We start from the raw sequence: 144179 nt of genomic DNA on the forward strand, positions 1-144179 counted from the left end.
ATACCTATTTTTCCCTTTGTACAGTGCCAGCAGCTGAAAAGTGGGGTGAAAATGTATCATTTGAGGATTTTGCACAATACCTCTACGTAGCGCCAATAAAAATCCCAAAATTACCTGAATTCTCACAAATGGCGCCATGTATATCAGCACTTTTTAGGTGGTGGCACTCAAGTTATTTTTGCAAGTCAGTATCCAAAAAAGATTGACCTTTCATGTAAGAACTTCTTGTCAAATGAAGAATTGTAGACCTCTCTAGGAGTTCTCCCTGTTTCCAGGAGTTCCTATCAGCAGACTTTCCCTTGGAACTGTTTAAAAATTACTTTTGGAATACAAGCCTGTTTGTTTGTGCCAGGCCTGGAGGGAAATAAAGGGAAGGCAATGAAAAGAGAGTTAAATGAGCCAGGAATTCTTGTAGTGTTTAATGTTTGTATCTCCCATAAGAAGGTAGGGTATGGGAAGCTCTTGTCACATCATGGTTAAAAATAAAAAAAAAATCCTCCTGTGTGTAAACATGAAACTGAAACAACAATGTAGATTTTACATAATGTGTTTAATAAATTAAGCTATTAAATGAATTACAGATGAGAATTGACTTCTATGAAAGTTCTGTTGTGCTTTGGGAAGGGTTTCACTTTGTAAGCACATCGGAGTTACACTTTTGAAAAGGCCTCTGATTCCAGAATTAATATTTACTTCTGGAGCTAACTCTTCTGTACAAATTTGTCATACAGGAAGAAGTTCCCCAGAGCACTGTCCTGACTTTAGTTTTGCAGCAGGTCTTAAACATCACACATCTTTCTGAGTGTTTGTTTAAGAACGTCATCCATCTCAGTTAAAAGAAAAAAAACAATGAAATAGAAGACAGCAGCTTTTTTTAGCAGATGATGGTACAGGTTGTCATTTAATACCAGAGGGTTCCTTTGAAGCTGCTCTACAGAAATCTTATTTTCTAAAAAGCCTCTGAAGATTGAAACATCCTACATGAGAAACAGTGGCTTCCCTACTATTCCTCCATGCAAGCCTACAGCCACAACCAGGCTGTGGTTTACAGCGGGTGCCAAAGAGGAGAGGAAGGACAGAGGCGGTTAGATTTCAGCAGCTTTTTACGAAGCCTTGTAAATGACATGCATCCTGTCAGGTAGCAGATGCAAGCTGAAATTGTCTTTACTGCAGGGGGACTGTTAGAGACAGTCTTTGTGACAGCGCCTGCTGTAAAGGTCAGATCTACAGTGATACTGAAGCAGTGAGAATCAAGACAAACTGATAGGGCTGGTTACAGCACTTGAATTCCTGTAAGCCCATTGCTGTGATGGACTGGAATTACTTGAACAGGGCTCAGACAAGCTTATCTTGATTCCTGTCCTGTAAAACTAAAGCACCTAGAAAGTGTGACACAAATCTCCAGCACTTGTTCCTTCTGTATTAGTCTAAGCATATTGCTGTGGCTACCTGCCTCACTCATACATTGGTTCTATATGCAGTGAGGCAGCACTAGAATCTTTAAATTATAAAATAAATGAGCAATTCAGTTTTCCAAGACAATCTCTCAGGATGCTTGCAAATTCAAGTGCGTATTTCTGTACATGCTTCTGAATCAATGATTTTTAAAGAATTAACTTTGGATGTGTATAAAATGAAGTTGTATCTTAAGAGTTTTTTCCTAATTTGCCTCTTCTCCACTCACTGTGGTCTTATGGAAAGAGATAGGCTATACGTGAAAAAATGATTTACGGTAGTTGATACACAGAGTCATGCCTTCACCCCTGCGTAACGCTACAGAGTTAATAGTTGCTGGTTTTTTTCCTGAATCATAAGACAGACCAAAATGGATTTTTCTTTTGACAGCTACTAAGCTGAGTTAATGCAAACTTCCTTGAGAAAACTCTGCCTTGTCCTTAGTAACAAATACATATAATCCAAACTATATTAAGACACTTCAGTAAGTCTTTCTGTCAAGACATAGGCGCGCATTGCTGTAAGACTCGCTAAAAGCTTTGATCTATGCTAAAACTCCTCCTTGCCTTGAAGAGTGAAGTAGTTTTCTTATAAAAATAGCTGCTTGAATTTACTGTTGACAAAAAAACCCATTCTGCCTGTGCTTATGAGCACTGGCCCTTTGGTAGTTTTCTGCTGGTTCCCACAGTGATTTGATGCAATGAGGAGGGGTAAAGGAGATGACACTGGTAGTTTCAGGTACCTGGATAATGTTTTTGTACATGATACCAAGCCCACAAGATAAATACTCCTCTTTCTGAGAAACAGTTACTGGGATTTCTCCAAGAGAAGCAGATTACTAACAGAGTTGGAATGCAGGTAGCTACCAAGAGGACAAATGGAAGAGACAAGCATTTCAAATCAAAAGAAAGTGTTTAAATACACTTTAAAACAAAATCCCAAACAACTGGAATGACTACAACTCTGGTTTTGTTGCCCAGACCAGACTCACGGGTTGTACTGTTGAGTATTGTGCAAGAATATACTGACGTGAAGTCCATGATCAGAGAACTCATATTTCAATTATGGCGGCATCAATCCATGTTATTGTGTATATTTAAAAATACACTGTCGTGGAAGTCCAGCACCTCGCTTCAGTTGTGAAAGAATTTATCACTTTTAAAATACAGAGCAGCAGCTTCTTGCTGCTTGTAAGGTTTTAATAAGAACTAGAGTGTGTTTGCTGTATTTCGTTCATTGCTTTTGTGAGAAGAGCTTGTCCCACTGCAGTCACTCTGGCTTAGGTAAGACTTTGGTGACAAAATACAGAACATCTTTCATTCTTCTAGTAGACTCTATGAGAAATGGATGCCTTCTGAATTGAAGCCATGCAGCAGTCTGAAAGTGAAATATTTATGTTACAATTCCTACTAATTCATACTTCAGCTTAAGGCATTTCTAAGATGTGCTGGCTGGCAAAGAATATATGACAGTAACATGAAAGCAGCCATCACTGTTCAACTGCCATAAAGAATTGTTACAAATCTTAAACTAGAAGTTATTAGCAAATTTGCCATTTTAGAAATGAAGGTATATTTTCAGTGCAGTTAGTTATATTGTATCCTACCAGCTTTACTATGTTTCTTTAAAGAGCAGTAGCTATATTAATTGCCACACTGAGAAACAGCTAGGAATTTTTATCTTAAATTAGGACAGGGTTCATGTGGCCAGTTAAATTAACTGACCATAAATAAGAGCAGAATATAGCACTTAATTACTCAAATTTCCAAGTTATGCTATAGACTACGGCCTAATCCTCAAGTCTCCAGGCAATTGTAATAACCAATTCCATTATTAAAGCCATTTTTAGAGGAGATACAGAAGGGTCTAGTACACAAATACCAGAAATAGGGATCTTTAGCTAGTTGCTTCTCAATACTGTAAGCAGCAGTTAAAATGTGTATATAGGGTTTATGTGTTTGTTCATGTTCAGGACTGGAAGGAAGGAGTGTCTGGTACTGAGAAGAAAACAGAGTTAGTACTATTGCAGCGTAACCCAATACTAATCCGTGCTACACAGGTACAGGGGCAGATAGAATTTGAAGCTTAAAAGGAAGGCATAAAGAGAAAAAAAATACCTAATGAAATCATCTATATCCATTGAACGGGCTCGTTTTTCAGAGAAACCTGTGTTTTTTAGGATTGTCTGTATTTTCTCTGCAATTTTGAAGTTTTCAGGTATTTCCTGTCAATGGAAAACAGGACACAAATTAATTTTCTATTCATAGAGTAGAAGAAGGTTCATTTAAATCATCTATTCTTTTCCTGCTTTTAGAATAGTTCTTATTTCAAGTGATAGAAATAAGTTGTACTTTTTATTGCACGGATTATTGTATTCTTCTGTTCTTGTATCTGAATTTTTATATTCAGATTAGCTTATTCACTATAAATGAATCACAACAGTAGTGCTAAGCAGACACAAAAAGTTTTCTTATTAGATTAGTAAAAGTCTTTGAGACATGTACAGCCAATATACTAGTAACATACTCAGCTTTCAGCTTTTTCACTGTAATTTAGTGACCCTTTTAGATTTTTCTCTAAGAAAAGAGGTAAGTCCCTCCCTCCCTTAAACTCTCTCGGAAAAACTTCAACATGATAAGCTTTTCAATGTTAATTTTTTACTCTTATAAAAGTCAGCATGTAGGTCACAGTACACAGAAATAGAATTTAATATATTAAAAAGGAACTTACTGTATTATGTAAGGAACAATGAATTCGATAATTATGATCCAGCAACTGCTCTACAGCACTTGACCTGAAAGAAATACAAGTTTAGAATGAAAACTGAGCTTTAACTCGTTTTTCTGACTTGATCGGTTGTTAATCTTTACTATAAAAAACTGTAATGACTACACAGAGCTGTTCTTTTTAAACAGCTGCCTAGTTTTCTTCTAAAACAAAAAGCTTGTGACCGACCTCAGCATAAATCCTCCATCATGGTTTATCCCAGGCTGTGCTGGCATGCACTTACACACATTTGCACAAAAGAAATGGTTAACTGGATGGGCTCTCAAACCTTGAAAAGATTTCCTTTAATAGAAGTTACTTACTTAAATGCTGCAGAGAGTGTCTTGTTTTTCCTAACAAAGGCTATCCTTACCAGACCATCCCACTCCTGAAATAAAAAAATTTCAGAGTTTACAGAACGGAACATACAGCTACTACAAACAAGAACAGTCACTACTGACATTTTCACAATAATATTGAACAGAGAAAAATCTTTCAGGAAAAAATCTTTCTAAACAATACAAAACAAGTCCTGTCTTGGACAAAGCAATACAAACAGAGGAGAAAATACTTCACTCACAAAAACCTTTGAATTGTTCCTTTTCATGCCTAGGCACTATTGGCCAGATCTTACATGCTGAGAACGCAGATACTTGAAGAAAATCCAGCTAACCTTGGGCAAGGCTGAAATAAAATGGTTTTGAAGATCAAAGCGTTTTAAAAATTAACTTTAAGAATACTCTCTTGTATTCATCTGTCTTCTGAGATTATACACACTCATCTGAAGATAAGACTTCTCACAGATACTCCTTTGATCATAACCAACAAAGTCATCAGCCGGAAGGGTCTCTGCGAGATATAAACCACGATGAAGGACATTATTACTAGCAACTCTCCAACGGACATGGAGATGGTACCTCAGTCTTGTCAGAAATACTGTGAGCAAAGCTGCACCCAAATTGATGGTGGCACATTCAGGTAATGTCCTAACGCAAGCCTGATGAATAGAGGAATAAGTATTTTGGAATTACGTAACTGACGATGTATAGCTGGTACTTAGTAGTGAAAACAGCACATGGAACTGAGTAATAAGTGAAAAGAAAAATTTAAGTATTAACACAAGTATATTACGTTGTTATTAGAGCATACGATGCTCACCTGGAAGTTGATAGGTGGTGGTGGGTTCTTCGGCTCTATTCTGACAACACTGGATTCAACTTTGGGAGGAGGCCTGAAGTTGTTCTTTCCAACCTGTTAGGAGAATTCAGGCAGCTGTATGAATAAGCAGCAAATCCTCACATTCCTAGAAATATTCTTCTACCTTTGATAGCTGTTAGCTAACACAGAATGACGTGCCTTCATCAGATGGTCCACTCGAGCCAATAACTGAGTATTAATAGAGAGTCTGCAGTATAGTTTAGTCCCTGGTTTTGCAACCAAACGAAGTGCAAATTCCCTTTGAAACATAAGTATTGCACACCTGAGAATAAAGGAAATGAGAAAATGAATTCTAAGTAATCAACTTTTACGTCAAAAGCCAACTAACACACTTGGAAAACACAGGATTTGCCTCAGCACTTGGAAGCAATAAAAGTTTGTCATAAACAAACTCTGCCTTAATTAGCTCACAGCATGTTAAAAAAAAACCACCACAAAACTTGGTGAAACCATGTAAATCTCCTTAAAGCTACAGTAAAATTTGATTCTTTGTACTGCTGAATGGATCAGGATCAAAGAGGCAGAGGCTAGTCTCAGAGTTTTGTGCCTGACTGTTACAAATCATTTTGAGTAATTCTGTGATGAGTCCTTCAAATCCAAACTCTCTAGCTCCAATAACTGACCAGTAATGTCACTAACATTAGCGCTTTAGTGAGAGAAATCAAGAACTGCTGACACGTTGAAGAACACACAGAAGCAGAAGTACCTGGGCAATTACATTTTTAGACCAGACAACAGGAAGTGTCTTGGCTTTGATCACACCCTTTCCACCCTTCCTTTCTCAGGTAGGAAGGCATTTGAAACACTGCAATAACCTACTTATCCCTAGAATAACAGTTAGTTATAACACTAGTGTAAAGAGGTGCAACTCCTCTTTCACCAGCTGGACACTCATTGATGCCAAGACTAAATTTTAACCTCGTGCTTAATAGATTGACATAAACTAATTTCCAGGCACTGTCAGGTTTCATATTACAGAAAAATTTTCGTGTGGTTCTGATTCATCAAACTGATATTTTAAGAACTAAAAAAATTTGATTTGGGAATATTTTTAAAACTATTTTTTTTCTATCAGGTAATGCAGAGCTCTGTTCTTCCACATACCTGAAAAAAGGTCTATGAAGCAACAGCTTGAATACAAAAGGTGAAGAAATCTGAGCAAAAAAGAGTAATAGTGTTAGTATAATTTCTGGACAATTATGATTTAAAAAGAAAAATGTTTTGCCGTGTTGTTTAGCCCATACCTGGTAAGGCAAGTTAGCCACACACGCATCAAAGAACGGTAAGTCTGTTTTCAAGATATCTCCAACCTTGATTTCAAGTTTGTTTGCCAGACACCTGCGGAAAGATACACTGCGGTTATCCTCAGAGAAGCACGTTGCCAAAGTTTTCGCCAAAGCAGCTCCACTGCTTTAAGCGCTCGCTATTTCCACAGCTGATACTTACGTGCCCTGGACTCTCTTCTGAAGTTCACCAACAAGTCTAGGGTCAATTTCACAGGCAATAACCTGAAAATAAAGTATGTATTTGCAACTTTATACAACTCCTCCTAACTGGGATTAAAATTTAAATCATAAAAAACCCCTGTATCTATTGCTACAGGTTCAAATAATTCTTAAAAATTCCCCGTTAGGCTATGCACCTTCCTTCCTCCCCAAAAGCATGCAACCTTACCACGTAAATGGGTAGCAGCAATATAGTTTGATAAAACCTTACAAGACTTACTTACACAAACAGCTAAAAACTCATTGGAATTATGCAAACGTTAAGAAGAATATCCACAGAGTAATTCTACTTATTTGAATCAAGCCGACGAAGATCCTTCTGTTTGCCATAGTCTAAGCCACAATGTGGTCAGAGCTTGGGAAGGTGGGGGGGAAGTTTGCACTTACTTTTTTTACTTTCTCTAACATCTTTACCGTCAGGTTACCAGTTCCTGGGCCTACTTCCAGAATGACATCTGTGCGTCGTAGGGCTGCCTAAGAACAAACGGCATTTCAGTTATTTTTCTAGAACCGATTTCAAGCAACCACTTAATTTTAAAACGGAAGGTACATGCAGCTCAGTAAAAAGCCGAAATCAGCTAGCAGCGGAGCGTGAACGTCATTTAGGAAGGGATGAGAGGGAAACGGTGAGAACAAGAACGTCTTAAAGCTAATTTATGAGAGATCTTTGGCCAAGTGGAGAAAAATAAACAAGCAGCCACATTTTAAAACAACTCGGGGAAAAAAGGCAGCGTCCAGGCAAGAGCCGTAGCACAGGAGGAAGGTCCCTCCGCCACCACAGAAAGGGCAGAGTCAGGAAGAGGACCGCGCATCGTGACACGCTTTCCCAGGGAACTCTCAGCCAGCCCTGCCCGCCGCCGCGGAGCCGGTGCTGCGGTGCAGGGCCACGGCGCCCGGCCCACGGCAGCTCCCGCTCGGCAGCTCCCGCTCGGCCGCCTCCTCCCGCCGCCGCCCCTGCGGCGCTCCCCGCTGCGCCACCCGCCTTCTCGATGATGCTGTTGACGACGAGGGGGTTCTTCAGGATGTGCTGGCCGGCCCCGGTGTTGAAGAGGATGCCTAGGGCAGAGAGCGGCGTTACTCCAGCTGCCGGCGCGCCCCGCGGAAACGCGACGACAAACAGCTCGCCGTTTCTCTGCCGCCGGCACTCACGCCTCTCCCAGCTCAAACCGCGCTCCCCGCCGGGAGCCGCCCTCCCCCGGGCCTGCGGCGGGGCCGCTCCCAGCACCGAGGCGCCCCGGCAGCAAGGGCGAGCGCAGGCCGCGCCCGGGCGGCAGGCCCAGCCCTGGCCCCCGCTCCCGGCGGCGCCGCCGCTCGGCCCGGCCCGCACTCACCGGTAGCGCGGCCCTCCCGGCGCTCCTGCCGCGGCCGCTTCCCGGCCCGCACCTTGGGCATGGCGGCGACCGGCTCGGCGTGGCCCCGCTCGCCGCACACGTGCCGCGCGGGACTACGACTCCCGAGCAGCAACGCGGCCGGGCCGGCGCGGGCGGAGCGCCTCACCGGAGGCGGGCGGAGCGCCGCGGGGGACAGCGCCCCGCCGCGGGCCGGCGGTGTGTCCGGGCCGCGCTCTAGCGGCGCCGGGCTGTGCGGGCGCGTCCCGCGGCAACACCGCGGGCTTCGGGAGCAGAGCGCGGCCTTCCCTCGGAAAGCGAAGCCCCCGCGCCCGAAACCACCTCCCGCAGGGCTGCAGGCGCGCTTTGCAGCAGCGTCACCCTGCTCGGTTAGACCGGCTCTGCCGCGGGGCTGCGAAAGCAGTGGGTTGTGTCAGACTTGCGCCAAGTTGTCTGGAGAACGGGCTCTTCGGGAGGAGCTCCGAGGTAGAGCACCGAAATGCGGGACTATAACCGGCCCCGACGTCCTAAAGAATGACAGCATGCTTTCCTAGCTAAACACACGTTCCTTGACGCACAGTAAGCGGGAAGGCAGTTGCACGGGCTCTTCGGGCATGGCTTTGCTGCCATGTGGCGAGGGGCGATGCGCAGCAGTAAGTAACCCGGAGCGACGCCCATTCCGGGTAGCTCCGGGTGAGTCGAAGGCAGGAAAGACAGGGGGAGAACAGACAGCAAGGGGAAAGAGGAAAGAAACATTTCTTTGAATAGAGGATTTGCTCTGGGTCAGAGCATTCAGCGTTACGCTGTTGTATACGAACAGCTAGAATTGTTCTTCTTTCACCAGTCCTGGAGGGATCTCCCCTGCTCCAGTACCTGCTGTCCAATACAAACCTTATGTTTCAACCTTGAAAAAATGATTTAAAAGGCGATTCTCAGCAATTTCGGCTGATGAGGCGGCAGGACGCTTTAACTCCCCAACTGCCTGCGACACAAACGGCCTGCCCGTTGACAACCTGAAACAAAGCGTGCCAGGCAATCATCCGCCGTGGTGGGTGCCGGGCACGAGCGGGCCCCGCCTTGTCGCCGCGTCCGCGTGCTGCTGTCCCAGGGAGGCGCAGAGCCGGCTGCGGGACTGGGCACACGCAGGCCAACCCCTCACCCAGCGGTGGGACCCCAGCCCCCAGCCTGCGTCAGGGACTCTTTCAGTATTTGCTGTTCCCCAAAATAAACCAACAAAAGTCAAGTTACTCGACGTTAGACACCTTTGTACAAAACTACACGCGAATGCTGATACCGTACGTTCCTACCCCAGCCCCCCGACACCCTTCTCCCCGTCCCCGTAACGGTGCAGAATAACCACGAAACGCATCAGTGAAACTCTGCCACAAGTCTACGTTTTCCTCAGTTATTTCCAATCGTTCGCACACCGAGCTCGCCAGGAGAGAGCCATCACGCCGGTCTGATGTCAGATGCCCGCAGGGCTGCGCGGGACGCCCAGCGGTACCGTCGTCCTGAACGCGGGAACGGCGGCCGGCTCCGCCCGCCTTCGCAGCCGCCCAGGAGGACGCGCGGAGGACGCGCGCCGGTGGCGCCTCCCGGCGGGCCTGAGGCGAGCGGCCCGGCGCACCCCTCCGGCCGCCACTCGGCGGCCGTGAGCCCCGGCCCGCCGCGCCGCGGCCTTGGCTCGCTGCCCGGGACGGCGGGGACGACTGGAGGGGGGAGTGCGGCTCCGCCCGCCCCTCACGAGGAAGCCGCTGACGTCGAGCGGCGCCGCGCGCCATGCATCCCGCCCGCACCGCTCGAGTCTCCGCCCCCTGCCGTGGGAGGTGCACGCGGAGGCCCCCCTCCCGCCGTCCGACGGTGCGCCGCGGGGAGCCGGCCGCCTGTCGCCGGGCATCGACGTCACGGCGGCGCGCCGGAGGAGGCGGGGTGCTGCAGCGGCAGCAGCTGGTGCGGGCTCGTGGCGCGAGCTTCGGAACAGGCGGGGGTCTCGCGCGCCAGGCCCGCCCCGCCCCGCGCGCGGCGCCGGCAGCTGCCAGCGGTGAGCCGCCGCCCGGGAGCCGCCGCCGCCGCCCGGGGCCCTCCCGCCGCCGCTCGCCGCGCTGCCGGGCCCCAGGGGGCGGCTGCGAGTTGCCGCCCCGGCGTGGCGGGCGGCCTCCCGCCTCCCTCGGCGCGCGGGGCGGGCGCGCGGGCGGGCTGGTGGCGCGGAGCGGAGCCCGTCGGTGCTGGGCCGGGGCGGGCGCCGCGCCCGCAGGCGGGAGGGTAGGCCGGGGAGAGAGGGAGAGGGGGAAACGCGGCGTCGGCTGAGAGCACGGCAGCGCGCGGGGGAAGGAGCGCCGGAGGTGTAGCGCAGCGGGCGGAGCGGCCCTTCCTCACCCGCCCAGGCTGCTGCTCCACCTCCTGCGTTCCTGCTGGAGCTGCCGGGTGCTGTTCCGTGCCGGTGCAGCATGGCTTTTGCCTTCCGTGTCACCCTCTGTGCTGGCTTCTGCAGACCGCCGAGGATGAGACAGCTCAGCTTTGCGTTTTGTTTCGTTTGGCAATGGCAAGGTGCTTTCTCAGAGTCAGAAGAAAAGAACTGTTACTGAACTCCGGGAACTATTTCCTGGTTTCTCCTTGAAACAGTTTTCAGTCTGGGTAGAATTGACGGGAAGGCATCCGAAGAATATGAGGCATTAAGCTGCATGGTTTGTTGACAGAACTTGTTTTTCGTAGGAAAGGGCAGCTGTTGGCCTTTATTTGGTGGTTATTTTTTTCGCACAGGTTGAAGAACAGCAGTTGAAGCTTTTCTGTAAAGCAGATTCTACCCTAAATCAAAGGCAGGGTCAGCGCAGCAGCAGTGGTGAGTTATTTCTCCAGTTTGTTACCTTAGAAAACAACAACGTGTAAAATGTAAGAACATGGCCCTAAGTACAGTACTGATACTGCTTACTGCTTCTGCTTCTATGTACCTTGCTTCCCATGTCTCATAGATGAAGTGATGTCTGTAATGTATTTGCCGTGGCTTTCAAGTTAGCGTTCATCATATGTGAGAACAGTTTTGACAAATAATATGTTCCCTAAAGGTTTTGGTTTCTCAAAACTTCAACACCAGTTTTTTTCATTGCTCTCTGCTTTTCTTCTCTCATTCTTGCACTGTACCGTTCTGCAGAAGGGCATTCGGTACCATATGTATAAATGGTGTAATAAATTTTTTTGTTACCCAGCGTTTGCGTACAAAATTTTGAAACTGTATCATCAGAAGCAGGTTTTAACTGTGGTTAAACTGAAATGGTTTAAAGCCGTTTCAGAGCATGAGGGCAGACTGCAACTTGCATTTCTCTTTCAGCTCACACTAGTTTGTTATAAAGTATTCTGTCATATATTTTTGAAAATTTGTTAAAATGAGGTGAACTAGGAAGAAGTCAAAGGAATGAGATTAATCTTGTGAGACTGGCTGTCCTATAAGCTTGCTATTAAACGTTAAATATATTCTTCTGTTGTCTCTGTGTATCCCTTTGGCTTTTTCTATGTCATCAATACCGAACCCTATGACAGAGTTTCTTATGACTTACATGCAAGCAAATCCTTGGAATAGTCCCACTGTCATTTTTTTACTGCCGGTTCTTTCTGTTAGGAGTTTTTGGTCAGTTTGGTGCTTTCCGTTTAACCTGAAAGGCCATTCTTCTCCTCAGTACTTTTAATGTAATCTGACTTAGTTCCCTTAGTATTATTATCAGCCTTGCTCACTATTGTCCTTTATTCCTGTGTTCCTCGTTGGTCTTTGTTCTTTCATCCTTTGTGTCTTCTGCATGCTGACTTTTTTCAGACCTAGGTTTTTAGTTTCAATGTTGCGTTTTTGTAAAAATAAATTTGTAGAAGTTCTATTCCTCTATTTCTGTCAGTAGCAGTACGGGGGAAAAAACCCCATAACTCTTTCCTATTTAGACGTTTTCATTTGTTTTCTTTACTGTGGCTTAAATTGGGCAAAGTACATAGAGAGCCTTGTTCTTTTATGTAAAGAAAAATTAATCTGTTGTCTTTGAAAAATCTCGGTAATGACTGACATTAGTCATTGTGGTCATTAGTGTAGTCGTTAGTGGTTTTAAGTAGTACCTTCAATAACCAGGATACTGGCAGTTCTTTTGGTTTACTGCTCAGTAGAAATACAGACAGATGGCATGATTGATACAGGTACTGTAATGTTAGAAAAGGGACTCATGGGAAAGTTTATAGAAGGCTGGAGAGAGATTGGTGTAACTGCCAGCTATTCGGAAATTGACAGTATCCTTAAAAGCTTTGTGAATATGTCATATCAATGTCACTATGAATGCTAGCATTTGTGTTACTCGTTTCAGAAGGTGACCCATAAGTGGTTCTTGCAGCTTTTCAGAATGGAAACCTTTTTTTTCCCTGTTTTCCTTAAAATGTGCTGGGAAAGACAGTCTTAAGTTCCTACTTGCACCTCCCAAGCTGCAGTTTGTAGCTTTAGAGTTATTTATTGGTTATGGGATCTGCTGACAAGAAGTGTTTGGCTCTGTTCTCTTCCTTCAGGAAGTTAGCTGTAAGCGTCTACTAAGTCTCTTCTTAGCTTCCACTTTACTAAACAAGTCCTCAACCTCTCCTCATAGGTAATTTGCTTTAGACCCCAGACCATCTTAGTAGCTCTGGCCTCTCTCCAGTTCCTACACTTCTTTCTTGAACTGGGGAAAGGGAGAACTATGATGACAAAATTGAAGACAGTATTCTAGAAGCAGTCTCGGATACCGCTGAATAAAGGAGGATAACAACATTCCTAGAGCCACTTGCCATGTTCTTCTTAAAATAGTTCAGTATGTATTTGCATTATCAGTGAGAACACACTGTATTTTGAGTGATAATATTTATCACTTTCTCCTGATTTCAGAGAATCTTAGCTGAATCCTTTCTTGCACTTCATTACAGTGGAAAACAATTTGCTGAATTCTTCGCAAAAGATAGCAAAAAATGTGTGAAATTAATTGCTTGGATATCAGTGAGTTGTAATACTGCATTCTTTGAAGTCCAGAAAAAGTGAAGTGTGGAGGCGTTTACTGATGAAATTTGTTTTGTTGCCTTGTAGAGGTATAGCAGTCCTTGATTTATTTTCATAACTGACATGGGATTCCACAATTTAGATGTATTCCAGTGTTATGGGAAAAGTGCCTGGATACTCTTTTGCCTGTCAAAAGGATTGACTGCTGAGGAAGAACATTAAACCGGTATGGCAGAACATATGAGAGACTTGGAATATTCTCTGAAGTAAACTGTGTATGCAGATACTTCCTTAGAAAGGGAATTGAAGAATGAAGAGTAGAACAGAAGTGAGTCTTGGATTTTTGCAGGCAAAAGGAGATGAAGGAGTTTGGGAGTGGGAATGTAAGTGCAGGACATCGGATGGTAACGATGAGGAGCTGGTATTGGTACTTGTGGTTTCTGAAGACACCATCTCATTGTGCTGAGGGATGGCATTTGATGCGTTGCTTATCTTCTAGGTGTAACTGAGTGGTTTTTTTCCTCTCAGCTGAGACTTGAATATGCTGTTGTCTCAGTTTTGTGCATATTCAGTGGGATCTTGGAGAGCAGCTTTTCCTTGTTGTGTGTGATTAGGCTCGTTTCCCTCATACAAGAAGAAATTCCAGCCTGGCAACAGAGCCACGCTTGGATTTGCAGCTGACAGTATTGAACATTTTCTAATTGAAGGGGTTTCTTTTCCTTCCTCCCGCACCTGATATGTGCTACTTAGTTATGATAGCAATGGGTATGAACCGCAGAAAGCAAGCAACATTCCTGAAATTGCTCAGTGTTTATTGTGAAAACACAGTTCGAGATTAGCAAGCAAAGATGGGAAATGCTAACCTTACCCAATGATCAAACTTGGAAATTCTGACTGTTGTGATTCGAAGTGCAGACCCTACCTTCCTTCTAAGAAAATGTTGCTTCTAAGGTTGACAGACACTACCAGCATTTCTATACGTGCTTCATGGCTGTGAAGGCACCCAAAATACGGCAGCTGTTTAATACTCGCCTCCTCTGTTTCATCTCTAGGACAGTCTTTTAGAACTTGTTCAACAGTGAGTTAAGCTCTAGAAATACCTAACAAACTGTGGAGAAAATCCTTGTCCCTGTGATGTAACCCACCTGTGGTATAACCCATGTCCCTCTGCCTTTGCTGTGCGACAGAAAAGCCTGATATGTGAGAGATGAAATTGTCTCTATCCCACAATATTAGAGCCAGTATTCATGGGCCTTAGCTGTTCTGGGGGGTCTAAGAGCATCTGTATGTCCTCTGCATAGATTATGATCTGAAGAGGCCCTGACCTGTCAGTTTAAAAAAAGAAAAAAAGAAAAAAGGGAAGGGTAGTTGGGGGGCTCACAGCAAATGAGAAATCTGATTTTAAACTCCTGAAGTACAGCTGTGTTCTGTCTTCAGGAATTGATTTCACAAAGGCATGGCAGTACATGGCAGTAATTAAAACTATTTTGGGAGGATCCCATTAACATGAGGTATGAGCTGATGCCCTCATTGAGTCAGTCATCTTTACAGAGTGCATGCAGAGGATAAATTCCCAATAAAAATCCCGTTGATGAGAAGGAAATGTAAGGAGAAGGTAACTTCCGTCACAGTTGAAATTGCATGTTAGGACCTGAGGCTGTGATGGCTTGACATTGTTGGAAGTCCTATATTCCCCCTTCCTCCCCTAGCCAATTCTGGTGTCTGTGGAACAGTATGCTCAGATGGCTCGACTTTTTGGCTTGGTTTTTTGTCCCGTTCCTGCCCCCATGCCTTTGGCCTTTTGGGGGCAATTATTAATTTAGGTCTGTCGTAATATGTAAGTTTTCTCTAAGTTCACTTCACATTTTGATAAGACAGAGAAGCAGAGAAGCAAAAGAAGATAGATAGAATTAGATCCCAGGAACTTGTGGTTTTGCATTTAGGAATTAGTTTTACTTAAAACTTCTCTAGCTGAAGGCCTGCTGTTGTTTTGTTTGTCTGTATCTGAATCTGATAATTGATTGTTTTTGATTTTTGAAGATTTGGGAAGAAAATTGCTTTTTTTCCCTCTAGTGTTAAGATTGATTTTTGTGAGAAAAAGGGGGTTGCTAATACCACAGCATTGCCTTTCGGTGGAAAGGGAGATCCGTAAACGTGGATACACAATTCCCTCTTACTGTACTGGTAAGCACCCTAATATAAAGTCATGGATCTCCCAATAGTTGTCATAGTGTTTATTAAAATTGCAGTTTGGTGAACACCTTAAGCAGGCATAAGCCAGCACTGCAGCTGAAGAAGCAGTGCATCTGTTGCACTGTGAAGAAGCTGCTTGTGTCTGTTCTGCCTGCTTTTTTATGCCTAACACATTTACCTGTCTAACATTGTGGTGTGGAAATGACTGGGGAGCTTGCTCTAAAGAAAAAAACTGCATTTTACCCACTCCCTCCAGCTTCAGGTATTTAAGGGGTATAGGGACAAGCAGAGAGTCATACTATTTATTTTGGTGACCATACCTCTTTAAAGCAGCTTAACTTATTTGTAGCTAGCTTAAACTGCAAATTCGAGTTTGGTGCAGTAAGGATTGATTTGAAATAGGTTTTTTCTTTGTATATTTTAAAAAAAGGAAAATAATTGTAAGAATAAGACTGGTGGCTTACCAGAAGAAAGCAGAAACTGTTTAGAGGAATTTCTTAAACGTAAAAGCAGTGGACAGTTTCTTGTTCTGTTCTGTATGGGTTCTGATGATAAGTTTGCAATGGACTTTGCAATATCCCAGCCATAATGAAGCATTATTGCCATTTGTGCATCTTGACATTTGTATTTGCAATACATGTATCAATGTTTTTCCAGTTAATTCTTTGCCATCCAAATCATACAGAATATACTGCCTCCTTAAATATTTTGCATTACTTACAAACTTTATCTAGAAGTTGCCCCATCTTCAGGGAGATTATTATTTTTATTTTCAATTTTGTTATTTTGCTTGTGACAGCCAGCGTTGTGTGAGGACTGTTGTTTACATGGGGTCAAAAAGCAACTGTGCAAATTCATGGAAGACTAAATCTCTTGAGGGCTATTAAATTTAAATTCCCTGCTTCTTACTAGGAAATTCTTGAACCACATTTTTCTGGAGGATGGGAGACCGTTATTCAGAAATATCACTAGAAGATTGTCCTGACCTGGGCATCTACTGTGGTCTTTGACAGAGACAGAACACTGGGTTAAATTAATTTTTGTTCTGACCTTTTTTTTTTTTTAGCAGCAATAGCTGCTCCAGTTTTTTAAATGAAAAAACAAACCTTTTCAAGAATGAGAAGCATTAATAAAATAGAAGCTTTGCGAATGTTTCTTTTTGATTTTTTTTGTTGTTTTTTAGATCTGTCACCTCATTATTTTGAAATAAGAAAAAGAAAAAAAGTCTCACTTTTTTTTGTTTGTACTGTACTAACTTCAATAGGTCAGTCTTCTGATGAGAAATGTTCTAGGTGAAGTATATAAATTTTTAGTAGAAGCACTGTTCCTTTGGAAGGAGACCCTCCTTTTCTGCATCAGATTTGAATGTAGCTGAGAAATAATTTAATTTAGCTGACATAATCTTCGTTTTGTAGTGCAAAATCAGTTGTTACATGAGTGCTCCATAATCCATTTTTTTCCTTTCAAACATGTATGTCCTTGCAACGAATTTTTAGCAAGTATCTGGTTACGTGCTGCAGATTCACTGTTGTTACACATGCAGTTTTCCTGTGTCGTGGTTTAGTCCCAGCCGGCAACTAAGCACCACACAGCCGCTTGCTCACTCCCCCCAGGTGGGATGGGGGAGAGAATCAGAAGAGTAGAAGTAAGAAAACTCGTGGGTTGAGATAAAGACAGTTTAATAGGTAGAGCAAAAGCCGCGCAAAGAAACAAAGCGAAACAAGGAACTCACTCAGTGTTTCCCATGGGCGGGCAGGTGTTCAGCCATCCCCAGGAAAGCAGGGCTCCATCACGTGTAACAGTTACTTGGGAAGACAAAGGCCGTCACTCCAAATGTCCCCCCTTTCCTTCTTCCTCCCCCAGCTTTATATGCTGAGCATGACATCATATGGTATGGAATACCCCTTTGGTGAGTTGGGGTCAGCTGTCCCGGCTGTGTCCCCTCCCAACTTCTTGTACACCCCCAGCCCACTCATCGGTGGGGTGGTGTGAGAAGCAGAAAAGGCCTTGACTGTGTGAGCACTGCTCAGCAGTACCTAAAACATCCCTGTGTATCAACACTGTTTCCAGCACAAATCCAAAACACAGCCCCTTACTAGCTGCTATGAAGAAAGTTAACTCTATCCCAGCCAAAAACAGCATGCTATGGCAACTCATTATTTGGAGAACACTGTTCAGCAAAAGGCCTAAAATCAGCTTCTCTGAAGTTGAAGAAGTTATTTACCATTTTGCTTACGCACACATGCTTTGCCAGCTTACTAACTTTCAGAAGTTCTCTATTTTCTGTTTTCATCTGATAATCAAACTGATGGCGTGCTGTTTTTTTAGTTGAGTATGCTCTTCAGAATTATACTGTATCAGGTCTTGTTTGATAGTGTAAGATAAGACTATATTTCTTTTGAAAGTAAGTAATTTGGCTTTTGAGTGGAAATAAATTAAATAATTTCATAACATGAAGTGTAGTTTTGATCTTGCAGGAATTGAGCTATGATTTCCTCAGTGCAAACTCTACACCTACTTCTGTTATGTTTTTTCTCATATTCTTTTCCTCTCTCCCTTTCCTTCACTACCATTTTTAGGTCCTCTGAAATTCTGTTAGCTATACTAGGTACTTCAGTGCTACAGAGTTTATATCAGAAAAATCTGAATGTATCTTTTATTGCTGCTTTTCTTATATGTGCTTATTTTACTCAAGTTCTTTGTGCTGTGAATACGGAGTTCCTATTGTAATCCTTATGAGTTAACCTAGTGTTTTCCAGTGTTGTCACTACATTGCTGCTTCCTGGCCAATTTTGGCTGTGCAATGATGAAGGCAGCCTCAGGTACTCAAGATGTCAAAGTATCTTGTGCTGGTTTTGGCTGGGATGGGGTTAAGTTTCTTCATAGCAGCTAGTATGGGGCTGTGTTTTGGATTTGGGCTGGAAACAATGTTGATAAAGTAGGGATGTTTTAGTTACTGCTGAGCAGGGCTCACACAGAGTCAAGGCCTTTCCTGCTCCTCACCCCACCCCACCAGCGAGTAGGCTGGGGGTGCACGGGAAGTTGGGAGGGGACACAGCCGGGACAGCTGACCCCAACTGACCAAAGGGATATTCCATACCATATGATGTCATGCTCAGCATATAAAGCTGGGGGAGGAAGAAGGGAGGTGGGGACATTCGGAGTAATGGCGTTTGTCTTCCTGAGCAACCGCTACGCGTGATAGAGCCCTGCTTCCCTGCAGATAGCTGAACACCTGCCTGCCGGCGGAAAGTGGTGAATGAATTCCTTCTTTTGCTTTGCTTCTCCGCGTGGTGTTTTTTGCTCTACCTATTAAACTGTCTTTATCTCAGCCCATGAGTTTTCTCACTTTTACTCTTCTGATTCTCTCCCCCACCCCACCTGGGGGGGAGTGAGTGAGCGGCTGTGTGGTGCTTAGTTGCCACCTGGGCTTAAACCACGACATACCTGCAAAAAAGAAGAAAGTTAAAGATATTGCACCTAAAGACCTCCTTTACTGCCTGTCCTGTCAACAACATTATGTACAAATTTATTATTTTGTGATTATTTTTGATGGAAAAATGAAGGTAGCAGGACTTTTAGTGTAACATCAGTCTTACCTTGCCATCGATTCTTTGTGCTGGTCACTATTCCACATAGGGTAAACCAGTACCAGGTGGATTTTATAGTCTAAATCGGGGTCTTGGTTCCCTGGAAATGAATGGTCTTCTGAGAAGTGAGCTTGGAATTTGAATGTTTGTTATGCAAAGTCTCGTAATCGCAGGAAGACTTTAGAGAATCTGCAGATTGATAAAGGTTGAAATGACTGACACAAGTAGATACGAAGAAATAGAAGGTAGATTGGTTTTGTAGGGTGAGGTGGGTTGACCTTGGCTGGCTGCCTGGTACCCATCAAGCCACTCTATCATTCCCAGCTTCTCTACTTCCTCTGGAGCAGCACAGGGGGATGGGGAATGGAGATGGCGGTCAGTCTGTCGTGCATTGTCTCTGCCACTCCTTCCTCCTCACGCTCTTCCCGTGCTCCCTCATGGGGTCTCGGCCATGGGAGACAGTCCTTCACAAACTTCTCCAACATGGGTCCTTGCCATGGGCTGCAGTTCTTCATGAACTGCTTCAAATTTTTATTTTTATTTTTTTTAAATTGTGCAGGGCTATTACTGGTATAAAAGGTCTTTAATCTTGTTGCTAAGGTGTTTTTTTCAAAAAATCAAAATTCTAAACCTATGTCAGAATAAGATCTCATTTGTCTCTCTTTCTTACTATCACTGTAACAATTTTACCCATCAGGTTTTTTTTTTCCTGAAGGTTGGAAAAATAAACTTTTTTTAGTGTTAAACCAAAGCAAATCCTCAGGCCTGTTTGAAGAGAAACTGCTTGGTTGTTTATGTAGAAAGATTAAGTTTATAAATATTTAGCATGTATCTGTATTACAAAAAGTTTATCTAGCTTATAAACAGAAGGTTTTCGGGACAGAAAAACAGTTATAATTGTCAGACTTCAGAACTGCTTTTATATATGTTTCTCTTTAATTCGTTGTAATGCTGTTTCTGTGGTCATTATAAATGTAATCTCTGTTTGTGTCATCTGGAGGGCAATGTTTTGTTTTGTCTTTATAGAGTACAAGAATGTATTTATATTGGAAGTTAGGCAATTGGCATTCTTAGTTCAGCTGAATAGCATTTTGTGTGCTAAATAGATAATGAAGGAATACAAATACACTGAGGAAAACACAGTTTCATTTAGGACTCTAATTGTGAAGCTATAATTCATCCTCTTTTAATTGATATAAAATGTCTAGATCAATTTGAATTCTAGAATTTAACTATCTGAAATGGGTCATTTTCTCTTTTGGTGAAAAGCTATTCAGAAAATACAAAAATGTTAATACTGTGCATCTTTGCTTCTTTCAGACAACCCCATGGTTTGCTCTGCCTACAGCTGAATTCATCGCTAGTTGCGGTTTTGTTCTTAGTTTGCTGTGCTTCACAGGAGAGGTAACTGTTTTAAAATCAAAATATTTCCTGCAATTCCTCAAATCTAGTAAATGTGCTTGTAATGATAGACCTAATGCTTGCTATTTCTGCTGAGAGATTTCTGAAAGCAAAAGAGTTTAATCACTGTACCTTGACACTGCCTGTGAGTGGGTGTAATGCTGTCTTACACAGTGTAGTCTAATGAAAAATTAGCGTGGGGTGTTTAGATAATATGAATAGAAAACATCTGTCTATATTTTCTGTATTTTTAAGTGTTTTTCCTCCTTTTTAAATGTTCTCAGATTTTCATGGATCTCAATAGTGCTAGCACTATTGTTTTGCGAGTCTTGACCCAAGCTACTAGTCAAGATACTGCAGTGTTGAAGCCAGCTGAGGAACAACTGAAGCAGTGGGAGACACAGCCAGGTTTCTATTCAGTCTTGTTGGTAAGATACTGTGGAAAAGTAAGCTTTGAGTAATTTTGAATGTGGCTCTCTAGAATACTGTTGAACCGTGACCTCTGGCTGAGAGAAGCCTTGAGACATCGTGGTTCAGCTACTGGTATCCTTATACTGTGCAGTGGCAGGTGTTGTCATCACTGTGTCTCAAAGCAGGCTCTTTTCCCAGGCATTCAGGAGAAGGAGGAAATCCAACTGCTAGGGGCATGGGGGGGTGGGCTGTAGTGCTAAACCTGTTGTTGGCCTGTCGTGAATAATAGAAGGCGAAGAGGACCCTTGTCAAAGGAATTACCTTTACTACCCCATGAGGCAGGGACACTTTTATATACCAAGGCAGTAGCCACCTTTTCTTTATTGTGGAGTTGATGTATTATGACCGTTTTCATAGAAGTTCCCCCATGCTTTTCATTGCAGTAAGTCTGATACCCAGCTGGGATTGCTTTCCTCTTGGCAGTAGAGAGAGACTCCCAGGCAGATTAGCTGACTGGGCTGGTAGTAAGGTTCCTGAAATGGGAAAGGTGAATACTTCTAAAGGTACTATGACAATTGATGAAATAGATGCATTAATATGGTGCAAGGTGATGAAAACAGTCAAAGAAGGAGACCGAACTGTTTCAGAGAAGACAGAAGTTAACAGTGTTGCTATTCTTCGATTCCTGTGTGTATGTTTATAATAGTCTTAAAAACACAGATAAACTGCTTTTCCTACAAACATCTGTCTTCCGTGCATAGGATGAATGACTCAGAGTCGTGGAGTGTCATATTCTGTTCTCCGTAGACTGTCTGTTTCATTTGTTTGGGAAGTGGAAGGAGAGTCAGGATTTAGGGAAAGGGGAAAAAACAATCTGACTTTTGAGCTGTCAAATTGCATTTTACCCACTGCCTTTGCCATAGTGTTTCTGTGGTGATAAACAATCCTGATAGAAAACAGCAGAAATTGCCATTGACTGGGCATTCTTTATTTTCTGGATGTTTGCTGTGAGAGCTTGCAGCTTAGGTTGTAGACAAGTTGAGCACTCACAGGTGTAACTGAAGTTGATGTGAGTTAGGTTTAAATGTAAGGGCTAAAAATGCAGGGTTTGAAAGGACAAATACTGTTAATTCTATTAATGTGGTTAAGTAACCCTGTTCGGGGACACATTGACCTTTCTTCAAGTGTGAAATAGAAACAGTAATCTTCCAAACTAAATAGAAGTAGAGAATCTGCGCTTCTTTGTTTAACTTTATTATGACAGGGGGACTGCCTGGGAGACAAGCTAGTTGGCACCTTCTTGGTGGAGCAGAAGAGGGTGGAGGGAAGCAGGTGATTATAAATGGAGGGTTGGTAAGATAGTTAATCTCTATGGGATATGGAAAGTAATGTAATTACTTGTTGTCAGATACATTTAGCTTCATTCCTGTTGCTTCTACCACAGCATTACTGTGTTATATGAGATACTTTATGTTTTGGGAAGCTCATATATAGATACAGAGTATATAGAGAGGTTTCACTGGTTCTTGTGTAGATACCTTAGCCTTTTTTTGAATTTCTTACTCAGGCCCGGTCTAGTTTCACAGTATTTTGATTTGAGGAAGCTTTGCTTCCGATGAATATTTTAGCAAGGAGGGGAATGGTAATTAGAAGACTCAACAACTTGTTCTGAAACTCCCATTTTCTTTTTCCATGTTTCATTTGTTTTGCAATACTTTTCATGGATATGAGGCTAAAGCGGTGTTTGAAGTTTCCTCTTCGTATTGTCAAACACTTAAGTTGCACTTGAGAAAGGTCAAATCTTTCAGAGGTTCAATCGCTCTTCCTAAATGAGCTTCAGGGAAGGAAGACATGTTGCATACAGATATTTTTCATGTTGTGTGGTGTTTATCAGTGGGCTACAACCTTTTTGGTGTTTTTCTAAGGGTTGCTAGTTTTGGAGTCGATACCTTTGTTGGCATGCAAGTCTGTTTGCTTTCTAGTGATTGGAGTTTGTGAGGGTTTTTTCCAGGTTGGGTGTTATATCTAGGAAGCTGTTACTATTATAGAACTGGTTTGAAGAAGGTTAAGTTTTGGATTCATAGTGAAAACCCTTGCTGAGGTCCCAGGTGTCTATAGCGCTGAGTTCTTTGAAGGTTTTATTTATAGTTCTTCAGACATAGCACCCAAAAGTAGCAGATGCTATTGACCTGAATCACTGCATTTTTCATGTCCCTTCTTAGTGGCCTTCTAAAAGTAATTGATACAAGTGGTGTACTCTCTTTCTACAGTGCACTGTATAATAAGACCACTGAGCTCACGCCTATTTGCTCCCTAAAGGAGGGAGTCATGTCTCACTCCCTTGAGAAGGATCCATCTGATGCAGTAGAAAACAGGAGGAGAGCTGCTGCTGGTCAGGGTAGTACCTGTATTAAGATTCAACAGCCTACCTTTATTTTAGCTTTTCCTGCTTGGTTAATTTTACAGCGTTACTATATAAAAAAATCCTTCTATGTTTGTCTGTATAGATACATATAGGTACCTAAGTGTGTATAGATAGATACAGATATACGTATGTGTATAAATACATAGCTTTTTAGTAGTAGAATCTAGTTTCTTAGAATAAGCATAGGCAAGTTTGAGAGTTGCTGTCCTACCAGGTCTCTGTTTTGCAGTCAGCATTGGTAGTCAGGATGGTTCTCAGCACATGTCGCAATAATGAAGAAATCTCCTGAAAGGTCTCAGAAGTCCATTCCACTGCACAATACAGAATAATTTCTTATCCTAGTCAGAATCCAGCTATGTCATTAAAGAGTTAAATAACTGGCAGGTTCTAGTAATTACTACAGTTTTATTCCCTGCTTAGCCAGATGAGATTAGAAATGTATTTGCCTTATATGTTGGGTGTATTTTTTATAAATCAAGTATTAGGGCTAGTGATAAGCATTTTTGTAATCTTAAAAAATTAATGCTTAACACATTATTTCACTTGTCTGTCAAATGCTGACTAATACATTTTGTTTATATATACGTGCACGTACAGATGTGTATGTGTGTAAAGGTATGTACATATGCAAGTGTGCGTGTTAATACAATTTCTAGCCTGTCTGTGGCGTATTGAGCAGTTTTTAACTTACTCTTTTTTTTAAAACAGAATATCTTTACAAACCATACCCTGGATGTGAATGTAAGATGGTTAGCTGTGCTGTACTTTAAAAATGGAATTGATCGCTACTGGAGACGGGTCGCACCACAGTAAGTTCTGAAATTCTTCCACTTCACCTTCTACAGCAGGTTTTGTTACGCTTGCCAAACTGGAAAGGAGCAAATTCCTTGATTGATAGAAGTTACTTTCAAATTCATGGTGAAACTGATAAAATGTTTCAACATTTGGACTCGCTAATGAACCAGTCTGTTTTTGTTTTACTTCTTACAACTCCATTCATGTTTTACTTCTAAAAACTGAGTTAGAAGACTATTTCATAGAAAACAGATTTTGAAGTGACATGATGAGCTTTATAAAGTTAACACCTGCACTTTCTGATAGTGGCAGATGTGAAAGGTAGGAAATCTCTTGAAGAGATTATTAAGGAGACATTTTGTTTAAGCTGATTAGTAATTCATACTGAACATATACATGAGAAAGAGGAAGTAGCTATCATAATAGCAAGTTCAGGTCTTCATTTTCTGTTGTTCTGGTGTGTGGGTTCTTACAATGCATCACAGAAAGTTCTGCAAAAAAGCTAAAAATCTAACCAGTATTGTTGAGGACCAAATAATTTACGTAAAAGTTACAAATAATGCTATTATAATTTGTGGTACCTACAGAACTGTATACTTCTCAGTGTTCTGTGTGAAGTTTTTTTTTTCCTTTAAAAAGCAGGTGTAATTTCAAAAAGGGTTTCAATTTTCCTTCACTGTTTTCAGGAACTAAGAAAGACCTGGAAGTGTTCAGTCTGTCTTTTAAATGCTAGTAATATAAATAGGTGGGACATCACTGTCAGGTTGTGTAGGCTGTAAATTTGAATTCCAGGTCCAGTTTTTATGGATCATGAATCTAAGCTAGTTCAGAAAGTATGACATGATTTTCATTGTGTTCTTTGTTTGAGATAGTTTAATGTATTTTGCCTTACATTGTAAGCTTTTCTGAAAATGCACCAAAAGAGGGAAAAGTGATGAAATTCTGCACCTGTAGGATATTTTAAATAGTGTAGTACCCCTTTGTTATTACATAAAGCACTAGAGTTTTGTATATGTGGATTAGTATACAATTGCGAACCATCTGCAAATGTTTGGATTCTTTATGCAAGAGGAAAATACTGTTTAACCATTTAACATTTCTGGTTTAAGTGATGAGGTAATGCTGCTTACGTTACTGGTACATAGCAAGCATTATTCAAAGCAATTAAAATATATGGTTCCAATTTTTTAATATTTTTAGATAGAAATTAGTAGCACTTCTGGTGAAAAAAACCTGGTTCATTTCCTGCAGAAATAATGACTACAATTTTACTGTTTGAACCGAGGTAAGAATTGAGTAAGTCTTGCAATGTACTTTTTCTGTTGCAAATTTAATGTGATTAAAAAAAATAAAATCATTGGCTATTATTAAATATTCCATGGAGTAAGTATACATTACATTTCCTGTAGAAGTCCAGTTTTTCAACATTTCTAATTTTTCTATCACAAATTTAACAAAATTACTGTATAACATTAAAAAAATTATTGGCTGCTGTTAAAGATTCCATGTGGTAAATATGTATTAAATTTCTATTCTATGTCTAATTTTCTCTCTATTTCTAATTTTCTTTGTAAATTTCTCACTTGTAACATCTTGACAGTATTTTGCAGTTACCCAGATAGCTTTTCTCTTAGTGGAATATATTGAGGGCATTTTGAGAAATGCCACTTTTAAGCTTTAATTTCTCAGTTGTTTCGTGAACCAGTTGTTTTGGATACCATGGTTTTTGAAGATTTCATTGTACAGCCTGTATTTTTGTTGTGCTTGCGAAATTCTCATCTTTCATCTCATCTGCCACATCAGCGGCTGTCCCATGTCCATCCATGGTAGTACCTCAAAACTTGTTCTGATCTACCCAGCCTGTTGGTAAAGCAGATGTTGGATTTGGAGGTGACTGGTTTCTGCTGCCTCGCGAAGGAAAGGACTGATTTGATACCTGTGCTTTTCTCAGTGGGATGCTAACTCAGGTCTATCTGCTTTACTCAGCTGTTGATTTTCACAAAATCTAAGGAAAAAATCATACCATTGACATTTCTGCTCTTTGCCAAATGCAGTTGAAACTTGCGAGGCAGTTTGAAGTATTATGGGAATTGGAGGAGGGTTCTTGCAAACAGATAATATGTTCATATAGCCTTAATTCCTTAGTAAATCAGTGCTAAAGATGATTTCTTTCAGAGCAATTTGTCTTGAATGTTTACGTACTTGTGGAGAACTTTCAACTTCCAAGAACTTTCCCAGTAAGTTAAATGCCTCTATTATAGAAGTGTACTGAAGTTAGTTTCAGATCAGTCAAGCAGAACTAGCTTTACCCTTCTTCTGAGCATTTGTAATTTCTCAGGTGCTACTAGTACAAAGCAGGAAAATGTTGAGATCATGAATTCTTTGGACAATACAATAGTTGAGTGTTTCATTCTGCTAAAATACGTAGCTACAGAACAGTGAATAGAAACAACGTCGTTTTTTAATAAAAAGTGAGCCTTCTGAAATACTTAGCTTTTTGCACATGTTCACCAATGCTGTCTGTCCCATTCATGCTACTTATTCTCCATGTGCCTTGGACTTAAAGCAGCATTTCACAGTGAGAGTGATTTTAGAGATGGGCCTACGAACTTTCTCCCACGTGCTTTCTCAGGCAGCTTCCCAGACTGCTGTGGAGAAGAGCCTAGGATTGTCATAGCCTCTTTTCAGGCACAGTTTGGCCTGTTTTTTGAAATTCTTGTCAGCCTTCTCAAAAGGTGGTCTCACTTTATGATTTTGCACATGGTTTTGTTTTCTTCAGAAATGGCTTTTCTTGAATTCGAGTGATGTTAGGAGTTCCCTTTCTTGACCATGTTTTTGATTTTACAGATTATTACTGTTAAATCCTGCCTTTTTTGGACTTTGTTCTCTGATTTGATTACTGTGTTGGCAACTTTAATAATACTTCTCAAATCCATGTTTTTATTTGTTTGAATGATAACTATAAATAACTCTTCAGGTTTGGATTTCTGGTTTATGAAATAGTAGACTACTTTTAAAAAGCTGCAGAATAACCTTTTAAATATTTGGATACATGTTTCCCCATACCACAAGCACAGAAGAAGGTCAGAAACTTTGAAATTGTGAAAGGCTACAGGACAAACACTCAGAAGTTCATCTCTAGAAGAATCACAGAATGACAGGGGTTGGCAGGGACCTCTGGAGATCATCTAGTCCAACCCCCTGCCAGAGCAGGTTCACCTAGAGCAGATTGCACAGGAATGTGTCCAGGTGACTTTTGAATAACGCCAGAGAAGGGGACTCCACAACCTCTCTGGGCAGCCTGTTCCTGTGCTCTCAAGTACCACCCTCAAAGTAAAGAAGTTCCTCCTCATTCCTTCCATCTAAACGGATGGAACTTCCTGTGATCAAGTTTGTGCCCGTTACCTCTTGTCCTGTCACTGGGCACCACTGAAAAAAGACTGGCCCCATCCTCCTGGCACCCACCCCTTCAGTATTTATAAGTATTTACCCCCTCACTCTTCTCTTCTCCAGAGTAAAAAGACCCAAGTCCCTCAGCCTTTCCTCACAAGAAAGATGTTCCAGTCCCCTAATCATCTTTGCAGCCCTTTGCTGTACCCTCTCCAGCAGCTCCCTGTCCTTCCTGAACCGGGGAGCCCAGAACTGGACACAGCACTCACCAGGGCAGAGTGGAGGGGGAGGACAACCTCCCTCCCCCTGCTGGCCACACTCTTCTTGATGCACCCAGAACTTGTTTCAGTTCTTGATTTGGTGTCATTCAGTGCTGAAGGGAAATAACTTGCTGAATGATACGCGTTCTTCCCGACTTCTAGCCTGCCGTTAACTTCTGTGTGGAGTCGGGGGCCTTTCTTGCGGTGTGTTGCGGGAGGATGAAGACGCTGCTGGGGGCGGCTGCGGCGGTGCCTCCCGCGCGGGGTGGGCCTGCAGCGGGGGCCCCGCCTCCTCCGGCAGATGTCGCTGCCGTGTTGTGTGAAGGGTAAATCCCGCCGCCGCCCGCCGGTGGGCCCCCAGCGATGCCGGCAGCCAGCGCCCGCTGCCGCTTGCACCCCCGTCGATTTCTCAGGGTTTTGTCACGACTCTTTGCCGGCTTGGCTTATCATAAGCTTCTGTGTTTGAGGCGTTCATCCTCACGAGTCTCTTTCTTTCCCTTCCGTTGTTTGTTTGCAATGGCAGAACCTTAATTACAGCATTCTTATTTATAGTAGGTAACGAATTGAATGCTTGCTGCTCTCGGAATATGCATGTGATGTGGTTGATATAATTACGAAAAAGTAATTAAGGCAAGGGGCCTCATGAGCTTACAAACAGGGTAAATGGAATAATAGAGTAGAACGGGTTTTTTTTTCTTTACAAACCAGGTTTTAGGTGCTTTCTGTTATCCCTGAAAGTGAGTTTCTGTACAAGCTACATTTAATTGAGATTAGATATCTTAATTGTATTAATAATAGTTTTCAAGTTTTAGAAACCACTTAGAGTATGCATGTATGCGTGGAAATTACGTACTGCCTTTTTGTGTTTAAAAAAACCAAAAGACCACAGAAATTTATTTCCCTAAAACATCATCTCGTTGCTTTAGGTAATAACTGAAATAGTTCCCTGCAGAAAAACTTCTACTGTTGCGGAAATATTTGTAAACTTTACCCAAAATGTTTTTAGGCATAATTTAATTTTAACTAGAAATATCTTAAAGCCTAAGTCTTGTTAAAAAGTCATTTAAATGTGGTTTCTGAGTGCTATAAATTACCCTTGAAAATAAGGCTTAGTGCGCAGTTCTGAGTCACCAGTGAAACAATAAATTGTCCCCTTTGTCTACTATACTTAGAATAACTCTTTGGTTTAGGAAATAGTGAGTACTTGCGTTATACAGAGGGGAAAAAAGTGAAAACTAGAATATTGTTGCAAATGTTTGATCTTAAGGTAAATCCTACCTCTATTTTTTTATTGTTTTGCATATTTAGTATTTGTCTAGATTAGTGTAAAAGTTGTGTTTAAGGGAGCTTTATGCATCATTTTAGATCTCACTATATAAAACTAGTAGGTGAGTATGTGTGCCTGAGGTCAGACAACAGGAAGTGGTTCTGTTCATGTGTTTCATCTCCTTAATTTCTAGACACCAGACTTCATTGAGATGTGACGATTGCATGCATGCTTCTAAATTTTTGCAATGTTAGGTGAAAGAGTTTCATCTAGACAACCTTGTGTGATGAGTCTTTTTATGTACAAGAAACCGCTTTCTAAGTGCTATCAGTAAATGAAAGTGGATTTTTTTTTTCCTGATTGTATAATCTATAAACACCAACAAGGCATTTTTAAAAGCAGTTTGTTATGTTTCCTGCCTTGAACTTAATAGAAAATAACCTGGGTCATATAAAGTTTGAAGTAGTACAGGAGTGATATGATACTGTAACTTCTAGTCTTAAACTGATAGAAGTCACTTAAAAGGAATTATGAAGAGAATGTAAAGCTGCACTTAAATTCTAAACCATAAAGGTTAGTTTTCTTTTATCTTTCTTACTAGTTTTACCTGCATTTTTGAGGACTGTATTGGCATATTTTTCACTCAAAAGTGTAATTTTCAAAGGATGCATATTTTTAAGTGTAGCTATATGACTTGCTTGTAGAAAAGGATTTGCAGTAGGATTATTGCTTTTGCAAAAAGAGCTGTTCATCTGATACCATGATTGCCTTATACTGGGCAACTTTTTGTCATGAGTATACATGGCCAAAGTCATGCTCAAGTCATCAATCCCCACAGTAATAACTGTATAATAACTGTGTAATAACAATCCATTTATAGTTTGTACAGTTTTCCCTTATTTTCATAATATATCTGGGTACCTTACTGTGTGACCTTTATCTTTTGCCATTTGTGTTTACAAAGGTCCCATCAAAACTCGAGGTTAAAAGGCCTCATAAATATTAGTCTGTTTCACCGTTCCTTCTCTTTTTAAATATCTTCGAGATAGTGGAAAACCAAGGGATGTTCTTTTGATAGTTTATCAAACTGAAATACATTACTTTAAAGAAAGTGGTGTGTAAAAGTAATTTTCACCCTGTCAAACGCAGATGCACAAATGGAAATGATCGTTTCACTTCAGTGTCTAGTAATACTGAAAAAATAATTTGAAATATGAATTAATAGTTGTTTTTATTGAAAATTAAGTAATATTCTAATAAATTTGTCCTGACAGTGCTCTTTCTGAAGAAGAAAAAACTACATTGCGTGCTGGACTTATCACCAACTTTAACGAACCAGTGAATCAGGTTAGTGGTGAATGTTTATTACTCTCCCAGCAAATGCTTGTATTGGTATATAATTTGGTTTTTCTCTTAACAGAGTGTTTAATAATAATAAAGTTTACAAGTTTCAATTTATGTGTTGCCTTTCAGACAGATCTTTATGTTGAAGTGAGATCTTTTTCCATGGATAATCACTTCATAGAATTACTTAGGTTGGAAACAACATGTTTTGGCTCTTTGGTTTGTTTTTTGTTGCAGTGGCAGTTTGTTGTCCCTCGCTGTTTATGTATCCATTTGGTGAAATAGTTCACGGAATGGATGTAGCCCAGAAATAACCTTCTTTCCCTGAGTAATTTTTTTCAGCTGTACCTGTTCTCTGATCTGACTCCCAGTATAGCCATACAAGGAAGCGTAGTGATGGTGGTGTAACATCAATAAGCTTGTTGAGAATGCGGCTGCATAAACCCACCTAAGCAGGATTGCTGTCACATGTCTAATCACAGCATCAACAAATTTAAATAGGAATAATAAAGCTTCAGTATGGTAGTGTCTTGTCTTACATAAAATGACTAATTTTAAGCTACTATTTTTATTAGAATAAGGATTTATTGTTAAATTGAGTATAGAGCTAATGTTAGGGGCTCAGAATACACGTACGCTAGATGAATAAGTTTTCCTTCTGCTAACTTACTCTTGATCGTGTAAGTATGATATTCTGCAAGGAAGTATTTGCTAATATTTTAAGCTAGGTCTTAAAAAACTTTTTCAAGAAAATACAGGAATGATTTGCATAAGGTAAAGCTCAAAAAGAAAAGGTATAGCAAATAAACTTCCGTTCTGCAGAAAGTTCAGTTTCAACTTTTCAGGATTCCTTGATGCAATTAACATTATTTGTAGGATTAGAGCAATGTATCAAAATTAGGGTAATTTAGTCTTTGTAGAAGGCCTTTGTGCAATGAAAATTTTGACTAGAATTTGAAGTTTTTATTTCAAATGCAATTTTTTAAAATGCAGGTAGACATAGAAAATGTCTTAAATTTGTAGTGCAGGTATAGTTTCAATGTAAAAAATATGACCAAATATTACTTGTTTCTTTATTTCAACCAAAAAGAACTATGAAGTATGTCATGTTGGACTGTGAAGTGTGTCATTCATGCTACTACTAGGTCGTATAAAATTTATGAAATATTTAATTTTGTGGTTGCATGATATTTACATTTCTAAAAAACTAATGTTAGCTGCATTGTATGTAAAATAGTTCAAAATTTTTATCAATTTTTCCATACCACCATTAGTATTTAATCAGTTTGTTTGCTAAGACAATAGTATGGTATATTTTATAGTTATTAACTGCTGATGAACAGTTCTGCAGTTCTGAGACTGTAGTTGCAGGCTGAGATTGGAACCTTTTTAACTGACATTTTAAAGACTAGTGGCTTTATGTATTTATTTGTGTGTCCTTATGATATTTTTGGGATGTAGTCTTTTAAGATGTGGGGGATTTTGTTTTATTTTATGCCAGCAGCCTGCTCTTAAATGATTGCCTAAACAATTGTGATATAGAATTGTGTTCACAGAGCCCATCTCCCCTTCTTTGTCCCTTGTTCCCCAATCTGTGTTGTACATACCTTGAGGTTTCCTTTCAGAGGCACCTTTCATTTAGTCCCTGATCTGCTTGGTACACCTGAATTTTGTTATCTTGTGTTCCTGATGAGTGCTCTTTTCCAGTCGTAGATACTTCATAACACAGTTGCTATCTGCTTGTGCTTTCTGCATCGTAGAAGGTAGAAAAAATTATGACCTGTTTATGTACAAAAGATAAAAACAACCCAAAAATATAAGAATTAGACATAGTATTGAGGTGTGATGAGACAAGCTCACTTCCAGGGGAGGGGAAAAAGAAAAATAGAACATACCATATGTTGGGAGCATAGTTTCTATGGCCTCTGAAGATATTTACCATATGGAGGAAACAGAGGAACAAAATACTCCTTGAAATGTATGATAGCAGATTTTTTTTTTCACTTAAAAAGCCAGTCCTCAAGGAAAATGTACTCTTGGCATCCCTGGAGAGGTTGCTGCTTGTATCACATATGGAGAAGAGTTTATTTGCTCCCTCCTGCCAATTGACATCACTTGATCCAAAAAGAAATAAGACTCCCAGCTCTTCCTTGCAAACGTTGACATCAGTTTTCTGAAGCAATTCTTCTCCCTAAGCAAGTGGGTAGGAATGAATATTGTAGGAAGTTTTGTGAGGTGGTCAGACTTCAGATGAAACGGCTAACAAAGCAGTAAAGGAGGGCATGGCTATTTCCTCTTATGCCCCTAAGTCGCTTGGATTCCTTTTTATAGCGTAAGAATGTGACTTCTTCCCTAGGCTGGAAGTGTGGTGGTAGTTGTAAGGGTATGTTGAAGGTGAGACCATATGCTCTATCTAGCAATTTATACTGGGATTTTTTGCTTCAGGTTTTATTTGGCTGTTAATTTCTGCATTGTACATTTCCTAAATGATCTTTGACTTTGTGGTATCTGTGTTTTGTTTTGCTTTTTTTCAGATAGCAACTCAGATCTCTGTACTGATTGCTAAAGTTGCCAGGGTGGACTGCCCAAGGCAATGGCCAGAACTTATACCTACTCTTCTAGAATCTGTGAAGGTCCAGGATGATCTTCGACAACACAGAGCACTACTTACCTTTTATCATGTTACAAAGACCCTGGCATCCAAACGGCTCGCTGCAGATAGGAAACTTTTCTATGATGTAAGTAATGTGATGCAATATTGCAGAGCATGCAAACCATGTATTGCCACTTCCTGTGGTTAGCTGGCAGTGAATTAATGGCAGGTATGTCTGCCTTTGAAACAGAAGTGCTCTTACTTTGGTGGGTATTTGTACAATATGAAATAACTGGAACTCAGTTTCTAGGTTAAATGCTTTTGAGATATTTATTAATTTTGCATGCAACTTGAGTGTTATTATAATAACTTGTGTTAAGAAGCAGAGCTTCATCTACAGAACAATGTCTGTGTATCAGCCTTATGTTAAAATGTCGTATAGTAGATGAATTTGCAGTGTTTTTGGAAGTGTGCTCTGGATTCGTAATTCAGTGTAGTCTTTAAAAAATACTGGGTTTTAGGCTTCCATACCACAGTATTCTTTGCTTTTATTGTCAGTGGGAATGTGTTTGGGGTTTCTCCAGATCAACTTCTTTCTCCAGGTTAATTAAAAGGCAAGATGTGAATGCAAATGCCAAATCTTGTCTCATGCAGCTTATATTCTCCATTGTAAGAATCCACTGATTAGAACACAGATTTACCTTTGGCTGTAGGCTGTTGCCTCTCCAATCCCATGTGGCGTTAGGCAATGATGTAGTACAGTTAACTGAATTTAGTGACTTAAACATCTTTTCCAAACATGTTACATTTGAATTTTCAAAATTTTATTTTATTCCTCCGTTTTAAATAAAAGATTATAGTGCAGATAATGAGGACTATTTCTGAAGGTTTACTTATTTATCTATGTGCAAAAAATTTTTTGGCTGTGTAATCATTAAGGTGAAATTTTAATTGTCAGGAATCTGAGGAACCAAAGGCTGGCTCTTGTAATAGGACAGGACTGAAATGATGATATGTTGCTATGAGATGTGTGAGGAACAGTGTTTTCTCTCTATGCCATGTATAGGTATGGTTGAATATAATCTCTGTATAGGAAATATTTGTTTATATTTTGAAATTTATTAGGCCATTATACATGATACAGATAATTGTACCAATACAGGTTTTGGTATATTCACAGAAACTAATTCCAAAGCAATAAAGAGCGAGTGAAGTAATGACCTCTTTTCTAGAGCTCTCCTAGACCAAGGTGTTGCTTATACAGCCTGGTTATTCAGCTTACAATATTGTTAATGGTCAAGGATATAGCAAAAAAAAATCAAAACCCAATCCCAAAGCCCCACATTCATAAAATATCCAAATCCATACCATCTCAACAGAGGGACAGAGAGGAATTTATAGGTCATAAGATCCAGTATTTGTTGTTAAATTTGTCATGTCCAACAGCACCTTTGCTGTATTTCCACCATCTTACCAGGTTCAAAAAGAGCTCAGTTACCTTCAGTCAGTTTTCTGTTTCCAAGAAACTCATTAAGTTTGTATGAACCTTATGGAATGCCATTTTTCCAGCATGGTATTTTCTTTGTATATTCTTTTGTCCTTAGAGTGAGACAACTTCACACATGCAAAGAAAAGACTTACAGCAATTTTGTTTAGATGTGTAAGGCAGTTCTTGTAAAAAATACTGAAATTTCATTTTAATAAACATACTCTTTAAGCAGGCTCTTTATGCTTAAATGTTGGTTTTTAACTTGTGAATATGTTCAGTATCCAAGGTTCCTCTATCATCTGATCTTGACGTGAATGAAAATTTTCAGTGCATTCAGTTTCACTGTGTTGGGAAAACTGCGTGCAGTTTTTTGAACTTTAGGTGGGAAGAAGAAATTTTCTGAGCATCTGGCACTGTAGGGTTCACATTTAAGGGTTCTTTTTTTTTTAGTAATGTCAAAATTGAACAACTTTGAAGTCTGTTTCTTCTGTTTCCTGGTAAAGGGAATTCACATTTGAATTCTACATTTATTTTTTTAGTACAGCTTTGGAAACACTTGATAAATTTTTCATGTAATATGGTACTTGAAATTACTTGTTTAGAACTTCATCTTTCCAGTGAATAATACAGTTATGATTACAACTACATTAACGATCTTCAAGGTAGACTTGGCTGCTTTAGTACAAATATACCATTGGTGACGTGCTTATAAACATCTATTTTCTTTTGAGCCTGTTTTTTGGGACTTAGTTTATTAAATGACGATGGTGGCTCTTGGAACTAAAACCAGTGAGTTTTATTTTTCTGTCTAATAAAAATGTACTACTACTTTTAGGAAGAAACTGATTGTATGTGTTAAAACCTGTAGTATTTTGGCTTTTTTTTAATAATAGCACATAGCCATATAGCACATATTGGAGAAGTGTTATTTATGAATTTACTGCAAATCAGCAAAAATATCAGTTACATTTTTTCCCCTAATTAATTTGACATTAAGCTTTTGAGTCTTCCTGTTGCTTCATGGCCCTGGTTTTGAAAGAATGCTGTTACATTTTTACAGTTTATCTGAAAAACTTTCTTTTTCTGAAGCTATCTTCTATCTTAAACTAGAAGCACTTTTCTTTACAGTCCTACCATAAAGTACAAGAAGGTTTTGGGTACCTTCTCTGCTGCTGCATACACACCATTCACTTAGGTCTCTCTGTTGAACTTCAGTGAGGGGTTTTATGATTATTCTGATTTCTTTGCTGCTTTGGGGATTGCTGAATCTTTGAAATATGGTCATAAATAGGAATCCTCATGGTTATTGGCAGCTATGAAATCCAGCACTGAACAGGTCTGCCATCTTTGCTTTTACTGTTACTATTCATCGTGAACTGGTTTCATTTATGAAGCTATTTCATATTTATTCTTTAGCTTGGGTATCTTTTTACCACCACCAGTATGCTTTGCCTGTTTTACTGACTAGAGGAAGTTAAGGCAGCCTAGCCCCATAACTAGGTCTTTAAGTCCTGCAGTAATACAAATTATAATTGCTAGTTGAATGACTTCAAGTGTAAAAATGTGGTGCGTGCTGCTAATGGATACTGTGTGTATTTGTAGTTCTGTCCCCCCAATTTTTAATAAAGCAATTATTGTTTTGAATTTTTTTAGTATGAAGGTACTCTGATCAGATGACAAACAAATGGGTTTTATCCAGAGTATATTCTAGGACTATTACTGCTGCTTTGCAACTTTTTGTTGTTTTTTTTATCTGAGTTGTTATGCTTACTATCGTGGTTAGTATTAGTGTATTCTATTTAAGAGACACCCCCCTAATAGCCAAAGTCAACCCCTAAAACATTATTGATAATTATTAAATGATGTGTTTTTGCAACTTCACGAACATATCATTGAACAATTACCAAGAGTTTCTACTGTCTCACCTTTACTCAGTCAAAGGAACCAAATAAACAGGTCATACGTGCTTTTGATTCCATTGATATAAGGTGCAGCAGACTAAGTGCAGTTTCTTCCTTAACTATGAAGCTGTCAAGTGCTACCATAACTGAATGAGAAATTCTTTCTCTTCTGTTTATACTTCATATACCTTTATTAGGTAAGCACTGTTTGGGAACTGTAATGTGAATTAACATTGAGATTTGTTCAGTGCTAGCTGATTAGAAACTATTTCTCGTTCTAGATTTTAAATAATTTGAGGCAAAAAGTCAGGGTTTGCAGCTATCAATAAAATAAAGTTAGTTTCAGCATAGGCATTGTTCAATACTATTTTTGTTAGAGATAGGCATGTAACTGCTAACTGTGTCCCAGAGTAAGCTGATTCAGATATTAACTATGCTGTAAGACAAACAGTTTAAGTCTTGTGGGAGAGGAGATGATGAGGAGAGCTGATAGGTTTTTTTGAGCCTTATACCCTGTTATAGACCTGTGGCTGTATTTAATGAAAATCAGATAAGAAAGGAGGCCTAAATAGTTACCTTTAAAGTGGTAGAGTCATAGACCGAGTAGTCAGGGAAGCAGGTGAGTATTGTAACATCTTCAAATTAAGACAAGATATTTTTCTGGAAAACATCTTTAGAGCAGTACAACTCAGTACAACAAAGAAGCAAGAGAGACACTGTGGTCCGTGGTATGCAAGAAGATGGATTAAATAATTTAACAGTCTAAACTGGCCCTTAAAATTTAGGAATTTATTATGCTATAGCTAAATTCAGGAAATCAAATCTATTGTTGGTCTTTCTTCCTTTTGCAGCTTGCATCAGGTATTTATAGCTTTGCGTGTTCCTTGTGGAATCATCATACCGATATGTTCCTACAGCAAGTTTGTACAGGGGATGAAGCTGCAGCCTCAAATTCACTAGAAAGAACCTTGTTGTCCTTGAAAGGTAATAATATAGAATGATATTAAATATAAGGAATCAAGTTAAGTTTCTTCACAGTGAATGAGTAAGACTTCTTTGGCAAAGAGTTAGCATTCTCTAACAAAGCTGTGCCCATTGGGAAAATCTGTAATTGTAGTTTATTTTACCTGTACCTTTGGCAAGGCAGAAGGAGGATTGCTCACACGGAAGGGGGAGAAGGTACTCTTGTTTCTCAGTATGTACCATTCTGATGTGCATGTTGTAAGAAGTCAAAGTCTAGGAGGTGGGAAAGTGGAGGACATAACAGGATGCCTTTTTACATGTGTTGTAATTTAGGCTTGCATCTGTTTATCTTTAGGCACTTAACTGAGGAAGCTGAGCTATAAATTTTGTTTTGCTAGGTTCACCCTGCATTCAGTGAAGAGGTAGCCTTAGCAGTCAGTTTAGATCTTAGGTTGATGCTCAAGTACTTATCAGTGGGATGAATACATATCCTTACTGTACTTTGCTCCTTTGAAGAATTGAGATGTTTGTGTGCGGTGCTTGCAATGTGGATGATACCAGTCTTGAATTGTTCCAGAAGATACTGCATGTGGCTTCTCTGGGTTATAAACCTGAGAAAATTCCTAAGATGGCTTCTGGACCCTAGTTGACTGTATGTGACCCTTTTCCTGCTGCAGAACCTTTCAGAGGTTGAATACTTAGAGCTTTTGCAGAATTCTTTTTGATTCAGTAGTTCTTGGAGTTCTCTTCATGATTTTACTCACAATGTACTGAATTTTAAAGTAATTTTCACAAGATTAGGTTTATGTTAAGTATGGTTGAGGCATTCAAAGGCCCAAAATTAAATGTATTTTTTAATATGGAGAATTGGAAGAAAGGCACAGCAACTGTAATTATAATCGCATTCTGAAATCTGTTGGAACAAGGGCTGAGAAATATCTACACAAGTAACTTTTTTTTTCCTAGTGCTTCGTAAACTGACAGTGCATGGGTTTGTAGAACCTCATTGGAGTGTAGAGGTGATGGTAAGTGACATATATCTGCTTCTAGTTCTAGATCAGAAATCTTTTGTGGTGATTTCAGGTGGTGTTAGAGCTATGTTTAAAAATCGTTGGAAGGCACTCATTTGTGTTATGTAAAGGAAGATCAAGCAACATGCGCTCAGAGCTGTCCTCTCATCAGTTAAGAACTGTCAGATCCTAGATAGATCCTAAACACTGTGACAGCAATGGCATGATGTTTAAGAAAAAGAAAAGGTACCCCTTCCAATTTACATGTCACGTGATAGTGACACCTCTGTTGCCTACTGGAAGATGTCTTATATGCACTTTCCCCCCATCATCTGAAGAGGATGTTTATATTTAATGATAAATGTAATGGCATATTTGTCCTACCAAATTCTATTGCTAGAATTTGTCTGAATGAGATGAAAGCCTGTGGTATGCAGCCCATTTAGGGAGAAAATAAAAAAGAAAAAAGAGAGAAACCTAAGCATCTCCCTTAACCCCCAAAATTGCCTGCTTTGCTGGAGGAATTGGTTACCTACGACCTACATCCTAAACTAGGAAGCTGAGAACAGGAGAGAACTGGATAAGGAGATTGTAAAGCATATGTCTATATTTACCTATACCTTCTACTAGAGATGCTATGCTGTTTGTGTAGTAATGATAAGATCACCTACTCAGTCTGCTAGCTAGCTAATTATGTGTTTTATGAGGAAATTGCTTGTTCAAGATAATCAGTTAGTTCAGTTAAAAGTGGTAAGGTGATGTCTGAGCTAGTAACATGTCTGAACTGTTAGTTAGACTGTCAGTTAGACTCAACTGTCTTCTCATAATGCAGTGCAAAATAAGCTTCATCTTTAAAAGACACGTATACTTTTATTTTTTCAGGGTTTTCTACATGCAGTGTTTGAACGGCTAAAACAGTTTCTGGAGTGTAGTAAGTATCTGAATATTTTTACATGTTGTTAAATATTAGAAGCTGGATGAAAACAATACAGTTTAGTTCATTATCATTAATCATTTAGGTGCAAGGTATTTTTTAAGTGCAAAGCTGTTACTTTCAATACTGCTGAAACTGTCAGAAAAGACTTCAGTAAAAATGTCCTTTTATATCGACAGACTAAAATCCCACCAAAATGATACTTGGTGTGATAATGTCAATTAAACAAAAATAGATTTTAAGCCATTGATTGACAAAGTATCCGTATTAAAATATGTAGATGCTACTAAAACCAGATCATCTTGAGTTTTCTTCTTTGGGAGGGTTTTACGTTTTTCTTTTCCCTGGAGTTTGCCATCTATTTTGGTAAATGTCAAATGGGAAATAAAGATCACATTCAGCTATATATGTACTTTATAACTGGAAGAGTAGTAGTCTGAGACAGGCAACCACAGGTTAACACAGTCAACAGAAATATCAGCATAATTGGCAGGTGTTAGCTGAAGCGAGCAAAAAGGAGATGTTCAGCAGTGTTGCATCTGAACTCGCTGCTCTTTTCTTGCTTTTACACTTGTAGTAGACCTGGTGCAAGCCATTCATTCATTTGAAGCCTGTCAGGTCATTCTTTTAGGATACAACAACACTTTTTCTGAGAATAGATGTCTAAACTGAGTAGAAAGAATTTTCTGATAAATTATGGGACTTGGCTCAGGAGCCTCTATTTAGGTGAGAGGGGCTGATCTGGGCTCTGATCCTCATTTCTAGAAAAGATGGGAACTGCCACTGTGTTAAATGCCAAAATAAAATACCTTTTTTGCACTTCTGAAATGCAGGCTGCTTTGCATGCAACTGTTTACCCCTTCCCCTATACTATAGTCATGCTCTTTCTGCCCTTCTTTCATTTTTTTGCAAGATGGTTGCCTAGCTTTAATAGACTGATTTGAAGGCCATCCCATCCTGAAGCTTGGTGATTATAGTAGTCCTCTAGAACATGAGGACTGTGGGGTTTGAATGTCCTAAGATAAGAACTGAGCTGAAGTTTTCCATTTCCACTTTTCTAATCAATAAGTTGTTTTGCAAAAGCAGGCACGACTGTCTTACAGGATTAGTGTTTACATCTATTATATCATGGTTTTGCCTGTATGCATTCATTATGGTTCTTTTTGTTTTTCTCTTTTTTATAAAAGCTTTATCTGCTTTTTGTAAATTTAAAATGTTTTCCAGTGTCCATAGTAAATTATTTTTTAAGGTGGAGTTTCTAGAAAAGCACATAGTATTGTGCAGTAAGGATATACCGTAATTTTAATAAAAGGGCATTGTCATCTTTTCAATGCTTTTGTAGTTCTTGTCTATGCTAGTATTGGTTTGCATTATTTTAACTGTCTTTTATCACTGAGTTGTGTGTAATGATGTCCCAATTGTTTTATCCTGATTAGTTACAGTGAATTTCACTGCAGTTGAGAGAAACTGTTATTTCCCTGCCCCCCCCCCCCCCCCCCCCCAGTACTCATTATCTTGAATTTGACTTTGAATTTATACTACTATAGAACTTTTTCCTGGCTGCCACAATCCCTGAAAAAACAGATAAACAAGTGTTAATTTTTTAAAACTTAGCTATCCGGAAAGAAAAGGAAAGTCTGAAAAAATGATAGATGTTAAATATCTGATTTACCAGGTAGAAGTATAAGAGCAGAAAACGTATGCAGAGATCGTCTAGAAAAGATTATAATTCTGTTCACTAAAGTGGTAAGTAAATTATCCATTCAGTTACTGAATAGTTTACCGTTCTGGAGGAGCAGTTCCCATTCAGATATGTATGTGCCTTAAAGCCAATAGGTTTCAGATCTTTTAAAGAAATGGAAGGTACTGCAACTTAAAACTTCTTTTATAAGATACATTTTTGAAATTATTTAAAGAAAAGGGTGTCCGTTTACTCATGCTGACGTAAGTTGCAGCAGTAAAGAATATGTTTTCTTAGCTCAAAAAAATTTTAATGTATTCTATAAGTAAATTTTTTAGCTAGGATTTTGCTCATAAAAGGATTCTGGAAGTTTTGCTAAAACATTGGTATGCATATTGATGAATAAAGAAGAGATAAATGTTTCATCCTGTCTTTTGTAAGTAGTTAGATTGCTATTTCTAAGGCTCTGTTAGTTTTCTTGAATAACTGGCCACTTTTAGTTTTTTGAAGGAAAATTAACAAAAAACTTACTCTCCATGACTTTCATGTTATATAATACATTTGGAGTTGTGAGCTAATTCTGTGCAACCATTAATTGTATATATTATTGGAAGGTAATTTTAGCATTGTCACTTGCTCTGTTTTTAAAAGATATAAAACCTACAGATTTCCTATTGTTTTCAGATTCTGTTTTGGGGCCATGGGTCTTACCTAAATATTCAGCCTAATTATCAGAATTAATTGAATTGAGGTTGTTCTGACCCAACATTTTTAGTCTTTGTCATAATACTACTCACTTTGAACTACCTAGTAAAGTATGTGAGGCACGTGCTTTTTTTTCCTAGATCTGAAGACAAAATACTCTTTAATAGATAATTTACCACCTGTAGATATTCAGATGCCAGACTTCAGGTTTAAGCATTTTTGCAGTAGTAGAGGAGATTAAAGGAATTGACGAGTGCATTCTAGACCACTAGTTGTAAAAGCTAAGCTGAAGAAGTGCTTGTACTGCAGTGGAGCTGGAGAAAAAAGAATAACAAGTTATTTCCCTCATGCCTCTTTTACTTACAATAGTTCTAATACGGATGAATTGTCTGCTAAAATGTTCAGGATTTTAAGGGTGGCTGATATGTTTTATATACTGTGTTGCTAGCAAGCTGGTCTAGTTGAAAAAGGGTCTTGTTTCTCAAACTTTAAAAAAAGGTAATTTTGGACATAAGTCAAGAATTTCAGAGCAAAATAATGCTTCATTAACCATTGATACTGATCTCTTCTTAATTTCCTGCCTGTGTTCAGTTTTCTTTAATTTTATATAAATTGACACTTGTTTTTGATTTGTTTATGAAAGCATTTAATAAAAGGCTTGCATAAAAAGTAATTTGATTTCTTTCTTGTTCTTCTACTTCCTTAATTTTTAGCTTTTGGACTTCCTGGATCAACATCCTTTCTCATTCACACCTTTGATTCAGAGGTCTTTGGAGTTTGCTGTAAGCTATGTTTTCACAGAAGCTGGTGAAGGAATTGTATTTGAGCGGTTTATTGTACAGTGCATGAATCTCATTAAGATGATTGTAAAAAATTATGCTTACAAGCCATCCAAAAATATTGAAGGTACTGCTGCTATTTACTAAAAACATTTTTTTATAACTTGAGAAACATTTTGCTAGTTGCTCCCAACAATAAAACTCATTTAAGACATTCTTTTGAAGTGCTTGGTGTTTTAATAGTTAGTAATGTATGCTTCTGTCTCTGTATTGATAATTGTTATATTCATGGTTAAAGTCTTTTTATATATAGACATTGACTTACTAAGGTAATTTAAATACACAAGGGGTGTAAATATCTTTTGGTGATTATTTTAGTTTTCATTGAACTGATTTTAAAAAGTATTGAGGTATGGAATTTGGTTTACTTCCATAAAATGGTCTGATGCGTCTTTCCCTTGAGAAATGTTTGATAAAATGGGGTATTTGCTGTAATTAACTAATACCAGTACTCTGAAATACAGAAACACAGTGAATGTGACATGCAGTTAAATATAAAGCAGTTTATACGTTCTGCTTTGTAGAACTGTTTCATTCTGAATCTTTATACACTGCTGTATGTACAGATAATGAAAAATAGAATTGAACTATATTAAAAAAAACAAACCAACTTCCACATTAGTTTGACATTTGGCAATGACTACATAACAATTAGCATTCTCTTTCTAAATTTGAAAAAAAAGGTTTCATGAACATACTGGTATGTGTCAGATTACACAAATGCAGCATTTAATGTTCTTCAGAACATTGGTGTATTTCGATGTTACTCCATAATTTTATATTACATTAGAATGTCCTAAATCCGCTGATTATTAACAGAAGTTTCTACTTGCAAAAGGTCTTAGTTGTGTTTGAGTTTTTGAAATAGAAATGTGGTCACTTGAGACAAGAATATAGTACATTCTGATAAAGGCTATAGCACTTGACTTTTTGAGAACTGGGTTATTGAAAAAATACATAAAATTTATTTTTCTTAATTTCTGGCTGATATATAGTGTTTGTGTTGGTTGTATAGCACACAGTATTTGGTTTTATTGCTGCTTTCTTTAACAAATGTTAACTCCTAAAAAACCCAAGTTATTTTTAAGATTGTATTTGGATAAACTTTCTGAATAGATATAAATGAAACTTTCTTCGAGTTCTGTGTGTTTTTAATTCAGTAATGCTAAATTAAAAAAAAAAAACCAAAAGTGGCAGGTGATCAGTTTTTCTTTTCATCTACATAGCAGCTGAAAAGCTTTTATAAATACTTTGTGAAACTCTAACAACCCTTTGGTCTAATTGTGCTCTTAGAGAGCTCTCTTAGAAGTAAATGAATGTGAGAGTTTAACATGCTTAAAAAAAGTACCACCTGCAAGTCTGTTATGAAAGTCTGCCATGAAAATGTATTTTTTTCCTCTGAGGATAAGATTTTCTTATCTACTGATTTCTCTCTAATTTTACTGGACTACTGTTTGATTATTAAGCCGCTTAATTGTAATTTGGAATTTTCTGTGTTTTATTTCAGATAGCAGTCCTGAAACTCTTGAAGCACATAAGATAAAGACAGCATTTTTCACATATCCAACACTAATGGAAATATGTAGGAGATTAGTCACTCACTATTTCCTGCTGACAAAGGAAGAATTAATGATGTGGGAAGAGGACCCAGAAGGCTTTAGTAAGAAACATGTTCTATAGTTGGTTGCAGGTTATTTAGATACTGGTGTAAGAGTTTCATATCCACATTGCCTCTACAAATCGCTTACGGCAATATTGGCTATTTTCTGCAGTCTTGTTATGGACAAATATTCCCTCTAGAGATTGTTTTCATAACAAGAGGTTTCTCAGTAGTCTGTGATATTCACATATCTAAATACTAACCTTTATTTGAATCATAGCTGAAATAATACTTTTTCCTTTTCTTTGTGAAATAATAGCTGTAGAAGAGACAGGAGGAGATTCTTGGAAGTACAGTCTCAGAGTAAGTCTTTCAAATTGAAAGAAAACCATTCAGCATTTCTGGATGCATTTCTTGATAGTCTTGTAACCAAGAAAGATGATACTTGGTAGGAAGATAAGCTCGTGCCTTTCAAAAAAAACTTTAGTTAAATAAATTTCATTAGAATTAGTATGAATTAACTTTGTTCTGTCACCTATGTTCAAACATGCTGAAATACACTGGAAACTGTGCACTTCATATTCTAGGAGGGAGGGAAAAGGAGTTTGCTTCAGCATTTGCATTGTGTGATGTCTGGTTATTAAACCCAGTAGAATTTGTCCCTTCTTTAAACTGGTAACTCATATTATCACTTATGACTTTGTTAGTAGACGTGATGACTGAAGAAATTTTCAGATGCATTTATATTGGCATTTTATTTCAGATCAAAAGTATGCAGTTGTAGTGAATCTCCCAATTATTGCTGCTGTGGTTTGCTTTGCAGAGAGATCTCAAAGTTTATTTGCTGGGTTACTTTGGTTTTAAAACTAAACAAGCCAACCCTGCGCATCCTAGTGTGTTCCAAGTGCAAATGGGTATTTAGCCCAGATGACTCAACTAGAGCTTATTCAAAAAGTAACCATGACCATACCTACAGTGTGATCACTGGCTCCTCAGCACCAGCTGTTTTGCCTCACAGATCCACTGTTGTTCTACCACAGAACTGGCTGATACAGATACAGCCATCAAAATCTTGCCAGTGTTAAGCATACTGTATAGTAGGAAGAGTGGTTTTTCATATAATAGTAATTTTGCTACAGTATATTGCATTTTAAATGACCTTTGGTGCAAGATACGCAGCACTTACAAATTTTAGCATAAAATGTATCTTAATTGCCTTTATTTTGATAGATTCTAAAACAGATCTTTTAATTTTTCAGCCATGCAGTGAAGTTCTTTTTATTGATATTTTCCATGAATATAATCAGACTCTTACACCTGTGCTTTTAGAAATGGTTCGCAGTCTACAAGGTAAGTTCTTTAAAAAATGAAGCAACTGTAAAATGTAGAATTCTTTACATTTGCTTTTGTCAACTGTTAAACAATTTTACCTTGTCATATCTGATTTTATACAGTGCATTCACTCTGTATTTTTGAAAGGACATGTTCTTATTTTTAAATTATTTCTAAACCTACCATAAGGAAAATGCAATGTGTATATAGGAAGAGGAAATCCTGAGGATTCTTTACTTTTTGTAGTAACTGTTCTAGATGACTGACAAAGGTTGGGGCATTTCTACTTTCATGAGCTCTCAGGCTTTCTTGAGAATGTTCGACAAGCTTAATAAATTCTTGTTTTTTACTAGGAGCTTCCTGTTTATAGTGATTCTGCCATGTCTCTGAAAAAGTCCTGGGGAAAAAAACCTTCAAAAGAAAAAGTTCAAGTTCTGCTGTCATTTTGGAGAGTCTAGAGGACTTTTCTAATCTGAAGAATCTGCTTTAAAAAATTAGTGATTTGCTGTATGAAGTCTTCATAGGCTGAGGAATGATTCAAGTTTTCTTCAACCCCAAACTGAGTTTCATAGCAGCCATGAAAGATGACGAGTGGTAGTTCCCACTTTGTTTTTCCTGTCATTTCAGCTTAGGTTGTTTCCCCAGGTTGTATTTTAGCTGACTTACAGTATTTTATATTTGAACTGATCAGAGTGGATCAGTACTTACTATTAAATAGAAATACTCATTTTCTGAGGGTGGTTTCTGACTTCAGAGAATCTCTTAATAAAATACTTTGTGTACACAAGTTCCAGAATGGCTCGCTGTGCTGTGATACTGGGAATGGTAAAAGGTTCCTTACAACAGGGTTGACTGTTATTTTGTTTTCCAAGAATTATGGAAGCTAATACTTCCATGCTAAAAGGTACACATACACTTTTTTTTTCCTCCTGAAGACCCTACTAGCCATTTCTGGATGTTTTCAACTTGTGAGTTACTGTTGAAGTACTAGATACTAAGAATTCATTAATTCTTAAGATTTTGGAAAATTTTTACTTATACATTATAAGTACACATGCGTACATATAAAAGTATAGGAACTAGATCTAGGACTCTATTGGAAATAGTACCACATGGTCAACAGTCTTTAGCAATTTGCGGGTTTTGAGTCTGTTCATTTAAAATACATGCTTCTGACTTATTTGCGTGTTGCTGTTAAGAAACATGCTATTTTCACAGCATGTTGCTGTTAAAAAGTTCAGCTCCAAAGAAGTTAGTCAAAAATAGGGTATGAAAGCAGAGATTTGATTTTATTATATTCACTGAAGAAAGTATCAAAACTTAAATAACTGGACTGGTGAATAAAACAAAAATAGTGAAGCAGTATTAATTCACAGCATTTAAAGTGTAAAAGTGCAAAGTTCTTTGCGTTCTTTGTTTTAGTTGTGCTTTTTTCTTTCTTTTTGTCTTGTAGGATCTACCAACGTGGAAGATACCAGTGCTATACTGATTAAAGATGCTGGTAAATTAAATTTACTTTACCTTTGAAGCAACAGAGCTGCTTTTGTGTATGTGCTTGACTTCTTAAAACTGTATGAAGAATTTGCAAGACTTTTTTTAAGACATTTGGGAATTATGACCTAAATCCTATTTCTTCTTGCACTTGATGTCAGTCTTCTTCACTTTTCGAAATGCTTTTGTAAAAATATGGTGCTTTTTTCAGCTTTTTTGTGAAACAAATCCTTAGACAATCTCCCTTAATGTCCTGTCCTTTCCTCTCTGCAAATAAATGAGCTACAGTGCTTCCATGGAGAAGCTCTGTCCATTTTATAAGGGGATTTTATGGCAAAAGAAAAGAATTGTCTAAGACCTCTGATGGAACCTTTCTTGATGTTAGAATAAGATCTTCATTCTTCTTATGGCTTTTAACTGTTTTCAAGAGTCTGAGTTTTCTTCTGTAATACCTTTCTTTTACTAAAAACTCATGAGTTCCCTTTGCCATGGTCTGATAATATCTTTCTTCAGAAATATATGCTTTAGTTTTGTTTTCTGGATTATGTTCAGGTTATCAAAAGTGGTTTTTGAAACTTAAAGTAGTCTGATTATTTAGTATTAAAAATTAAACATTTAAGCAAACAATAAGCATGACTGTTGTTTTTCCCCAGTGTATAATGCGGTTGGATTGGCTGCTTATGAACTATTTGATAGTGTGGATTTTGATCAGTGGTTTAAGAATCAACTATTAGCAGAGCTACAGGTTTCTCATAACAGGTAAACACCTTGGTTTGTTATGACTTCATCATTTAAATATGAACTGTTGTTACAAATCTGGTAAGAGATAATGTCTAGTATTTGCAGACTTGAAAAATACTCAAACATATCCACTAAATGAGCAGAGATATAAAATACCTGTAGATAACTGATACAGTCACAGAAGTGACAGTGTTCCTGACAGTTTGTGATTATGTTTAAATTACTATGTGGTGGATACTGCCAGGGTTCTGTAAAAATATTTTAAGTCTGTTCTCTTGACTAAACTTTCTCAAGCCATCCACCTTTGCTCATTTAAAGAAAGCTATATAGGCCTCCTCAGACCCCAGAGCCCTTTAGGCAGCAAAGTCCAACTGAAATCTGTGGAAATAATATCTGTAAAACTAGCTTAGCCAAAATAGTGAACTGCTTCTACTGCCAGCATCATTGGAGACCACCATGGCAATAAAGGAAACAGTGTTAGTAGTTTGGATATTCAGATACAGATTGGAGGGTATGATCTGCTGCCCCACAGAATGTCCCATGGTAATTAGTATGCTTGTTCACAAACTGGTTCATGTTTGGGAACACAAACCTATGTGTTGTCAGCAGTGACCTTAGAGTTTGCTGTGTTTTGTCGTCTTTGAATGTTTTGTTGTCTGTTGGTAGTGAGACTGTCAACCACGACCATAGCAGTAGGAGAAATATGGGATTAATGAAAAAATATTCTTAAAGATCTTTAGAAACATTGCATTACCAAATTTGTCACTTGTCATAATATTTAGTTTATAACTGAGTAAGGAGAAACTTTTCTGTAATATGAAAATAGTTTACTGAATACAATCTTTTGCAATAGTTCAATCTTAAAGCAACTTTTCCTGCTGAAAGTATTGATGTGGCAGTTAGTACTTTGGTATCAAGTAAGATACTTTTGACTTGAATGCCTGAATGCAGCCCAGACTTCTTAAAGCTACTATCCTATGACAATTACAACAGAAGCTGCCTTATTTTGGAATATGGTCACTTTTCCCATGTAAGCTTTATGTCCAGCAGGCTCAATCTGCTTATACTTCGTCAGCGTGTGCTCTTAGTGTAAAAGCTAGTGATGTTCTAAGAGGTCAGCTTTTCCCATAAGTAGTGAATGTAGAAAAGGTAGAACCTCAAAAATGAGCACCTATGAGCAGAATAATTTCTAGGAACTTAAGTCCTTTTAAATAAATAAAAAGAAAAAACACAAAAAAACCTCAGACAAAACCCAAACACCCACCCGCCCCCCAAAAACCCAAAAGCATGCTATGTTTTCTCTCCCAGAGAGAGAGAAAGAATATAAAGACGTAGGTAGAATGTATAGGTTGTACAACAGATATCACCAGAGCTGAAAATCCTTGCTGTCAGCAGACAGTTATGTACTTATGTCATGTTGTTTAAAACTTTTCTTTATGTGATAGTGGTTTGAAAATTATCCCACACCAATCTCAAGAAAAACCTCTTAGTTTTTTAATATTCTCATTTTTACAAGGTTATGTATCAGGCTTTCTAAGAATAGAAAAATTTGTATCATCACAGCTTCTCAAATAAATAGAAGGACATGTTAGTAAGGTAACATCTTGTGTAAGTCATGCTTCATCATAGCTCGTTCATGCTTCACTGCCACTCAATAAATCTCAAGCAACACTGGAATGTTATTCCTCATTAGCTTTGTGTTCCAGTCTAATGAACTGCTGTATATATGCTACTTTCACAACTTTCATGTTCTCTGAAGGTGTGCTTTGTTAATTATCTCATGGTTATGGGAATGTTTAATAAATCATATTTATTAAATGTAAAGAAGCCACAATAACTTCAGTTTAAATTGCTGTCTTGATGGCTTACGAGGCAGAAGTTCATCAAATGAAAAATACAATTAGGGTAACACAGCAAAATAATTTGTTACTTAAAATACTGTGACTAGGGTTCATCTTGCCTGACTTTACATGTCTGCAAGTTAAATATTTAAATCTGAGCTACTCTTCCTGATCAGCTTTTACAATCAGTGGAGAAAAATAGCAGCTCTACAGAATGCTTTTCAGCAATTCAGCTCATTGTTGTTCTGGTTCTTACTTCTTCCCGTTGACTCTAAAGCTGTTTAGTTTATGCACTTGTTGCGGCAGTGGTGCAAGATTAGATAATGTCAGTTCTTTCTGAGAATAGTTTTAGATTGATGACATGAAATACTCTGGCAGTTGCTGTAACGCAGTACTTAAGTTTGCATTTTTAGATCGTGTCTGACCTAGAATTTTGAGCGTAAAAGGAATGTCAAGGAAATTGCTGGTAAGTGTGAAAGTAGTAGCTGCTATGATGGCAGTAATAAATGTAAGATTAATTTTTAGTTTCTTCTATTGATGTGCTCTGTGTAGAATAAACTGTATCTCTAGTGAGACCTTTAAGATTCAGTCATTTAGGATGAAAGTTATCTTTTTCAGACTAAGTTGCTGTTTCCTGAGCCTTCTAGTGGAGAATTTTGCTGGAAAAGATTTCTGCATTAAAGTTCTGAAGTTAGTCTTGACAAATTAAATCTTTTAGTAATTGTTTTGGGTGATAATATTTTCCTAGTGATTCTTAGATTTCTTTTTCATGAAAGTATTCTAGAACAGCAAGTATAATGAGTTAATGAGTACAACTTTCTTTCCCCCCACTTTTAAAGATATAAACCAATACGCCGACGAGTAATTTGGCTGATTGGACAGTGGATTTCTGTAAAATTCAAATCAGACTTGAGACCTATGTTATATGAGGCAATTCGTAACTTGCTTCAAGACCAGGACTTAGTGGTAAGTATAAATAAGTAATGTTTAGGATTACACATTTGTTCTGTAAACACAGGCGAAACATAAATACTGTACCTTATGTAAACTTGATTGAGAACTTCATAACAACACACTGTGAACCCTGTTGTGTCTTGCAAAAGATAATCTGTGGTGAAGTTGTGGGGGTGTTTAATTGTGGAGATGTTGAACAATAAGGTCAAAGACATGAAACGAGCTCTTAAGATGATCTAGGTGATGACTTTGGTGGAAAAATGAATGGCAATAGCAACAGTCTATTTTTTATAAGAAGGAAGTTGTGAAGTGTCTTGAGATAAATAATTTATAAACAAATGAACACTTCGTGTAGATAAAACAGGCTTATTCTGTGACTAATCCCTGCAGTATACAGCATTATTTAAGCATCAACATAGTTATCTGCTAACAGAATATGATAAATGGCTTTGGTTGCTAAGCTGGTTGAGTACAAATCTGTGGTGTTAAGCTATAATTTCAGTTTACCAGCAGGTGAGGTTGAGTTGAGAAGCTGGTTTTGTGATTGTTTCTTTTGTTTTTTTTTTTTTTTTATAAACAGACAGACCTAGCAGCCAACAAATAAAACAAATAAACCTAGCTAGTCTGTTAGTTGAATATTGGTAATTGGCAGTTGTAACAGTTATTTCTGTGATGCCAGAGAGCTTTAACAGAGCAGGATGTGTTTCTGTGTCGTGTTGTGACTGTTTTCAGTTAGTGCTTTCTGAGCATTTGAATATGTACCAGGGAAGAATATGCTAACTTGTTGTTTGTTTGATTCTGTGGTCTTTGGGTGACAGCAAGCCATGAGATAATACCAAGTTAAACTCCCTCTATTGCAAGAGTTTTTTATCACGGGCTAGATATCTTCTTGTCTAATTCTTTCCTGACCTTCATGAAGGTTTTGCCTGAGTAGTTTCTCTAGATGATACCACTTCAGCAATGCCAAATAAACTGTAAAGGATAATAAAATGAAAGCAAATGAAAATGTTTGAGTTGAACTAACCACATTTCTTAAAGGATGACAGAACACATAAAATGATTCAATCGCCAAAACAGCAACTGGTTTGATATTGTCAGGTATTATGTTGATAATCAAAATGTTTAATGGACATATATCTGATGCTTCTTGACTTATGTCTTTCAGGTCCGCATCGAGACGGCTACGACACTGAAGTTAAATATCCTTTTATTGGCAAAGATGTTTAATTAGCTCTTAATTCAGAGTTACTGGAAAAGAAACCATTTTAAACTTACTAGCAAGTTCTTCACATTATAATTTTTATGTATCCATGGAGTATTTGCTTATTTGAGTCTCGTGTCCATCTGCAACCTGTATTATTCTTCCTTAATAGTTGTTTACCTGTAGATGACTTCGAGTTCAGAACTGACCAGTTCTTACCGGTAAGAGCATTTGTACGGGCATATTCTGATGAGCAGATAGATCCACAGAGGAAAGCAGGAAAAAAAATATTTTCCAATTTCATTTTAAACCAGGAAAAAAATAATTTCCAATTTCATTTTAAACCACACTATTTAGTAATCTGTGCATGTCTATGTATTTTTTTTTAAGTCTTCATAGGCCAAAACATATAAAGACTCATGCTGCTGTTAAGGTTGCCAATGTGCTATAAACAGACAGACAGTTCAAAACCTTTTAGTATTATGACTATTGCAACTATCTAGCATTGTGTTTAGTACTATATATACTATGTGTTACCAGATGCTAAGTTTCTTCATGCTGAGACAATATGAATGCTGTCTTTAACAAGTAAGTCTCCTCAGCAATGTGACTTTCCATTATGCCTGTTTCACAGAGTAATTTCCAACCTACTATTTCACGTGAATATTAAATATAAGTGTGTGGTTAAAATAGCACCTTAAAAACATAAACTTTTTCAGTCTCATATATTTGTGTTGTTTACAGTGGTTGTTACTGTTGTCATCAAGTAAACAATGCAATGTTAGCTATAAATACAGTAAAGATTTATTTTGATCACTGAAACTTAGCAATGCCAGATAAAGATGCTTTTTCTTCTCATTTGATTATGACTTCCATGTTAATTGCAACTCTCTTGAGAACAAACAAAACAAAAATGCAGAGTGCATCTACACTGTAAACATTGGAATTGTTTAAGATGTCTTTTTCAGTTCAATATCTAAATTTTATCTACTGACCCAAAAGCTGGAAGACAGTACCTTTGCTTTGACCCTAACAAAGTGTTCCTTCTGGAGAGACAGCCTTCAGCGTTATAGTGTTTTACCTGTGAAGTCATGTTTGCACTTAGCCAAAACATGAAAATTGTATCTGTTCAAATTGATTGTGTCTGAACTCTTATGTAAGAGCAGATCTGAAATTTTTTGTCTTGTTTAGTCAGGTTTACACAGATTTTGTCATTTAGTCAGTGATTGGCTAGTGTGCTTTTTTCCCAAATGAAAGAGTAACATTTTGCACACTTTGTAAGCATCTTTCAAAGTTCATAGATGTCTGAGTTGTAAGCATACAGGAAAATCACCAAGTCATGTTGCCAGTTGTAATTTTGATGGTCTAATCTGTAGCTGTTTATTTTTCTTTCAGTATCTGGAATCCATGTTTACACTGCTCTTTCAGCTACTTCAGGAAGTAACACAATGTGACACCAAAATGCATGTTCTTCACGTTCTGTCTTGTGTGATTGAAAGAGTCAATATGCAGGTATTTTTTTTTATAGATTTCAGTGTTAGCTTTGTACTAAGAACATAGAGAGGAGGACTTGGTGGCTTGGGCTTATACAAAAGTAGCAGAAAAATGTCATTGATTAATAGATTGGTTATTGTTATGGTAGATACCTGCATTGTTTGTATTACTTGGTTCTCATTTATCGTTCGTGTAAAATGTTCTTGCTCAGTTACTACCTCTTTTCTTTATTTACGACGTATTTTTTAGAGTACAAAAAGATTTCCACTGCTTATCTTATTACATATCTTGCAATTTTCTTGTTTTATTATAATTGATTCTGATTGTCTCTTCTTATATCTGAACTGGTATTTTATTAAATCTTACATATTATAGATAAGTTCTGGGGGACAAAATGCTTCACAGTCCTAGGGACCGTGCAGTTAAATTTGTAATCTCTCATTGGCACTGGTATGGATCACGATTGCCTATACAGCACTCTCCTTAATTGCATGCAAAGTTTCAAGTTCATATTATGAATTTTCAGTACTTTCTTCTCAGTGTTTGAATATATTCTTCAGCTTATACATGAGGAAATTGAAGATGATTTTGCAGAATTAAAAAATGAATTGTTGACTACTTCTGTCTCAGGTTTTTTTTTGTGGTATTACTGTATTAAGGACAGAGATAATACATTCAGATTATCTCCTCTTTCTACAAGTAATCCTGTCTGAGAGCCAAATGAAGCTTTTTCCTAATTGTCCCTTGTAGGAAAAGTCAGCATGACAGCAGATTTCCCTGCATTTTACATCAACTAGAGAAGTAGCAGAAAAAACAAGTTGAGAAAAACCTTTGAGTCTGTTTAGGTTAATTCCTAATTAAATACTCTAGAGGACAAATAGATTAACATTTTAGTATTGTAGATCATCACAAATTTATGTTGGGACAAACCTCTGGAGTTATGTAGTCCAATCCCTGCTCAAAGCATGGGTAACTTCAGAGGTTATTCAGCATTATTTATTTATATTTTTTTACTGGGACTCTTTCTGGTCATCTTAAAGGATGCCATTATTTAGAAATCCAGTTTAAGTGAAGAATATATTAATGTGAAAATATCTCTGCTTACCAAATTAAGTATTTTTTGTGTTCTATTTACTACTTAAGCCTCATTGCCATGCACAAATGTTACCATAAGTACTATGTCCTTTTCAAATCACTGTGCAGTCAGAAGTTACTTCAGTCACAGAATATGGAATAGGGTGTTTTAGGAAGAGGAAAGAGGAGTGAATTAAAGCAAACTCTGTATTTTTACTGTGACAAAAGCAGCCTTTAAATATTTCAGAAATTATGCTTGGGATAAATTAATGGCCTTGTTTCACACATTAAGAAACAAATTTATGTTCTGAACTTCAGATACGACCATACGTAGGATGCTTGGTTCAGTATTTACCACTCCTTTGGAAACAGAGTGAGGAGCACAATATGCTACGATGTGCCATTCTAACCACCCTAATCCATCTCGTCCAGGTAAGGGGTCAGAATCACATAAATGTTGTCAGTATCTCCTACAGTTCCTTCTCAGACATGCCTACATGTTCTCTGTGTGTGTATATGTATATAGGTAAAGTTAAGGTGTATTTTGGTTTTATAGCCTATTTCTAAATGCTTTTCAGTCTTTAGAATACAGACCTTGTTCTCTGATAGTGGAGATAAACATGGCTAATGTTAAGCACTTAACTATTTTATTTCCAGGGGCTTGTTCAGTAAAAGCAGTTCTTTAGGCACATTTGCTTTGTTAGGTAATATGTATCGCATCCTGTTATTTGTATTTTGATCTCTTTTGGGTTTTTTTCTTCTTTTGAGAATTTATCTGTGCTCATAATTTTCTTTTTAGCTATACTTGAATATCTCCTCTTTGTAATGTCCATTTTAAAACGGAATGGTCAGAACTGTTAAAAAGTCTGTGAGCCAGGGACTGCTATCATCTTACCTTTGTTTACGACTGTGGCTTCTAAGTGCAGTAAGTGATAGTAATACTGAGAACAGAGGTGAACATAGTGATTCTCAGACCATTGTTTTCCTTTTCTTTTTCCTTTCTTTGTATATCTTTGTGTTGCAGGGAGCTCTTCCTTTCCAGAACATATTGCTTGCATTTATCAACATTAGGTTTCATTTGCCCATAGTTGTTTATTTAGCGAAGTTTGTTTAGTTTACTTAGTGTCTTACAGTTCTCAAAACTGAAATCTAGATTACTTTTGGTCACAGGTTTTGTCATACAACATTGATAGCTATGTTGACCGACCTTGTATCTAAATGGAAGTTACTGGTAATCTGTAGTCAGGTAAATGAGTTTTAGCTTTTTAGAATCATTTAGGTTGGAAAAGACTCTTAAGATAAAGTCCAGCCGTTAACCTAACACTACCAAGTCCACCACTAAACCATGTCCCTAAGTGCCATATCGACACGTCTTTTTAAATACTGCCAGGGATGGTGGCTCAATCACTTCCCTGAGCAGCGTGTTCCAGTGCTTGACAACCCTTTCGGTGAAGAAATCTTTCCTAATTTTGAGTCTAAACCTCCCCTAGCACAACCTGAGGCCATCACTTGTTACTTGGGAGAAGAGACCAATACTCACCTCGCTACAACCTCCTTAAGCGGTAGTTGTAGAGAGTGATAAGGTCTCCCCTCAGCCTCTTCTTCTCCAGACTGAACAACCCCAGTTCCCTCAGCCACTCCTCATTCGACTTGTGCTCCAGACCCCTCACCAGCTTTGTTGCCCTTCTCCGGACACACTCCAGCACCTCAATGTCCTTCTTGTAGTGAGGGGCCCAAAACTGAACACAGGATTCGAGGTGCGGCCTCACCAGAGCCAAATACAAGGGGACGATCACTTCCCTAGTGCTGCTGGCCACGCTACTTCTGATACAAGCCAGGAAGATACTGGCCTTCTTGGCCACGTGGGCACACTGCTGGCTCATATTCAGCCGGCTGTCGATGAGCACCCCCAGGTCCTTTTCTGCCGGGCAGCTTTCCAGCCACTCGTCCCCAAGCCTGTAGCGTTGCCTGGGGTTGTTGTGGCCAAAGTGCAGGACCCGGCACTTGGCCTTCTTGAACCTCATACAATTGGCCTTGGCCCATCGATCCAGCCTGTCCAGATCCCTCTGCAGAGCCTTCCTACCCTCCAGCAGATCAACACTCCCACCCAACTTGGTGTCATCTGCAAACTTGCTGAGGGAGCACTCGATCCCCTCATCCAGATCATCGATAAAGATATGAAACAAGACCGGCCCCAAAACTGAGCCCTGGGGGACTCCGCTTGTGACCGGACACCAACTGGATTTCACTCCATTCACCACAGTTTTTTACCCAGCAAAGAGTGCGCCCATTCAAGCCATGAGCAGTCAGTTTCTCCAGGAGAATGCTGTGGGAAGTGGTGTCAAAGGCTTTACTAAAATCCAGGCAGACTGCATCCACTGTCTTTCCCTCATCCACTAAGTGGGTCACCTCATCATAGGAGGAGATCAGGTTGGTCAGGCAGGACCTGCCTTTCATAAACCAATACTGACTGGGCCTGGTCACCTGGTTGTCCTGTATGTGCTGTGTGATGGCACTTGAGATGAGCTGCTTGGGTGGTTTTAATTCTTGATGGTAATTTGCATCTCTTCCCTGTTTTTCTATACATGTACAACAAATTCCTTAATTTCTCTAGAGGCTTACTGTAGTAATTTTGAAAGCCTGTAGAAATTATTAGCTACTTGCTTTATCCAGAGAGGATAGTTAAAATTAACTGCTTTTCTTATCAGTGAAGGGAAAGATCTTGGTATAATTTAATAATACTTGAACTTGAAATATCTAGAAATACCTGTGTAGTTGGCAGTAAAAATGCAAATAAAATGTAGTATGTTCCTGAGAAAACATTGACGAATAAAACAATACATGGTTATATTGCCTGCAGAATCTGTGCTATTAAGCACTTCTTTAATATGGGCTATATGCCATCCCACCCTCTCCAACCCCTACTACATCTCAGAAAAGATGTAGTAGGACTAGCAAAGATCAAGAGAAGTGCTCCTAGTGTGTAGGTCAGTGTCCATACAGGAACAGACTAAATATGCAGGCAATCTTGAACTTGTGGAAACGCATGACTAAGAGGATAGTATTATAGAGGTTAACAGTGGAGAGGAAGTGCAAGGGGAATGACTGGACACTACAACTAAAGGAAAAATTACAGTTTTTCTTTTAGAAATAGACTTAGTTCAAACAAAGAGAAAATATATTTTCACAATAAACAAATTGTGGAACTTCTTGTTACTGGCACCTGTGGAGGCCAAAAGCATAGGTGGACAAAAAAAGATTAGACAAATTTATGGAAGATTCTTTTTCTTTTAAGACAAGTTTGTTTAAATAATTCCACAAAGAAGCCTTAACTTAGAAACAACAAATAATTTTAAACTTAACAGTTTCCGCATATAGTAATTATGCAAAAGCAGCATTCAACTACCCTCAGTTGTCTTTAGTAATATTTCAAAATAGGCAGTAGTTCCCAATTTCAGAATTCCATTCTTTTTAGGTTTAAACTATTGTCAAAACTAATCATAAATTCTCTTTAGCTTATTTTTAAAAATTGAGTTTTCTTATTAAGTGATTGCTGAAAACATTATTTACTCTGCATTCTTGGAAAGACATCTTTGTGTATGGCTCATGGATCATTTTAAAAATAAATCACTGTCATCAGTCTGGCAGTCTTTGTGTAGCAATGAAAACAAACACTTCTCCTGATTCTTAGAATATGTCAAAAGATTTAGCATGTCATAAGTCCAAAGAGTAATTGTTTTCTTGATCTTTAGAGCACTGTATTCAGCATTTAGTCATTTAGTATTTATTAGAGCTGTGACTTTTCCCAGAAGGAGAATGACCAGTGAATATTTCTAGGAATATGTATTGTTTATAATTTTTTCTTGCAGACCATTGCTAAGCTGCTTGTTTTCAAAAAACTTACGTAACTTTCTCAAGACATGTTGAGAGAAAGCTCAGACGTATCCGACTATTTTTTTGTTGTATAAAATGGATGCAAGTTCAACCTTTTGATTTCTTGAATGCATGTTTACATTATGTGAATAGAACAACATCACAGATCTTTTTCAGTGCTATTCTTGAAATGCTTTATTTGAGGTTTTTGAAGTATTTTACATTTTTTATTTACTTTTATAGGGACTGGGAGCAGACAGCAAAAATCTCTATCCTTTTCTACTTCCAGTTATTCAGCTAAGTACGGATGTTTCTCAGCCTCCACATGTCTATCTTCTGGAAGATGGTTTAGAGTTGTGGTAAGAATGTTCATTACAAGTTTCTAATTTTTAAAATGTTGTTTTTGTAGCCGCAGAATAAAAAAAAAAGATGTAAAAAAACTTTGACTATATTAAGAATTTGTCCGTTCTTGTTATCTTACCTTGACATCATCTATATCATACCTTTTCTCAGAAGAGATGGGGTTAGGAAGTTAATAAAAGAAACACAATTAAAAATAACTGAGTAGGGAATCAATTTTCAGGCAGTTGATAGTGAATACAGTTCTGCTGTGATGATGAACAGAAAGACAGAAAGTCTAGACTCACTATACTGTGCATGCTAAATGAAAAATTTGAGGTGCTTGACTTTGGGAGCACAATTACCCAATGGTTCTCAGAGCTGGTTGCTGGAAGAGATGGCGAGTTTACAAGGGTAAAATGTAGAAGTCATTTTCCAGAGCTCAAGCTATTTAGTGACTGAACATTAGACAAGAAGTGGCACTGTGATCAGTTTGCCATGAGCCTAATTTGTTTGTTTCTGGTGCAGCTGACACTCTTAGGAGGAGGAAACTGTTACCTGGACTGAATTCAGCACATATCTTTCCTGTAGAATAGGAATATACTGAGTTTGTCTTGAAATAGTGAAGGATTCCTTTGTTCTAAATTGTAGATGGGCATTTGAATTACAAATACTTAACGTACAAATGATCTGTTCTATGTGCAGCAAAACTGAGATTTATAATGCTGTTGGTGGTGGGGCAGCAAGTTGAAGTGCAACACCTTCACAAAATTTAAGACAGGGACCTTTTTAATGTATCAGTTCAGAACTTTTTTATCTTCTTAATACTGATCTTGAGGTTGTTATTCTGATGCCTATGCAGAAGAATGATATTTTAATATGTCCTAGAGCATCAGAGGAATCTGGATGGAGCTGGCAGAGACAGTTGGGACTCTAATGGCTTCTTGAACCAAGACCAAGAGAAGAGCTAAGATACTTCACATAATCAGAAATGTTATTTAAATACAGTAATCCCACACCTAAGATCTAGGAACAAACTGAAATGTGTTGCTGTGGCTTTAAGTATGTATTTAATTTATAGCTACTTTTGTCAAAGCTCAGGAATCTTAAATTGGTACAAACAATGCTGAGCATATAGTTATGCTTTTATGTATGGTAATCAATGCATAATTTCAGACCTCCAAGAAAGAAAAAAAAAAAAAAAGTAAAAGTTTGAGCTGGTTGCCACCACAGCTGCTCCTCTGAGGTGTAGAGCGCTACATGCGTTGTCCTTATGCCATGAATATTCCTCTCTACCCACCTTCTCTGAGTTCCCAAGTTGGGTACTTAGACATTCTCATTACTGCCTTTAGAGGTTACGTTGTCTTTATAAGAAGACAGTAGCACGTTTTTCTTTCTTTTTCTACCTTAGCAATACCCATGCCTATACTGATGGGTGTGTTGTAAGGACTACTGCTGCACTTGAAATATGCTTGAAGTAATTGTTACACATTATTTAAAGATCACATAGATGGTTACTAGAAGTTATAATGTTTTACATCTGTCAAAATGATTGCTCAGCGTTATTCATAGGTCATCTTAAATATTTTGCTTCATCTATTGTTAGGTTAGTGACGTTGGAGAACAGTCCATGTCTTACACCTGAGCTCCTGAGAGTGTTTCAGAACATGTCTGCCCTTCTTGGTAAGTCTTTTACTAATAAAATTTCTGGGGTTTTTTTTCTATTGTTTGTGTTGTTTGTACATTAAGTAATGCTGCTGTGGCTAGAAGAACTAAGGGAGCTTGCAAAATTGTAGCTATTAAAAAATGAAGAACAGTTTTTTATTGTTTGACATTCCCATCTTCTTTAAAATTTATTATCTGCTTATCCTAGTTCTCTGTTTTAATAAATTGAAGCTGCTTTGTACCCAAAAGACAAGGCAAATTTCAGTTTATCATTTCAGAGGTTTTCTTAGGAAGTTCCTGATATTTAACACCAAATGTCCTGAGTTTTAGTGATACTGGTTATATGGAATACTTGCCTCTTCTGTGTACAACCGGAATGATCATTTCTAGTCTGAAGAATTGAAGTTTCCATTATTAGCTTTTCAATTATTCAGTTAATAACTATGTAGGATGTTTTCAAACTACCTAAATAGGTCTATAAGCATATCGGTCAAGCAGTGCTGAAATTAAAAGCAGTACTTTTGCCTGAATTGTTAACAAAATACAAACTTATTAGTGAGGATTAAGATTCATTGCTTAGGAAATACTGATATTTGGGGTGCTTTTGCTTTGTAATTAAAGGGAGTATTAAAGTTTTGTTTTAATTTTATTATGTAAATATGGTTTTGTGTAATGAAATCTTTAGCTGTGCTTTTGTAGGTTGTAGAACTAATACAGCAAATGGATTCATTTTCTAGAGGAATGTGTTTATAGAATTACGGAAGTTAGCTTTTTAATGTTTTCAGGACTTAATATTTTATTTTGACTAAAGGTCAACAGAAAGTTATATTATGGTGGGTAGGTGCAAGAAGGTGCCTTCTGTTATTTCTCTGTGTATACTAGATCTCTAATGACAAAACTGCTCAGAAAAGTAGTGTTTTGTAGTGGTTTTAGTATTTAACTCCAGAGTTACCTCTTAGGTACCGTAGCTGCCAGATACTTACTATTTGTCTTCATTCATATCTACACACCTACCCTTCCTCCTTCTTGTTCTGTTAGTAGTAGATAGTATCCGCTGTAGGAAGCTTGCACTATACAAATGGTTGTGATTTTCGTAGTTGTGTCACACTGCCGATCTGCTGTAGTTAAATTCAGAACTACTCTGTATTTGTGACTTGTTTACATTTGCTACTGCTATTTTCTCCCCACCCCCTGTCCTCGCTAGTCCTCATGTGATGCTTTCCAGGGTAGAGATGAGTATGAATGGAAACCTTGGCATACTCTTCTAACAAGAAGTGGAGGTATTCAGGAATATTCTACACTTGTAACAATTTCCTTATTTCATGAATGAATCCTGGAGAATAGTGATGCTCTCCTTTGGAAAAAACAAATCCTTAGGAAAATGTTCCTTGTTCTGAAAAATGAAAGCTGTTGTATGATGGTAGTAGAGCAAGTAGTACAGTTAAGCTGGGTAGGTTTTCCTTACAGTGAGGCTTGAAACACTTATGTCAAATTGTTTGGGTTTTTTTAATCAAGGATGGGGGTGTATGGCAAAACCACAGTAGCTGATGTGTAATCATAGACTGATTTCCTCATATAGACTTCTGGTACTACTTTACAGCAGCATTTTTCTGAGAAACTTGTTTTCTGAGTGTCATGTCAGTCAAACATTTTGATTGCTGTCGGCCAAAATGGTGCGCATTTTGCCAGAGAGTGGAAACCATTCTGGTATGCTCTTTGCCTGGAATTCCCTTCTGTTTACGTCAGGAGAATCTAGCTGGACAGCCTCTACACAACATAGCTGTGGCACTGTGATGTTGAAATAGAGCTTGAATCTTGGTTTAGTGCTAACTTTATTTTAAAACTTGGTAGTTATAAAAACAGTACAACACCACCATCCAGTACCCCTCAGGCAGCTACTTCATTCATTCAGTATGCTTGAAGAAGGGATACTTCTGTGGGAATTGAACAGTGTATGTAAATAGATACAGAGCAACAGCACCGTTTAAGCTGCATCCCCTTGCAGAAAAAATGTATGGATCAGTGATGATCAGCTGTGCAAGTTAATTTAAGTAACCGTTCAGTCTTAGTTCTGTAGTACAGTTTCTCCAGTATACAAGTGGCAGTATTCACCTGAAACTCCCAGCACTTAAAAACAAACACTTCCTATCCTTCTCACCACGGTGATGTAGCTGTCAGGACAAGGTGTCTTAACTGGGAGTTCTGCTGTTTTCAGTTGGACAAATGCAGAAATCCATTCAGATTTTGAGATCCTCAAATTTAAAGTTACAAAATTGTAAAGCCTTGTGTCCCTTAACTGTCTGAGATAAGGCAAAACAGAAAATCTCTCTGAGACTGGTTCTCAATTCAGTCCCAAGTTATCAAAGTGGAAGCCAAAGGGCAGATCTGGTGAAGGGAAGTTCTGAGTAGATGACTGCCTGGCTTATGTCTTTTGGAGCAGGGTGGACAACTAGCAACAAGGTGCTCCAGAAAATGATTTTGTTAAAAACACAGTATAAGGAATATGAACCTTCTATGAACCTTCTGACCTTTAGTTTCTGAATTTATTCTTACTGTATGGAATTACTCTAATATATGGGTAATGTAGCTTTTTCTGGTTAAGTCCTTCAGAAAAAATGTCCTATTAAAGGTCAGCATGGCTGAACTAGAAGAGCTGGAAAGGAGGGAGAGAAGAAGTTCATACATGAGATTCTTGGAACTGTCCTGCTGAAGGGGAGGAAACAGATGTGGCAAGAAGTCATCAAGCTAGAGAGGGAGATGTTTTATCTTCTTCACGGCCAGATTATAGCATTTTTAAGCCTTGCATAAATGTTACTTCTTAGAGGTATTCATATACAATAATAGGGGACAAACTTCTGTGGGAATTGAACAGTGTATGTAAATAGATACAGTGCAGCTTTGATAAGTCAGACCAAAAGGGACTGTGGAAAATAATATTGGTAACCGTTTATATAGAAGTAGATGGTTTGGTTATGTTTAAGGAGGTACAGACAATAGGCCGGACTGTGTATTACTCAGGTTGTTGGTTATTTATTGTGTTGTAGCTTTTGCTTTGCATTAATTGCCTTTGTGGGCAAGGTCCTGTGGGACTTGATTGTGGCTGTACACAGTATTTTGTCAGAAAATTCAGGAGGTGCGCAGTGATAATTGATGGTTCTGATTCAGGATCCTTAAGAGCTCTTTGAGCATCTAGTGTTTCCCATTGGATTTGGGAGTTCAGCTTAATCATCAAAGTACAAAACTTGATTTATGATTTTTGTGTTATAACTGTACGTTTTCTTCAGCAAAGTGATATAAAGCTGAATGAGGTACACTGTGTGCAAATTATGTCTGGTAATTTTTGAAGTGTGCTATGGATATCACTTAATAGAAAGGTGCTGCTCTGGGTTTTTTTTCCTGTTGGTGAATGCATGTTTAGATGACTGCAAATGGATATATCATCTGTTGCACAATTTTTTCAGTGCTCTAGAGATGCTTGCCAAGACTATGTACTGCACAAGCACTTGCTTGTCTATCATTACTTCCTGGCACACCAGTAATACTTTAGAAACCCGAACTTTGAAGGCCTCTGTGCTGCCTCCTCTCGTGCTTTCTCTGCCAGAGCCAACAAGAGAGTAAGAATTCTTGTTGACAAGAATATACCTTCAGCATTCTTTGACTTTCATTCCTAGCTTAAATTTACAGCTTAGAGAAGTAATTGCTTGCCATTGCTTCTCCTGCATCTTTTAGGAGATTTTTTTTTAAAACATGCTTATCAGTTGGCAAGCAATTCCAATGTGTGATGCATAAAAAATTGGTTTGAGATTTAGTTAATAATTTTTTTTTTAGTGATTCATTCATACTAGGCTTTTCATTATTTGAACATGCCTTTGTCATGGCCATGTCACAGGCCTGTAGCGTATGTCGCCATAGGTGTATGTCAGTGCAGTGATGTCTCTTAAATTTTTAACAGTCAACTGAAAGGGCAAAAATATAGAAATGTTTTTCATTTTTCTTTTTTAACTAGTCTGAAAGTAATATGTAGTTGTTCCTTTCCAGATATATTTCTCCTTTTGAAAAGTGCTTTTTATGTCCATTGCAGAATACTACTCCTGTTGGAAATGGATGTCAGAGGAGTTGTACAAATCAATTAGATTTGCCTTTTAAAATAATCAGTGCTATGCTTAAAGATACAGGAGTAGAATGCTGCATTTGATAGGCTTGATTTCACTTGCATAACTGACCTTTCTTCAAAGATTGTGGTGCTATCACTGACAATCGTTCACAGCATAATTGTCATATTTGGTTTTCATGTCAGCATTGCTGCTAATGTTTAAATTCTGTTGAAATATAATTGCCCTATAGAGGGGTTGCAGAGGTTCTTTAATCCATTTCTTGGTGCAGCAGACTGAATAATGTGGAATGAGGAATGCATTAATTCTGAGGATGGATGCATTTCTGCACTGAGGCTTTTTAAAATGACAGTTGAACCTGATACAATTTCAGGTTGGGAATATGGTCAAAGTCAAGACATACCTGTTTCAAGAAGCATCAGGTTTAATGTGCCTGTGCTGTACTCTTAAAGGTAATGGCAAAAAGCAAGTTACTGGAACTGGAATAATTCCTCTGATCCCCAACAAAACCCAGAGGAGCTCATTAATTAACTCAGAAAAAGATATGTTTGATTCAGGAAAACCTGGGAAGAGAATTGATGCATAACTGTTTTTTAAATGTAATCAGTTGAAGGTGGTATCTTTCCAGAAAAATCCTTTTACTAAACATTGAGCTTTATGCAGAAATGAGTGACTGAAATTCTGTCGTTTCCACGGCATCTGTCTTATCTGTTTTTTCCTTCTGGTGTGAAATAACTTACTTCTTGCAATTTTGCTACTAGTACTTTATTACCTTTGTATCCGTTATCACAGAATCACAGCATGGAAAGTTATGGAAAGCTTGGTAGCACTTGGTGTTTATATGAGCACTTCCGTGCAAATTGTCTACCGCATCAGTGTCTGAAACTTAAAATATGGTTGTATCCAGTAAGAAGAAAAAAAAAATGCAGACCTGTAAGGAGAATGCAGTAACTTCAAGAAATGTGTAACACTAGTAATATGCTACTAAAGCTAATTTATAGATGTATTGGGATCTTTTGATGAAGATATTGGATGGATAGGTGAAAAATCATCTCTTTTCAAGTCAAGATAGTAAATATTCAAAATAAGTGATAACAAGACATGACCTGTCCAAGCACTGACATATGAAAGTAGTCATGCATTCAAAGCTGTCCAATGGCCATGTCAGGTGACAGGAGCATTGATGTTCTTTCTAAATGCTAAAACTCCCCAGAACCTTTCAGATGTTATAATGATAAACCAGCCATAGTTTCTGTCATGTGATATTTTTTGTGGAAATTTTTCTATATGACCATCACTAGGTGTAAGCCACACTTTCATACAGGTTGTATTCATGTAATCCATGGAAGATGTATGAGGTCTTAGTCAGCTGCTGGTGTTAGTTTAATCTGGTAAGGAATTTTATTTAAAACTTGTATAAAAGTATTTTCCTTTTGGCTCTGTATTATGATTTTATTGGAATATTAATTAAAAGTGGTGGAGCAGAAGTCCACTTATTTTACCAAGAATAGTCTGTCTCCCAAACTGGTTTTAAGAAAATTTAGCAAACCCTTTGTTTTTTGGTCTTCTGTTTATTTTTCAGTCAATGAGGGCAGTTGTCTTTCTGCACTAGTATCAACCTCCATGTGAAACCTTGAAACATTTTGTTTTGCTATGAATTGTGTTTAGATGTTCTGGAGCGATTTTTTAAAAAAAGTCTTACAGGTACTGCCTGAGGATGTTTTTTTTCTCTCTTCAAACTGCTGCTGCATACCATCTCCTGTGTATATCTGTCTCTTAAATTGAGTATGCCTTCCTTACTGAAATACTCAAGGTATGGCCTAAAGCTCAGTGTGTTTCAGTCCAAAAGCTCAATGCCGTTTGATGTGGCACCAGGGTCAGAAGAGCAGAACTACAATCTTTATTTCACTCTTTCTACTCAGCATTTCGTGACTCAAATGTGAGAGAGATCATTTATCAGTAATTGCAGGTCTCTTAAGTATGTGTTTCATTTGTTCCGTCTTTACTATCTTCTTAGCCCACTATCACATCCAAAACTTGACTTTTTTTTTTTTTATTAGCATTGGCTTTTGAGATTGTAAGAAAACTTTTGCTTCCATTTGAGAACATGAGAGCTGTTATCATCCCTCTTTTGTTATTGTCTCTGGCAGGGAGACAGAACCTAAATGGTACTGAAGCTAAGATAACTTTTTGCTATTAGTAGGCATCTTGGCACTTAGAAGCTGCTTGAGGAAAAAGACTTTTAGAAGTGAATCGTTCTAGTTGTACTTCAGTTTGTTGATGAGGTTCTGAATTGTGATTTCTTTTTTCCCAGAGCTGAGTTCAGAAAACCTCAAAAATTGCTTTAAGATCATCAATGCTTATATTTTCTTATCGTCATCTGAATTTTTACAGGTATGTTACCATTATATAAAGATTCGTATTAGCACCTTAGTTCCCTACTGGCAAACTATTTTTTTCTCTCATGTTGGAAAATATTGTACACACGAACATTTATACTTTTTTCATTTATGTGTCTACAAGCATACTGTTCTAATGTTATCTCCTTATGGCACATGGTGGACACTCAATCATATGAGATTTGAGAAAGATTATTATTTAGAATTAATGTTTTGTGGATTGCTTTAGTACTTTGGTACCTGAAAAGGTCCTATGCGGGGGTAGTAATAGTTACTTTAATTATGCTACCAGATTAAAATCATGATAATAAATACTAGCAAGAATTGAACTAGAGGTATTGTATTCATTGAGATTGATTGTTTAAAAAACTTGCAATGTTAAAAACACAATAAAATGCTTAGATTACATTTTAATTAGTTGAGGAAATACAAGCACTTCAGCAAATATAATCTTTGAAGAGAGGCTGGGTCTTTGGGCATATGTAATGCCTTGTGTGTTGAGGTTTGAAATATGTACATTGATATAAAACATGTTTGCATAATATCGTCTTTTTCATTTAATTGCAGATGTATGCTGCGGAGTTATGCCGGTCATTTTGTGAACTTTTGAAGGACATAACTACTGAAGGTCAAGTTCAAGTTTTAAAGGTAGAGTGTAATGCAAATAATACCTAGATATTCAGCTCTGTACATCCATTATTCTTGTCAGTGTTTTGTCAGGTTGGAGTAGTATTTTCAAGTATGATGAACGCAGAACATGTAGAAGAAAAGAGCTTATTTACCACACATTGACATTGGAGTCAGTGGTGTTTTGAACTACATATTTAAAGTGTGTGTGTGTGTGTATAGAAAGTGCGTATATACACACACACGTGTATTTTTTAAAAATACTACTTTTCCCAAGAGAACGTTAGTATAGCCTTAAATAGAGCACCCTAGAAGATAATCACCTAACACACTGTTCCTATACCCTTTCTGCAATGTTTTCATTACTTCATGCGATGCCAAAGCATTGTCCTTAGGCAAATGAGCTCTAAGCTACTTTGAGTCCTCTTTGTATAGATGCATTTAGATTAAGAGTCCCTGGTATCTTTTGCATTTAATTATTTTCTAGATACTAGAATTTTCTAGATTATTTTGCAGGTACTAGTATTTTCTATATTCCTACAGAAAGGTGGTTAGTGAGGGCTTGTATCTTCATGTAATAGTTTTTCCTACAGCCTGGCAACAGCACACTTAAACAGCCGGATGACCAATCAGTGCATTGCAAAAATACTGCTATGTATAGAAAATCTTGAGAGCACTGAGTTGCAAAACAAGGATTATGTTTGGATCAAAGTGACTTAATTTAATCTTTGGCTATCAGTGGACTCATGGAAGTTGTAGAAAGCTAATCAAAGTTGTTTATTTCTAATTGAATTTTAGAATGGAGAAGAGTACCACAGTGTAACATGAAAGATACACTTCTAATTACAAAATAAAAGGGTAAAATCAATCTGATTAATAAGTTTTAAGAGTTGTCCTAATTCACTTTTCAGCTAGGTTCAGAATTCAGAAAAAAATTCATTATTCGGACAAAAACGCAACATTAAGAAATTATTCAACCTAAACTCAAAATCATACTTGTGTGTTAATAATCTAGGTTTGTTTTGAGTGTTTCTTATTAAAATGTGCAAAGGTAATTATCTAATTATTGTATCTAGCCATCCAAATCTGAGTTTTGTCTGTACATTATCAACCAGTATTGATCCCTTTACTAATGCAAACAGTAATAATAACATTATATCTACTGATTTTTTTAATATTATTTTTCCTTTTTAGTATTCAATACCAATAAGAAAAATAATGATGCAGTTCTATTTTTGTAACTGCACATTTGAAAAACTGGCAAGATAAGTGTTATGTAATAAGTCTGCATACATATGTGTATTACTATAAAAACTGTTTAGGTGATTTTATGATTAAATAAGCACCAAATGATCAAGATTAACTTATTTTTTTCTGCATTTCTGTATGACCACTAGAACCTAATAGGTCTCGAGCCAAGCTTTTCCAATCTTTATTGACTATTGTCTCTATGTGCTCTCTGTCACATTCCTTTTTGTAGCGTACTTGCATTTATACCATGACATAGTGTTCAAACAGTCTTTGCTTTTGTCATAAGTTGTTTTTTTAATGGCAACAACTGCTAAAACAGTGTTGCTAGAGGTTTTTCAAAGTACTAAACCCCCTATTTTCTCACAAACTTCAAATGGTATTATGAAAGAGATGTTATGAAATTCATAAGCTTTTGAAATATTAAGCATGATACTTTAAATGTGCCTTTTGAAGAATTTCAGGAAATAAAATTGGAGTATGCACTGAAAGATAGTTGAGTAGTAACTGTAATGTATTACTACTTAACGGTTCCCGTGGCTGCACTAACTGGGAACTCTGTTGCTTATAAAAACTTGGACTTGAATTCAATTCATTACAAATGTAATGGAGGAAAAAAGTTAGATCCCATCTACCTCTTTGGTGCATTTGCACAACTGTTTGCAGAATCCCAGGACAGAAAACAACAGGAGAAGTTGATAGTCCTCCGTGTTTGTAATTTCTGCTGTGAGGAGCTTAAGGACTTTAGTTCTGGAATTTAAAATATCATACCTCTCTATCAATACTATTATTTAGAGTCTATAGTTGGGCAAATGTTTGATGCAACAGCTTTTTATCAGATCTCTAAAATGGAATGATGCTGCTAATATAGTATCATTTATTTACTTGGCTCCCATTGTGGCCTGGCATGAACCACAAAGTTTGCCCAGTATACTTTGAACACCTTCCTAGTATGCCTACTTGCTTCCAGAGGAATAACTGAGCTATAATCAGTGTGAGTATTTTTACAAAAAGGAAAATGTTTTGTCAGGCATCACTACACTGACTTGTTAAACAAAAAGCCCCTAAGATAAATACTGGGAACAGAAACACCTGGGAGTGTTCTCTGAAATATTTTCCTACAAACAGCTTTGGCTGGATTGAAAATAGACATTAGAACAATAAATAAATGGGTAAGATTGAAAAACGCTAATCTGGACGGATAAGATGATTTATCACAAGATTGTTGAGGCTTGCTGTGATTTGATTTTCTGGTTATCTGAGACAGACAATAAAAGGTTTGAAAAGACTGTACAAGGAACAAAAGAGTTGGCAAAAACTTCCAGTACCAGGAAAAGATGAGTGGGGTAAAAGTTATGTTCATCTTCATATAACAGTATATTAATGGTCTACAAAATTGAGAGGCATTGAAAGGGGTCAACTGCTTAACATCTCTCTCTCTCTCAAGGCAAGAAATAGAGGGCATTAAATGAAGCTAGTAGGAACAAGGTTCAAAGAGAAAAAAAGATTTAGGGGAGACTGGACAAGAGCACAGAAGACTGCTTCCTTGTGGAAGTCCCTCTGAGCTGAAAGTAGGTGGAGACTGAGAAGAGTGTTTAAGGGAGATACCTTTATATGCTTTATACACATCAGCGTATAGGTGTGTGGTCTTTGTCCTTACAACCCATAGGAATGAACAGGTATTGGTCCATTTTTCTCACAGCTTCTTCCCCTCTCCATCTTCATACACGGGGAGAGCCCAAACAGCTGTGCGAAAGAACACCTGAAGAACACAGGAAAAAAAATTACTTCAGGGAACAGCTCATGGAGGAAAGAAAGAGCTGAGAAGCAAAGGGTAAAGAACGTAAAAACTGGGAACCAAAGCAGGGTACTGAGAATAGCAGATCTGAGAGCACTTGTGGTTACTTGACCACCTGCAAAGAGATGGTAGGTCCTAATCAATGGTTCTTCAAAACAGTGTCAGGTCAAAAGTATGGAAATAAGCCTTAAACTGCTGGTACTCCTCCCTGCCAACCCACCTCATCAAGCTACTTTTCCTGGAGCCTTATCAAGGTCCTGCCTTCCAACTCACCTCATCAGCTTTGCCAGAGCCAGGAGGAGGCTGATGAGGAGGTGTTTGACTAGGTGGGTTTCACTTGGCATGTCAGTTTTCATCGGGTCCATTATGCAGCTCAGGTTTGTAGGGTACTTCACTAGAATATACTTTCAGCAATCCTGGGGTTTGCTGGTATTTAATGGGAAGCATCCTACCAGGACTTTACATATATAGACCAGTATACGTAGTTTCAAGGCTTCAGTTAAGATTTTTAAATGTACTTTACTAAATGTCTAATTTACTTTTTTTCTTAAGGTTGTGGAAAATGTCCTAAAAGTAAACCCTGTTTTGGGTCCTCAAATGTTTCAACCCCTTCTGCCATCAATATTCAGGGGAATTATAGATGGGGAGGTAAGAGTTACTCTTTAACTACTCTCTACTTTTCCTTTTGATCAGGAAAGTACCTTCTCTTTTCTGGCCTGGTTTTATCATATTGATGTTGCATTTTCTCTTGTTTTAAGAGCAACTAATAGAGCTTTGACACATATTTTCAGAGTCTGTAAAAGTAACATAGCATGAGAGTTAAAGCAACATATCCATCACTTATTTTATCATCTAGTGTTTATTTTAATAAAGTAACACATTTTATTCTGCCATTCCTTCACTACTAACACTGATAAGTTGCTATGACTCTATGTTTAGTTAGATCCTTTGTAGGTGTTCGAGTTTTTTGGTGGGTTTTTTTAAAGACACTTGTACTACTCCTTTTTAAGTGTACCTGCACCAAAGAAAACCAAACTGTGCAAGGAGGAGATTGACTTGATCTTCTTTTTCGAATTGACTTATCTAATATGAAGAGCTGAAGGATGTGAGAATGCTTTTTGTGAGATAGAAGAGGCTTTAAGTTTTTGCTTGCTTAGGTGTCTTAAGTTCTCCCTTTTCTCTCTCTCTTTGCCTTCAACAAATTTCCATGTTGGATAAAAAGGAGTAAAATCCAATATGCTTTAACTGTGTTGAACCTTGCAGTACTAGCGGGAGAAAAAAAAAAATCGGAATCAGTGGGTGGAATTCTCTATGCTTTTGACTTTTTTGATCAAAACCTTTGCTTTTTTCAGAGTTGAAGACTTTCAGATACCAATATTTGGCTTCTATTTTTATTGAGTTAAATAAGATATTTCCAAGATTAAGCCAAGTAATATTGCTTAGCAATGTACTTTTTGCGGTACAGAACACAAAAAAGTTTGTCTGAACAGTTTGCAGTTTAAGAAGACATAAAACTGGAGAATGGATTATTAAAATGTCTTCTGATTTAAGACTGTAATAAATTCATTGCTCCCTAGTCAAAAAGGTATTAATCTGGGTTAATGTTTTCAGATAAATGTTGTAAATGTCGGCATTTTGTTTTTCAAGTAGGCAAATCTACAAAATACTTACTGTTACATCACTAGATGCTGAATTTAATTCAGACAAATCAGTAGCTTCTTTTAAAATTGAAAGTAATAACAAAAGATAATAAACTAATGAGCTTATTACTGTATCCAGTTAATTTTGAGACACTTGCGAATTAGTTATTGGTAAACGTATTATAATTACTCTCAGTGAAATAAGTAATAACTTTAAAAATACTAAGCACTTAATGTTACTAAAATTGTAAACAGTTATTTTGAACTATAATCAACTTTGAAATTAATTTTTTAACAGTACAGTATACTGTTTATTCCTTACGATGCAGGTTTTTAAATTTAAAGTGAAATCACCTTACAAGTTGTCTTGGCTGTTTGGAGGAAACTGACTTTGAGTTTGCCATAGTTTTTCTATTGTAAGAATTGAGAAACGCTGGTAATGATTTCTCTCTCAGTCTTGTGTTCTTAGAGGCTTTTAAATTACAATTTATAATTTCAAATTTAATAAAATATGTAAAGGATGCATGAAAGTATTTTCCATGTATTTCTGCTCTATATGTTAAGTATTTTCCTCTTAATTAAGCAAAGCCCCCTTTGTTTTCATTTACTTTTCTTTCAGAGATACCCAGTGGTGATGTCTACTTATCTGGGGATCATGGGTAGAGTTCTACTACAAAATGCAAGTTTTTTTTCCTTGCTTTTGAGCCAGATGGGATGTGAATTGGGTCAGGAGGTACGGATTTTTATCTTGCTATGTCAGCTGGATTGCATGTGAATGTCTTGCATCCCTTGGACCTGAAATAACTTTTCCCTTCGTTTTCCATGCTTGTTCCTCCCCAGTCTACCTTGGAAACGGGCCCTTTCCCCTCCTTTGGGCCTTCCCCTGAACATCCTGAAACAAGTTTTACATGTTCCCACAATTACTTTAAAACACGTAATTAAAAGTTTTACACAATCTCTAAATTCTCTTCCTGCTGCATCCCACAATAAGCCATATAAACCCCTTTAATTTGCACGGTGCTGCAGGCTTAGAATGTCTTCCCTTATGCCATCTTGATGTATCTTGCACGAGAGATAATGATCTATTAGTTCTCCGGTGAGTTTTTAGGAGTAACAGGTTGAGTGAGCTCCAGTTTCACTGATGATATTACTGAGGTTCTTTTGCTACAAGTGTTCTACTATGTCTTTAAGTGAAATGTAGTAATTTTCTCATCCTTAGGTATACTATAGTTTTCAAACAGGTAAAAACAAGTCTTTTTTTTATTTGTCACCAGTGAAGGTAAAACAGAGTAGGTTCACACACTTTATATGTACTAGACTGTTTTAAGAAAACTGTTGAAGTAATTCAGTGTTCTGAATCAGTGTTCTATTCATGAATTAAAGGCATTTTTAACTTCTAGGTTACAATTAATGGGGGGGTTGGAGTGTTTCAGGACCTGGAAGCACTGTCACAGAAAATTTTAAAAATACCCGTTGCTTTCTACTTCTGTCAGGTATACAGGTGTCTTTCCCAGATTGAATAATATATTCAATTTGTAGCAAAATGAAAATAAATTATTTTCTAAATATGCTGAAGTACTCATAAATGAAAAGGAACATTCTGTTTCCCATTGCAGTTGGACCAAATTCTTGGTAACATGATTGAAATGTGGGTTGATCGGATGGATAACATCACTCAGCCAGAAAGAAGAAAACTTTCTGCTTTGGCATTGCTTTCACTTCTGCCATCATTGAATAGGTGAGGAAATGTACAATGCCTTAAATAAGAATGCTTCAAAGGCCCTGAAGATGGTTTTTAAGGTATTTCACAATTCTGCAGATAAATATTCCAATACAAGTAGTTTTATTGCCTCTTTTTTTTGCCAGGAGAAACTTAAAAAAGGTAGAATTTTCATGCTAAATTATACTAACATTTTATTTGGCTTCATAGCAATACAGTAACCTTTCTTCTATTTCATGGGAAATGTAATTTAGTAAAAGTGAGGAAACAGCACTGCAGATTTTATTGTGCATTCTCATATTAATATTGAACTACCTGCTTCTCTCATCTGGGATTAAGTAGCTGCTTTAGTTGGCTTGTTAGTATTTTGGCGACTCATCCAGGGAACGATGTTTGTTCAGTTTTCTTTCCTGTTGTGGGTAGGTCTGAACTTTCATCCTGGTTTTCCCCTTTATGACATTAAATGGAAGAGTTGCTGTGAAAGACTGTGAAACAGGTATATTTCTATAGCAAGCAGCTTTTACTATTGTGCTTTCTCTAGCACATTGCTGAATATACATACAAAATGGAAGATTTTAATGAAAATGCTGAATGAATAGTGCTACACTGACTTCTAAATTGTCACTACTAGAATTTATGCATAGCACATGTTTAGGTGAGAGTTTAGTCCATACTTACCTGCAAGTTATTCTTGTCTGTTTGAAAGTTAGGAACACAAGCCTGCATAAGCTTAGATGTAGTCTACCGGATTTCCTGAAAAGTCTTAAGTACTCTACAATGGGAATTTAGATGTTGCTCACAAATCTTTAATCTATGTTAGTACCTGTAAAGCTGTAGAATATGTAGTCACTACCTAAAAAATCAGGGAGCTCTTATGTGTAAAACTTAAGAGTCTTCGTTGCTTTTAAAGTGCACAGAAGCTTTCCTTTTTTTGTCCATCAGGACAAACATCTAGCCAAAGGTGAACCAAGCAGCTGCTTTATGAGAAAAATTTTGGTTTTTTCAGTAGATGTAACAACGTTATATTACTTATGAGCATATTTGAAAGGTTCTTAAAGAGGTGTTATCTAAAATTGAGGGTGCTGAACTACATGTCTGTCTTCCTGTGAAGTTCCTTTAAAGAGAGGAAGGAAAAAAGAAATTGCTTTAGATAACCATGTTATTTTGAACTACCTTCAGCTGCTCCAAGTTTCCTGCTGTAAGAGCCAATTATTTCTGGCAGTCCTTAATATAATAAAACCTTCTGCAAATGGCAGGTTTATTTTTCAGATACTCAAATCATTTAAGAAAGCTGCTTCTTAAATAAAAAGCCTCTCTTTAGTGGACATATTTATGTCAAAGCTATGAAAATTTCACTATACAACTAATAGACTGCCAGGGCCAAACATACCTTCAGACAGAATGTGTGAAATTGATTCTGAGAAGTGATTGTTCCTTCTACTACCAAACAATGTGAGTCACTCTGGTTTTGCCATTTCATAGGAATTATGTGACATATCCTTGCTGCATCTCACATCTGGAACTTGTGTTAAAACCAACATTTTTCAAAAACAGGCTTTTTGTGCAAGTTCATTTGCAAAGTTTAAGCAAAAATGTTTTAAATGTAATACAATATTTGAACAAATATTTTGATTCATGTAAATAACATTTTCAAGAAGATTAAGTGATTTTTCCTGTTGGAATACCTCGCTAACCAGGTTCCTGATTAGATATTACTTTGAACATCCAAAGCCAGTTCAAGATTTCTCAGCTGCAGAGGCAGAACAGAATTTTGTCTCCCGAGGATGGCCATGAGACAGGCTTGCTTGGGAAGGCCAAGCTGAGGGTGAGGTTCTACCCTCAGCTTGCTCCTGTATGATAGCCTGCTATAGGGAAAACAGGCATCTGCACTGTGTCTAGCACTTCCTGAGGATTTTACTTTTTTTGCCAGTTGCTTCCTCTAGCTATAGCTTGAGCTGTCCCAAGAGCGTCAGGTTATTTTAGAGAAGATAGGGAGGGAATAGACAAAAGTACTGGGGGAAGAAATGAAGATAATGTGTATTCTCATTCTTCCCTCAGAGTTGCTTTATGAATACGATGTTGGGCAAAATATTAGGGAGTGACCATTTTATTCTCCCTCTAAACTCTGTAGTATTACTTCATTGCTTTTAGGTACTTTTCTAGTTAGTGGTCATGTTTATAACTGTACATATGTGGACTTGGGACTTCCTGCTTTTTAGGGGAAGCTAAAGCTTCCATCATTATTCATTTAAAACCAGTATGGCAAAAATAATTTCCCATTTCAAATGTAGCATCTCAAGTGAAGGATTTTAGAGCAGGTAAGATGGGAGTCACTGCAGAGCAGTTGTAGTTCACAGTGGTTTTTAGGCCGATTAGCTGGACTAAGCAGGTTATAAAGTGACAGTTTATTAGCCAAACTATAGCTTTCTTATCTAGGCAATATCATCCAGAGATACATACAATGACATGTCTTTAGTACCGACAGTACCATTGCATTTTATCATGCATGCATATAGTCCTTTGATCCAGCATCCTGTTTATCTTCCTACACACAGCTGCACATTGTGTTAGTCCTTAATTCGTATTAAAAAAAGAACAACAACTGCTTCTTTCCTGATTAGTGTGTTGCAGCACCTTTTCACTTAGCAGTAATTTCCTGGTATTACTTGGGGTTTTTGCATAAACTAAATACTACCTGATTATCTGCATTTGCTATCTGAGTCTGGCCATTCAATGTTAGCATTTTTTGTGTCTGACTGGTATATGCATCCATATTATTTTCCACATTTTGTGCTCTTAATGCCTGTTTGCCACTCATACCTATTCTTGTGCATTTTCATTCATTTGTTAAAAGCTCCTGGTACTTCATAAAATAAAGACCTTTGTCTTTGAACTGTTTTATATAACAGTAGGGTCCAGTAACAAGATTTAGGCAGAAAGGATACATTTATGGAGGAATGGTGTCTCCATGTTCAGCACAAGAGGGAAGTATGCATAGGCACAAAATAGCTACAATGGTGAGGGTTTTTTGAAAAACACAAAAGGACTTGAAGTTTGGTGGAGGGAGAATCATATCTGAGCTAGGGTGTGAGACATGAGAGGTGACAGCAACCTGGAGGAGTACATTCATAAATGTCATAATTTCCTGGTCAATATTCCAGTTTGTCTACAATCTTAATGGCTTGTTTATGAACCTACAGCTTCAAGAGTACTCTTCTAGTACAGTACAGTAGATGATGTTTTATTAGAGGTGCCCTTGGTCCCGAAAATAGTGCCTAGTGAACATGGTCAGGAGTAGCAGCCTAACTTTTCTTTAGGTCATTGTGGGCCCCCACCACAATCTCAGCTGCTACATTTTGAGATACACATCTTCAGCATTCTTTGTATTTCCTGAGACCAAAGTAGCTAAAATTGTACCTCTTCCCCTTCTCATACCTACATATATATCTGAAAATAATCAGCTTGCTTACTGTGCTTTTGTCACTTTGTATAATGTCAGCATTACAGTATTTTGGAATGTCCTTATTTTGGGATATTGAAAGCTTTTAATGATTTACCTAGCAAAGTAGATTTCTTTTTTTTATTCTTCCAGTTATTATCTGTGTATCTTGGTAGAACACGAACAGTACTGAAAGATGCTTAAGAGCGATAGGAGTCTTTTAGTCTCTAATAGGAAATGCAAACAGAAGTTGGAAAGATGCTGTGTCAGTGATTAGCTTAGCTTGGTGTGGTACCTACCTGTAAGCACGGTTTGCATTTGACACTGTGTTGAAAGCTAAGCACTCCCCTTTTGCTGGTAAGTGTTATTAATGCTATGCCTATCATTCTTGAATGAGAGGTTGTCAAGTTTGCTTTTACTCAAAGTCAGTGCTTCCCAAACCAGTCTGCTAGTTTTGGTGCTTGAGGATGGGTTCATTCTTTGTGGACCTGCCAGTTCAGAGTGGTACCACTCCCAAGTAGAGAAGACTCTACTTCACTGAGCTTGAAATACGAAGCATTTCAATTGACCTTACCTTTTTTCTTTTTAATTTGTGGTACGTGAGTAGTATTTCCAGATGCCAGTGTTATGTTTTTCCCCTTTGAGTCAATTCTGTTTGTGTGGAAAATCTATTGTGAGGAAACAGTTAAGACTCCAAGAGGTTCTCCAGGTTTTTCTGCTCATTCTGATAGTTATGTAAACGAATGTCTGCTTTTTCTGACTGTGTATCAAATCTGATATGTCAGCCAGTATGAGTTCTGCCAATTAAATAATTGGCATTCTGTGAGTGTAAGTACCTACAGTATGCAATTATAAATCTTCATTAGGTTATTGCAGAAGTTTTTCCTCTGTCATTTGTTAAAGTTACTTTGTTAGAAAATTAATTTTCCTCTCAAGAAGTTGTCTATATGTAATGTTAGGAAATGGCAAGAAAGTGCCTAATAAAATGTCATGTTCTCCTTCAGGGTAGTTATGTCCTCACTTATGTAACAAATTCTGACTTTATAACTAACTTGTACACCCTCTTTTCTTTATAGGGATGATACTCTGAAGCCATTTCCTGATCTTCCTCTCTTTTTTTTTTTATTCCTCTAGTGTGCTCACCCACGCATCTAATAGACTATTAGTATTAAAAGGAGCTCTTTTAAATTACTGTTTTGCAGTTGTCGTCCATGTTTGGCCATGGATTTGTTTAGTTTGCCTGCCAGGTAACAGTGCAGTTTTAATGATATGAGTGAAAAATGTGACTTTGGTCTTAGTCTGAGAATCAGTTTCTGCATCATTCAGAGTGTTACATACAGCACCACAACTTCCTTAATTGTATGTCCAATCATAGCATTGGCAAGATGCACTCATTAAACTTTCCTTGTTCACAATCTCCATTAATTTTTCTCTTACACCTAATTGTTAGTATCGACTGGTCAGGAGCAAATTGTCAATTCCCCTAAGACCCATAAGGGGAAAATGTACCAAGTGATGGCAAGAGATTGCGTCACTAAATGCAGCTGAACTGCTGCAAAAACCAAACTGCAGTCATAAGGGATTGTTTGCTGCTGATATCTTGCTTTTGTTTGTGGCCTATATAAAGAATTTCAGAAGTATTTCCTAAAACTCTTCTAAATATAATCTACCATAAAATTGAACATTTTAATTATATAAAAGACAGCAAAAGATGATAATGGACTAAACAGCTTTCTTCAAACTTTTTATCTTTGTCCTTTGTAATGTGCAGTTTACATGTTTGCAGATTGCATAAGCATAAGTATAGCGTATTATTAAAAATTTGTAAAAAATACAAGATTGGAACAAACTTTAAAAAAAATTAATACAAATTTGTAGCTGTTTTTCCACCTGAGTTTGGTCTAAGCTGTTTTGGTACACCTACTTATGTCTCTGCTCTATACCCTGTGAAATTTGAGACTGCCTGAGAGTAGCTGAGATTTTTTGGTGACTTTTCTTAACAGTACTAGACTATTATGATAAGATACCAAAAGTGGTTGACAACACAACTCATGTTGCTACAAGAACTTCTGCAAATAAGTATTGTCTTAAAAACTAACATTTCGTATTCGAACAATTTAATGGGCAAGTGAGGGTTTAAAACAAAACATCAGGTTTTGATATTAAGGAAATGTCTAGTGTAAGTGTAAAGAATGTTTGTATTTTTAAAGAAGAAATAGCTTTTGTATTCTGTATGTGGGTATTCTCTGTAGTAGTTTTCAGGAAATGCACTAATTGTTTCTGTTTTCTCTTTTTGTAAAATTTTTAGAAGCTATCAGTTGCTAATGCCAAATGCATGCTTATCCTGTCTCCTAAACTAGGCAGTGTGCTGCTGAAAGCTGTACAATTGGATTTAGTTTTGAATCAATTTCTAGAAGGTGAATTAGTTACTCTGGTTGAAATTTGGGAAATTACTTTGCTCTGAGTTCTCTAAACCTTTTGGTTTGAATTGCATTCATATTGAGTATGTTTCTTAGCTTTTATAGTTCGCACAGACTTTACTAAACATTGCAGTGAATAGTAAAGGCTAAAGCTATAAATATAATTATTCTCAGCATATCACATCTGTGGATTTCATTGATAGCCAACTTTTTTGTTATTGTTTTGTTTACAGACCTACTACTCACTCCATAGAGGACGCTATTTTTTGTCAGTTTGCATGACAAATGCAGTTCATTGTTGCAATAATTATTTACTACTGTGTGAGAAATTTACTCTAACAATTTCTCAAAGTGAGCTCTTAATTTCATAAGAGCTTTCTGTCATATTAGTTTAGTAGAGTCTAAAGACAAATAAGATTTATAGAAGGGAAACGTATTTTCTTATCCTTAATGCGAAAAATAATCGTTGTTTTCACTTCTTACTGTTTCTCAGCATGTTGTAAAACCTGCTTGATAATTTAATCAAAAATAATAAATACCAAGGTTAAAAAGGAAAATAAGTTAAAAGGACAGCTTCATAATTTTGAAATAGATTTTGCAATGTATGTTTATGTATACAAATGTTTAGTATTGTGTTTTTATTAAACAGGAATGTTTTTGCTGTGTTATTGATTTGGTATTACCATTTCTGTGCTTGTGTCTCCCCTTTGTAAGTATCACTGTTGCTATCATCGAAGTGGAATAGCACTCTGTGGAACAGAAATTTTTAGTAACTGAAGCAGCAAATCCAGATTTTTACTTAGGCAGGAATATGAAATACGAGGAGGAGTCTGCAATGTTTGAAATAATCAGAAATTTTGAGATAATCTTGGATAATAATGAGAAAAACAAAAAAGGGTTTTGAGATCTGGTAAGTTAACATTAATTAGGTGTCCACAGCAGGTGTTACTGGATATAGGTAGGTGAAATGAAATTAAATGTTAGTATGTATGCTACCCAAGCAGTAGGTTAGTAGTTGAATTACTTTGACTTGTGGTCATATCTGGAGAATGTTGTGGGCAGAAAGTGGTAGGTATTTGAAAACAAAACAAGGAAGTTGTATCATAGCCCACCTGTGGAGAATAAAAGCAGAAGAAAGGAGGACCTGTAAGAGGAGGTACTTGCTAAATACACAGTGGGAGGGCAGCAGATAGTTTCACTCTTATAAGCTCAAAAGAATAATTGCAGTGCTAAAAATGGGGTTTCATCTGTTTTGTGAGCTTTAACGTAATTTTTTAGTGATTATGAGAATGAAATCCCTCTTCAAAAATTTGCTTTAATACATTTTAAAGATGGGTAACTTTAGAATCTGTTTTTGAACTTGTTGCATGTTTTTCTGCTATACCTAAAGTGGATTTGGATGACTATTTTATGCTGACTAATATTCATAACCTGAATTATATTGGCTTTCATCTAACACGGATCAGTGAGAAGACAGAGGTGGTTTGGAAAGGCTGCACTGGGCACAGTGCTTGTATGTTCTTTCAATTACTTTGACCTGTCGTTTTATGCACTATTTGACAAATTGCTGTTGCTCAGACTTCATGCTTGTATTGACAAGGAGTCATTGTTGAACTAGATTTTGATATGTTAAAAAGTAATGACATTAGTAACTTTGTCAATGTTAGCATATTAAAATAAAACTCACTTCAGGATTCAAAAATAATTTTCTCTGTTGCCATGTGAAGCTGTGTTCAGATACAAACCTACTATTTCTATCACTGGAGAACAAATCTTGCATTGTATAAAATATACTACTATTGGAGTTGCCCAAGCTGGTTTGAAAGAAATGTTTGGGGTTTTCCTGTTTAAGTGTTCTCCGTGCAGTTTTCAACTAGTAATGAATTTTATAGTCTAAGTACAAGCCAGTGGAGAAATGCTGATCCGAGTTATATGTGTATCTCAGTCTTTTTTTTATTGTTTTCCCCAAAATGGTATCAGTTATGTGGCATGTTATTTTGCCTCTTGTTCTTAACAGATACTGCTTTCTGACACTTTAACAGTGTGTACTATTAATGAAGCAATACTTGGAAATTACAATCCGATCGGATCTGCAGGCCTACAGGTGCCGTATTTACAAAGTGCAAGACAGGACTTTCTCCGTATTTCCTAGTGCAAATTGAAAGGAGCCATGACCTGGATTAAGATTTTTCTTCCTCATTGTGTACATGGGATCTGAGAATCAGAAAGGTCAGCAACGTGCTGAGAACCACAGTGGCAGCTAGGGTTTGAGCAAAATTTTTATGAATATTGAAAAGGTATCTTTAGTAGAAGACCACAGAGACATTCAGCCACTTACTGGGCACCAGCTTTCATTTATCTGGCTACTATTCTATTGGTTTCTCTAAATTTCCATGCTATCTGATATCCCATAGAGTTTCAGCAATTCATTCAGTCTTTCTAAATATGTTAATTCTGGCATTTTGCAAAAAGGGAGATCTATTAACATTTGTCTTTTAAAACTGTTTTTTTAGACTGGGACTTGCTTCTTTTATTTAGCCTTATGGGGTTGTTTCACACAGCACATCTTGAAAGAAATAATTTTTAAAGATTTATTTACCCAAGTAAATATCTGCATAAATAGGCTATAGGTAGTGGAGCTTAGGTAGGAGATAATTTCCTGTTTGAAGTAACTTTCATTTTTGGTCAGTCTCTGTTTTTCACCTAACCTGACTGTATTTGATCTGGATAATATTTTTCAATTACTCTTACTGTTCTCTCCCCCATATGCGTGATACTTCCCTAATCATCCTGGGAACTGTTCAAAACTAGGCAGTGTTTTCCCTTTAAGGAAATGACATGCCATTTAATTTTACTTTCCTTTATATCTACGATTATGTTAAATACTGTGAAAAATTAAGATGTGAAAATAAATAGTCAAATCTAAAGAACGATTAGTTTTCCTATTGGTTTAATGGTCTTGGAAAAAAGAACCAAATGCAGTTCAAATTCTGGGTTGTAACTGATACAGGCTTTGTCTAAAGTGGCCCATGGACAGTTTTACTGTTCCTGCTGATGTTTTACTTTAGACTAGATATTGTAAGAGGTATTGACTCTGATAGAATTGTAGGTCATTAATTTTTGTCTTTTTTTTAAAAACATTCCCCTTCATCCCAACTCTAGGTAATTTTGGCCAGCTCGAGTTGAAAAATTGAAGGAGTATTTATCTTGATGTTGAAAGTTGAAAAATTGAAGGAGTGTTTGTCTTGATGTTGAATGTTTTACAGCTTTCAAACATAGAAAGCCAGTTATATGTAGTCGAAAGTTTTTTTTTTTTAAACTTCAGAAATGTAAGTTTCTTTTGGCAGAATTTGGAAGGAAGCCTCTTCAAAAGCATGTCCTTGTCTATTCTGCTTCCTCTGCTCATGTGCTTCATGCATTTCAGCTTGGATTATTATAGACAAAGATATTTGGGTGATATTTTGCCCCTTACGTGAACTCATGCTTCCTGTGTGAGATCATTGTGGCCGAAGTGACTTGATTCTTGTGCTGTTATGTCTCTTCCTTACCTATGGCTACTGATGGGCTTTGTCCTCTTCGTTTTGCTGAGCGGAAAGTCTTGTTCCAGTATGAATTGTAATTTTATAGTTCCATTGCTATTTGTAGGCTTAATATCTAATTTACCATCTCATTTTGTTATTTCCCCTTTCCCCCTTTGATGTGACTGGCCTTTGTAGGTATTTACTCCCTGTGATGGATAAACTGAGGATGTAATCTTTGGTACTTAAGCGAAGGGGGATATTTATAGCATGCGTGTTTGCACCAAGTGTTTATCTGCACAAGGGACACTGCAGGAAACGAAAGCCGTGAACCAAAGGTGTGGCTGTCAGAATATACGTAGTCCTCTGTGGATAACTGGCTTTAAAAAAAGTGGCCTAAAGTGAGACTTAACAAAGTGCCTGGATCAAGTCTGAAATATGACAAATACACAGCAGTTCAGTCGTACATCATGCAGTTCTCATCTCTAAGATTTCCTGGGATTCCGTGGGATTGCTGGCAGGGTGTGCCTTGCCAGAGTGCAGGAGGCACCGGGGCTCTGCCTTGCCAACCTCTGTCCTCTCCCTCCCTGCTGGGCTGCAGGAGAGTGTGTGTGTGTGTGTTGGCAGGAGTTTGGCTCTGCAGACAGAACGGTGTAAGTGTTGCTATTGATTTAATAAAACATTTCGGATTCCGGTTGAAAGATAAGGCTTTACAGGTAATGCAATAGTACTGTTACAAATCGGTTTGCTTTATTCTGAAAGTTATACCTAACTTAGATAAAACTCTTTTGACCTCTTCTAGTTCAAAACAGTAATTTAGAAAAACAAAACAGCAACAGTTACAAACTAAGATAGTTCTGGGTTTTCTAGAAACAAATCATTGAGATTTCCTTTCCAACAATACTTCTGAAGCACAGATAAAATGGCTTCCTGTCCCAGGGTTTCCTGTATCCATGGCAACCTGACTTTAACCACTTCTTTCTTAGTTTCCTGAACGAACAGTTGCAAATCCTGCGGCAAAATGTGAGTGCTATAGCATGCGGCAATACTGCCTTTACAAAAGTTTCACAGGTGAATATAGTCAGTCAGCTTGTAACTTAGTCCAATGAACCGCAAAACGGCAAAATACAGAAATAATGAACTTCCGATTTGAGGTAAGGAATTGTTTTTATTTATTTTGAATGTAACTCAGATTTATAAAAGTAAAATTCAAATTATAAATGAGCTGCCAGTGAAAGAAAACTTGTTTCCAGTTGGCATTTCTACTTGAATACTGTTGAAACATTTCCTAGTCATTCTTCACTATAAAAAGTAGTTAATAAGCAGTATTTTGAATTTACTAGAAGCTGTTATTTTGGCAGTTTAGTTGCTTTTATGCTGCAACCAATTAAATATTTTCTGGCTAGGTTGGCAATACATTTGTTTCATTGTTCATTTATTTTGAAGACTTTTTCAGTGTAGTTCAAACTTAGTAAGTTTTATTTTTAAACTGCTTATTTGGCATCAAAGGAGGATATGAAAAATACCCATCTTGAAAGCAATGCTTATATTTTGAAGACTGTACACATAGATTCTTTAAACTTTTGATTTAATAACATTTATAAACTTCTTTTTATCTCTACTAGCGAAGTCAGAGATGAGTGAGAAGGCCAAAGACAGGGATATGTGTGGTCTGCAAAGTTCTCCACCCTGCCCGGGAGCATTCCTGTATATCCTTAATTGCTTTCTTTTGCTGCTGCTCCAGAAGGAGGCTCTTGGCTGTCCAGCTGCTTGCCAGCTCTGCACAGGGAGACAAGTTAGCTGTCGTAATTTAGGGCTTTCGAGCATCCCACGGAACTTTCCAAAAACAACAATTCTTGTGTACCTCAGTGGGAATAATATATCGAGTGTCACTCCAAATGAACTAAGAGGTCTTCAGAAGCTTGCTGCACTCTACATGGATAACTCCTCTATTTCCTATGTACACCCGAAAGCTTTTGTGGAACTCCCTAAACTGTGCTACTTGCATCTAAATAACAATAATATTAAGCGTCTGGATCCAGGAATCTTTGAAGGTCTTTCCAATCTTCATTGTTTATACCTTCAGAATAATCAAATAGCTTTTGTTCCCAGAGGATTATTTAGTGATCTCCTTTCTGTTAGATATTTAACACTTCAAAGAAATCGTCTCAGTGTCCTTGGAAGTGGGACTTTCTTGGGAATGATAAGTCTCCAAACACTTAACCTAGCCAATAATAAGATTTCACGGATATCAGATTCAGCTTTTCATCATCTTGAAAACCTTGCATATTTGTTCCTTGAAGGTAACAACTTAACATTTGTGCCATCAAATGCTATTGGAAGGCTCAAAAATCTTGAAAGACTTTCTTTGTCTCACAATCCCATTGGATCAATACATCCTTTTGCATTTAAAGGACTTAACAAGCTTAGATACCTGTTTTTAAAAAACGTAAAGCTAAAATGTATTGCTGTAAATGGATTTTTTGGATTAAACAACCTTAGCCAGTTAATCTTAAGTTATAATGATTTAGAAAATATAAATTCCAGCACTTTTACTTTATTGAACAATTTAATGTATCTGCAGCTAGACAGAAATAAAATAACCAGTGTTGGCAATGGTACCTTTGAAAAAATGGGACAGTCACTTAAAATACTCAGTTTAGCATTTAATAATATTACAGAGTTAGAACCAGAAGTGCTCAAGCCCTTAGTGTCTTTAACTCACCTACAGGTAAATTATAATCCATGGAACTGCAGCTGCAAAATGCTTGGGTTACTTAATTGGCTAGTGTCGTCTCCTATTTCTGTAAAAATTCATTGTCAGAATCCCCTGAGTATGCGTGGTAGACCTTTGCATTATATTAAGTGGACTCAGTTTGCAAACTGCAGTAGCCCTACTACCAGCCCAGAAACAGCCTGGGGTCTAGGATCCGTAGGTGTCCATCACAGTGCCACCACTTTGCTGATGGCGTGGCATAAGGGAAACAGGCACAACACATTTGAACAGTTTGTCAATGCAGAAACTAAGTATGTTGCTTTCTGGGAAGGAACTACAGCTACATCTGCTAACCCATTGCCCTATGAAGAAAATGCTGCTGAAATTCCATCACAGGCAACTACAGTGGTATCAACATTACCGGTGCAAATAGCAGCACAGACGATACCTGTTAACAGAACTGTAGAAGAAGGTTTATTTCCAACAGATGCTGCTCCTGTGTCATTAAAAACATCCCTTCTTTGTACACAGCAGGTTGAAAAGCTGAATAAGGCTTTTGACATTTTACTAGCCTTTTTCATTCTGGCTTGTGCTGTGATCCTGTTCTTAACCTGTAAAATTATTCAGTTTAGGCAGAAACTAAAGGTGCTGGAAAACTCAGGGGAAAAGAGAATAGAATATTATGGTTTTTATCAGCCTGGCAGGTACAACATAACTGACCCAGTGCAGTCCCTAACTCAGAATTCAATGGGGCATTCAGAACTGGACCAAATTAGGCTTCTCAAGAGAACAGCATCTGAAAGTCAGGCACAGGTCATATTGTTTGAACATTCTTCATTGTAATTTATCTCATTTCATTTGATGTTGACTTTATTGTGATCTGAAATGTCAAGAAATCAAGAACTCATTTTTCTAGAAATACCTTCCCTGATTAAAATCAACTGATTGATAGAATTGTGGAAAATAGTGTAATTTGGGTTCTGCATCATCATTTGCTTCCTGATTGTTCTGAAGTTTATTGATTTTTATTAGATGTCATTTATATCTGACATGGATAGGTATATTATCCTCTGTCCCTGCTGTAGGAATCTTTCACCTATAACTCAAGTATACATGCAGTATAAAGTACACATATATTTATTTTTATTTAGTTTCTATAGAAATTCCGTAGCTAACTTGAAGCTTGAAGCAAGCAAAACATCAATTTTTAGCTGGATCATGAAGCCAAGAAATCTGGGGGAATGAGGGAAAAAAGCAATGCTTCATTTATTGTAATGCAGTTTCTACTCTGCCTCTATTAATCATCACAGTGGAAAAAAAAGTGAGCATATTTACATCTAGCATGTTCAAACTCTTGAGGAAAAGAAAAATTTAAAATTATACAAATTTTATTCATACCTATGACATATTTTAATATACGAAGTTGTGTATTCAGTCTGTATAATGAATATATTAAAGTGAATTTTTTGTTAGTGTGTATCTGTATCATTTTATGATAATACCTGAAACTAGAGTTAATAGGGAAACTAAATTTCTATTGGATTGAAAAATCCAATATTCTAAGGGAATAGAGCTGGTTAATTATTGTCAATAAAAGATATTTTGTCATTTGTATAGTAATAGTTTAATGGAGGTTTTGGCCAGATAAGAGGGATAACCTGAAGAAATATGCTACACTTTAAATACATAATCCTAGATTAATTGCTGAAGATATTTACATATTTGTGTCCTGTATTTGAAGTGTCAGGTCAAAGTACACATTTTCTTAGTGAAGACCTAATTTTAGGCTTCATCTTCAAAAGATGGATATTATTTTACTCTATAGTTTGCATTTGTTTAAACTTTTTATTTCTATTTCAAATATTGATGTTCTGTTTACATTATTGCCAGGTTATGTCTAGTGTGTTGTAGCTGTATTTTCAACCTGAATTTCTGTGTTTTTTTTTTTTTCCTTCTCATTGTCACCCCAGTAATTCAAACTTTATTCAGGAAAAAGTCACAAAAATATGTTCGAAATAGTCCAATCTTGTAAAATTTTCAGTCAGCTGAATGGGACTTACTTCTGTAGATACGGTTTGTCTTCTGCAGGCCTGTGCCCTAGAGACTTCAACCACTGGGTTTATAAGCAACACAATTTAGTCAGATCATTTTGCTCAAGGAAGAATGGAGAACAATGTTTTAATAGTCTGTCGTCCATGGAGTCAATTTCAGTTGTGCAGAAATATCTTGCTGTTCCAGGATCCAGCCTGGAGACAGGGGCATTCTCCAGATGAACCAGAACTGCTCTCAAGTTTCTTGTGCTAGCCCGCCTACTTTCTGCTCGTGTAACTCATGTGCGTGACCATGTTGTGCTGTTCTCTATCCTGTTTGTCCATCTCCAGTTCATTTCCAGAAATGATGCGTATTATCTGCTACCAGTACATACCTAGACCTTGACTGCAGTAGGTGGGTGTGAATGTGCAAGTGTGCCTTTGTTGTTGCTTGTTACGTGTCTCTACTGTATGTAATGAAATATCAATTTTTACTATATCATAGTACTATATTTTACTGTAATTTACTGTATAATCAAATACTTTTATGGAACACTTAATTCAGCTACTTGGGCAAAAGCTTAAAATAATTTGGATTGCTTGAGTCAGAACTACTTTTTGAAAACTTTCTACTTGTAGATCAGATGTTAAATGTAATGGGTAAATGTTTTTAAGGAGGGAAAACATTGACTCTAATTCATACTTAGGCTTTTTTTTAGGTGGCTAATCCATTACAGTTTCTTCCTCTTTAACCCATTTTTGTTGCTTTCTGCCTCTCCTGTGTAATTCCTCGTGATAAATGTTAAATCTGTTTTCATTTAATAACAGCTGCACAATCAGTGATTGCACAGTAGTAGGTTCTGCAGTTTTATGTGCTGTATTTCTAAATTTTCAATTTTATATGGATGTTTTCAGAAATAATGGACTTAAAATTCAGTGGAAGCTAATGAACTAAGTTTTCATTGCTAGAAATGCTGTTGTGCCTTTGTTAGAGAGGAGTTTTGGGAGTGGGCAAAGGTTGAGACTGAACAAACCTAGTTCTCAAAGAAATCTGACAGGGGACAGCTTTTAGGCTCTGATTTCCACAGCTGCTCTCTACAGAAGAGCACAATAGGTTCCGATGCTGTTGGAGCTGTTTGTGCAAGCAAAGAGTTGGGGCATCTTTTGGAGTGGAGTCATCTCCTGATATCCAGCTTGCCAACAATTGGATTAGACTAAGAAGAAATTTGAGATTTATTATGCGGTTGTGGGAGAAATGCCTTTCTTTTGCAATTAGTAGCGTTTGTATTTTGTTTTGTTTTATTTTTGTTTTATTATTGTTGTTCACACTAGGAAACATCCTTTCATGTACATGTGTGGTTTGTATGTCTAACTATTAAAATCATCAGAGAATACATTAGAAGACTTGGTTGAGTCTGCCCTCATGAAGCAAAATGGTGCTTTATGGTCATGAAGTTTATGGTCAGCCATAGGACTCCCCTGTTGTCTTAGCTGCTACATGACTGGTTTAGGACCTCCTTAGCACTGTGCAGCTCCTAAGGTTGGGGGGGGTGGGGGGGTGGAATGATCATTTACATTTCTCATGGTAGGTGCAAAGTAATCTCCATTTGTCCCACTCTTTCCTTGGCTAATGAGATAAGAATAAGGAATTAATTAATCTTTCTCAAATCTACTGTACACTAGTAAAGATATGAAATTAAGCTTTTCCCTTTTTTGGTGTTTACTGCTTCATCCTGGTAAATGTAGAAAAGCAGAAAATATTTTCTCCTCTTCCTTTTAATCTATAAAAAAGTATGTTTTCCCATGTTTCCGAAATTTTCCTCCCCTTCTGATAGGCTGGGGAAGATGCATAGCAGATATAGGAACCATTTTATTTAAGTATCCCCAAAAATTTATGTTATATGTTTTATTAAGCTGATGATAAAGCTTTATTTACAGTGGCTACCTTTGTAATTGAAATCCAAATTCTGGATTTCTGCATAAAACTTCAGGATAATAAAAATGTTGAATAGATAGCTGAGTGTATTAGAAATGACAGACAGAATGGGAAAAAACAAATACTACTTTTTTCAGAAAAGATGTGGTCTGTTTTTTCCTTTGCAAAGCTTTTATTCTTTTACCTGACAAATTATGCAAACTTTGAAATAAAAGGTTTGAGATTATTCATGTACAAGCTGCCCTAAATGTTTGCTACATTTTGTTTTCATTACAGGCAAGGTGAATTTTATTTGCAGACAGCATAAAAGATCCTTTCTGTAATAAAAAATAATGTTAATATGCTAATTGCATCTTTGAAACTGGGTTCTGGAGTGTTTTAGAACCTAACAAGTTTATAGAAGTTATAATCCTCTAATTCTGGGCCTGTCTTTTTTGATAATTTTTTGCTGCATACCATATGAGGTTTTGTCCCGATAACTTTGGGAAACTGGGTAGTTGTAAAACCAGTTACAACTTGATGCTGCTGTTTGTTCCATTGCTCATCTGGACTATATGCAATTCAAGGGGGGAACTGCTTAAATGATGCCTTCCTCGCGGGTTAATACTGTCCATGCTAAAATTTTAACTGTTCCATTTTGAAAGTTCATCTAAATACAATGTCCCTGTCTTTTCTGTATCTACTCATATGACTTTCTAATGTATTTCTTGAAACAAGCAGCCTAATTTTAGTCTCTTTAAAAAGGTATGGCGTTGATTTGCATGGCGCTCTCTTCTGTGAAAATAAGGCCTGAAGCATTTTATATTAACCACTGACCTTTAATTGAGGTTTCTTTTTTTGAAAGCACAATGAGCTTATGCTGTCTTTATTTTTCACCAGCATGTGTCTTGTATTCTAAAAAGAGTTGCATTGTTTAATGATTCCATACTTGGTAAACATTTCAGTGTGTCTTTGGTAGGAAGAAACTTCATGTCCCATTTAAAGGGAGAAAGAAGGGGGAGAAAAGAGAAGGTATTATCCTTAGGGAAAGCTGCAGGCAACAGTTACCCAGTTTTGAAAAGTCTTCTGCATTCTTTAGCTTTGCTTTCCTCAAAAAAAGAAAAATTATCATGAATGTTCTATCTTTCACTGAAGAAGGAAGTGAAATGTCATTCCTCATTTATACCATAAAGTAAAAAAAAATCCTCTCCAAGTAAAGAAATCAATGATTTCTCTATGTGCTTTGGAGCTACCTGTCAAGAACAGTATTTTGGGTCTTCAACCATTATCCTCAATTTCTTCTAGAAATATCACAGATACTTGGAAACACAAGTTACTGAAATGGGCCTCCTTGCATGGTCTTCCTGTCACTCTGCAAGCTTGGGAAAAAAACATAAAGTTAATGAGCACTATGCCTACAGCTTATTTACATGTCGGTTAATTAAAGTAACCTCCCTGAATAGAGTGACCATAATTAGCCCTGCAGCCAATGAAAAGGCTATGACTTCATTGGGTCAAATACCTTCCTCTTCCCTCCCAATATAAAATGTCTGTGGCAGTTAGGGATTCTTCATGCAGCTTGGAAGGAAGAACTATAACTACCAGGTAGTGGATAGCAACCTGTGTTATTAATTAAATAGTGCATGCCTATAGGGCATAGTTTACTTCTCCAGGGTGCAAAGTGTTGTTGCTTGTTCTCAGTTGAATGCCTCTTGTCCTCTGTTGACATGAACCTGAGGACAGCTGTTTCCTTTCTCAGGTTGGAAAATATTAACCACATTAATGGCATTTTCCTAGAGATATGTTTCAAGTAAGTGTGAAGCAAAAGAGCTTTAATGGGAGGTATGCTAGGTAGGAACCTCTGACTCGAGTGAAGAAATCTGCTGTGTCTCCAAGGGCTCGTTCTGCGGGCTGCTAAGCAGGCAGCGCTCACATTCTCAGCAGTGCTGTGTGGTTGGTAGGTTGGTTGCTTGCTGTCTGCAGAACCCCACAGAGATTCAGTCTCACAACATGTAATACTTTGCTGTTCTGAATGAGATGGGGAAGCTTTTTGGCAAGAGAGAAAGTCTCTTTTAAAAATACATACTTAAAGATAATAAGAATAAGGCAGACTGAATGAAAATTGTGTCAATTTTCATTTTGTGTAATTTAGGAGTTTCAAGTTTCATTATACAAAATGCAGTTCAGATCCTGGCATTAGACAGTAGCTGAATAAAAAAGGGAACAAAAATAATCCTTTGGAAACAAAATGATCGTGAGTTGAATCATAATCTTATCAAAACAAATTTAAAAAATATTTTATATGCTTAGTATTCTAACTTGATACACATTTTTTTGAAAACATCCATTGCTAGATAAAGTCTGTTCATACGTAAAATTTTGTTATATGTCTGACAAGAAGTTTTTCAAATGCAATAACTAATGTACAAGGAGCTACACTTTATCCAGTTTTTCAATTTTCATCCCAAATAAGAGAAGGAAATGAAAGGATATTAAGAAATATATTTGTCTACATTAAAACATGAAGGATCAAACTACAATGCATGAACTTAGTATTCAGTACCTTTACATAAATACGGAACATGTCTGCTTCTGCCTACTACACAGCAGCAGCTGTTTTTGGGGAAAATTAAGCGTGATGTTCCAAAGAGGGAGGAATAAAATGCTTTGGTCAATGGCAGTCCCAGGAAGAGAATTGTAGTTTACCATCACCAGTCAGGCCATTTCTGTTTCTTTGCTGCTTGTAGCTGGAACTTTTTCGGTCTTCCTGAGATGAACATCTTTTCAACTGAAGTACGTCTTCACCCTGTTGTGGTTCACAGAGTAGAAGTCCATGCACCGAAGTCCCACAATAGCGCATCTCTGGCATTAGACACAGAGTAGCAGGAAATTCAGCAGAAAAAGCAGTCACAGCTTCTTTCCCTTAACTAGGAGCTGGTGGCACCTACTTAACTGTAGTGGAGAGATCATGTTTCTATGCCCTTACTGTACAGGCACATCAATTCGCAAGGTAGGGGCAAGTATCGAAATGTGTTTTGTGTCATTTTGGGCGTTGTGGGGGTATCCGGTCTGGCCTTCAGCTCATGCTGGGGAAAGGTGCTTATCTCTTCTAAGTCCGAGTGATACCTACCAGCCCTTTGCAGTTGTCTTAAACAGCCTAGTGTTTCAAATGGCAGGAGGTGCCTGTGTTTAAGCAGAGAAATCCTACGCCACCTTTCTCTTTATAGTCAGGGAAGTGGTGTTCCTGCAGAACTGGGTGCAGATATTTTTCACCCTCTGAGGAGTCATTCAGCTGCCTAGGTGGGTGAAGAAATACTCATAAAGCTGGACCGAGAAAACGGTAGGGAAGTGCACCATCTTTACAAGCTGCCCTTTGCTCAAGAGTTTCTGTGTAGACTTTGCATTGAACAATGATGGGAGAAAATGTGTAAATGCGTCAGGAATAGAAGCCAGTACTCTGACCTCCCTGCTAGCAGGAGCATGCCCTCCCCACTCAGTTCTTGAGTCCTGTGCTAATGTATTTTTTCTTTTATTCCGTTTGCAATTATTTCTAGGTTTTCAACAGTGGCACATGAGGGTTTTATTCTATTGAAGAATAATGTTTCTTGCATATTTTTGAAGCCTTTTTGTAATTTACTGAATTAGCTGCTGGACAGGATGCTCAGCTAAGCAGCAAGGAATGAAAATACTGCTTAGTAAATGTGCTGTACAGTTATTGAGCAAATTTCCTGTTTAGTTCCCTTAGCTAAGTCACTTTCCTGTTCTTTTCCAGTGTTATCCAAGATAAATTTTGTGGTATCATCAACATTTCAGTGGAAGGCCTGCATGATGTTATGACTGAAGATCCTGAGACAGGAACATACAAAGAGTAAGTGGAAAAATCTAATTATTTTTTGTGGGTTTAACAGTAGTAGTACTTTTTTATATGTAGTGTTTTGATTGGAAAAATCTGTATGCAGTTAAGACATGCTCGTTAGAGTTCTTTTTTCACAAGAGCGAATGTTTTAGTAAGATAGGAAATTTTGGTCTTAAGAAAAAATAATTGTAATGAGGGGAGGGAGGGCTTAGAATGACAGTGAATATAATTTTATATTGTTAATTAAGTTATCTGCTAAATGATGTCTTAAAATGTTCATATGCTTAGATTTGCTTTTTGCTCACTTGACTATTATATCTAAAATTACAATCCAACAAGGTTGTATGTTGATAGGGTGGTAGCTCAGAGTTTCTTTGACTGTGACATCTGGACTTTAACCAAGATCTTTTACTAAAGGCCTCAGCCTCATTGAGTGAAACTAGTGTACAGTACTTCACCTCCTGGAGAACTTGAAACCCTATCCTACAAGGACAATTCTCCCCCTTCAGTTGTTCCAATGAATACACCTGCGGATACAGGGCATACCCCAAAAGACACTTTTCAGGGCCGGGAGCAAGAGTTTGTGGCAGGAAGGTGGTGTCGGGGTGCTCAGAGTGCTCTGCCACCCAGCACCACACTCATTCGTCTCCTGCTGACTCCCAAGTTACTGGTGGTATTCCATCAAAGCTGGAAAAGTAAAAAAACACTGAATAATGAGGATTTTTTTTTTAGGACAGAGATCTTAGTGTTGTTTTTTCTCTGTAATGATTACATAGTTTTAGAACGATGCGGAGTTGTAAGACATTAAAAACAGGTGATCTGCAAGATGTCCCTCCAGACTCTATATTCTAATAACAGTATTTACTGGATGCTAAGAATCAAACATTTTCTAACTTTCAGATAATTACCTGGTGATGGAACAGACTGTATCTGAACTAATTAATTAATTGCTTAAGGGGATGTTTGCTGGCACTGAAGCCAGCTGGCACAGAACAACCTGCATGCTATCTGTTAAGTTTTCTTCCACTTAAAATGGGTGGAATGCACACAAGTGTGCGCTGAGAATGGTCCACACTCATGCTGAGCCCGACCTATGCCCAAGAATTGAACTGCTTGCAAAAGTACTTTTGTTTCCCCCCCCCCCCTCTAACTCTCAGTATAGAAGATGTAACTCCGAAGTCTGGGAATGTGCTTTGTCACTGTGTTCTATTTACTATTGGAGACAATGTTAGAGTCCCTTCTATTTCTAAACAAGTTGCTTTGCCAGCACTTGTTGAAAAGAGTTCTCATAGAGAAATAAATAAAACTTCGTCCTAGTTCATTTCATATTTTAAGCTTGAAGGCTTGTAGAACTTGTCACTGTACTTCTCCAAACTCTGGACATCGTTTTTGCTTTGTAAAATATAGGCACACTGAACCAAGGACAAATTTATGTTGACAGATACTGAATGGGCTATTTGAAAGATTCTGACATTTGTGTTATATGTTTGGATATAATCTGAAAGTAAATAAAGTGAGAGCACTCATGTGGAGTCATGTGCGCTATTCTGGCTCTCCAGGGTGAAGAAGAATGATTTAAGCCTGAACTGGTTCAGAAAAAAAATTGTGTACTCCACTGACTGTCATAATATCTAGTTACCATAGTTCAGAGCCCGTAGTGCAACATGCATGTTTAGCGTAGGAGTATCAAGGGTGAAGCCATATAGAACTGTAGCCACTAAAGGATGAAGAGAGGGTAAACATGCACAGGGAAAACTGTACAAATTAAATGACAGTGTTGGCTTAAGTGTAAGCTGACCGTGAATATATTTAAACTGGAAAATTGAAGAAACTTGTGGTTAGAGCAATGAGATTTTGAGCCTTTCCAAATACAAATGCAGAGATAAAGGTCTCACCAACTTTTAGACGGAATTTTGATCAGGTTATGAGAATGATTACACAGTGTGCTGGCTTATAATATAAAGGGATTGCACTCAGCCAGATTTCCTAGCATTTATATTTTGCATTGTAGTGATAATTACAAGAAAGCTTTACAGACCTCAGATTTTCTGGAAAGGGGAGCATTCCATTGCTCTAGTCTTGTCTCACCAATATGCACATTTTTCCCAATTTTGTCATCTGCTCTTTTTTTATTCCTTCCTTTCCTAGTTCTTTGAATTACTCTTTATGGTACCTAAAATTTGTCAAGGTCTGAAAAAGTTAATTCAGTCTTGTATGTTTGGGCAATTGACATTTTTTTGTGTCCTTTTACTTTCATAAACTGAGTTGCAAGAAATCATGCCATTTATGAGGAGAGGAGACATTAAATTTGTTGTATTATTTTGAAATAACTAATCTCTTTGTTGGACATGGCTTCTGTGTTAGCATTTGACCCTTCTGCCATGCTGTGTAGCAAATGTTTCATACAGCTTTAAACACATGTTAATAGAAAACTGAATATATAAACAGAGTAAGTCTGAACATTTTCACATATAATCACAACTTTTTTTCGTTTTAGTAACTTTAAAGCAAGTTATTCAACTTAGCTGCAGGAACATTTCACCTGCTAGCGGAATGCAGAAATTAAAAATGCAGAGTAGTACAGGGCTGAAAATGAGCAATAATGTTCATCTGTCTTGGTCCTTTGTAATATGTAGAAAAAGTGTCCCTCCTGCCTTAAAACATACCTAATACACAGTGGCAAGTTCTTGTCACCTGAGTGATTTTTAAATCCTTTTGGTTTTTAAAGCAGATTTCTTGGGAAAAATTTGGTGAAGTGGTGTATTCTTTCGACATAGAGAATGTAAAGTGAATGAAAAGCACGTTTGCTATAGGATAGCTTTCACCAATATCTTTATAAAGTCCGTTCAGACTGTTTCAAGAAGCAGAAAAACCTCTGGGATTTAAACTATTTTTTTTCATATTTTCTGTTTTTATACTTACTGCAAAAATAATAGTTAAAATATGGCTGTTACTTGTGCGTATTGGTAACTACCAGTTGAGGGTGGAGCACAACAAAAAATAAGTTTAAAAGCTTTGCTTTACCTGCCTAGAAAAAAACCCTAGAAAAAACTGCAGAAGCTAACTCATTTCTGTCAGTCTAAAACATTATTGTTCTGTGTCTTGCAGATTTTAGTGTCTAGAACCAATAGCAGTGACCATATTAGTTTTCAGGTCCTCTGGTTAAAGATCTCACAGGAAAACATGAATGCAATGAGAAATTTTTGCTAGTTTTGCATATGCGTGACTTTGATTTTCATGTCGATAGAATACAGAGTGCTTGTATAGCACTTCCTTGGAAAGACTGAGAAATTCTAGTTAGGAACAATAGATTTTTCTGTATTTTTTTGAAACCCAAATAGTCTGTTTTCTGTATGCAGAAATGCATTTATAAGCCAGAACTTGAGCTAAAATATGGAGGATAACTGAGATTTGTTACATAGGTGAAGGTGACACAGAACATGCATTCAGGCTTCTTTAGATTAACTGTTCTCAGAAAAAAATTACTTGCTAACAGAGATTGCCTGACTTCCATCAGACTCCCTCATATCTGCCCTGTGTTTTTAAAAGTCCTTTAAAATAAATTTTAATGTTAATGCATGTTAAAACTATTCTTATTCCCATTTTTAGCTGCATGTTGATGTCACATTTTGAAGAGCCCAAACTTACAGAAGACGAGGAACCTCCCACAGAACAAGACAAAAGGAAAAAAATGGTAAGTTTTAGATCTGATATTGAATTATAGAACTGAGTATGTGATTCAGTTGTGTCAGACTAAATTCTTTGCCTTTGGATTTGGTTCATCTGTTGTTCTTGGAAAATTCATCTCTTGAATCAAAAGAGGCAAATGCTTTGATGACAAACTTTGCAGCCACAACACTTATGCTTTTGCTTTCCTTTTGAGTCTTGGAAAATGTTGCCAGAATAAACATCATCTGTTCACAAAATCTGGATGTTATAATACTAAGACACTATAAAAAGAGTTTATTGAAAAACACAGGGAGCTAAAGCTTACAGAAATGTCATGGCAGGCCAACTTTCTCATATTTAAAACGATCTTTATTATCTTGGATTATGTGTTTTACTTGAACACCTATTGATCCATACGCTTGCGTAGAACCTTTTTCTAATGTAAAGAACTCTTAATAAGAAGCATTGATTTAGATGAAAATATCTGGATACCATGCAATTGTGCTATTTTTGTCCAACCTATCTGTAAATGTTTCATTAACTTAATTTTGTAAGAGTTCAGGGAAACTGGTTCCTCACACAGAAAACGGCAGTGTACAAATGCTGGGGAATAAAATAGTCTGAACTGCTCGGCATTGAGTAATTGCAAAATGTGGACTTGGGTGATTTGAGTAGATGTGTGTAGCCCTGTCACGCATTTGCTTTAACTGGCCTACATGTATCCAAAAGAATACTTGTGGACAGTCCTTTAGTACTTTATTTCTTCTTGTAGCAACAGAAAAGAGTTTGGATAGTTTTTGACAGTTTGCTTTAATTTGGGGGGTTTTTTTAAGCCACTGGATGCTTTTGGTTTGTTAGTAGGCTTTTCTTTTAAATACTAATCAATATATGGTTCCTTCTTAAAAAAAATTACACAAAAACTCCTGCATGTTCTTCTGCTATTAGTAATGACTTAAGAGAAATTCCTAGTGTCTTGCAATTTCAGATTTAAACAAAACACAGAAATTTTATTTTCTATGGTCCCTAAAAATAGATTAGATAGTTCTATAATTCGGTTACTCTTAAAAGCATCTCTAGACTCTGTTAAATTTGGTTAAATTTTCTTCCGGTTTCTGGGCTTAAATTAAATTCTATGTGTTTGTTGCCAAATGATAATATTTATTCTTAGTGGTTTTGGATCATCTCTTGACATATATAGACAGATATATACATATCTTTATTGATAGAGATCAATGTGTCTGTACATCAGTAGGGAGAGAGATAATGTTTGGTTTGTTAACCAGATTTAAAAAACAAAGTTAATTTTTCAGTTACAGGTTGACTTCAATAATTTGGATATGTATTTAGGAGTTTAGACTTGTTAGATTTGCTATGGACTACCTTCAATGTGGATATATCAGACAAAATGAAAAGTAGGGCACGTTGGTTTATGATCTGTATAGTTCTTCTCTCTTAAATGATACAACACACCAGTATAGTGTTGATGAACACAGTCATAATGAGGGAACCGTATGGGATCACATGCAATACAGAGTCAGTGGCCATTTGAATAAAGAGAAATGGCTGTGCTTTGGTAAGGAGGAGCTGGAACCGATAAGGACAAGACAATGCAGGTTTTGATTTACATGGGAAATATATCTTTCCTTGAGCCACGTCACTTTCCTTTTTTTCCTCTAAGGAATTGCTTGTGATTTGTTCCTAAACTGTTCTTTAATGTTCAGCTTAAAGACCTTTTCAGCCTTTGTTTCCTTGGAAGGTTTACACAGAATAAATTGTCATTTTTGTTTTGGATCTCATAATCTAAATGTAGCTCTTCCCATGGTTACTGTGTTTTCTAGATGCCCAAGCATTACGAAAATCCTTTGTTTTTCTCCTTTCAATCCTTTTTCGTAAGAATAGCTGTCTGTTTTGCTCTTCTCATTCCCATATTTAGCTGACTATTCCTGATATATTTCAGACTTGAGCCTTCTATACTGTCATTTTTTCAGCTGTAGTATATTTCAGAATATAGTATTCACTGTATTCTTATTCCTTTCTATGCAATTTCTCACAGCTGTTAAAGCAAGCAAACTCTAGTTGTTATGAATGTCTGCTATAAATTCATTCTGAATCCCAGCTGAAATTGCTCAGTATAAATTTTTGTGGATGGTGCAGAAATAGACTTGTCACTTCTCATGGCTGTTTATTTCAAAATGATACAGGTCATTTGGGTAGGTCACTAGTAGGAGAAGTGTCAAATAATAACCAGAATTGTTAATCATGGCTTTGAAAGCACAGGTAGCATTTGATTTGAAAAACTGGATTAAAAACAAAACATCACCTGGGGCCCATTCCTACCCACCTGTACTGGAAGTTTCTTCCTCTTTGTAGGAGCATCAGCACACACGCTCAATTCACGTGACACTTAAAACAACTGCAGCAGCAGGTATCTATGGTGAAGTAAAAGTGGGAACAAATATTTGAAGTGAGAAGAGGAAAATCAAGAACAAACTAAAGGAAATCTGCAGTGGATTTAAGAAAGTTTCTAGTCTCCTGTCCCACTTCAGCACTCCAAGAGGTTTCTATGCTCTTATATATTCCATTGCTGAATCAGCAGCTTGTATCAGGTCTTAGAGCTTAAATCTCATAAAACCATAATGAAAAGATAAATGGTATTATCTCTTTCAGAATAATAATGCTTTTCAAATTTTAAGGCCATTTATATGAGAAAAAAGAAACTGACATGGTCCATGCTAATTATCAGTTCCTGATGTTTGCACAGGGTCTAGATATTTTTCTTTTATCTATCCCTTTATCCTGTCATTAGTACCTCTATTATGCATAGCTCATAATTACTAAAGAGAGTTTTAGCTAGAACAGTACTTTAAGTTTACGATAATTTTATGGAATCAACATTTCCAGATACTGCTATATTTTAGTCTGTTGCAAATGAGTGGTTTAGGCTGCTTAAAGAATCACTGTCAAGGATTTAATAGAAGTTCATAAAAATGTGACTTAACAAAATTCGATGGCAAGGTCTACTCAATTACTTACTAAAGGATATAAAGGAAAATCACAGAATCACTAAGGTTGGAAAAGACCTGTAAGATCATCAAGTCCAACCATCAACCAAAAAAAAAAAAAAACCCAAAAAAAACCCTCCAAAAAACCCCACACCACTATGCCTATTAAGCCATGTCCCACAATGCCACGTCCACACGCTCCTTGAATACCTCCAGTGAGGGTGACTCCACCACCTCCCTGGGCAGTTTATTCCAGTGTGTCACCACTCTCTCAGTAAAGAAATTTTTCCTAATATCCAGTCTGAATATCACCTGGCGCAACTTGAGGCCATTTCCTCTTGTCCTGTCACTTATCACTTGGGAGAAGAGACCAACACCCACCTCTCTGCAACCCCCTTTCAGGTAATGGTAGAGAGTGATGAGGTCTCCTTTCAGCCTCCTCTTCTCCAGGCTAAACAACCCCAGTTCCCTCAGCCACTCCTCATAAGACTTGTGCTCCAGACCCCTCAACAGCTTTGTTGCCCTTCTCTGGACACGCTCCACAACCTCAATATCTTTCTTGTAGTGAGGGGCCCAAAACTGAACACAGTATTCGAGGTGCGGCCTCACCAGCGCCGAGTATAGGGGCACGATCACCTCCCTACTCCTGCTGGCCACACTGTTTCTGATACAGCCCAGGATGCTGTTGGCCTTCTTGGCCACCTGGGCACACTGCTGGCTCATATTCAGCTGGCTGTCAACCAGCAGCCCCAGGTCCTTTTCTGCGGGGGAGCTTTCCAGCCACTTGTCCCCAAGCCTGTAGCATTGCATGGGGTTGTTGTGACCCAAGTGTAGGACCCGGCACTTGGCCTTGTTGAACCTCATCCAATTGGCCTGGGCCCATCGATCCAGCCTGTCCAGATCCCTCTGCAGAGCCTTCCTACCCTCCAGCAGATCAACACTCCCACCCAACTTGGTGTCATCTGCAAACTTGCTGAGGGAACACTCGATCCCCTCATCCAGATCATCGATAAAGATATGAAACAAGACCAGCCCCAAAACTGAGCCCTGGGGGACTCCGCTTGTGACCGGCCACCAACTGGATTTCACTCCATTCACCACAGCTCTCTGGGCTCGACCGTCCAGCCAGTTTTTTACCCAGCGAAGAGTGCACCTGTCTGAGCCACGAGTTGCCAGCTTCTCCAGGGGACAGTGTCAAAGGCTTTACTAAAGTCCAGGTAGACAACGTCAGCAGCCTTTCCCTCATCCACCTGGCGGGTCACCTGGTCATAGAGGAGATCAGTTTGGTCAAGCAGGACCTGCCTTTCATGAACCCGTGCTGGCTGGGCCTGATCCTTTGGTTATCCTGTACATGTCCCATGAGCACCCTCAAGATGAGCCTCTCCATAATCTTCCCCGGCACCGAGGTCAGGCTGACAGGCCTGTAGGTCCCCGGATCCTCCTTCCGGCCCTTCTTGTAGATGGGTGTCACGTTGGCAATCCTCCAGTCGTCCGGGACCTCCCCCGTTGACCAGGACTGTTGATAAATGATGGAGAGTGGCTTGGCAAGCTCCTCCGCCAGCTCCCTCAGTACCCTTGGGTGGATGCCATCAGGCCCCATAGACTTGTGAGTGTCCAGGTGGCATAGCAGGTCGTTAACTGCTTCCTCCTGGATCATGGGGAGTTTATTTTGCTCTCCATCCTTGTCTTCCAGCTCAGGGAGACGGATACCCTGGGGATACCTGTTTTGACTATTAAAGACTGAGGCAAAGAAGGCATTAAGCACCTCAGCCTTTTCCTCGTCCTTCTTGACAATGTTCCCTCCCGCATCCAGTAAAGGATGGAGATTCTCCTTGTCTCTCTTTTTGTTGTTAATGTATTTGAAAAAACATTTTTGGTTATCCCTTACGACTGTGAACAGATTGAGCTCTAGCTGGGCTTTTGCCTTTCTAATTCCCTCTCTGCATGACCTAACGAGGTCCTTGTACTCTTCTTCAGCTGCCTGCTGAATCAAGTGAGAATGATTTATACAGAGAGACCAGAGAAAGAAAAGGGTAAAGAGGACCCTCCCGTTGAGTCAAAAGGTTCAGAATGGACCCCTTTGCTTTCTAAACTTTTCATTGAGGAGTTTAGGTGTGACTGAATCCAGACTTAGTCTCAGACTTGGTCAACGGTTCATGTTTAAAGGAAAGGAAGGGTAAAAGGGAGAAAGAAATCTTCCCATTGAGTAGTGAGGTTCAGAGAAGACTGCCTGGGTCCACTCCTAGTCCCAGGCTTGGACAACAGTTTATGTCTAGTGGAAGAAATATAAAGAGTAGGGAAGCCCTCCCGTTGAGTCACTATGTTCAGAATAGACCATCTTGCTTTCTAAACTCCTTCTCAGAGAGGAGTCTAGGTGCGGCTAGGTCTAATCCTAGCCTCAGACTTGGTCAACGGTTTATATCTAAAGGATTATATGTATTTAGCAGCAATCTAAGGTTCATTCACAGTTTAAGGTAAATCATAAAATCTTAGCAGCACTTAATCATGAATTAGTTTAAAATTTGCAAAGTGAGTTGATAGAATTTACTATAATCACAACAGTGGCTTGATTACAGATTTGGAATGATAGTATTATACTTGCTGTTGAGTACACAAATTGATTCACACACAGACACAAAGATAGATAGATACATAAAGGTATACCTGTTAAAAATTCCCCTCGAGTTCTGTGAAATACCACTTCAAATGTCTCAGAATGTCTCAACGGGTGAGGATTGAACCTTGAGGAGGAGAGGGTTTCAGCCCAGGTCCCGTTGCCAGCTTTCGGTGGCTGTCCTCTGAATTTCACAAACTGGAGAGTTCATGAAAGTCTGAGAGGCGTCCCACTCAGAGGGAGTTACTGGTCGCAGCCTGCTGCGGTCCAGGAGAGCACAAAGGGTCTCACTTGGGACCACGGTTTATAGGTTTGTAAGATGATTGTCTTTAGTCATCAGAAGTTACTGGAAAGTTACTGGAATTCCAACAACGCTGGTACCGTTCCACTTGGGCTACGGTCCAGGTAAGGGATGTTCTGAGGCTGTCAGGGGATGACTGATTATTCCCTCTCTAGTTACCTGCCTTGAGCTGGGTAACAGGAGTGCTTGCGCAGAGACCAAGGCCTAGGTGGAATTCTTGAGATGGTAGAGTAGCCCAGGAAAAGGGGCAAGGGGGAGGGAATGCACCACCACATAGTCTCATTGCAAATATATTGAGGAAAATGTAAATAGGTGGAGAGTGATTCGTGACCTTGTGTTGCACATAATGTATAGACCTCAGGTGACTTGTTTTTATGTGCCTTTAATGTGTGTTTTTAAGAACTCTGGTATCATTGTTCGAAAAGGGAGTTAAGCTTTTTCAACTCTTCATTTTTCCTCTCCACAGTTTCAAATAAAGTATTTTCCAACAAAAATCTATCTTATTTAGACTTCAATTATCCATGCTGGTACATGTTTTAGATGATGCTTATATGTAATTATAAAAGGCTTGGGAGTTTGTTTTATTTTACCCTAGTATGGGAAGAAACTAGATGAATTATGATTTTATATCTTCAGGAAAATAAATAAATGAGTTACAATGCAATAAGCCAAATGATCAAGTTTTATGTGATAATGTGGTTTCCTAGAAGTACTAGTTTTACTTCATTGTTTGGGGTATAATTTCTCCTTACACATTTAATCTACAAATTAGCCACAGATCTAATGCAAGTTCCACTGAAATCTGTTAAAAAGCTTTGATATTAGGAGCCTTTCATATTGTCTGGCTCCATTTTATAATCACTGTTAAAAGTAAAGTATACATTCCCTCCTTAAATTATTTTTCCAATCTTTCCCAGAGCATCACAGTTATGAGATACTAACCATCATGGTAAATATGCATAATTTTATGTCCAGCATTCTTCCTCCCTCTTTAGTATCAAAGTATCCATACTTACACTGAAGAGAATCTCTCAAGTTCTGGAAATCTTTTTAACAGTTTAGTTCAGATATCACCAACACACTTTTTTGAGTTTTATTAGACTTTCATTACCTGTTCTTGCATTCTAATGCCATTCTATTGCCTTGTGTTATCGCTTGTAGTGATTAGATCACTGGTTTAGAACAGGATATTATAAGATTGTTTATTGAAAACAGTGTGATTTTTGACTGTAGTGTTGTATAAAGATGTTGAGGAAAGAGATCCACCTAACAAACACTGGTTCAAACAACCAATGCAGAATGCCATTGATGCTGAAAAGCAGAGTTTGGAGGGATGAGAAATGGTTGTTCTGTAAAACCTCTGTACTGCTTTTCTGATTCAGACTGCTCTTTACAACCAGTGAGGTGGAAGATTAGTTTCTTCAGCCCCAAGGTAGGCATCTGAGTCCACTTTCAAGATGAGTTTGTAAAGTAACTAGATTCAATGGCTAGTCGAAGCAGGTTTTCACTGAGCAGCGTAACGAATATTTGAATAATGTGTATTTCCTCACCAAGCTTCTGTTTCCTCTCTGTAGCTGTTTTGACTAAGAAACTGTTGGCATTTTCTAGGATATTTTTACTGGAAATCAGGTGTGTTTAGCTCTTATCAGAATCAGGAGCATTTCAATTAAAAAAAACCTCTGGCTACACACCTAGGAACTCAACATAAATACTTACATTCAAAAATATGGTCCCTGACACAGTGTTTATAGACTAAGTAGCCAGTGTTAATATTGATATGCTTGTGTTCCGTGCCGCACTGATGTTGGATGCTCAGTGCTTAGCAAGCTGGATACTCAATTTTCAAGAGAATGATTTTTCCTCCAAAATGCAAATAGAATAATCTGAAAACATCGTATGGGTCTTCTCTTAAACCAAATACCATCTTAATTTTGTCATAATGAAAATACAGTGAATAAAGAACAGTGCTTGCTGTTCTTCCAAACTTACAATTTTGCTTGCTTATTCAGGTAAGACTGCAGCTCATTGTCTAATATTGTCGACAAACTAATTATACCAAGCTATTTAATTTGTTTTGTTAGTTCTGAATACAAGTTCCAAAAACGTTGAGTGAAAGGAAAGCAAATTTATTATTGTTGCAGCAAACTCTTTAATTTACTCAAAACATTTTTGACATGACTGTTTGAATGAAATCAAATTAGTGTATTAACTCATTAATTAAGTCTGAAGACTCTTAAGTCCCATTTGGCTTACAGATACTAGATGCTGCTGCTGCTACTACAAAGTCCCTACTGGCTTGCAGTGCTGCTGCTTTGAACTGTGAGGGATGGGTTTATGCTTGTTGCAATAAACTAAGCAGAATTTTGTACAATTTCTCAGTTGTCCTGATAGAACATATGTTGGTAAATATGCAGCAGAAGTGTTTCAGTTACTTTCCTATCTAATTGAAAGACTACATATAAAGTTGACTATCTTCACTGAAGTTTTATGAAAAATAAAACGTGGAATTACAATGCTTCCAAAATCAAACTAATTATGTACCAAAGTTGCAGTGCATACGGTAGCCTATTCCTGTAACTCCCAGCATTGTGCAAATCTGGCAGCTCCGTTAGGAATAAAAAATATTAGCTCTGAATTCTGTAATATGTTTTGTCACCTTCTTCACTTCGGTTGTTTTTTCAAGATTAATTGCTCTTCAGTAGTATTGCAGAGATGATTCAGAGGATTATTTGAAAACCTGTTATCACCTGCCATGAGGCAGGTGCTAGAGGGTTAGCACCTATAGAGAGCATCTCTATAATTATTATAAGAGATGCTAGAGAGAGCTCAGACTTGAAGTTCCAGCAAGCTTTGCAAATAAGCAATGATCCAAACCCATTATTTTTAAAACAATAAAGCACTTCAGAGTTTGAAAACCATCATTGAGGTGCTAGAACAGCATTACACACATACTTGTATTCTAGTAGCTTGTTAAAATTGGGAAAAAATTTGGACTTAGTCAATGTTGTCTAATAAGTCTCAACTTATGAAAAATGAGAGGTTCATTTACCATTGACTTAAGTCTGGTTTTCTTTATTTTTTTTTTTTAGGTATCAGGAGAATAAACTTCGTAGTATGAAATTGGTGATTAGATGAATTTTTCTTGGTAGAAAGAAAAATTTCCTGAAGTTGATATTTTAAGGCAAATTGTTCTGACTTCCTATTCCAATTCTGAGTACTTTACCTTAAACAAGGGTTTATGGTAGGGTCACATAAGTCACACAGTTAACTAAATATGTAGATTAATTGGTTTGTGGGTTAAAAGGTTGTTAAAGAATGGCTTTTTGGTGGTGCTTCCCAAGGTGACTTTGTAATGCATGCTGTTCATCTAGTTGCTGCTGTGTCAGGGTCACAAGGATGAGAACAGTTGTCTATGGCAATTTTAATACCTGTTGTTCTGTGCAGAATTCCCTGCAGTAATTTTATTCATGGCTGTTCAGAGCTATGAACTTGCTGAAACTAACTAATTATAAATGTGTTATATGTCCCTAATGACAATTGTTGGTTAAAAAATGCAAATTTTTCAGAAACTGGTAGATTCTTTGCTTGGCAAGACAGTCTTTTTTTACCCTGTGGATTGTGCTGATGCTGTTACAGAAGGATATCACTAACCTCAGAGAGTATCAGTGGTTTAGAAATTTGAAATTTCAGTTTCAAAAGTATGTTTATATACTAAAGACCAGATTACATTTAGTGAGAAGAATTACTGCAGAATACTAAACTGTTTATTACAATTACTCCCCTTTTCAAAAAAGTGTAACGTTAGGAATAAGTAATAAATAATAAAAAGATGATATCTTACCTTTGAAATGTGAAATAACTGGATAGTAGAAAATGGTGAAGGATCGAAGGCTGTAAAGCCAGTATTAGGAATACTAAGGGAATGATTAAGAGATTTACCATAAGAACTTTCAAGCACTGACGGAAGAAGCTAAAAAGCAGCCTCCTTTTTCACTGGAGTTGTTCATAAGAAATAAAATGTAACTTATCTTTTGTGGTAATTTGGATGGTTTACTCTTTTTGTCCTATATTTATGTGGCTGTTTCAATCAGTATTTCCCCCTGTTTTGGGTATAATATTGTTTAATAAATAAGTAAATAATCTTAAGGTTTAATATCTTCCATTCCGTATTAAAATCCAAATACTTCTTTTTTTTGTGTCTTGCCACAAGGGCAGTTGTGCAAGTTTAATATGCCTCATTTCTTTGGAAATAGCAGTATAGCAGGGTATTATGAGCTTAGAAGTCTCCTATTTCAGTGGGCTTTGAGATCTAGCATTTTGTTTCCTGACCTTGCAGCATAAATATAGTGTTGTTTGGTTTTGATACTAAGATGAACAGATCATAGGTCTGCAGTAATTTCCTGTTTATTTCAACATCCTACTTCTTTATCATGCTGCAAGCTTCAGGTGTCCCCACCTCCTGTCCCCTTTCATCCAGCCTGGTGGACCGAGGGAGAAATGCTGCATAACTATCTGTGTCCTTAGCCTGTCCACACCTGTCTTCTGATATTGAAATTAAGAATAGGTCCTCTGTCAGTGTAGCCCCTTCATTTACGTTTTTGCTTTCATTAAAAAGCAGTTAACACATGGAAAATAGCGACAAATACTCTGTCCCTCCCTGCCCAAAATAAAATTACATAATCCAGCTGGACTGATGAAGTTTTATAGGTACCACTGCTGAAGAAGTGTGTCTATTCTTTATGCATATGGACAGTTTATTTTAGCTGTTGTTTGTCATATAATCTAAACTAGTTCAACTTTTTCAGTGTTTTGTTTCCTTACTAATAAAATATAACTGACCATAGTTCATGTCATCTCTAAATGCATCTGATGTGGTTTTTAGGAGTTATGGGGAAACTCATTCAGCAGTAATTAACAAAGCAGCTTTGAAATTGTTTTATCTTATAGAAGGGTGAAATCTTACAGCAGACTGGGTCCATGATTTGAGACTGTTTCAAATAGTTTTAAAGCGATATTTGCATTTGATAATAATTAATTTGATCTTTGCTTTACAGGAGTTTTTCCTCCTGTTTCTCAATTAAGTACAAAGAAAAGCAGGAGATTTCTTTCTTGAGCTGAAGTTATAAAAGAAAAGAGTAAGTTGCGGAGTATTTTTTAGTGCATTATTATATATTTTTCTCTTACATGTTTTCCACAGCTTGCACTGAAGGACCCTGTACACACTGTGTCATTGCAGCAGTTCATCTATGAGAAGCTAAAGGCACAGCAGGAATTGCTGGGAGAACAAGGTTTTCAGGCACTTATGGAAACCGTGGATACAGAAATAGTTGCACAGCTACAAGAATTTTTACAAGGCTTCTAAATAAGCAGAAACAAGATTTTGTATGTTCAATTTCCCTTTCAAAAAATATGAAAGAACTCTAGCCTTCCATCTTGTATGGAAGAGCCTACTGAAAGCTGAAAATAACTTGTGTTAAAAAATAAAAAATAAGTTTCTGTTGTTGCTATTAAACTAACATTGGTGATGCTTTGTTATTTTATAATAAAATACTTAGGGTTTTATCATTAAAGTAACACTTCCATGATTCCTAACATGGTATAGGCTATCATAGATAGTACCATTTTTTTTGGTACCATTACTGGCCTTTTGGTTCACAAAGCTATGTCATAAACCGAGAGGTCTGAAGGAACTTAGTGATGTATATTAATGAGAAGTGTCTATTAATCCAGCAGTATAGTTCAGTATCAGTAGCTGCTTGTCTTGATATTGTGTACCTAAACTTTCTCCCCTTCCTATTACCATTTCTTGACTCTACATTCAACCGTACAAGCAGGAAGAGTTAGGAAAGCAGTAAGGCTGTGAGCAGAAATATTCCTTCATGAGAGAAAGATAATTCATGTTTGAATTGTCTCAGAGAAAAAGAAACTTAGATTGTAATGCTTAAATTGTGTTTGAAGAGGTGTTAGAGAAAATCAATGTATATCTCTATCTGAAGATGTGGGTTTTCATCTTTTATCTTTATTTCTTTATTTCTATTATGAAAAATTTCTTGCTTTCCTGTGTTCCTTCTGTCTCACTTTTTAGCTGTGATAACACAGAGAAACTCACCAGAAGTAGATGAGTAATTAATTCTAGTTAATTCTTGGCTGTACCTGGGCTACTTAAAATTGCTGTTGTTCAGTACCTCAATTCTTTGCTTTTTTTCATCAAAGGCATATCATCAGGATACTTCATAATTATTACTGAAAAGCTTGTGCCCAGATGATCACAATTTAAATAATTATTTGCATACATGAGGCTCACTTTGAGTTTTAATTATTTATTAGTTACCTGAACAGCTGCAGGAATGACAGGTAAAGCTGCTCCTTTCTAAGTGCCTTTGTTTTTCGCACTTTTGTGGGTGGGAGGGGGGAGCAAAGGCTCTATTCCATTTTGAGATTTTCCTTTTGAGTTCTGATCTTCCACCTTCAAAGCTGAAGTGAACTTTGTTTGCTTCACTATGGGATGGTGAATCTATTAAGAAAGATTTTTTTTTTTTTCCATAGGGGATTAGCTGTTTAAAGACACCTGCATGCTTTTAATAATCTTACCAGATAACCAGATGTTTTTAGAAATCTGAGCCTTTTTCTTCACTGACCCTTTCGGGAGTAATTGTTTTTGAAACCTTCCTTCTGTTTGCAGAGGAAGCCTTGGCAGTTCCCTCCTTCTCCTTTGGCTTCAGTGGCAGAGGCTGCTGGGGCGCTCGCACCTCCAAATGCAAAACGTCCCCTCTACCCAGCTGCCAGCATCTGTCTGCAGAAGTAGTTTGATAGCTCATTGTTTCCTCCTTTTTACCTTGGCATAGGGAGGTTTGTTGGAAGAATTGTTACAATTTGTCTGTATGTTACCTGCATGTCACTTCCTCAGTCATCCACCAACATAAATTCTCACAATTAAGAGTTTCGGCTGGTTATGTTTGCTACTTGCAAGGGAAGGGACTCAGTGTGCCAATGATCCCTTTCAGCTGTAAACTACAGTTACCAGAACCTGGCTGCATTTGACTGAAATTACATTTGTTGCATAGTTAACCTGCGGAGACCCTCAGCTTTTGGCTTAATGTAAAACTAGCACAGATCTGGTTGGCCTCGCTAGCTTTGACCCTGCATGGCATGACTGCAAGGCATACAGAAAAACCTCAGGTCAGGGAGCAATACTTTTCTATCACGGTTCAGTAAAATCACTTGCACAGCGCTGAACGGTGTTCCTTGATGTTTCAGAGGGAGGGAGGTCCTAGCTACTGTAGTCCAGCCCTGACCAAAAAGGCTGCTCTCTGCATTGCTGCTGCATGGCCGAGCCCCCAGGCTCCCTCTGCAGCATCTTGCAGTCAGGTCAAACTTGTCAGCATGGCTGCACGCAGCTGAGCCAGCCTTTGTCATTCTCCGAGATATTCAAGTCCCCATTACCTCATATGGTGGAGTATTAACTGCAATTTATTTTAGTGCATGGTAACTAATGTTGGCACAGACTCTGTCAGGAATGATGGACATACTGTTGGCTAATAATGGCACGATAACATTGTGATTCACTTTCTGAGTAATGTCTCTGAATAAGTGTATATATTCATTTTCATATGCATTAGGGAACAAGTTAAATTTGTCACTAGGTGTTTAGCTTTTCTTCTTGGAAGATTTTACACCAAGGCTTGGGCTGTAAAGAAAAACAATCAACATCTCCATAACTGCATATATGACCACCATTGTCAGTTAGCACATTGCAAACAAGTGTCCATCTGTGCTCAACAGCAGTCTAGTACTGAGAACATGGAGAAATTCCAGCTTAAAACAGCAGAAAAACTTACATTAATATCATTATATATTAAATCCTTATATATAGGATTAAATTTTCACTGGAAGGTTGTGGATTAGGACCACAGCGAGCTTTAGCCCTTTTTGTTGTTGAAATTTCTGGCTTTAGCCTCTTGGTGAAGAAGAGAAACCAAATACTACAAATAGCCTGACACAGAAGCAGTAAAATACAGGTTCTGAAGTTCTCGTGAGGAGGGATCTTTGATCCTGTTGCCCTTTGAGCTTTGCTTTTCAAGGCAAAAAATAATTTAAATTGGGATTATTTTTTTCTACAGCACAATTAAATTCCTGAGGCTTACAAATTTTATCCGTTTACCTTTCAGAAGAGGCAGTGACTGTAAGTTGAAGACGAACTTTTTCTGTCTCTGATAAGAGTTAAATGTCTTTGAAGGTATGTGCTGAAAGAAACTGAGAGGACTAATTCTGCTGCTTCCATCTTCAAAAAATTAACTGTGGTGTATCAATGAAATGAGTATTTTTAGGCCTTTGGCCTAACTGAAGTGTTAATTACCCATCTAATCTCATTCCATTTTGTTGAGGTTTTTTTCAGCTTCTAAAGGTAATTTTATCCACGTTCTAATTTAATCTTATTAGATAGTCCAGGTGTTTGTCTCATAGAAAACAATTATGGGAATAATTTTACTTCTACAGAAGCTTTCGGGTTAGATAAGCTGAAGTTTGAAAGATAACCTTAAGTATGATAAGGTCAGATAACCTGAAGTGTGATAGATAACCTTAAGTATGTCAGAGCTCTAAGTTTGCAAAGTAAAAAAAAAAACAAAAAAACTATATAGGTATGTGTATAAAACGTGCATGTAGATAGATGTATATTGTGTATACATGGGGCCGAGAGGAAACAGGCACTCGTGTTGCACCGTGACCACCCTGTTCCAGTGGGGCCAGTTGTGTTGCTGCCCCGGTGGCCAGCCCTGCCAGCGGCCGCTGCCACAGGGGCACGGCTCAGGCCTCCCTCCTCACGGCAGGTGCCCCGCTGCTGTGGTGGGGTGGACCGACGCTCCTGCCACACCCGAAGTGGGCAGAAGAAGGGGTCTGGGGCTGTCGCAGCATTCCCTGCCTTGCCGGGAGGGAGGTTGTAGTCTCCTATCTTCGCTTTAGTGAAGCAATAGAGGTTTTCTGCATCATTTGTAAACAAGTCCAAGGGCCAGGCCATTTCCCAAGAACCTTTGCCCTTGTGGTGGCCCAGGAGGGTGCAGGGAGAGTGCCCAGCGCGGTGGGTGCCTGTAGATACTGCAACGCTGCACGCCATCCCAGGAGCCCTTTTGGGCAAAGCCACTGGAGAAAACCGCTTCTTGTCAGGTAAGCGAGGGCTCGCGGCATCGCTGACGAATGGCAGGAGGCGTTCTGCCAGCCGTGCCTCCTTTGGGAAGGGGTTCAGCAGTTCCAGGGAAGCCTGAGAGGATTTGCAGGAGGGAAACGTGGCTCCTGCAGTGCTCTAGCGTCTTGCTGAGGAAGAGCTGTTGCAATTGCTTGCACGTTACGGTATTTAAGTTAATACTGCCCTGAACAAAAGGATGTTAGAGTGCTAAGATTTCATCCTCCCTCTTGTGAAGTGGTCTGTTTTCCAAGGTTTGAACCACAAGTTTTGTTTGAAAAGCAACTGCCATATAGCGTTTACTCACTAGCAAAGCTGCTCATGAAGATCATCTCTGTTCTCTTGTTGGTCCCAACAGGTGTCCAGACATCTTCTCCCAGGGTACCAGGAGTGACGGTTGAAGTCCTAAGCAGAGTCACAGTTCATAACTGCAAATTGTAACAGATGGGTTCATTCCTCTGATGGTTCAGCAATGATAAAATCACATCTATAGATCATATTAACACAGACATGCTATCAGATTTACAGTCAATACCATTCAGTAACGTTTAGTATGCTTGACTTCTTTTTAATTTTTTTGTTTAGTTCCAAACTCTTGTGATGCTCCTAAACTGCAGTTCATGGTGTTCTTTGAACTGCTGAACATGCCACATCTTCACTTAGCAAAAGCATCACCTTTGTAGTTAAGGTACACATTTTTGAAGGCTTTCCAAACTCATTTACTTGTCTTGCTTCAACGCTGCTGCTTCAAAAAATAGATGATTAATTACTAACTTTAAAACGTTCACAATTTCCATCATACTGCTAACTATGATTAATAATGATGACTAATCATCAGGTAATCAGATTTGACTGGTTCTGTAGAAACTTTTCATAAGGTACAGTAGCTTGTTCTTACCAGATTTTGCTGACTCTTGGGGAAAATGAAATCAAATTAACTATAGTCAACCCCCTTTAAAAATGTATTGGGGATTCATAAAGAGTGCTTAAAAATGTTACATCCTCTGTTCTCCCCACTGGCTAGGCACCATTTTGTTAGGCTGAGTGCGTACTACTGCACTGACTAGTACATACTACTTGCTTAAAAATACTGATCATGAAAGAATTTGTTTTCAGGTTTACATGAAATAAGTGATCAGTTTCCAAAGAGTGCTCTAAGATGAAGTAAAAAGGGGCAAAAGTGAATTTGCTGCAAACAAGCAAATTCCACCACCAGTACATAAATGTAACTAAAGCTTGCCCCTTAGAAGTTGATTACCCCAAAAAAAAAAAATCAAATACCACGTCGAGGTACATGTTGTTTCTGAAATCAGCTGTGGCTGTTGGCAGGTGGCAAAGCATGTCTCCTGGGCTGGAGCTGTGCAAGTAATTGACTTTTTCATTCTCTTCCTGAAGAAAGGAAAAATGGTGGCTTGGCAAAAGTATTTTACTTCATCCAAGGTTTAATGTTGTATTTCTTTTTTTAGATTTCTTAACCTGCTTTTAATAAAATACCAACCGATTTTGAAGTCAAACTGTCACTTCTAAACATGTCAAAAGTGTAGAACATTTAAAATAACTATTCTTAGGTAAAACAATTTGCTGAATGTGCATATTGTTTCTTACCACCTGAAACTAGTTTTACGTTTCTGCGTTTTATTAACCTCTGGAAAGTTCATCTAATTCTATTATGGAATGTAGTGTTAATAAAGGGACACATTGGTGTTTAAAGCAACAAAAAATTAGTCACGCTAACTGTGATTGCGGATTGTCATCACTTCCCACGGCAATTTTAACTGCTTCCTAGCAAGAAAGATTATTAAAACAGCATTTAAGAATAGACAGAAAATGTTTAAATGAAGCAACTGTTTGACCTGAAAGTTACATTTGTTTTTCCAATATATGCACCAGCAAAATCTTTGGTGTTACTCAGGGAAAGTAACAGAACATTGTGGGGCCTGTCTGGTGGTCAGTGGTTGTGGTCTAAGCTAAGAATGTTTCATATGTTATTCAGGAAGCCAACTGAATCAATCATACAGCATAGAAAAATATTATCCATTAACTTACCAACTTGAGAAAATTGGAATTTCTGATAGGTAAGTTCTGAGCAAAGAAAGTCTAAATATGGTTATTTTGCTGCATGGCAGCATTTCAAAAATACACCGTGAATCACTTCTGAAGTTGTTCTTCAAGTATTTTAAACCAAATAGTCTTTCTTTCAGTTGGAAATACTCTATTGTAGTTATCATTTGATTTCCTTTCTTTTTTTTTTTAAACAAAGTTGACAAACTATCTTGCAGGTATTTTTCCCCATTTTTCTGGGATACTGAGGAAAACTAAAATTCACATACAGGAGGAATGTGGAAATTTGTACATGCATACAGAGTTCACGACTCCTGACTCACTGAGCTTGCAAGGGAAACATTAGAGACCTAAAAACATCACCTTCACCTTGATGGTTCACCCACCCAATCTTTAAACATCAGACAGGTGAGCAAGGAAGCACACAGGCATAAATTGTACATGCAGCAAAGCGTTTTCATCTCATTTAGCTGCTGAAATGCTCTGCCTTATATTTTCCCACTCTCTGTACTACCGGAAGTTGCTTTTTGTTTTACTACATCTGTACAAAGTGCTTGCTGGTTCACTAGCATTTGTGTTTTTCAGTTTTTAAATACATAAATTAAATCCTTTTATGGAGGCCACCAAGCACTCCAGTCAGGGATAAAACAGACAGGAGATTGATTAATCTAACAGCTGTGGGTGTAGGAAGCAGTGAGAATCCTATATTCTCTTACCTGCCATCAAGGCTATTTATGCACTTTATACAATGATACTGTAATGCATAGTCCCTGGATCCCAAGAGTCCTCTTCTAGCTTTTTGCTGCTAGCTATGCTCATTTGTTAAAGAATTTTGATGTATTGTCTCACTTTTGAAATCAGGCCCAGAGCCCTGCAAGCAGAATTGTTCTGCTCTGCAGCAGTCCCTTTAACTTGTCGACTTCCTTAAATACCTGTGCTGAAAAGTCAGCAAGTTTATTTGTGCCTCTTTTTTGAGGTCTGCAAGGACCATGTCAAAAATATGGCTGAATGAGAGGAGCTGGATTTTCAGAAAGCTGCAGCACGGAGGCTGGGTGGTCGTGCAGTCAGAGATGAAATTCTAACATGTAAATAACTGAGAGGTAGAACGCAAGAAGGTGAATAAGCAATTTTCAACCCAGCAAAAGGTTAATAGCAAGATGCCACAAGGTTCTGTATTAGGACTGATTCTTATTAAACTTTATTAATGGCTTGGAAGTGCTGATGAATAGGCAACTGGCAAAAATTGCCAGTGAAATAGGAAGTGCAAGGAGCATAGCTGAGCAGGGTGGTGTAGCAATGCAAAGGCAGATGAAGCTTCAGTGCTGGGAAATGCTGATCAGCCTTGCAGCAGGTTATTTAGTCAGTCCTCATGTGGCACTTTTTCCTTGGGGCTGGTGAAATGGAAACCCAGAGGGTCCAATTGCTGAGGGACGGACAGAATTTGAACAAGCTCACGCAGCTGGAAATGAGATTTCACAGAATTATTTTGGTTGGAAGGGATGTCTTGAGATCATCTAGTCCACCCCCCTGTTCAAACAGGGTCAGCTACAGCAGGTTGCGCAGAACCAGGTCCGCTTGGGTTTTGAGTGTCTCCACAAACAGAGACTCCACAGCCTCTCTGAGCAACTTGTTTGACCACCTTCACAGTGAAAAAGTGTTTTCTTTTGTTCAGATGGAATTTCATGTGTTTCATTTTGTGCCCGCTGCCTCTTGTCTTGTCAGTGGGCAGCACTGAAAAGAGTTTGGCTCCCTCTTCTTCATTCCTTCCCATCAGGTATTTATACATGCTGCTAAGAATCCCTCAAGATTTGAGAGTCTCTTATTGTGGAGAGGTTTCAGGGGAAAAATTGCAAAGTAAGTGATGGGCTGGAAAAATTCTCCCTCTAAGGAAGGTGAAATGGTGAAACTCAGTGGATCTTAAGGTTACAGGGTGTGGAAAAGAAACAGGATTACTTGTGTGTTAGGGCAGAGAATTGCTCAGAGGGTATGGAGACTGGATTGGACCTGTAGTAACAAGAGGATATGGATTTCCACAGAGTGGAAGGGGTCTTAACAGAAATTCTGTAATGAGTAAGTAGAACTATCTGAACCTTGATAAAGGTGATATTTCAGGAGCAAGACCAGAAGGAGGTAAGGACCTCCTCAGGAAAGGTGAGGTGGTATTTTATTTGGATTCCTTGTAAAGGCAGGACTTCTGATTTGGGGAAAGGCAGAATGGGATTTGGAGAAGACTTTCTACATTGAGGCCTACAGCTGGCACATTGATTGTGGAAGGAATGATTTGATCTCATAGTGTTTAAGGCTGAATTTGTTCACAAAGTCTGCACTGAGGTTGAAGAGTGAAAGTTAGGATCATTTTTTCATGTTTTCTTAGGGGAACTTGCACAACTGGAGACAGATGAACCCTGAATCTGTTGTTTGGTTTGGAGGCATCTCATATGCACCCAGCCATGCATGTACTTGCATCACAACACACAACCATCAGCGTTGGCTTGGACCATTTGTAAAACAATAAGGAAGATAGGAAAAATTTCTTTACTAAGAGAGTGGTGAGACACTGGAATAAGCTGCCCAGGGAAGTGGTGGAGTCACCCTCACTGGAGGTGTTCAAGGAACATGTGGACGTGACATTGTGGGACATGGTTTAATGGGCATGGTGGTGTTAGCCGATGGTTGGACTTGATGATCTTACAGGTCTTTTCCAACCTTAGTGGTACTGTGATTCTGTGATATTAACCTTAATTTGAGATGGGGATATTGACTTTTTTCATGACAGCACGAGGACCCCCATGGATCTCACTACCTCTGGAATTCAAGGCCCTCATTTTAATACGTAAGGATATAAGTGTGAGTTAAACATCAAAGACATGCTGAAGTGTTTAACGTCTTATTGCCTGCAGGCAATTGAGTAGAATAATCTGGTTTAATTTGCACTTTGTATAAAATCTGTTTGTAAATAGTAATATAATGACATAAACCAGCTTTAAAACTTATCTATGTTACTCTGTTCTGTCACTTCCTCACTATTTTCAAGTAACATTAGGGTGGTGCAGAACACTTAAACCTAGCAGACCATATCAGAGGCTGTTCTATTCTTATATTTTATTTTGAACCTCTTCTATCATATATCATGAAGGATTCCAGGATGCTGCTTCTGATTGACCGCTGTGTTAGATTGGCATTTTCCTATTCTATTTACCAGATTCAAAAAGAGGAAAAAGGTTTTTTGTTTTTTGTGTTTTTAACAGAGCTACCCTCAACGCATATTTCTTAGGCCATTGTTAATATGCTTCATTACCTTTACAGATACATAGAATAAGCAAGCTAGCCAAAAGCTGCAACTAAATAAAAAACAGTGGCATTAGAGAATCCTACTGGCCCCAGATCTTGGGAGACTTTGATGGACTGGTAGTTAGAAATTGAGAGAAGATTTTTACAGGCTTTCAGAAATATTCTATGTTTGCTTCTATTGGCACTTGAGAATGATTCCAGGTGCGCTTTTTTATTTACTGTATTTTTAAACTAGTTCTCTCTGGCCTGGAGATTGAGATGGTAGCATGGTCCTTACAGTGTCACTTCTGCAGATTAATTTTGCAGCTACCTATTTAAAACAGGAGGGGATGATACACAAACAACATACCAACTCTGCCAAGTGGTAACTCAATATGCCATAATTTCTATTGCTATTCTATTACTACTGTATGAATATGGCTCTAAGCACCAAATAGCTTCTTTCTCCAAAACTGGAGAAGTTCTGGCATACTTCTGAATGTGCTCAGATGCAAGTTGCAAGGACTTGCTTCACTGGGGGAGCGCTGAAAAATATACCAATCCTGGCAAGCCATTTGCTTAAAACACCATGAACTTACACCAAAGGTGCATAGGACTGTGGAGCTTAAGAGCAGTAAATCAGTGGTAAGTCACCAAGTGACAATAACACAAGTGTTCTTAATCACTCTCACATGCCCCAATTATGGATGTAAATCCTTACTGTAGGCATCACCAGTGAAAAACATGGTTTTGAAGTGTGGGTTTGATTAAGAAAAAACAAACCAACAAAAAAAACCCCAGTAGGATCTTTGCCTCCCCCTTCAGAGAGTGAGTGGTTTGTGTGATCTTAGCTCTGGGGTTGTCAGTCTACCAAATGCTAAATTCACTCAAAGCTACTTCAACACTTCTTTCAATAGAAAAGATATCTGAAATCTGTATTATTTCCTCTTGCCCACAGTAATGTTTGCACTTCAAAGTCAATAGAATCTTACAGTAATAAAATCCTAAGCAAACCTAAGTCCAGGCAAGTACAAGGGACTTTGTGTGCAACTTCCAGGTTAAATCAAAGTTCTAACCTATCTTCGTTTTGCAGTAAATTGGGATAAAGTAATTAATACAAGGTGTTGAATCCATAAATAGGATAGATTTTAGTCGAGGCTCTACTCTAAATAGAGACACAATTTAAGGGGAAAAAGCTAATAAGCTAACAGACTCACTGTAAGAAATTGTTAAGAACTGTAGATGAGGTAAATGATACCTAACTCAGGGCATCCATTCCTCTCCAGTCTGTCTTTTATGATGTGAAATTGCAAAGCATAGTCAGGACCAGGCAAATTATTTGTGATTGGGGTAATGTATGAGAGGATTTGTTTTTTCCCCATTGAGTTGTTCTGGGGCCCGTACAGCCAAATAATTATTGTTTACTGCATGGATAATGTCAGTATTCAAGAACATAGTGAGAAATGGTGCAGAGATCTCGGTCGTACCAAGGGTTTTAAGACTCTGAGTCAGAGCTAGCTGTTCTTGCTCCTGCAGAGTTGCTTAGTGTCCTGTGTCTCCAGGACTTGAGTTCTGGTGTTCTGCTACGTCCGTGCCCATGCTGGACACAGCTTTCTGCTTTGTGCTTTCCTAGAACCTGGCTTGTGGGTAACGGGCTCTGCAATAACTGGCTCAGCTCCAGCGAAGTCCATACTGAGCCAAAACCGATGACCTTTGTTGCACCAGAGCTGGTCTTGATACAGATGTCCTTGTGCTATTGTAGCAAGCATTCCCAAGTCAAGAAAGGTGGCCAGAAACACCATGTTTGGATCTGCATGTGTTAGGGTAGGTTAAAACAAGACCTGTTGGTTATGGCTCTCCCTAGCACTGAAGCAGCAGTAGTGCTTATCTGTCTGAATTAGCCTGGAATTTATAAATTATGCTCAAATTACTTCGTATCTGAGCTAGTAAATGTTGCCAGACCAAGCTCAATCAACAACATGGCAATTTGGATGTTTCTATACCTTCTGCCTTCTTAATATGCAGCCTGGGTGTTCTGATGCATCACTGAAAACGGTGTATCAGCAACACTAACGCCAGTTAAAAATACCTTGATGGGTCTAACTTGTCCACAGTTGGCCTGCACTGGTAGAGGGGCAAAGGAAACAGGGGTCTAGATAACATGAAGTGTGGTTCCTTCATTTGTAGTTCATCCAATTCTGTTTGGGCTCATCTTGGTTTTAGAAAATGTACTGAAACTTGGAAGTCCAGCTCCATACTGTGGCTGCTTGGGTGTATGTGAGCTGGATGGGAGGATTCAGCTCCTAAGGTGGGAGGCTCTTACTGAAGCAACACAAGCCCTATGGATTGGATGAACAGTGAAAAGAATTAGAAAACTGCTTCACGCTCACTCACACTGGCTCTGTGTGGAGCTCTGACTATACATATGATTTATATAGCTGCAGTCTGAGTATTTTACCCATTGCTTCTGCCCTCAAGACAGGCAGGTGTTGGGCATTGTGGGCTCCTGCTAGGCAGCATCAAGGGCTTGATGTTGGAGCACACCATGTGATGCACTCTCACTGCAGTGACAGAGGTGGTGGGTAAGGCATTGAAGACAGAAATGCCGCCCTTCTCACCTTTTTCTTTGGCTTTAAATTCTTCTTGGACCTTGTTACTGTTCCTAGGCATGGTATGTTGTGTTCCTCTGTGTGTCATACTTCACAAGTAAGGGTTATTACTGTTCTAGTAAAATAGCCTAGCTAAAATGATAAGACTCTTGTCTATTTGATGATGCTTCTTGCTTTATATCACATTAAACTGACAAGCAAAAATGAACAGGTGTGTGCTAACTTAAGAGTTATTAAATGATGTGGCACTAACGATGTCTACCAAAAATACCAGAAGTACCAAGGCAAATTCCTCTGTTGGTTAAATTGCTATAATTTGGAGCAGACTGTAAATTACAGACAGTGTGTCTGAGTTAAGGGGTGGCATATGCATTAGTCCTGGGTTTAGTTAGTTGCTGTAAAATTTGCTGAAAACAAAAGTTTGTCTCCTGACACCATGCATAAGCAGAGACCAACCTCTCTGTAGTAGAAGAGTCTCACTTGAACAAAGCTTTCCTGCCTAGGGAGCTGAAGAAAAGAACAAAAGCAATATAAATGGGATAACGACAATTTTTAATGGTAGTACACAGGAGGAAGAAGTATAATTCTGTATTGAGTGTAATTGTCATAACAGATGATAGCACATCCTAACAGCATGATATGGTTTTCTGTCCCTGTAACTGGTGAATGGAAAGACACAACTAGTAGCTCTCCTTTGGGGTGGAATGTTTCTGAATACAGAATGACAATTATACCTGAGAGGTTATTGCTTCTGATATTCAGGAAAGATGAAGGGGGATAAATCTATTGGACTTGCTTACATTAGCAGGCTTTACCAGAGCTCTTTATTCAGCTCTACAGCTGACCATGGGCAATGCCATTAGCCCCAAGTACTACCAATCCATCATATCACGTGTTCCATTGCACTACCACTGTGGTGCTTCTGTACCAATATAGAGGTCTTTAGGAGAGGTGAAGTTCTGCTGATTAAGCAAACGCATGCCACCAGTCCCTGTAAAACAGCAAGTAGAAACCTATGCATACTTTCCTCTAACTAATACTTTGTTTCATAAATTAGTAATTTTTTCATATATGGGAAAAGTTTATGAAGGCAATTTGTCTCATGAAGATTTCATAGGTAGGAGTTTGGGTCATCTTTATTATTTATAAGTAATGAAAGAACTGCTTTTCCTGAGATTAATTTTTTGAAACGGGTTAGTAGGATGCAGAACGTATGTACTTAGTATTTTTTTTTTCTTTTACCGAGAAGGTCAGGTGTATCAGTTGCTATAACTTCAACCATACAGAATGTACAACTCTTTTTGTTTTAAACTTTCTGCAAGTGGCTTTTAATTCCTTTTCTTTCTGTAGTGATGTAATGACCTCAGGAACTGATATTTCAGAACAAAAAGCAAGTTTTGTGTTTCACATGAAGAATCATAGTTTGGGCTTTTAATTCCAAACAAATTGCAAAGCAGTGAATTTTACATTTTTCTCTTTCAAGACTAAATTGTGTAAGTTCCACGTATGTCCTTGGAGTAGAGTCGTATGCAATAACAAACATCTGCTGTGAGCAATGAGAGAGGGATTGCAGAGATACATATCTATAACATATATACGCTTGCAACACCATTGTATTTCCTGAGGTAGGATGAGCCATGTAATCAGAGAAACACCAAATGCAACTTAAGTTTCTAAGTTTAACACTACACTTGCTCCAGCCTCCTCCAGTGTTATTTGGTCAGAATATAGAAAGAATATACAGTTGTTCTTGATGGCAACTTTTGAAATCCTTGGTATATTTATAAATCTCCTTATTAATCTTTAATTCTTGTCATCTGAGATTTCCTATCTCATTGACTTGCACAGCCTTTTTGCACTGAGTTGGAAAAACAAACTATGAAAACTATGTAAAAGACACTGGGCTGTCTTCTCTAGTGGTATGAGATGTTTCAGCACACAAAGAGCAGGTGGCTCTGAGTTTTTCAAAGGAATATTTCAGCAGTTCACTTACCAGACTGCTTGCAAATGTCAGTCCTCTGAGCATTAATGAGGCAACAAGTAGGTTGAGAACAAAGCTTCTGATAATTCTGGTGATATGTTTGAGGTAAAGATGAGGGCCGTGATGGGTAGGAGTAAGAGATTTGTTTCTCTGGGGAAAATATTTGTGTCAGAAAAAGCATCAGGCAGTGTGAACTAGGCTGTTCATCAGCTGCACGTGCTTTTGAGAAGCGTGCTTAAAGACAATAACCTGAAAATAGAAGATAGTATCCCAGAGGATACGGTGGGCATTTTGTGAGCCTCTGCAATGTTCAGGGAGGATCTGTTTTGTGCAGCCTTATTGATAAAGCGTGGATGAAGGCTGGATGGATGCCTGTTAAGTCTACAGCTGTCACAGATCAAAAAATGGTGTTTATTAGGCAAAACATTTTAAATCAAGTTGTCAGGCTTTTTTTTTTTTTTCCCCCTGTGCACTCAGGAGCTCATGATGACTGGGGAGAAGAGAAGGTTGTCGCAATGAAGAGAGAGTTGTTTTGCATTTTTAGAGAATCATTACTCAGAAACCTGGGACAATGTGTGTGTATTCGTACAGCTTTAGAACCAGTATGTAGCATGTCTTAAAATAGTTTTACTTTGCATAGTATTTTTTCCATCATAAGCTTAACTGTATGCAGTATTCAAACAAGAACTGTCTTAGTTTACTTTTTTGGCTATGATGCATCTGGCCAGCCTTCTGAAAATCATGAATAATTTTCATGTATGCAAATATCTGTGAAGTTGCATAATTCTTAAAACAGGCACAAAGAATGAAATGAGCGTTTGAAGTGTAAATACCCCAGAGTAGATGTGCATACATCAGAGTTGGTTTTCTTATGTCTCAAGAAAGGGACAGTCTAAAATAATTCAGATAAATCGGATGCAAAAGTAGTAGTTTCTCTGCATTAGTGGTACAGCGACCTAGATGTAGTTATGTTTGCTCCATGGGGGAATGGACTATTTGTACTTAGGGGAATGTGAACTAGCTTTTTGCATGTTATAAAATATATAAAAAGACTCCAATCGCCTTCTTCATAACTTGGTGTTGCTGATGTCTTTCCTGAAGTTATTTAAACTGTTCTTTCACATTCCCCTATGGCTGGTGAACTCTCTGAAATGAAGGATAAAGCCAGGTAGCTTCAGCCCCTATTGACTGTATTCCACTGATTTTTCTCTCTGGCTCTTAAAATGTGTGGATATAGTTTTTCATTCCCATTTTACTATTAATGCTAATTCTACATTTGCAAATCTGTTGCTGCTGTTGTATAGGCAGAAGTAGAACTTGCAATCATTTTTATCTGCCGGGCCTGAAACTAAAAATTAGCCTCCAAACATTTGTCAATGAGGGGAAATTGATAATCAACTTGTTCCAGGTTTATCTTTTGCTTACAGTTTTTTTAAATCCTTCCTTGTTGTGTGTGAATCTTAATATTGTTCTTCATAACTGTATCATACCTCAGAACAGTCCAGTCAGTTTTACATTGACCTGCAGTTTTTGCCATGCAGGAACTCGGATATCCTGGGGCCAGCTCCTCTGAAACTGTGCAAGTCTTAAGGTACTAGTATAGTAACAGCAGACACACACTGATGAAGCATATCCGACCACTGAGCCAAATATGAGGCTCAAATAAAACCAACGTCTGTTAGTATAGACAGACTTCTGCAGCAACTTTACTCTACTTTGGCTGCTTCACCTTATTTTTTTTTTCTTTTCTGTTTCCTTTACTTTGAGTCCTCTTCTTTGCAAGGCTTTTTGCTGTAAAAAGGAAAGTAGTAATCTGTATGCTGCTGGCAGGGCTGATGACATGAAGGGTTTTAGGAGGGTTTTAATCTTCAGTGAACAAAAGCTGACCTTCATGTGTAGTAACTGGTTTTCTTGATAGCCTTTTAGTGAGAATACAATAGTGTTATAGAAGATTGTGTAATGATGATAAAGCTTAATACAAAGTGCTTATGGAGATACAAAGATGATGCAATGGTTTGTTGAGAATACTGGGGTTTAAGTGTGCTTATGAACACAGTTGAGACAGAAATAAAATGTCCTTTTTAAAAAAAATAGAAATCAACCCCCAATTAAATATCAGCTGAAAAGTTCCACTTGAGATGGTGGAATTTGTCATCAGTTATTTATTTGGGCCAGTGTATTACTATGGTTCTTAAAAAAGGATAAGCAGGAGAATTTTTGAAGGTTTCGAAGTTCAGCTCTTGTGTTGCTCTAGAACCTGTTGATAGGATGATTCTTGTCAAGGGCCAATTCTTTAAAAATAAAAAAAAACAGTACACACTTTGGACTTCTTACCATTTGCAGCTTTTCTATAATAATTGCAGCGTGTATGTACATATGTTGAGTGGGAGGTTCATAGCTGTTCCTCAATTTCCTATTATGGACACTCCTATTTTTATAGTATTGCAGTGATTTGCTGGAGATAGTTCCACAAGTTTCTAAACCATTGTCAGTGTCTTCACTTTATTCTGATGGTTTTTGTTATGTGGGTTAGAACAGGAGGCAGAGCGCCTTAATAAACTGGATCTTGGTCTCATTTTTAGTTATCAAACCTTGGGAAAGTCCTGTTCATCCTCTGCAGTGTCTAATGAATGGCAAAAATGGCTCCATAGGTTATATCATGTTCTGAGGTTAATTTAGTTATTGCTGCTGTTGTTCTTTAAAAAGATCAGAATAACCTCATTTTGACTAAAGGATTTCAGGGATCGCTAAGTTTCAAAAGGCAATTTAAGGTCTAACGGAACCAGAATCAGCTTTTTTGTTGTTGAGCTTAATGTTCACACTCAGCAAAAGTTGGGATGGGCTAATAAAATGGTAAAAAATGCACACTGATAAAATTATGCAGAAGTACTGGTGTACTTCTTTATTCTTTTTGTAGGGTGGGGGTTCTGGAGTGAGAAAAAGGATGTTAAAATGGGGAGAAAAATGTAGCTGCGCTACTTTGGTCCAGTTAATGTGAGATAGGAGAAGGCAGAAATTTGTGTTGTGTCTGAGTCAAGACAGAAAAAATAATTCTAGTGGGATTTCAGTCCTGTTTTGCAAGCCAGTTTGGTTGTGTTGAATTTTAGGTAAGCATCCAAATGTTGGGATCTTTTTCTGGGTGCATTTCCTAAACCACTTAAAGTTCATTAAGTAATACCTTGTGGTTTTTGGAATATGGGAGCTGAATGATGAATGTTTGTTTCTGACAGACCAGTTTAGGTCAGCACGACTTAGGATTTAGCACCAAAACTTTCCAGGAGACCCACAAAGGATGCACAAATGCTGTTTCTCGTATTATTTTCTGAAGCAGGAACTACTTTCACAGCCTCTTATTTCATGATGTGGGGTAGCTTTCATCCATGGTTACTTCTACTCCCTGTAATCCTTTTGACTTGATAAGATTTTATTTTCTTACAGTGCCTTCTCATACCAAGTAATACCTTGAAGCTTTCAAATCTGCAAGAAATTGTTGTTATGCTCCCTATAGCCAGAGCAAAAACCATTTCAGTTGGTTGAGTTATACGTACATAGAGAGATATATACAAATATGTATAGATAGATATAAAATTTTCTTGATTTTAAAAACAATGTTCTATGAGTCAAAGGTGTTAAAAAAAAATCATTACAGAGATCAAATGCTTTTCTACTATCTGGTTTATCTGATGTCAGAACATCATATAAGAGGAATTTTAGGAACAAGAATTGTAGGGGCCAGAGGTGAATCCTCTATGTTTCCCTGTATTCATTTGGGCTGCTGGGCTCTCGTCATATTCTGTGAAACCCGTTCTGGTTTGCAGCTGGCAAAGAACAGGCAGGTGTGAGCCTGCCAAACTAAATCTAGATGTTACAGAAATTGGCACTGCAGATGGTGCACCTCCTTATGAATACTTTGGCTTCTTTATGTTGAAGAGGGGGCTGTGCAGAGGGGAATGGAGGTAGAAAGTGTGCGGGTGGCAAGGCAGTTGTCTAGGAAACAGACGACATAAAGCTGGAAAGCATGGGGAAAGAGCCAGGCTGATCCTGCCATACTATCTGTGCCTCCCTATTGTCATCTAGCTCAACGGAAAACTTGCTTAATTGGTCTGTGATTTTGATTTTTTTTGCAAATGAATTTGCTCCTGCAGTGCTGCTGGTACATGGGAGGGAGCAGGAACGTGTGGGGTGGGACAGACCCCAGCTGGAGTTTTGTTGTCCCTTCTAAATTTTCCGCTCTGGATCAGTGTCGCTGGTGTGGAGACTTTCCTTCTCCTGCTGAGATAGCTAACATCGCAGTCTGACTGCCCTTTATCCGGGTGCTGTGTTGCCACCCATGAGAGCAGTGAAGGCTGATAGCTTTGGTGCCAGGGAGAGCTCCTGGCGCAGCCTGACCGAAGTGGAGAAAGGCGACAGGCTCTTGGATGGGGACACGTGGTTGGCACAGGAGCATCCTCTGGTGCTGAAACTACATCTGGGGGGCAGTGCTTCTCCAAAAATACAAACTAAACAGGACTCTTCCTGCTTTGCTAACACCATGCACAATTTTGCTAGTGCTTTAAGGTGGTTGGGAGGCCAATGTGCTGGGTACATAAAGAGAGAAATACTGTTTAGTTAGGTTTTCTATTTGCTTCCTTACTTCTCAAAGGCAGTTTCTATTCTGGGGACAAATCTGCCCCTGTTCCTGTATCCAGGAGTCATTTGCTCTCCCTATCCCTGCTTTTGCTCCCAAATACAATCTGGTAGTGGGAAGCTGTCTATTACAAAGATTGGTGCTTTCTCTACACACATCTGACTATTGATTCATCTGAAGCTTAAGTCATGCTTCAAGAATTTAGTTGGGATAAAACTTAACTTCTTTTCCCCAAAAAATAAACCTGGAAAACACCTGCTTTCATTCCTTTATATCATTGCTTTTGGAGAGACCTAACCAGCAAGTCTTGCTAGAGATGAATGATTTTTGTTGCTGTTAATGTGCAACTAGTAACATGTTTGTATTCAGCAGTTTGTTTGTGAGTTAATTGATCCTATATTTCAACTCAGGAAATGGTGGTTCTTCATTGTACCCCCGGGTACCAATTCTAACTCTCTTGCTCTCAGAAATCAAGCATCTGCATTCATTAGGGATTTCAAGTGTAATGTTGACTTTTCAGAAGACTCTTTTGAAATGCAAAATTACGCTTAGAATTGTGTCTTTGGTTTTATGAGGATTGACTCAGATCAAAGCTAGAAATTTCCCACCGGGCTTTTCTTAATTTTGTGATGCCTGCCTCAAGAGCCTCCATTCAGTTTAGTTTTCTGTAATTTTAACATATCTGCATTGTTCGAATAACAAATTTGTTAGATATTATATGTCACTAGGTCCACTCATTTTGAAGGTACATATTACAGAATCACAGAATCACTACGGTTGGAAAAGACCTGTAAGATCATCAAGTCCAACCTGGGGGGGGAAAAAAAAAAAAAAAAAGAAAAACACCAAAACCCACCACACAACAACAACAAGCCACAACTCACCCAACACCACACAGCACCATGTCCATCAAGCTACATGCCACATCCACACGCTCCTTGAATATCTCCAGGGAGGGTGACTCTACCACCTCCCTGGGCAGCCTATTCCAATGTTAAATGTATCTGCTGACATACTCTACCGTCTTGTTTTCTGTAACATATATGAAGATTAAGTTATTAATAAGTGAAAACAAGATTAAATGTATAAACCACAAACCTGAACAAAATACAGAAAGGTCGGAAGTGTCTGAAGAAATTGCACCTCATATCTTTTCCAAATAGTTTAAAGGACAGAAAGTATCAGCACAGAATTCAAGTTCACTCAAAAGTATTTTTGAGGGTTTTTTGTTCAGCTTGGAAATGTAAACTGTAGCAATAACTTTAAAAGATGAAAACGTTATGAGACAATCAGTTGTCCTTTCCTTACCATTTTTCTGATAAACTCAGATTACGGTTATAAGAGAGAGCAGATAATTCTCTGCAGATAAAGATACAAAGAGGTTTTAGTGTTCCAAGCCATTTGTCCTCAGTGTGTTTCTGACCCTAAAGGTGAAGTAAAAAGCTGCAACAATAAAAATGGTAAGAGGGAATTACGCAAAGCACTGGCAAGGATTAGCTGGGATGAATTAATATGGCATTATAGCTCTAATCTCTATGATTGTGAGCTTCTGGCTGCTATTGCTTTGCTAGCACACTCTGGATGAGCTGTTTGGTTCAGAGGTCTAGCATTTCTTGACCCTTCATTGTTCACAGAAAAATGTATTCTTTACCCACGTGCCTCAGCAGGATGAGTAATGGTAGCTTAAATTGCCAACTACAAGCTCTGCAGATAGATTCCACGTTAGTGGTGACTTTGGACTGTGCTTGGAAAACCAGTATGATTTGGAAAGTATGTCTGCAGTAACGTTTGTTATCCACCTATAAGGATTAAATCTTAAATTTGCATACCCATTTTTCAGATATGCTGATAAGTTTGCAGTTTGCTTTGTGATGAACAGTTTTCAGTTGTGAGAACTAGACTAAAATGAATTTTATGTTTAGTTAAGCATGATTTGATCACATTAATATCTAACTTCTTGCAAGTGCTAACTGGAATAAATTCATATCTTGACCATGTTTTACTGGCAACACGTATTTATTTACAATGTTACCTGTGTGGATGTATGCACATACAGATTTCTCAGTTTGCTGTGAATTTTTTACTTTTAGCCAATGTTGATTTCATCATCAATATTACCTTTTATGGCAGGTGTGGCTAACAGTCTCTTTCCTGGCAAAGTGAAGTAGAGGTGGGAGATTCTTTGGTTTATTTTCATTGCCCAGTGACCTGAATTATCTCTGGTCAACAGTTTTGAATCTTGTCATTCAGTCAGCTTTTTCTCTTGGCTTGTAGATCTAGAAGAAGAATTGCTACAAGCCTCAGAAAGAGAATACTGAAAAAAAATCAAGTGGATGTGATCAGTGCTCGATTTTGTATACCATTTGTATTAGCGGTTTCTCCTATTTTAGGTCTAGATTATTCTTTCCTACATATGTCATTACTCAGTGATATCTAACCTTTACTGTGTGGTACTTTTTGTTAGGGTTGGTCAAGGATGGATTCATTGTATAAGGCAGAATTGTTATTGCTTTCTCATCTGCAGCATATTCTCTGACTTGCACAGCGAAGGGGGAGTGCAGCTTTATCCATCTGAGGGAGCAAAGGCACCACTTGCCCTCTTCCAGATGCATCCTTAGAATGATGGTAGCATCACCATTGCTGCAGTGATCATCTTTACAGAGTAGAGGAGCAGGCTGTGGGCACCTTGCTCTTGTTCTCCTGCAAAACCAGAAATGTGTTTCTAGGATCTGATAAGTAAATGTTACCCAGGAGACTGCCAGCACTTACCACAGGGCTTCTGCGTTTCTGCTGGCTGCTCTGGAGCTGCTCCTGAGGAAGATGCAGAGGTGTCCTGCAGGCTTGACTGTATGTTTGTGAAAGGGTGACTTGAGGTCAGTTCAGTTTGGAGGCAAGAATTGCTCACAGGTTTGTCATGAGGATTTTGTTCTAGTGAGTCCATCAGTTTTCCTCGTATTACTCTCTACAAGAGCATTGTTGACTCCACCAATACTTCCTTGCCATGATGCCTTTCTCTCCATTAATGAACTTGAGGTGAAAAAGAAAAAGGTTGACTTGTTAGTCTGTGCTTTTAATGGTGCTCTTAAATTTAGAGGGCACCCTGGAGCAGCACAGCCCTGAGCAGCCCTCCTGCAGAGCTTGCTTCTGTAGTGAGGAACCCATCTCCCCAAAGCATCCTAGTGTGTGCTGTGGATATGGAGACTGTGATATATGTCACTGGGCAGCCATTATTGGCATAAGTTCATTCGCATTGGCAGGATTGATTGTATGTTTGCCACTGCAAAACACAAATACAAATCAGACTTGACGCAAGTGAACTAAAGTAGTTAATCAGGCTGGGTGGATGTTATGGTGGCTTATTAGATAGAATTATGTTAGTTTAGAAAGTGTTTTTTTATTTGTAGTTATACAATCAATTTTGCTGATATGAGAAAAAATTTATAACCTAAGAAAATGGATAATGTACCTGAGAGTTAATCCACACTGTATGTCTAACGAGATAAATCTGTCCTGACAATTGTCAGTATTTCTTCAGCTGTGATGAAGAAAAAAGTACTTAAGTTCTCTCACCATTTACCAAAACTATTGATTCTTAATGTTCCTGTCATAATTCTGGGATTTTATTAGAAATGCTTCGTTATGTTTTAGTTGTGTTTGGAAAGTTTTGTCCAAAGATTGATCCAATAGTGTTACTTTCCTGCTTTAAGACAGGACCCAACTCAGGCTTTGCTCTGTTGGGAAAGAGGAATTAAAAAAGGGAGGAGATGCTGGTCAGGAGCACATGGCACTGGAGACAAACCCACTACCTTGAGGGAGGAGGCAGGGGGAGGTGGAAGGAGTGAGAGCCCGTAGCCGGAGAGGGTGGCGTTAGCTCTACCATGGCTACTGCTGTTCTTGAAGTCCCATGTCAACCCCTTGGGACCATGAAGTATCCATGTAATAATTTAAAATTATGTGCATTCAGGCCAGGGTTAATGGAGTGTGCAAAAGGAAGTTCTTAATTAGCTGCTTGCTAAGCTTTTTACACTTTACCCTCAACTCTATATCAAATGAACATTCCGCACTGTGCACTTAAATCCTTAGTATTACCAAAATATAAATGTTTTCCTTTGAGATTTCCTCTCCAAAGGCTGTGATGACTGTGAATTGAGCAAGCTCCTCTGAGGAAGAGAGAAAAAAATCAAGTATCTAATATGACATAACCAGGAGTTATTCAGCTGCAAGACATTAAACCCATATCCAACACCATTCTTCAGAGATTCATAGAACAAGCTGCATAGATACACAAACTGGAAAATTTTTTAATGCTGTTAATTTCTTAGATTTTGATCTGCTTATTTTTTCATCTTTTGCAAATTGCCTCTTCTATGACTCCTGTTAAGGAAAGTCAGCTGTCTTCTGTTCTTCAGCTGATGTCAAAATTATGAGTCCCTTTTCTTCCTATTCATAGCCTTTTGAAACTTAAAGATGTAAAAGTACTGCTTAGAAAAAAAAAAAAAAATCAATATTTGGCCATGTAAAGCAGAAGATTATCTAACTTACAATAATGAAGACCAAAATCTAAAAAACTAACGCTTCCAAATCAGAAGATGATAATTTGTGCAACTCTTCAGTAAATGTTATTGTGCATGAATATTTGTTCAGGGCTTTAGAATTTACTAAAAAAAAAAAAGAGAGAGAGAGAGAAAAGAAATAAAAATAGAAAGCTTTCAGACCAGGACAAGAGAATTTGTGCAGAAAAAGAAGTGGAAACAATGCTTTCATGATGGGCTGAAGGCTGCCCAGCTAGTCTGCCAGGGATTCTGGTGTTAAGCTGCTGCAGTACCAAATTTTCATTTGGCCTGACAGCCTTCTTGTTTTCAAAGTGCCAGGTTTTATCCTCCAACTTTCTTCTACAGCCACAGCAGGTGGCAGATTTACTGTTTCTCTTATAATCCTAATTGCTTATACACCTCTTTGATGTGTAATACCTACATATTACACTCCTATGTTATTGACCCCTTACTAATTGTAGATAATAAAAGTGGTGCTGAGAATTGTTGGGCTAGGAAATGACTGAGCTTGACATCTCCCTACACACAGCTGGTATAGGTCATCTTCCTCAGCTTTTTTGCTCACTTTCATGAGATGAATTTCTTTGTACAGCTGCTGCCAGAGCCATGGCTGGGAACCGGCACAGCAGTGTTAGTGATGCACAGCAGCTGAAGTCCTGTACTTGGCATGGATAACCTGGCTGTGGTGATTAAGGTGATTGTGTTTGTATTTAGTTGCAATTGTCCTTAGAATAAATATTAAGGAGTTTTGTAGGTCCACTGGTCTTGAGTTACTCTGCACATGTATCTTCACTGTGAGTTCTTCTAATACAGACTGAGCAGCCTTATACTTCAAAACTGTTCTGTGTGGAAACATTAAAAATTACTCTGCTTCATATACTTAATTTTAAGTTCTTGCTAATCATGCTGGACCTTCATTACAAATTGAATTTTTGAAATGCATCACTTGTCTTCCCTGTTCTGAGCCTTCCATTAAACACACGATCTCTGGTCTAAGTAGATTTATTAGCAGCTGTGGAGATCTCACCTTTAAAAGAAATAAAATTTTCAGTAGGTAAATTAATTTTCATAGCTTCTTTCATTGATTTATTAATAGTAAGACCTGTTGGCTTGGCAGAGCTTCCAAGACCATCTGTCTTTTTGTGCATATCTTCAGCTATGTGCTTTTCTGTAGTAAGAAATCAGACTTGGTCAAGCGAGCCAGCTCTGCCAATATGTACTTTAATTTTTGTTTGAATACTAAGTAGGATAAGTCAGTTGTGGACAGAGATGATGTTCACCTACACTTTTGTAATGATTAGTTAATAAGAAGGGGTGATGTTATACCTGTCTTCAGAAACTGTTCACTTGTGTGCTTGCTTACTCTACCTGTAGGCCAGATGTCCATGCCAGCAACGTCATCTCAAGCTATGTATGTGTTGTAAGTAAAACATCAAGGCCAAATTATTAGGTGCAACTTAGGTACAAGCAACATTATTAACCTACAGCATTGTGAATCTGAGTGCTGCCTACACTGGACAGAAATGCTTAAAGAGGAATTTAATGATAAATACCTCTCTTCTGGTTTTAGATCCAGGAAAGACCTGGTACACACAGAATTAAGCGTGTTGTAAGTCCTGGGGGCCTAAGAAGTGGGTTGTATTGGAAGATTCTCAACAGGGAATCAGCATAGATGACTTTAAAAATTTCTTTGTGTTTTATATTACATATACATTGCACCTGAATGATATATATAAAACAACTCAGCTCCTTTCCTCATCTTTTCACATTTGTAAGCCTTGAGCAAAAAGCTGTATTTCATGGGAATTGAAACACACCTAGTAATCGTGCCACCAGTTATCATCATGGCTCAGGATAATGAGCAAGAAGGCAGATGAGCTGGCAAAACAAGGTAAGTAAATGATCCATATTTTGTACCTCCACCTCCAGGGCCCTGCGCAAAATGAAATAGAAATCAGATAAATTTATGTATACCCGTAAAACTCTGTATGAGGTGGCTATGAACAGTGTGTTCTGTACTTCAGTTTTATATGGCAACAGTGCACTTGAAATGAAAACAGGTTCTAAAAATAAATGTCAGTGGGACTTTGAAATAAGAAACAAATCATAAGGGTGCCACTCAGTCACTTTGCTATTATTGGGGAACTTTGCCTATGTGGAAACTCATGGAGTTCATACACTTGTCTTAAAATAAAACCAGTTTGCACAAACTGATCCCAGCCGATGCCATAAAATTCATTTTGCATGCAGACTGCTGGTCAGATGGCCCTAAATGATCAGAATGTAAGAACTTTCCTTTAATGCCCTGTGAGAGGTCTGAGACAGGCAGGCGTTATTAGCGCATCAGTCTGAACTTACTAGCTTGGGGTGACAATGTGGACCTGACGTCCAGCAATATTTTGTAAGATTGGTGATCCATGGTATGTTACTGAGAACCATTTCAGACTTAAAACGTGCCCCATCTCCTGAATATGGAAATGAACTGAGACAGAGTTGATGCAAGCCAGAAATCTTTGTGTTTAATTTTCATCTGTTTGTTAGAGCTGTAGGAGTAAAGAGTCACAGGTAGGAGATGAAAACTATTTGACTATTTGTGAAGAAGGAGAACATCCATTCCCAGCTATACAACTGCTTCTGTCCTTCCAACTGGTGTTGGGCTGGTCAGCGAGAGGACTTCTAGCAGAGCAATCCATGGCGGTGTGTTCCCAACAGTATCACAGCGCTCAACATGTAATTACTATAGCTTTAAGCATATGTAATTTACTGGCTCGCCCTTTTCTTGATTGGGAAGAATGCCAACTTGTGCTGGAGCAGTGCAGGGTAATGAATGTCCCAGCTGTTATGCTGCTGGTGCAGGGATGGGAGAAAGGCCAGGAGGGGCAGTGGCAGACATGGCTGCAGCAATTCCTGTCTCTGGATGAGCAGGTGCATTTCTATTCCAGCAGGTTTGCCATGTGTCTGAAAATGCCCTCGCACCTCATTCTGGTGACGGTACACGTCTTGCTTCAGATGCCTTCCAGTTCTCCTGAGAGCACCTTTTGGAAGACAAGCATGGCTTCTTTCCCCTTGTGAGGCTGAAAAGCTGCAGTCCAGTCACTGAGAAGAGACAGCGATCGAGTGCTGGGACACATGCTGCTTCATGGGAAAAAGGCAAGCCCATATACTGACCTGTTTTCTTCTTGCACCTATAGTACATGTGATGTATAACTTGAAATATTATACGATCAGTAGTTTAAAAATAGCTTATAATTGTACTATTTATTTGACTTGGGGTACATCGCAGATAAAGACAAAATAAAACTATAAAAATCAACTTTATTTCCTATTTTGTAAGACTCTTTTCTTTCATGTTGTCATAAACATTTGCTGTCTTTCTTCCTAGTGGAAGTTTGTCAACCAGCTCTTCCTTTCCTGAATTAAACTCATTTCTTAACCTACTTAAAATTTTTTTCATCAGGCTCTGAAATTTAGCAAATCAGTTTGTCACTCTCTCTGGCACCTGGAAAATGGCGTTTTTCCTAGCCACTATGTTGTTACTTTTCTGAAGTTGTGAAATAGGTGTCTTACTTCCAGCAGTGATTTGTTTTCCTTTTCTGTTGCTCTTCAGCATGCTGCTTGGATGTAGTCAAGTGGGATGGCATTGTACTGGTTATAGATAAAATATATTTGATAATAAAATGGATACTAAAAAATTCTCCTATTTTCTCCATTCTCTCTTCAGGGATTAAAATGCCAAGGGGAGAAGCTTGGCCCTACTGAGTGCTGGTCCAAAGGCTGGAGCTCTGGAGAGGTAGAAAGTGAAAGTTTTTCTCTAAGTAACTTTGGTTTTGTTGTGGGTGTACTTTTCTACTATTGTTATTTTTTATTAATGGGTTTTAAAGAGTGTGTACCTACATGTAGATTTATGACATTACAAATACCAGTTCCAGACCTATCTTGACTGAACCTACCAACAAAATGTAGGATCACTTACAAAACATGCAATGTGGGAGTTCCAGGTAAAATACCTACATTGAAGGAGAATTAACCCTATAATCATTCAGTAAGCAGCAACTTTGATGGGTTTGGCCACTTCATCAAGGTGAGTCAAAGGAGAAAGCTATTTTTCTGACTCCATGTGCACACCCGTAGAAGATTAAAAATCAGAATGGAAAGTAGTTTGGAAGTGCAAGTATTTTCCAATTAACATTTCAGAATTAGAAACTACTGACGATATAAAATTCTCAAAAGTTGAAATTTCTAGACCCCTGAGAACTAGAGGAACATAGGAGGGGGCCAGTTTAAAGGAATATTGGCTTCTCTGAAAAGACTTCCATGCTGTTTTGAAGGCAGGTGTTTTAAGGGATTAGCACATCTTTAAACTAAGAGCTTGTCTTGTAGCACAGTCATGTATTCCTGCACATATTCCTCAACCTTTGCTGAGGAGCAGCAGACCTTTACATTTTAAACAGCTTTTTAGCTTGGCTGCTTGTAGATTTGTTGTGAGTATTTGTGGTTTATAATTTTAAACTACTCCATTTGGTTTTGTTTGCTTGGTATTTGTTTTTGTTCTGCTGCTGTGGTTTTCAGAGCTTGAGCTGCTTTTATAATGTACAAGAGACATGCTTATTTTAGTTTTGCAAAATATATTTTTGTAGGAAAAGCTGCATTTTGGAGACTGCTTTCTTGTTGAAGACCTTTCTTACCAGAATTGTGTTATGACAATAAATTTATATCAAATAGTTATCCTTATTGTGTTACTCTGTTCAGTAATAGTTTTAGTCTTAAGACAATACTCTTGTTGTTGCAGAGCAGTGCTGTAAACAGGGACTTGTTCCTACAGGCTTGTATTTTCAAAATATGTTATTTTTTGTAATAAAGTTTGAGTTTGAGATGAGCAGAGGGCATGAGATATCAAAAGTTACTGGTGGATTTAAAGAAATCCTCTGATACTTCCTTTTAAGAAACATTTTCAAATTTTATTTTTGTCCACCTCATAAATTCATATTATTGTCTGGATTCTACTGAAAACTTAATTCAAGATACAAGTGCTCCGGGCCCACTTTGCACCTAGCTTTTCCAGCAATAGATGGGTGAGTGGAAGGCAGGTAGAAGGACAGCTACAGAAGTGTAACTAGCTAAGGCAGAACAAAAGCAGCTTTCAGCAGAAGGAACCCTGAATCTGAGCTTCCTCACTGAGAAACTGAGTTGACATGTTTTACACGGGGAAAGAAGATTGAAGGGAAAATTGAGGAGTAGAGAATTCTTATTCAAATTCTTACTAGAGTTTTCATAAAGTCAATTAGATTATTTTAAAAAAACAAAATGGGGCAGAGCTGTGACCTGGGATAAGTCATCTTACACCAGTGGGTTGCTTTCTTAATTTTAACAGAGATGGTTTGGACTTTGGAGGATTTTAAATGGTTTTAAAAGCAGAACAGCACAAAGCAGGTAGGTTTTCAGTCAGAAAGCTGCTGTGTCACTAGAAAAGTCCAGATGTATCATTTTATACACAAGGTAAGTGCATTTTTTTTTTTTTTCCAAAGGCTCCTTTCCTGACTGCTCTTTGCATTTGCATTACTGGCACCACTAGCCCCGGGTGTTCTCATCTGCTGCTCCCTCCATTTCTGTTTTGGTTTCTATGCCATGAAAGCTTACTCTCCTACTCCCAGCTTCCTCAGTTCTAAAGACTCATGTAAGAATGATAAAGAACTGTATTTTCCTTACATAAGACTTATGTAAGACTTATAAAGAATTATAGAGAATTTATAGTCTTGTTGGAACAATAAGGTTACAGGGGGAATTAGCTGTTACTAGGTCTTTGACGTAGTACCACTAGCCTACAACACTGAGAAATCTGGGGGGGGATTATGGTTGCTTATTCTTAAGGCTAAATGTGGATTGCTTGAAGCACTATGATTTAGTTTTTTCTTTAGTGCTAATGCAAAGGCAAAGTCCATGGGCTCAAAGACTATTATCAGAGAGAAGCATGCAGATTTGACATCCAATTTCCATTTGTTGTTGCCCCAAGGTGGTCTTGTTCAAAAATATTTTTCACATTCCCAGGAGATGACTGCATCACAGCCGTTTGAATTTGGATACGGGTTACTGAATAATTTAATTGCACTTACCCATTCATTCCCAGCATCAAACTCTCAATTCTGGTCATTGTAGTGGGGCAAATTGTTTTTATTACAGATGGCTATACTGTATGTCCAGGGAGTCAGCTGAAGGTGGTTGGATTTTTATTGGAAATGAAATAAAATTACACAGCTGCACTATTTATAAAGGCCTCTAAAAGTCTGGTCTCAGTAGTGCCTGTTCAGAAGAAGTACAGATCTACAGAGATCTTTAACATAGTAATCAGAGGTCGATGGCTGTTGAGATTGTGAACAAAGAGAAAGATTTATTGCTTCTGGTTTTGTGTTTTGCCAGAAATATAGATGCCTTTTCCACAGAGCTATTTCTCTAGATATTTGACATCTCTGAATTTAAAGAAAAAAAAAGAGAAAGTAAGAAAACTTACAGTCCTGAAGAACTGAGCTAAACAATTCATGTTAAAAAGGCTTCTTGCAGGAGGTAACATTAAGTAATGTCAGCATTGAGGATTAATGAATTTTGCCAATGTTTTGGTACTCAGTTAAAGCTGAAATACTTTAATCGTTGTTTAATTTTCAGATTGTAAATGCTCTAAATCAGCAAATGGAAGTTCACACCAAAGTAGGTCCCATCTTGGTTCTCGTTCTTCCAGTTCTTTCTAGTCAGTCATGCCAACTTTTTGATTCTTGCTCTAGGTTTTTTTTATTAGTAAAAAAGAAAAATTTCTGAACAATTCTATTAATTGGCAACTGTGGTAGACTATGATGCGCATAATACTTCTTTGTGATGCCTTTTCATTTTCAGAGAGTTTGGGATATTTTTTCATGATTTGGAGTAGCAATGTTTTTCCGTATTATTCCACCTTTGAATGACTTTTCTTTATAACAAAAAAATAATTAAAACAAAGAATTAGTTACTTAGAGGGGAAAAAAGAGCAAGACACTTTTTTTTTTTCCTGTGGGAATATTGTTTTTGTTCAGAAACTTACATTTCCTCTTCAGTTAAGAAACCTTATTTGTAGAAATAAGCTGATGATTTTTAGCTGGATGTCTAAAACAAGGGATTGTCATTGATAAAGAAGTGGTGAAATTTTCTAAGATATTTGGCTCTCTAGAAGCTTAATCAATAATGGCCAATGAGTGATTAGGCCTCTGACAATGAGTGCGTCTTATTTAAATTACTAAATAACGTGTTTTAATGAGGAACCTATGTTTCATAATAGGTAATAAAGCTTATTGTGACCACCTGTAACTGGAGCATTTGGCAAACACCAGCTTTCTTGTGTGTCTGCTTTCAGAGGAACATTGTAAGATGATTTATTGGAGTAAGTAGGTCTGTCAGCATAAGCAGAAATTCATGCTGTATGTTGAAGTATCTATGTACCTTGGCAGCTCTTTTCTGAAAATGTTAGTAAAAATCTGTGGTTTGTATCACTGCTTGAGTTATGCAAGAGTGGACATGTAACGCTGCAACTTATGTCGCAACATCTGGCTGTGGTTCTTGGCCTCTGACAATACCACTGAGGCTTTTTGTGGTAAGGGAGTGTTTTCCTTCCAGTGGTACCATAAAGATGTTTGCCCATGTCTAGAGGAGCAAGCCAGTGCCTGTATATTGCTCAAATCCCATTTCAGTCTTGCAGAATGGATGTATTAGTAGCATTGTTACACACAATGATTCTCTAAACTTTCTTGCTACCAGACTTTGTTTCAGGCTACGTAAAGTTGGCTTTATTTGAGTGCAAAATTAAATTGAATAGTGATATCCAAACCTGCCTGAAACTGAGTCAGATGGCAGAGCTGCTGCTAAGCCTATAATCCAGACTGCCCTTCTTTCATTTATTTAAATTGTGTAAATAGCTGGTGTTTTTAAGAGCTGAAAGCTGTTCATCCCAAAGGGTACCAAATAAAATGTAAAAATTTAGTTTGAGCACCAAAACTCCAGTATAGTTTGTACTATTCTGTGTGTAAAGTGTACCCTGGCAAAGGTACGCAGCAACCTTTAAGACAATGTACAGTGAATGGTACTGCTACACTGGCATGTATTGTGCTGGTCAGCATTTCGAATGAGTATCCAAACATTTCTGATTATTCTTTTGCAGATAAGAGGTGGATAATGAAAAAAACCTGCTGCTAGGTAGAATTGCACAGGTTTGGAATCATGTTTGTTCCATATGGCTTATCTAAAGCATCTTTTCAGCTGCATGTTCTTCAAGCTTCTGTTGAATAAAATGTATTGGCATGCATTTCTAGTGCGCATACCACAGCCCACAGCATGTTCCTCGTATAGTTACATCCAGATGTGGGCAACACACATTCCGTAGAACTACTTTTTGGTTCTTATGCCCTCCATGCTGGTTTGAAGAAATCTTTATACCATTTCTCTATGTAAGTGAAACAAATTCACTTGACATGCAGAGGTTGTTTAGAATGCTAAATATGAGTTATAGTGTGGGCAACTCAGTACTCCATCAATATCTATTATTGATAGGTTTATATTGAACACATCACAATTACAGTTCTGGGCTCCGTCATGCTATCAACAATGCAGACACACAGCAAAGAAACCACCCCTCTGTTTAAAAAACTTTTTTTTTTTTTGTTTAACAGGGGTTGAATTCTAAATACCTCATGTGTGGGTTTTTTGATGGAGTGCTAAAGAAAGCAGGTCATGTCTACTGTGCAGATGTGGCCAGTAATAATTACACATTTAAATTTTGCTTTCTGTAGGAGAATTTCAAAATTATTTCCCAAGAAAATCACTACCCTGTCTGGTAGAAAGAGAATGGAGTGGGCATAGTTGGAATCATCAAGTTTTCAAGTCTCTAAAAAGGAGTCAAAATCTGTGGAAGTGTATTTTGGCAATGTGTGTTTCCCATTTATGGAGAAGTAAAAGGTTAGGGTATAAACTGCCTTGGACAGGGCACATAGATGGTAACACTTGAATCAGTGTTCTTTCCCTTGCACTAGTGACACTGGGTTGTTGGACATTGTCTTTTGACAGTGCTGGCCCGTAGTGAAAATTGCAGCTGAAGGAAACACAGTTTGACTGATGATGGCAAAATCCCCCTCCAGGGATGTTCAGAAGAAACTCTTACAAGGATGCAACTTGCTTCCAAATAGGTATCCACTTAAATTGAGGCCAGAGAGGTTTCTTTCCCAGATGGCATTGTCATGGAGTAATTCCTTTATTGTGTGTGAGGGAGTACAAAACTCTGCATTGGTCTCACTGTCTTCCTGTCTTTGTTCGCACGCCCAAGGAACGAACTCTTGCCATAGTAGTCTCATGACAAAATAGATCTTTTGCTGATGGGATTTTTTTTTTGTTCCTGGAACAATGTTCCCTTTTTTCCTGTACAACCTTTTGACATAGTTTGCTTTATGTCTGTGTCTTACACTATTGGAAAATATTTAAAATTATATTTTCAATAATGCACAAATCTCAGCTTTCATGGTTAGTTAGTGCAAAGTTGGCAATGTAATAATATGCCAGAGGTTAAGAAAACTTCAAGTAATTTGCAGTTGTGAGCAACTACTTATATTGTATATTTTCTTTGCAAACTAAGCATCTCTAAATTATAGAGCAAGTTTGGATCTCAAGGAACCGAGATGCCACTTGGCACCTGCAGTCAAGTATCAAATAGCTCTGTTATTGCTCAGATGATCCTATGTAATTAAAACAGTGAAGACCAGCCTTTGCAATGAGAATGCTAAATATCAGTACAGAATATACAATACTGTATAAAAGAAGGTACATAATACTGCAGTTTAAAGGTAATTCTGAAACATGACAGTGACTCTACATCTGAAAATTATAGTGGCTAAAGTTAACAGGAATTATACATACAGTAAAGATCAAAGCTTTTTAAAAATTTATATGTTTCTTCATTATTGAATATAATCTTTGCATTAAAAGGGTCCTCCATATCCAGTTCATCTATGAACATCAATGCTTTTACTTCATTACTGTTGCACTACAAAAGCTGTTAGCAGGAAGCAGATGAGTCTATGGAAATGTGTCAGCTGTGTGAGGAACTCTCATTGCTTTTCAAGATAATATGTACAACTGGTAGGATAAAATGCAGTTATTCTAGGGTTTTATTTATTTGCTTGCTTTTCTTATATGATGCTCTGTCCTCCTTCATTTGAAGGATGATCTGCAAGGAGAAAAGTAATTGGGGTGACATAATTTTCAGCTCCTTTTTGAATTGCAGAGGAAAAATAAATATTCTTGATAATAAAGCTTTTGGGCTGTTATCTGCTTGTTCTGATTCTGCCTGGCTGGAAAATGCAGGTACTTGAAGCACGCTTGAAATTACGACAAGAATGAAACAAAATTTGCATTATTTCTAGGCTAGGGTAAAGGTTCTAGCAGTTTCTTCACAAGTGAAACTGTTTAATACTCCCATCTAAAAATGTCAGGAAGAAAGAAAGATTAACTAAAAAAAAAAAAATAATTGAGGCACTCCATAATTGTATAAAACCTCCCCCCAAACCTCACTAAAACATCATTCTGGCCTCTAAGATTTAGAGGCTTATACTGACATCAGTGGGCCAAGGTGCAACTCGGTGCAAAAGAAGAGATGTGGGCACCATTGGAAAATTCCTTGCAGATCATTTGAACATCTAAATGTTTTGTTATGGAATAAAGGGCTCCATAACAAATGACTTCCATTTCAGAAGGAAAGATGGCAGAATAAAAATTAGTTGATTAGTATACAGTTTTTATTTGTGATACAGGCTTTTCAGAAAATGATGTGTAATTATTTTAAACCTCTTGAGGGTTGCTTCTGGCCTCAGTTTCACAAGTGCAACTCTCAAGTGAGGGCAAAATGATATCCATTCTTCCAAATCAGGGGTTTGATCCCAAGTGCAAAGAATGTTTGAGTTGGATCATTGACTTTTAAGTGAAATTATTCACATACATAAATATAACACATAGTATAATTATGCCAAATTAAACACAAGCCAAAAGCACTCACGGAAAGGAGCTTCAACAGAAGTGCTTCACGAAAGGATGACTATACGTGGGAGAGTTTTTAAAACTTTCTGGTGTAAAGGATTCATGTCACTGAGTAAAATGAGAAGATGTCAGTGTCCTTCATACAAAGATAATGAGGTTATTCCATTATATATAGAGCATTGTTTGGCTGTATTATAAAAGACTTCGGCTTTGTTGAAAAATGATCATTGTCTTATGATCTATGCACTGAACAGAAATCTCTTCATGGACTAGTACCCTTAATGAAGGTCACACATATATGGTAGTTGACTATATTAAAGAAGATTATCCTCATAATGTGATGTAAAAAGAGAACATGAACTTCTTAAAATTTGAATTGGTACCTCTTGGTGGGAAAAGCACTGTTAGATATGTGATTTGCCACCACTGAAATATAGCACAGGAAAATATAAAAAGTAAAACTTGAGTATTTCTTCATTTTGGAAAACTGTGTGATTAAATCCTCAAAGACCTGAGCCTCCTTAACCTCACCTATTTTCAGTGCAAATTGTGTTTGTTTTCTCTTTTGAGAGAGAGTTCCTCTGCATTGTGTAAGGTCAAGATGTTGAAGCCAAAGGCTGTTAACATCTATGTCACTAAACCTTAATGTTTCTTCGTAGTGGTCTGGAGGTGTCAGGAGCATAGAGATTAGCTATTTTCTAATGCAGAACTACAGAACTGATCAAGTTAGTTCCATAAAGCCTAGATATAAGTTCTTATAGTCACATTCTCCCCATAAAAAGAATCATGAACTTGGTATCATAAACATCCTTGTTTGATACTTTTTCAGAACTTTTTATTGGTGCTGAATGTCCGCACTCCTACTGACTCAGAGCTTAGTGCTCCACACCTCTGAATACCATGTCTGTCATGCTATGTGTGACCCTCATTTGCAGACCAAAAGTTACTTTTTGCCATGTCTTTGTTACATCATAGGGGAAAAGGAAAGTTTTCCTATTTACAAACTGAAATATTCTTAAAGCTGTTTTTCCATGTTCGTCATCGTGCCAATAATTCTTTCTTTATCAGCTTGTAGGATGAAAAGAGGTTTTCATGTGCTCGCAGCCCAGCAGTGCTGTGGGACTCTGATGTGAGCCATGCTTTGAGGAAGATGAGGCTTCTTGAGCTCCCTTCCCTCTGACACTGCTGAATCAGCACAAGCTGGCTTGTCTGTGGCTTTGCTGATTGGCCTTTTTGTTCCTAAAGCAGCCAGCCTGCAAAATGACATAGCTACTACCTGTTTGTATCAGGCTGAAGTATACTGGGCTGCCGTTTTCACTCCGAGATAAAAGTTTTAAAATCCAGTTGTGAGGTCGCTAGGCCAGCAACTTTGGTTTCCAAGGACTGTAACATCATTCTCTGTAAAAGTTGTTGTTGAGGAATAAAAATTCATGATGCGATATTAAATTATTGCTCAGTTTCTTGTAATTTTTTACAAATCAGGTGTAACTATATCCCTCCAGGACTCATTTGAAAAGGAGATTAAACCTTTTCTGACTGCTGGGCCAGGAACAGGTACAGCCAGGCCGAGATAAGTGACAAAACTTTAAGAAATATGCTTTGTAGTTCACTTTCCAGTTTCAAAATTTAATCGATATAATCTACTTATTTTAATTTAAAATCAAATGCTAAATCAGACACTCTCTGCAGTACATAATACAGTAACAACCCAGGGAAGCATTGCTCTGTTGTAGAACTGATGGAACAGTGCAGCCACACTGCACTCTTTGCTGTGGTTTGCC

General features: G+C 38.0%; 3 protein-coding genes across 3 annotated transcripts; 2 read left to right on the top strand and 1 right to left on the bottom strand.

Moving 5' to 3' along the window:
* Positions 1–598: 598 nt before the first annotated feature.
* DIMT1 (DIM1 rRNA methyltransferase and ribosome maturation factor) lies at positions 599–8336 on the bottom strand. Its single transcript, XM_059833577.1, has 12 exons — positions 8276–8336; positions 7923–8000; positions 7332–7414; positions 6886–6947; positions 6684–6777; positions 6544–6593; positions 5578–5701; positions 5380–5472; positions 4545–4609; positions 4186–4249; positions 3573–3679; positions 599–2832 (listed from the first exon to the last, which is right to left on the bottom strand). The coding sequence occupies exons 1-12, from the start codon at positions 8334–8336 to the stop codon at positions 2790–2792; spliced, it is 924 nt and encodes a 307-aa protein (XP_059689560.1). The 3' UTR covers positions 599–2789.
* A 12398-nt stretch (positions 8337–20734) lies between these two features.
* Positions 20735–108588, top strand: IPO11 (importin 11). Its single transcript, XM_059833651.1, has 29 exons — positions 20735–20874; positions 23991–24091; positions 30269–30341; positions 32873–33076; positions 37173–37305; positions 38251–38309; positions 39177–39225; positions 40904–40974; positions 42328–42520; positions 43961–44113; positions 44373–44416; positions 45313–45403; positions 46839–46886; positions 47530–47635; positions 50298–50424; positions 51578–51611; positions 51794–51834; positions 53009–53125; positions 54500–54613; positions 58298–58413; positions 60000–60076; positions 66485–66564; positions 67137–67217; positions 70795–70890; positions 72502–72615; positions 73499–73620; positions 93413–93508; positions 97106–97190; positions 108280–108588. The coding sequence occupies exons 1-29, from the start codon at positions 20737–20739 to the stop codon at positions 108442–108444; spliced, it is 2928 nt and encodes a 975-aa protein (XP_059689634.1). The 5' UTR covers positions 20735–20736; the 3' UTR covers positions 108445–108588.
* Positions 84024–87054, top strand: LRRC70 (leucine rich repeat containing 70). Its single transcript, XM_009809239.2, has 2 exons — positions 84024–84133; positions 84605–87054. Exon 2 carries the CDS (start codon positions 84616–84618, stop codon positions 86536–86538), a length of 1923 nt encoding a protein of 640 aa, XP_009807541.2. The 5' UTR covers positions 84024–84133; positions 84605–84615; the 3' UTR covers positions 86539–87054.
* Positions 108589–144179: the final 35591 nt, after the last annotated feature.

This window comes from Gavia stellata, chromosome Z (genome assembly GCF_030936135.1).
Source record: "Gavia stellata isolate bGavSte3 chromosome Z, bGavSte3.hap2, whole genome shotgun sequence".
Lineage (NCBI taxonomy): Eukaryota > Metazoa > Chordata > Aves > Gaviiformes > Gaviidae > Gavia > Gavia stellata.

Coding starts and splice junctions, on each gene's coding strand:
- DIMT1 (XM_059833577.1), bottom strand. CDS start 8,336: ATGCCCAAGGTGCGGGCCGGGAAGCGGCCGCGGCAGGAGCGCCGGGAG. Junction 8,001..8,275: donor CCGGGAGGGCCGCGCTACCG/GTGAGTGCGGGC, acceptor TCTCTGCCCTAG/GCATCCTCTTCAACACCGGG. Junction 4,250..4,544: donor ACACTCTCTGCAGCATTTAA/GTAAGTAACTTC, acceptor TATTTCTTTCAG/GTCAAGTGCTGTAGAGCAGT.
- IPO11 (XM_059833651.1), top strand. CDS start 20,737: ATGGATCTCAATAGTGCTAGCACTATTGTTTTGCGAGTCTTGACCCAA. Junction 39,226..40,903: donor AAAACAGTTTCTGGAGTGTA/GTAAGTATCTGA, acceptor CTGATTTACCAG/GTAGAAGTATAAGAGCAGAA. Junction 70,891..72,501: donor GGGGAATTATAGATGGGGAG/GTAAGAGTTACT, acceptor CTTTTCTTTCAG/AGATACCCAGTGGTGATGTC.
- LRRC70 (XM_009809239.2), top strand. CDS start 84,616: ATGAGTGAGAAGGCCAAAGACAGGGATATGTGTGGTCTGCAAAGTTCT.